The following is a 121,896-nucleotide window of genomic DNA, read 5'->3' as shown; positions in this document are numbered from 1 at the left end:
CAAATTATTCTGTTGTTTTTAAAACCACTTAATTGAGGCATAATTGGCATATGGGCACACTACTTGATGTGTTTGAAGATAAGTATACACCCATAAAACCATCATCATAATCAGTGCTGTAAACTTAGGCATCACCTCCAAAAGTTTCTTTCCACCCCAGAAAACGAAACACAATGAGTTATCAATGAGTTATCACCTTACACTCTTAGGATGGCCATATATATATATATATATATATATATGTAGTGAGGATATAGAGAAAAGGGAACGCTTTTACACTGTTGATGGGAATGCAAAATGGTGTAGCCACTATGGAAAACAATATGGACGTTGATTAAGCAATCCCACTTCTGGTTATATTCCTGAAGGAATTAAAATGCAGATCTTGAAGAAATATCTGCACTCCCATGTTCATTGCAACATTATTAACCATAGCCAAAATATGGAAACGACCTAAATGGCTATCAACAAATGAATGGATAGAGAGAATGTGAGAGGGATATATATAATAGAACAATATCCAGCCTTGCAAAAGAAGGCAATCATGCCATTTGCAAGAACATGGATGGACCTGGAGGATCTTATGCTAAATGAAATAAGTCAGAGAAAGACAAATATTGTGTGACCTCACTTACATGTGGGATATAAAATACTCAAACTCATGGAAGCAGAGAGTAAAACGGTGATGGGGGGAATGGGGAAACAGGGAGACAGTGGTCAAAGGGTACAAAGTTTTGGTCATGCCTGAGGAATAAGTTCTGGAGAACTACTACTGTTCAATGTAAGGCCTGCGATTAACAACGCTGTACTGAATACTTAAAAATTTGATAACAGGGTAAATCTTATGATAAGTGCTCTTACCACAAAAGGAAAAAGCAAAATAAAACATAAAAAATAAATTATTATTTCTTTAAAGATCGTATGTTCTTATTGCATATTGCGTAGGAAAAGTTGAGGGCTGGGCTGGTAGGAGCAGTACATCTTGCCGGAGTATAAATGGGTCTAGAGGGAGAATACTGTAAAAATAAGAACTGATTCCTGAGAAGATGGAGATTAAAAAAAAAAATAGCTGTCTCCACAAACTTTTTTTTTTCTCATTCTATAAAGATTTATCATTTCCAAATCACAGTGAAAGGACTGGACTAATTTACCAATTTTGTTTTCCATTATGTGCCTTAGAGATGCCTCAGGGAAGACTGGTGTTGGACACAACAGAATAGCATTTGCAGAGTAACATCGTGGTGACAGCACCGAGGGTCATTGTCGCAGGCATATGAAACTCTTTGAGTATTATATGGTTACATCCTGTTCATACAGGACATTGGTCCAATAACAAAAATAAAGAACAGCTGCTGGAAATTTATCTCATTCAATGTTCAGAGATAAAAGGGTTAACCATTCATTCCATTATTTTCTGTGGATACGTCCTTTTTTTTACTGAAATCTGATGGCAATCTAATGGGGATGTTTTTCCAAGCTGCTATAGGAAGAGGGTGCTGAAGGCCGCCCCCCTACAGAGTACTGCATCATAAGGACTCTTCCAGTCCCCAGTTCTGGCCACTTCCAAAATATACCCAAGAATCCAGTTTTACTTCTGTCCAGGAAGCTGGGTGCCAAGGATCGGATACAAGCACAGGTACACTTAAGCAGCAAGATTATGGTCAACAGACTCTGAAAATGGAAAATGGCGGACGAAGCAAGGCCGGGGAGGCCGACGAAGCCCCAGCCGCATCCCCCTTCCAGGCCCAGGGCGCGTTAGCAGCAGCTGTGACATCACGTGGAACGTGGCTATCTGGAGATGGTTCAACGTTCTGCTTCCTCTTTGCTGCATGCTCTTGGACAAGGCCCTCTGAGTCCCCATGTTCTCATTAATCAAATGTAGACAAAACGAAAGCATTTATTTCACTGGGTTATTTTGAAAAATAGCATCATAATGTATGTGAAAAAGCATTATTAACTTGGCAAACATATTGCTTTTAGTTATTGTTTGTTTTGGGGGGTTAAACAAAAAATACTTCGAAGGTTGAGTTCCCAGCCATGTGTTGTAAAAAACATGTTTCTATTTTTTATTATTCAGTAATACATAATCATCCTTGAAAAATAAAAACACCAAACACGTGCATGCGTATGCCCTCACCCCTCCAAAGTCAGCGTCTGCCCGGTGTTTCATGGACACCGTCTCGCCCTTGGCTTCCAGGCAATGGGAGGCTGGGACACGGTGCGTCCCTTCTTCTGTGGCGCGCCATCTCTCAGCACCAGCCCTGAGCCCTCTTTCCTTGTAATCCTTCGCAGGAAATCCTTCGCTCAGGTTGTATTTTATTCTAGAAATTTGAGCATTTCTTTTACAAATATTTAAATTATCAGTCCATCTGGAGTTAATTTAACGTAGGGTGGGAGAGATGTGTCATATTTTTGCAAATGCTAATCCATTTACAAAAAGGTATTTTTGCAAATGGCATTCAACACCATTTATTGAGTGACCCTGCCTTTCATCACTGATTTGAGTTGCAAATTTTTCCATATACGAAGCTACGAAATGTATTTGAGAAGGTTTTTGGATGAGACATTCCACTGAATTGTCTGTGCTTAGCCCAGTCACTCCCACATATTTTAATTAACTTTATAGAAGCTTTCCTGTCTAATGAGGGAGGCCCTCAACCTTTGTTTTCCATCATCAGCTGGGTTTCTAGCATGCTCCTTCTTCCCGAAGATCTTTAGACTCTTTTTATTTTCACATTCTGGACATCCATGAAAATACAGAAAAGTTTCCAAACTCTCAACAACATAAAGATTAAAGGTGACGGACAATATGTTACCAGAAGCAGGATGTACGATTTCTACATTCTAAGGAAATTGGGGCTGTGTTTAGAAAACCTCCCATCCACCTGAAACACTCCCTAGCTCCACAGCTCTGAATATACACACCTTTATGACTGCAATTGATTTTTTAAAATGTTGGCTTTCCCGTCACAGTCCGAGCTCATCACCGCAGGGGCTATTTCTTAAATACCTTTCGTACCATTGCACAGCGATCAGGACACAGTAAAAGCTCAAAAAACATTTAGAGAATCCATTCATGGTACACAAAGCTCTTTTGCTTGGCAATTCCCTGGCTGTATTTTTCCTCTGTCTTTGCTGGAGGGCAAGGTCCCGGGGTGCCCGAGGCTCGCCCAGCTCAAAGATGCCTTTCCTCCCCCAACTGGCTCCCCGGAGGCACTCGGCAAATGCTTTTTCCATTTCCGTGCCCTCTCTTCACTTCCCTCTTCCGAGGCGGGGTATGAAAACCAAAGCCTCGTGGAGTCTGCTAACATTTTCCTAAGAAAACCAGGGTGGCGGCCTGGAGGACGTGACAAGTACACACGAAAACATGGTTCCAAACTGCTGCAGCTTCCGTGCCCGGGTAGAGACCGACTCCCCGAAATGACCTCATCTAGGCCAGCGTACCCGACCTTATTTTGTTAAAGAGTGCAGAAATGGGACCTTCGGTAGGACTCTGAAGTCTGAAGTCTCTGGAGGACATAAGGACGCAGGTGCCAAGTTGATGCCCCTGGGTGAGGGGTCCAGGAAGAGCACATTATTCTTTTGAAGTGGATCTCCCTGGGGTTCACTTTAAAACGTCAGGGGCAGCATTCCTTTGATAGTTTCTGGGTACCCTACACATGTCAAAGGAAAACCAAAGGTTTTCTCTTGCATCACAGGATTAACTGGTCAAACTGGTCGCGGAAGGCCCTCCGAGCGCGGAGCACGGACAGCTGCAGGGAGATGCTGCTGGAAAGCAGCGGATACCTCGTGTGGGCGCAGACTTCTCATTTGTGGTCACTTAAAACTCTGGGAATGTCACATGTAAAGGAGGTTAAGAAAATAAAATCTTGTGACTGAGCTCTCTCTCTCTACTGTCTTCTCACGTTTTCATAGTAATTGGGGGGGTGGGGTTTAGGGGGCTGGAGGGGAGGGGGGTGCTTAAGTTTGAACTTAAGCGAATTTCCTAAAGCCCACCAGAAGTCAGCCCTGAGGCCGGAGGACGCTTGGGGGCTTCTCATGCTTCTGCCTAGGACCCCTTTGCCTAGACACAGCCAAAAGCCCTCCAGGGGATCTCTAGGACAGAACTCACAACTGTGCCCACCCTTCCTTCAGGTGCTCCTTCCCGGAATGTGTGCAAACCTTCCCAGCCGGCCGTAGCCGAAGAGGCCAGGCTGTGACCTGGCTGGATCTTTGTCGACCAGGAGACTGGGCCCAATCCAGCTTCCTGCTTTGCTAGTTTTCCTGGTGTTTGTTTGCAAAGGAAACCTTGATTGCTCAGCCTGCGGGAGAGAATATTCTCTCAGGCTCTTATGGCCTGTTTCTTCTGTTGAAGGGCAGACACAGTGCAATGCTTTCTTTTCTAGCATATGGAACACGGCTTTAGGGACTTCTTTTGGACTGGGGCAGGTACAGAAAGCTCAAGGGCCTGGGGTCAGCAACCTAAGTGGGGACGTGCTGCCCTCCCTTTAGGAGTTGACCTTGGACCTCAGGTCTTAGGAGGGTGTACCTCACAGTCTGGAGAGTGGCCCTGCCTCAGGGCGGGCAGCAGCTTTGACCAAGCAGTGGAGGGGGAAGACCCGAGGGGCACGTGTGCAGGTTACGCAAATTAATTCTGGCCACCAATGGGGTGACACGTTGTAGCTAGGTGCCCCTCTCTCCATACAAGAACAGAGAACAGCTGAACATCGTATGCACCCCTGCGTCTGACTCCGCGTCCCGGAGGTGAGTGAGGAACAAATGTCCAAGGGCTTTGCATGATTCCCTGCTCGGGTCCGATTACCCTCCCACTCTCCACAGAGGACAAGGACGGCCCCCCCCCCAACCCCGAGCCCATGCGTGCTTGGCCTCAGATATTACTTTGTTTCAATCTTATAAACCATCCAGCATTGTAACCTAGGCAGTGCGAGCGCTCATTTCCCCTTTCCTCTCCTTTTTGTTACTTTTGCCACTGAAGAAACCGACGTCCGGAGAGGCGCAGGGACTTGTCCATGGTCGCAGAACAGAACTTGTATCACGGCCTGTGCTTAGAAGGAGGTCTGTACATGCTTGCGGGAGGTGAGATTTAATTTAAAGCCAAATAAAAGACAGGTGACTTTGTGGTTTCTTTCATTCATTCTTTGTTTACTACTTCTCAGGAGCAAAGCATTAAGTTTTAGCATCCAGCTAATGCATCATTCCTTGTAAGAGCTGTGTCTGTTTCAGCTTTGAATTTTTCTTTTTCTCCCATCCCATTGCTTTCTTCCCTAGAGGCACCACATCCCTCTGTTCGGCGTGTGTCCTTGGGTACGCGTGCTTGAAAATACATGTGTAACATCATTTTACACAGAAATGTGTGTTAGGTTGTACACACAGCACGGTGTTATATGTTTTATTCTATTGCCTCTTTCTTGTTTGAAGATTTTTTCTCCGTACGTGGCTTTCTGTTCATCTAGTTCATTGCTTCCGAGAGCTCTGGTGTATTCTATGGCGTACATCGGCACTCCCCCGGGGGTGGGTACCTGGACCACCTCCACGTCTATCTCTGCGCTACGCAAATAATGGTGTCGAGCATCCTTGAACATGTGAGAGCTTCTCAGGGGGAAGTAGCAAGTCTCTGTACTTTCCGTTGCAGGTCAAAGCTTGAAAGGAGAGCTGGACAGCTGGTGATGGTGTAATATTTATTTTAAATGCAACCAATAGGAACCGGAGGGCATCCCCCATTAAAGGGACTACTCTACAAAGAGAACCATTAAAATGAATGTAAATCACAGTAGCCTCGGGGACTGTTTAATAACAATCTGACTTTTTATTGGGTGAGCAGGAGATGTGCCAGCTTTCTCCTTACAGAGTCTTCTGGATCTTTTGCAGAGAGAGATTCTATCTGAAATGCTATGGAGATTACGGAGGGCAGAGGGCTACTCAGGGAGTAATGGCCATAAATCCAATTAGTAACTCACTTTCTCTTTTGCCACAGGCTCCATTTCGCCCAAACACATGGAAGATAATTCCACACTCTGGAACCTGGTAAATCCTGGGGGCTCCATGATATCATGCCACCAAGACACAGAGATTTCTTGCCTGGACTGGAATGATACATACTAAACCCCGATTGTTCTAGAGTGGAATGGTGTGGGCGCCTTGCCACACTTTATTCTGTATACTCGTGTATCGCTTCCAATAAAAACGTGTTCCTGTCTCATTTGTGAAATAAGGAAATGGAAGAAAAACTTGAGGGATTTCTAGAGAAATTTAGCAAGACCAGAGATCACAGGCACCCCACTTATTTTTAGATGAGGGGACTAAGGCAGCAGGAGCACCAAGAAGTTTAGGGGTCCTGCTCCGAATGAGGAGGGCTGGCACAGGGGTGAGAGCTGTGTCCCTTGACTCTTCCAGTGCAGTCCTGGGTCAGCGGGTGAGATCAGTCAGCAGAGCCGGGTTGACGAGCCCAAGGGCTGAGCCAAAGAAGGGTCTTGGATTCCAGACACTACTTGTTTGAGAACTGGCATACTTTAAAAACCAGATTCCTTTTTTTTTTTTTAAAGATTTTATTTATTTACTTGACAGAGAGAGAGACAGCCAGTGAGAGAGGGAACACAAGCAGGGGGAGTGGGAGTGGAAGAAGCAGGCTCCCAGCGGAGCAGGGAGCCTGATGTGAGGCTTGATCCCAGGACCCTGGGATCACACCCTGAGCCGAAGGCAGACGCTTAACGACTGAGCCACCCAAGCGCCCCTCAGAAACCAGATTTCTTAATGACAAAGCTTTATGATCCAAAGCAAAGACCTGAGATGCCTGGGGTAAAAATAAAATATGTTTATTATTTTATTTTATTTTAATTTTGATGTTTAAAAAAATACTGTGTAACTGCTTCTCTTCTGTTTCCTTTGAGCTAAAAGACAAGGCACGTTGAGAACAGCTCGGGTAGAGGCGAGAGACAATCGTACGGGGCTCTTTCTTTCTCTCGTTACCTCTATACTCGTTACAAAGATGCTTCTCTGGGTTTGTCGTTTTGTTAAAATTATGGTTGAAATCAAGATCCGAATGACTAAACCACACAATTTGCATGAGTTTATAGAAAAGACACAAAGGATTTGGGTTTGAATCCCTGACTTGTCACTTATGAGTAACCTTGAATAATAACCTCTGAAGCTTAAGTTCATTATCTTCAAAATAATGTGAATAATATGTAACGCATAAGATTGTTGGGAGGATTAAATAAGATACCGTAGGGAGAACTTTCAGTACAATGGCTGGCACATAATGATACCTATAGTATTTTAACAGGTGCATATTTATTATTATTACTTTCCCTTGTATGACTCCAGGGATCAATGAGTTATTTGTTAGGTACACTCATACCCTGAATTCTTCAAAAGCAGAGCCTGAGACAAGGATTTGTGTGCACGATGTTTATTCAGAAGGTAATCTCAGGAAGTGCAGTGAGGAAGTGAGTCCAGAAAGAGAGGAAAGCCAGTAAGTGTACCTCCATCGGCAACTGGGCACAATCCTGGGGACCTCTCACGGGACTGTGTGAAATGTACTTTAAAGAGCATGGGACAAAGGCACCCATAGTGTCTCCTACAACTACAGAAATTCAATCTCCAATTAGGTTTTGAGTATGTGTCACCTTTGTGTTCAAACATCTTTTTTTGTTGTAAATCAGACAACGGTCTCCATTGAGCTGACTTTCTCCATGCTTGGACAGAGCCACTCTGCCACTGTGATCTGCTTTGCCAGCTCCTTGTCCATGACCTGATGGAGGGCTTGGTTTATGCTGCAAAATGTTTCAGCCTGGTAAACACATCTGTGATACTGAGTTTAAATTCACATGTGTACCATTCCATTTAAAGTTGAGGTAGGTTATCTCTTAGACCCTGGTTATCAAAAGTAGGTGAAGGAGCTTCTGGAAATCATGGAACATTTTACAGAGAGCACCACACTCCCTGCAGAATACCACATAATTCTGATATATTCAATTCCAAAACCTAAGTAGAAAAAATGATTGTAAGAAATAGGACCATAATATGAAGTTTCTAACATGGACATGCAAACACACATATCAGTTCAATGTAATTGGCTCTTTATGAGTTTCCACTAATATTTGTTTGCTAATTAATCATTAACTTGCTATCTGCTGGAATTTGCTAGCAGATAAGCAATAGTAGGCACCATAGGTATCAGAAAAACATGTAAAGAGAAACAGTAAACATGAATAAAATTTTACCTGTTTTTACATTAATCTGGGACAAAGAATCCTTGACTCCCTTTCAGGGACAAAATCCCTCTGCCTAATTTATAAAACCGTGGCATTTGAGAACCTACTTAAAAGGTCAATTAAATCACTATAGTGCCTGTTCAGGGCCACGTTCACTAATCAAAACGAGGGAGATACCGCGATTCCAGGCTACTTGGAACTTTCCAAGAGAGGCCGAGCACATAGAAGCTATGCCATAGCCACTGTAGAAACAAAACGTGAACTCCTGACCGACTTGGAATATATCACTTGTTTTAGGAAAGTTTTATTTGTTTTAATATTTTGCTCTAAATTAAGCAACCAACAACCGAAGAGAACTAAAACAGCGGCGTCCTTGGTGCACACTAGTTCTTACTTCCAGACGCCCATTTCCTAAAACTGGAATGCCTTCTACCGTCTTTACTTTAAGCTAACCCCAAACCTGCGGTCCCCACAAAACCATACCACAGCCATACCTGCAATCAGACACTCTGGCATTCTTACGGTACTTTCTATACTGTTCACTCGTTAGTCAGTGCTACCCTGTACTGTTGGTGATCTCTCTCTCACACACACACACCCCTACACTCCTCCCGTCTTTCTTAACTAGACATAGTCCACATTTTACTACTGTTTGTGCCCAGCAGGTGCCCTGTACACAGTGGGCACTTGCAAGTATATTAGAATCATCTAGTCAGGCACCACCCCAACACTATTTACAGCTCACGCTAAGAAACATCAGTGTTTCTCAAGATGGAATCGGCTAGAGAGAAAAGGAAATTTGCGCACCTTCAGTGCCGGTTTGAAACTTTTAAGCACTAAATGTGTTTAAGTATAAAAGCATACACTCCTTATGCTTATCTCTCTACGGCACCCACGAAACTAAAATAGTTCACAATTAAATGCAAATAAACCCAATACATTCCAGTTAGCATTATTACAACAGATGATGCTGTTTGGCTGAAACTAAATCGCCATTCAGGATGTGAACGCGATACTGATAACGCAGGCTCTTCGCGATTCAGCACCCAGTCCGTAGGTTTGCTGTGTGAGCGCCCCATCTTCCCGTCCCGAACACTCCGAAATCACCATGTGTACAATAAAACACCATGTCATTTCCATGCCACTTGGCATGAATACATCATTTATGTATTAATTCCAACCTCTCTTCCTTTCTTATTTACCTGTGACAATGAACGTACTTCTTGGCATCAACATGGCCTTAAATACAATACGATGAAATCATGTGGCAATACTTTGTTGTATGGTAGTCAACCGAATGACAATGATAATAATAATATTAATAGCTAAGATTTACAGACCAGTTACTATGTGTCAAGCACTTTTCTGTATCTAGACTGTCCCATTTAATTCCCATATTCACCGCTTGAGAAAGATGCTACGATGAGCACGATTTTACAGATGCGGAAATTGGGGCTCAGAGAAATTCAATAGCATTTTCAAATCCATCCCATAGATACAGCATTTCCACCTGTAAAGTCTGACTCCGGAACCGGAACACAGCACTTATATTCATTTGTTTAGTTTATCATTAAAATGAACACAAAATTAAAGCAATTGTTGCACAGAATAACACACTCCAATGTTTGATATTTCTGTACACCCACAATTCATCAGATGCTCAGTGATCACGCCTGGAGATTTTTTTGAACCACTAAGTCATTAGAGCTAGCTAAAACTCAGCTTCACGTCCACAATCAAAGAAGTGCTTTACTGATGACAACACATAACCTAATTGTAGTTCTCAATAAATGTAATCTGTTCAAAAAAGTTGAACAATATGCATGTCATGCCCTTCTATTATACCGGTCAGACGATGTCTTCATTCAGAAGTCCATTGACTTCCCCAGTATGCAGCTTCGGTGCCGGCTGTGGAGGACAGCAGAGACTGGAGGGGACCCACAAGCCAGAAGAATCTACGAATCCATAATTTAACATGCATAGCCAAGTTCTTCTGAGACTGGAGTTTCAGCTTCTCTTTCAGCTTTTTGATTCAAGTTCTCCAGAAGTCAGTATGTCCTCACCGAATTGGGAAATATGCAGACTTGGTTATTCCTTCTGATTGCCAAAATAAACAAAATAAACTCTTAAAATGCGATGTATTACCGGCGTCCTTCCTTGTTCAGTTGACGGGTTCAGGCAGGAAAACATTTGGACAAGGAAAGGATGGACCTTTGGGTGCACCCTCCCCCTCATCCAGCCCAAATTCAGCAACATAGTACTGTACGTATTCCGTCAGATCTCCTGCCATTCTTTACAAAAATAAAGTGTGATTAACTTATTGACTTCTGTTTCCCAAGTAAATAGGCAACTTAGGAATGAGGACAAAGCTTGCACACTTTAGGCCTGTAAGCACAGGGATCAATTTTCTCATAATACTGCAAAAGACTGATTTATCAGTCATCTGCTCCACTCACAGCACATTGCACTGGCCAACGTTAGACCCAAAGAAGTATAGGACAAGCTCTCTAAGCTTAAGAATGTTACAAGCTTATTGTTATCCTCGGGGTCATGTGCAGCAACCAGAATAGCTACATTCAGAACTTGGCTACCATTCCTTCCATCTTCAAAACAACTGGGCTAGGTAAAATTTGAGTTACCGCGCTCACGTAGACCAGGCTATTAGGACACAGGAGGTGAACGCTAAGGTCATCCAGCTAATTAGTGGCCGAGCCAAATCTTGAAGTTACGTTTCTCCGTCTTCGGTTTATCCCACCAGACCAAATCGCTACTTTAGGGCAACGCAGAAACAGCATTCTAGAAGGTGTTTAGATTGATTTCTAAAGTTGATCTGGCTCCACCATGAATATTGAAAAACTCCCCCGAAACAAAAAAACACCTGATTTGTAACTGGAGCCCGGAGTGTCACCCGCAGCCTGGGCTGATGATTTCGTTACCAGCTGCTGGAACACTTCAATGGGAAGACGAGAAATTCCTGCAGGAAATGACTCCAGGCAGCTCTGAATTAGTAAGGAAATTAAATGACTAACTTCAATGTTTCCTGGTTTTTGTCTATCTTAATTAACACTTTATTTTGGTAAAGGAAAAATTGAACCACTTTTTAATAGTCAACATGTAAAACCTACTATCTGTTTATATTAAAAACAGGATTCCCAAGTCTGTTTTTATTTAAAGAAAAGAAAAACATTTTTGAACAATTTTCAGTAACCATATTCATTAAATGGTTCTTAAAAAAAAAAAAGAAAGAAACCAACAATTACAGCATATGTGTGTGGGAAATATCAATTTCCTTTTCATATTTCCCAAAGGTGCACTTGAGAAAAATGTGTTGATTATTAACAGGGCTAATATTTTTGTGGTAATGTTATTACTGAACATCTACAATAATTGGAGTTTGGGATTGACAGAGGTATCGTAGCCAGAATATATTATTGATTTCCAGTCACATTAATATAACATGGACCTAATTGGATGTTGTTATGACTTTGTTTCGTTTTGTTTTTATTATGACTTTTAATATATATTTTGATATGACTCTCATTTCACCCTCATTCCTTTATTCAACAATATATACTGAATGTGCGCTATGTGCCTGGGTTTCTTCTAGGTGCTGAAAGTACGTGATAAATTAAACAAAACTCCTGCTCCCATGGAGATCATGTTCCAGTTGAGGGAGACGGATGATACGAAAAAGTGGGGAAATCTGTCAGGTAGTGGTAAGGAGATGAGAATGATGGAGGGGTGCTTCTTTCGATGGGGTGGAATCAGGGAACCAGGAAACTCCTGCATCGTCTCTTTGTAGAAACTTGATGACCTACCACATATCTCCTCACGGACGAGTATCCAGCATCCTGTCCCGTCCTGGACTCCGTAAATGTTTAGGATAAACTTTTGAGTTCAAGGATAATGGAAAGCAATTTCAAGAAAGTTGTTTTTTATATCTGTGTGAATTTTCTCTTTCTTTCTAGCTTTCTTTACTAGGTAATATCTCTTAGGAATGAGGAGAATGAGGCAAAATTCAGATTCTCACCACAGAGCTAGTTTGCTGTACTGCCAAACAAACTCGTATCAAGCTTCTCTTACCAGTTAAGTTTAGAGGCACCGGCTTTATTTTTACTAAAATTAAATAAACCAAATTCTATCTGATGTCTCCAGCATGACTGTGAACACCAACAACAGGGGGTAACTTTTGTCGAACAATACCATACACCAAGTACAGAACTTCTCATACTTTTTTTGCCCCTTATTCTCACAAGAGGTCTGCACATGGGTATGATTCTTCCCATCTTAGAGGTAAGGAAATTGGGACTCAGATACGTTAAATATGTTCCTGGAAGTTCCAGAACTAATAATGCCCACATAGTTGGAGTGTTACGTCACTTCGGCCCGATCCCACGCTGCTGGGAGCAATGAAGGAGATGATCTAATCTAGCCTCATTTTACATATGGGCAAACGGAGACAGCCCTTGTAACCTGCCCAAGTCCCAGAGCCAGTGAGCTGGTGGCAGAGTGGGGACTAGCTCAGGTGACATGGGCAGCCTTCCATGAAAGCTGTGAAAGCCAAGCTCTGGAACTCACTGCCTTTCCAATAAATGTCCGGGACAGTGGTTACTCACTTGAGACGAAGGCGAGTCTTGGCCCCTCCCTAATACCATACTTTAAAAAAAACCAATTCCAGGTGGATCATTGATCTAAATATGAGAAGTAAACAACAAAGTTTTTAAAAGAAAAAAACAGGAGACTATCTTAATGACCTTGGGTGGGCAAAGAAGTGCTGACAAACATAAAGGTTAAAAATGGGTACACTGAAATACATTAAAATTAAGAATTTATTTTTATTTATTTATTTGGGAGAGAGAGAGGGAATGAATGGAGGGGGGCAGAGGGAAAGGGAGAAGCAGACTCCTTGCTGAGCAGGGAATCTGTTGTGGGACTTGATCCCAGAACCCTGGGATCATGACCTGAGCTGAAGGCAGATGCTTAACCGACTGAGGGACCCAGGCATCTCTGATACTGTTTTTTTTTTAAGATTTTTTTTTAGTTATTTACTTGAGAGAGAGAGAGAGCATGCGAGAGAGAGCACAAGTGGGGGAGAGGGGCAGAGGGAAAGGGAGAGGCAGACTCCCGGCTGAGGAGAGAGCCCGATGTGGGGCTCAGTCCCAGGACCCTGGGACCATGATATGAGCCGAAGGCAGACGCTTAGTTAACTGAGCCACACAGGCGCCCCCAGTTTGATACTGTCACACACACCCAAGAATGATTAAGATGAAAAAAATAGAATATTAAATTGGATTCTATGAAATTGCCATATTTGCAGGTCAGAAATAAGCAAATACCCCCATTTTCATATAGTTAAACCTGTACCATGTTTCGAGGAGGATGTGGAACTCCAGAGCTTCAGAAGCTATTGGTGAAGTGTCAGCTGGCACAACCCTTTGCAAGTCTGGTTGGTAGTCTGGCAGTTAGCTACTGCTGTGTAACAAACTGCACTAAGGCTTCGTGACTTAAAAAAGCAGCACATTAATTTATGTAAGTTCTATTGGCCAAGTGGGCAGGTCTGCTGGTCTGGGTTACGTTCAGTTAATCTCACCTGGGCTTGTTCACGCACCTGTGGTCAACTGGCAGGATGGCTGGGGGCTGGCCAGTAGGATGGCCTTGTCCAGGATGACTCTGCGCTCCTCCTCATGGCTCCCACGTGCTTCAGCAAGCCAGCCTGGACATGCGATCAAGGGAAGCAAGAGAGAAAGTAAACACAGGCAAGTGCTTTTAGGAGCTCTACTTATATCTACTTTTCTCCTGTCCCATTGGCCAAAGTAAGTCACATGACCAAGCTCAGCATCAGCATGGGAGGGAAATATGGTGGCATGAATACAGAGATGCATGAAAAATTGGGCCAGGGTTTATTCAAGCTGGACAAACATGTATACACCCTATGACTCGGCAGTTTCTCTCTTAGGTATATACCCAACAGAAAGGTCTGCGTGTGCTCACCCAGAGATGTGGGTAAGAATATTCACAGGAGCACGATTTGTAACGCTCTCAAACTGAAAACAACTCAAATGTCCATCCATGTAGAGCGGATAAGCAAGCATACTGTGCTTTATTCATGTAGTGGAACAGTGTACAGCAATGAGAATGAATGGACTACAACAACATGTAGTAGGTACATAGGTAGGTAGATAGACAGAAACAAATAAACAGTAAAATAAATCTATGGTGTTAGAAGTCAGGCTGTGGCTACCCTCAAGGAGAGGGGCAGGAGGGGTTTCTGTGGTACTAGTCATGTTCTATTTCTTGTTCTGGGTACTAGTTACATCATTGTGATCATTTCGAGAATGTTTATTAAAATGGACACTTGGGTTTTATGCACATTTCTCTATGTGTGTTTACATCAATGCAAACATAAAAATCACAGTTTTATTTGTGTTTTGTTTTCCTATTCTGTTTAATTTATGTTCTCTTTTCCTATTGGGAAAAACTCAGGTAACTTTAATTCTGCGGACTGTTTTCTCTGTGAAGGTGGTTGGCTTTCAAAATTAAGAAGCAAATTAGTTGTGGCCACCACTCAGTTCGGTGCAATTCAATTCAACTCAACAATTCAATTCAATTCAAAGCAACTTAGTAAAATGGATTGAGAGCCCAAAGCACGGTATCAGCACAATGGAAGCTAAAAGGAGAATGAGGGCTCCTTGGTTGCTTTTCAGACCTCGCTGTGCACCTGAATCGTCGGGGGAATGGGTACAGTGCACGAATTCCTGCGCTCCGACTCCGTAGATTCTGATTTTGTAGGTCTGGGATAGTGACTAATATAAACATTTTTAATTAAGCACCGTAGGTAAAATTGACCCTGTAAATCTTTAGAGCACATTTTGACAAAACCGAGCAGGAATTAAGAATCCAGCGGCAAAGAAATTTTGTATTTAAAAGAATACTAAAACAAGAGACAAATGATAATACAGTTATAAAGAACCTGACATTGGATGGCAGAACTACAATTTATCAAAAGAAATGGGATTGAGTTAAAATTGATGTTGAAACAAGTAGGGCATTTCTAGGAAAGGTTATAGACCCATCCAATAAAAATATACCAAGAGCCTCCTGTATGCCAGATACTTGTCTTCGGTGGTGCAGGAGGGAACAACACAGGCCCAGTTCTCTGCTCAGTAGAGCTTGTGTGCTGGTGAAGACAGAGGCTTCCTTAAGAGAGGGCAGCATCCACAGGGGAGTACCAAGAAATAAACCAGGAACCAAACTGTAGAAGCTTTTTTGCATCTAGTAATTTTTTAAACTCTTTTTTAAAAAGATTTTATTTATTTGAGAGAGAGTGAGAGAGAGAGAGAGAGCATGAGCGGAGGGAGGGGCAGAGGGAGAGGGAGAAGCAGACTCCCTGCTGAGCAGGGAGCCCGATGTGGGGCTCGATCCCAGGACCCTAGGATCATGACCTGAGCCGAAGGCAGATGCTTAACTGACTGAGCCACCCAGGTGCCCCTAATATTTTTATATTCTAAGCTAAAACAGTTTCTTCCATTCCTTGGGTTTCAAACCCTCATGTATCCTGTTTTCTTGTCATCCTCTCCCCTTTCTGATCACTCAGTCACACAAGGCATCTCTAGCAACCCCATGTTGACCTCTGGTTTCCCTCCAACTTCATCCCATCTTTTTTGTTACTAGTTGTTTACCAAAAAATCCAGAGCATACTGGGTATGCTGGGTAATCTCCCAAGAATTACAGAAAGACTGTCAATCCCTCTAAATCTATGGCATAGACCAACCTCATAAGCATCTCATAAGAGCTTTGGCTTGACTCCTCGAGGACGGGCGCGCGCTCCTACCACGCACTCTGCCGTCACTCCAGGAGTTCGCAGCTGCGCGTGAGAGGGTGTTAACCGCTTTCCACCAAAGACCTGTATTTCAGGTGACAACCGCATCCCTGTTCTGGCTGCCTACTTCCATAGACCGTTTCTCCTTTGTTATGGGGACGTTTGGGGGAGGGTTTCGTTGATGTAAGAGACACCAGTTAGTTAGGTGTCTGTCAACTGAAAAAGCCATCAGCTTACAGTTGACGATAGCGATTCCTGCTTCAGACTCACTGCACAGACATTTCATGACCGGCAGTGGCAAGGCCCCTGACGCTTCTGAAGCTTGAGGAAGAAGAAAATCGCTCTTTATACTCAGCCTTCCACTCAGGTGTCTCTCCATGTGACAAGGTATTTCTTTTTCTTTCTTTCCTTTTAAAAATTTTATTGTGGTAAGAACACTTAACATGGGATCTATCCTCCTCTATTTGCATGTGTGGAATGGGTCTTGTCATCTATAGGCACAGTGCTGTACAACGGATCTCTAGAACTTATTCATCTTTCATAACGGAGATTTTTTTAAAAATTTTATTTATTTATTTCATGGAGAGAGAGACAGCTAGCGAGAGAGGGAACACAGGCAGGAGGAGTGGGAGAGGAAGAAGCAGGCTTCCAGTGGAGGAGCCTGATGCGGGGCTCGATCCCAGATCGCCGGGATCACGCCCTGAGCCGAAGGCAGGCGCTTAACGACTGCGCCACCCAGGCGCCCCTCATAATAGAGATTTTATGGCCATTGATTAGCAACTCCCCATTTCCCCTGGAAGTCCCTAGCAACCTATTCTTTGCTTCTCTAAGTCTGACTATTTTAGATACTTCATATAAATGGACTCAGCTACTGTTTCATCCTTCTATGTCTTGCTCATTCAGCACAGTGTTCTCAAAGGTCATCCATGTTGTCATATATTGTAGGATTTCCTTCTTTTTAAAAGCTAAATAATATAATAGGGGCGCCTGGGTGGCACAGCGGTTGGGCGTCTGCCTTCAGTTCAGGGCGTGATCCCGGTGTTATAGGATCGAGCCCCACATCAGGCTCCTCCGCTATGAGCCTGCTTCTTCCTCTCCCACTCCCCCTGCTTGTGTTCCCTCTCTCGCTGGCTGTCTCTATCTCTGTCAAATAAATAAATAAATAAAAATAAAATAAAATAAAGGCTAAATAATATAATAATACATAAGTGCATATCACTTTTTCTCTATCCGTCCATCTGTCAGACATTTGCATTGTTTCTGCTTCTTGGCTACTGTGACTAGCACCGCACTGAACATGGGAGGGCTAATATTTCTTTGATATCTTGATTTTTCAATTCTTTGGATAAATACTGAGAAGTGGGATTCTTGGATCATATGGTAGTTTCGTTTCTAAGTTTTTAAGGAACTTCAATACTGGTTTCCATAGCAGGTGCACCATTTTACATTTCCACCAACACTGTTGGGGTGACCAACCCCCTGAGCCCTGGACTCCACTTTTCCCAGGTCCTCAAGCATACCCTCTCTATCTTGCATGTTCAGTCTCTCTTGCCTACAAATACTTTTGCTCTGTTCACAAGCATGCATCTAAGGGGATGTTCCCTAAACCCTGTTATTTTCTTAGGCTCCTTGAGAATGTGGGGAGTGCCCTCCTCAGTGATGCGTCCTTCATCACTAAATCACCGCCCATCTGCCTCCTCATCCCCAAGTTGACGTCTGTGCATAGGTGCCAAATAAGGGAGGATGCGATGAAGCCACCAGTCTCTTTATCTCTAAGCCCACGGCCCTTGTATCCTCATCTTTCCTCTGGCCTCTCTTGAAGTTTAGCTCCCAGATGGGGTGGCTGTCACTGAGGGTGCCACCCCCACACGGGCCTTAAAAGGTGCTGTGTCCTCTCCAACACCCCAGTCCAGGTGAGGTGAGAAAACACCTTTTGTAATTCCCCACAGCACAACTAAGACCAGCCAGAAACCTTTAAACAAGGCAGGACTGAAGATTTGGGGTACATAACTAATGGAATGACCTAAAACCGAATTATTTGCCCAAGGAAGTAGGCTTCCTCATAGACATTCAGCCTGAGGATGCCTCCCGGCGAGTTCCTTGTGGCAAAGAGCACCTTTCCTCTATGGAGGAGCTTTTTCAAGTCCTTCTCAAACTCCTTTTGAAGTCCAGACTCAAGGAAGTGAGACCCAGAGATAGCTAGCAGTCCTTTCTCCTCTCTCCTGCTTGCTTTCTGAGTTTCATTGTCCTTGCTGAATAACCAGCTTTCCTGACACCTACAAGTCCACCCCACTCATAAGATATGGGTAAGGTCTTGGCCCATGGCCTAAATAGGCCAACCCTTCCAGATACAACGTAATAAACACAACCTCTACAGGAGACACAAAGCAAGTATAATCTGGTTATAGAATCACCATTTAAGACTATCTCTGACCATTAATTACTAAATTCACTGGCCTCCTCTTGGTTTCCCTTCTCTTCGGTCTCACTGAGGCAGTGGACCCCTCCGATACTCTTTCCTCTCTTGGCTTCTGTGCCACTATTCTCTTCCGGGTTTTCTCGAAACTCTCAGATCACTATCTCTCTGTTTTCACTGCCCATACGTCCTCCTTTTACACCTTGGCATTGCCCAAGATTGTGTTCTTGGCCCTCTTCTCTTTCTCTTTCCAATCGCTCTCCTCAGCTGAGTGGGTGTTTGTTCTAGAACACCCTAAATGGTGTCAGAACACTGGAAGCATTAGTGACTCTTCTCTGGGCAGACACAGTTCCTTTCTCCCCAGCACATCTTCCTTCTTACCTCCCCCTTCGGACATCTCCAACACCACCCTGAAAAAAAAGGATTCTTTCCTTGTCCACCTTTTGCCACTCTAATGTCACTTCTTCCTTTGAATCCATGATGCATTTTGAACATTTCATTGCAGGGGTGTCTGGGTGGCACAGCCGTTTAGCGTCTGCCTTCGGCTCAGGGCGTGATCCCGGCATTCTGGGATCGAGCCCCACGTCAGGCTCCTCTGCTATGAGCCTGCTTCTTCCTCTCCCACTCCCCCTGCTTGTGTTCCCTCTCTCGCTGGCTGTCTCTGTCAAATAAATAAAATCTTAAAAAAAAAAAAAAACATTTCATTTCATGAAAGGCACCATTCCAAGGTGTTCCATCCTCAGAACACATATATTGACTGGATATGATTATCTCCACTTTGGAGTGGTGACCAAGCCTTGCTGAGGCCCAGCGACCTGCCTAGTGTCATTCGATTAGTGTGCGGTGGACCTGGGACTCTGCGTGTTAAGACAGCCACACAGCCTTATTTGTGTCTTGTTGGGGCACCTGTCTTACTCTGCCTTCCACACTTATTTTTGCAATTATGTAATTCCTTTGCATGCAAACTCTTGAGGAACTTTCTTATTTTTCCTGGCATCAGGCTTACAATTCAGAATTTTGGAAGATGGTCTCAATTTCAAATATTTTATTGCACCATACAAATACGTACTTTTGACCCGATTTGGGGCTTGTAAAGTGGGTCAGTGTATACAAATGCCTTGAGTATTGCAGGAAATCAATAAACAGCTATAAAATTGAATTGAATAATTTGGGCAAACAAGCCGGGCTTATTTCAGATTTGAGTGAAAAAGATAAAGAGAGAGAGTAGATGATCTCAATCCAAATATAATGCTTTATTAAAACAACAAGCATAAATTTCAAGTGGTCACTGATTACTAGCACCTGTGTGCGCTTCGCAAGACTGATGCAACACAGAGGAAAGAGCAGCTTTCTGCATCATTTCACTTCCAATGTCAGAGCGGAGGGGGAAGAAACCGCTGACCGTGGTCTAATTCCTCCGTGACTGGTTGGCAACTATCTGTTCTTCCATAAAATTGTTGCTCTTGTCCAATTTCTCCTGTTTGATTCTCATCCTTTGGTTTCAGGGTGAGTGTATCCGCCAGTTTGTAAAACAAAACAAAACAAAAAAAACACTAGCATTTTCTATTTCAACACTCGAGGATGCTCTTCTCAACCTGCTTCTTCTGGGAAGTAGTCTTTTTCCTAGACATTTCTAGAAATTTAAAATTAGAGGTATGAACTTATTTCTTCACTCAATTTTAGTACCAATTACCCTTTATACTCCATTCCTGAGAGGAAGTGGGGAGGCTTCACGTCCTCATCTGTACCATTTCCCAAATCATTGCTCGGATGGCCAAGGGTTAATCTCATCAGAACAATGTGAATTCTTACTAATTGGAGACAGACCAGGGAGTACTATCCTTATCATGACCTTTTCTCCTAGACCTTGGGCCTCTTTCACTTCAGAGTTCAGGGTTCAACTTCTGCTCTTAAATCTCAGCATGGAGTTACTTTCTTCAAACACCAAACACCAGACGGTTGCCCGGGAAGGGTATCTGCCATTTATTTGTAAATAATTGTAGGGTTTTCTTCTTACCCCTCTACTCTACTGGCCTTTTACATTCCTATCATCCTACATCCCCCACTTTGAAGTACAATCACTTTTTGTCTTAACAGATGAACCAGAGAACAGTTCTCAGAAGGTCTGACAACGCAGCAGTAGATAGATTACATCACACTACGTGTTGTCATTCAGCAAAGCCATTTACAGACAGAGCTATTTTGAAGCCATTAAAAAATGCGATTCATCTCGAACTTGCCATCTGCCTTCTGTTTCTGGGCTCGTCTATTGCGTTAGCTAAGAGATTAGTCTCAGCAGCCAACTTCCCTCTAGCTCTCCGGTGACACTCGGGGAGACTCTTATGGGAAGAAGGCAATTTATTTTAGCTGAACGACCACATGGCTAACTATACACGGCAATTATACAAAGCAAATGTATCAACTTCTGCCATAGGAGGCAGGAGTTCCCTTTCTGGTCATTAATAATGAACACTCTTCAGTAAGTAGGAAAACATTTACCAAATAAAATGGCCTATTATAGATGATCCCCCGGGCAGCTGAGAAACTGCATGGCCATTGAGGAAAGAGGGAAGCCAACGAGGCTGAGCCGCCTCACGACCGTGCTCGGTTGTCCTGGAAGCATCTCCAAACCGGCAGAAGATGTGACCTGTTGGCTCTTTGTGCAGAAGTGTCTAGTCCGAAAAGAAGTGGCCTGGTCTTTCTATATTGCAATTCCGTTGCTTCCTTTCCTGGCAGCTGCGTAATTGGGAATGCCGTGAAATCAAAACAAGGAGCAAGTCAATTAGAACCGGGAAGTGTCAAGTTGATCTAGTGTGGCTTTGGGGGGCAGCAGTGCTGGGCAAACTCAGAGTTCTCCCGGAGTCCCCTCTCACCCCTTCACCCACCACTTAAAACGCTTGTTCCTTATACTCCTGGAGCTCTCTGGAGGCTCCTGTTTGCTCTAATGCTTGGGCTCTGACTTGGTCCATAGTCACTTATCCAGCGTACTCCTTTGCAGGCATTTTAATGAACAAAATCCCTGAAAAGGTGCTGACGTTTTAATGCCTCCTATTGATACTTTATATTGAGGCAACAAGCTTTGTACTACATTCAAAGCCCTTGCAAATCCAAATGCTCTGGGGTCTTAGCTACCCCACTTGCACATGGGGTGTAATTAAAAGAGACACGGAACACGTGCACTTACACCCTGCTCTCATCTTGAAGACAGCTGACCATTGCCTAATTAATTTTCAACACCCTTATGAGGTAGGTGTGTATTGCCCTTGCTTCACAGATGGATGACTTCAGGCAGTGGAATGATAAAGTCCAAAGCCTCGGGGCAAAGACTGTGCCTTTGATGAATTCTGCAAAGGGCGAATGGTGATAGAGTAATGGTTTAAAAAAAAAAAAAACACAAACACATTAATAATCGTGTGATGAAACCTGTGGCTTCTCAGCTGGTCCAAAATGTAACCTAGCTCAAGTGTTTTACCAAACTCCATCAAAAATTTGGTCTACTCAATCATAGTTTTGTGAAGAGAATGAGCGCATGCATCCCTTCCAATAAACCACAAAGGGTGGGATGATAAGGACCAGCTTGGCAACCACACACTGCTGTTGTTGAACTTCAAAGCACTTTAAAAACTTATGAAATGTTATTACATTTTTAAAAATGTAGTCATGAAACATGTATTCATTGAGGGACAATTATATGCAAAGCACTGAGCTGGTGTTTAGTCTTTTACTGGGCTCATGGCCCAATAGGAAATAAGACATAGGCAATCACCTACAGAGCAATCGATGCAAATAAGGGTAAACACAGCCTGTTATGGGAGTGGATTCCCATAAGGCGCGCCTAATCCAGGCTTGGGGAGTAGGAAAGGCTTCCCAGAGAAAACGTATCACACCGTATCTAAACGGATAGCTTAAGAACTGGTAGAAATCAACCAGGGGAAGGAATAGGACTTGTTAGTGGCGAATTGAGCCCATGGGCTGCCTTTTTAAAACTGCGGAGCAGACAAAGAAAATGCAACGTTAGTCAAGGCGGTTCAGTTGGTTTAAGCCAAGTATGTCACGTTAAAAGCAAGCCTCTTGTCCTTCTACACCTTTAGAAGTGCGGTCTCCTTCTGAAGGAAACAGTCCGAGCAAGTGATTTCAGAAATCCAACTGATGAGAACGTGGGGCCTCTCTATACGCTCTCAGGAAAGAAGTACAAAAAAGGCAATTAGTGTTAAAATCTCACGATGAAGTAAGTTCATACCTCGAACTTTACATTTCTAGAAATGTCTAGAAAAAGACATAACTTCCACAAGAAGCAGTTTAAAGGAGCATACCAGAATGGGGCAAACTTCCCTCAGAAGCTAATGGGAAACTTAACTGATCATAAAGACAGGAGGGGGAAAGAAAGGAGGGAGGGAGGGAAGGAGGGAAGGAAGGAAGGAAGGAAGGAAGGAAGGAAGGAAGGAAGGAAGGAAGGAAGGAAGGAAGGAAAGGAGGGAGGGAGGGGGGAGGGAGGAAAGAAAGAAGGAAAGAAAAAGAAAGAAAGAAAGAAGAAAGAAAGAAAGAAAGAAAGAGAGAGAGAGATGAAGGAAAGAAATGAAGGAATGAAGGAAAGAAAATAAAGACTTGGCCACCCAGTTCATATGTGATGTGACTAATCGACCTGTTAGAGAATTTGAGGAAAAAAACTTCCAAAAGAAGCGAATAAAACTGACCCTTAAAATGGATTTCATACTGGTTCATTATTGATTATTTCAACTATTTTCTTAGTTTATAAGAGCATAGCCCAGGGTGCCTTGGTGGCTCAGGGTCCTGGGATCAAACCCCCATGTTTTTGGGCTCTGCGCTCAGTGGGGAGTCCGCCTGAGGACTCTCTCTCCCTCTGTCACTCCCCCCGCTCAGGTGTTTGCACGCTCTCTCTCCCTCAAATAAAAAACAAATCTTTAAAAAAAAAAAAAAAAGAGCATAGTTCATAGAAAAAACTTAGTCGTGGTCATTCAACAAAAGCGAGCATTCTTTCTCTTCGTTACAGACAAGCAATGTCAGACACAAGGAACTGAAAGGACATTTTTAATTTCATTCAAGTGACTTCTGGGGAAATTTGGCAAAACAGATACAAGATTGCAGTACCTCTATCATCCTGAACTTAATGGAATGGAATGGACAATAGATAATAAGCCCAGCAAATATACAGGCGCTTTGCTTTAACTTTGGGAAGTGTCTAGAAATGAAAGACACTGGAAATGGATGCCTGCCTCAATATAAAGTCCCTCCAGAAAGAATTCTGTGGAGATGATACACAGACATAATTCAAAAAATCTCATTTTTTGCCTGCTTCCATCCTATTTGGGAAATGGGATATGCCGCCCAGGGCTGAAAATGAAGCATGCCCTTTCCAGGGAGTTCTTTTTTTCCCCCCCTAAATAAATTTTATTTATTTGTCAGAGAGAGATAACGCACACAAGTGGGGGGAAGGGCAGAGGGAGAAGCAGGCTCCATGCCAAGCAAAGAGCCCGATGTGGGACTCGATCCCAGGATGCTGGGATCATGACCCGAGCTGACGACAAACACTTAACCAACTGAGCCACCAAGGCGTCCCTGGAGAAGTTCTTCTTTGACACTCTGGATAAATAGCACCCAGCTGTGAAGGAAGAAAACACTCTGGCTCCCCATTTTCTTTTTCTCTGACGGGAAGGAAGGCAGGAGAAATTCTGTGAAAAAAATCACCAGGAGTTAAATTTTTCTAAAAGCAAATAGGGCCTTACCTGCACAGGAGGAGAAAAGAAATAAGACGAAAGCCACTGAGGATGGTGACGGGCCACGGGAAGCTGCATAGGAAGCCCCGAGGATGGATTAAGGGTACATCGCATCCAAACCTTGCTTTTATTTTATTCTGCTCAAGCTGGGAGCAAGGAGCCGCTCCCTGCCGGGGAGAGGCACGTAAGCCAGGAAATTGTTTTTAGACTAGGGCAGATGGTCTCCAAGAAGCAATGCCTTGGTGGCTAAGCTTGAATTGGGGTAACACTACAAAATTTGAGGGCATCACTCAGGGGAGCAAGACACGCTAGAACTGTTAACAGAATTCCAGGGAAGAGGGCTGCACTAGAGATTAAATTTACCGACCGTGATCTAACACAATCCTGGATTTACTCTTTCCTCTTGCTCCTGCAAAAGAAAAAGAGAAAGTAGAACATAAGCTGTTAGCACGTAGAAGAAAGAGTTGGGGAAGAAGTCAGGGAACGATATATAATACTTGGGGAATTAAGATATCTGGCTAGAGCTGTCCCTATCAAATAAGTACAAAATAAACGGAAATGCCACTACAGTTACGCAGTGATACTACAGCCAAAAAGGGAAGAGGTTTTGAAAGACAAATGAAGAAATCATTCTCAAGGAAGACAATAGAGAGAAGAGGAATACTTTCTGTTACCAGTCCTCGACACTCTCAAAGTACTGAGAGAGGATAGGAAATCTATAAAACAAAAGTTCCGAGCTAGATCTGGCATTTTCTTGCTTTAGAGTGAAACATTCTTTCTAATAGTTACATAGTATCCCATCATCCCCGTTGAAGCATACTGATGTGGTGCCCATATTTTGTTGTTGTTGTGTAATGACGGCACTAAAATTTAAAGGGCTCTGTACGACAACAGCATTACAAAGGTTAAAACAAGTAACAGACTTGGGAAATATATGCAACGTATATAAACCAACAAAAGAATGTTAATAAGATCATGACAGATCATGAAGAAAACATAACGCATGTAACACGAACATAAGCAGAGGGCGTGTGTGGAGAGGCAGGCAATTCTAGAAGAGGAAAAGCAACCTGGACCGTGCATATGTGGAATGGTAGTCAATCTTACTAGTAATAAAGAATGCAAATACAACAACTGGTATGCATTCCGCTTCTGGAAAGATGAAGTAAAAGTCCTTTCCCTCGTCCTCCTGCTAAGAACAGATAAGAAACCTGGACATCATATGTGAAAGAATATAAGAGGACTCTGAAAGGTGGAGAGAAGGCAGACCAGCTAGAGACCCCAGAACCCAAGCAACCACGGGATAGTGAGCTCTCTGGGTTTTTTTCTTGCCTCATAAATCCCAGACTGGGTGCTGGGGGAGTGGGCAACAAGGACATGCCCATAATCATGGGCAAGCAAAGCCTGGAAGAGGGTGCTCACTCCAGTCGGACCAGAAAAGGGCAGACTATGAGGATAGAACACTTTCAGACAATAATGTTCTACCTCGGCCAGACCCCATGGAAAAAGCTGGAGCCCCACCCCACACTGCCAGCAAACTTCCACTCTCCATGAGCTCCAGTGGGCACCCCCTATACCCACAGCCCTTCCCCACCATGGGGGTGGTGTCACTGAAGTCCAGGAGAGGAGTTGGGACTTTCCTCCCCACCTGGGGGTGATGAGCCCCCCTCCTTCCCATCACAGGGACACTGGGGGGCCTGAACCCACTCCACCCTCATATAAGAATTCATATCTAGAATATGCAAAGACCATATGGGAAGGGAGGGAAAACTGGGAAGAAATCAGAGAGGGAGAAAAACCATGAGAGACCCTGGACTCCGGGAACAAAACTGAGGGTTACAGTAGGGAAGGGGTTGGGGGATGGGGTAACTGGGTGATTTAAAAAAAAAAAAAAGATGTCAATAATGTTCATAAAAACCAATATATAAAATTAGGCTGTAAAAAATAGAATATATAAAGACTACTTAGACCTCAACTGTAAAAAAAACTAGCAATTCAACTAGAAAATGGGCAATGACATGAAAAGACATTTCATCAAAGTAAATATACAGATGGCAGACAAGCACACACTTAACATCCCTAGCTTTTAGGGAAATGAAAATTAAGCCCACAAAATAGTATCACTGCACACCAGCAAAAAAGCTAAAATAAAACCTAGTGACAACCAAACGGCGGCAAGAATGTGGAGAAGCTGGATCTGTCATATGTTGCTGGAGGGAACGTAAAATGGTACAACCACTTTGGAAACTAGTGTGGCGGTCTCTTTAAAAAAAAAACCTAAACGCTTGGGGCGCCCAGGTGGCTCAGGCAGTTAAACGTCTGCCTTCAGCTCGAGTCACAGTCTCGGGGTCCTGGGATCGAGCCCCATGTCGGCTCTCTGCTCAGCGGGGAGCCTGCTTCTCCCTCTCCCTCTGCCCCTCCCCCTGCTTGTGTTCTCTCTCTCTCTCTCTGTCAAATAAATAAATAAAATCTTAAAAAAACACAAAAAACTAAACCTTACCCTATGACCCAGCAATGGTGCTCTTGGCATTTATGCCAGAGAAGTGAGAACTTGTGTCCTCACAAAAAGCTGTACGTGGTGTTTAGAACAGCTTTATTTGCAATAGCCCCAAACTAGAAGTGACTGAAAGGACCCACGGTGGTTAAATGATTAAACAAACCTCAGTAATCTATACCAGGTGAGAGTCCTCAGCAATAAAAAGGAACAAATAATTGATAAAAGCAACAACTTGGATGATCTCAAGGGTATTCTGCTGAGTTAAAGGAAAAAAGCCCATCTCAAAAGGTCATATACGCCTGATTACATTTATATAACATTTTCAAAATGACACAGAATTACAGAATGGTGAACAGAGTAGTAGTGGTCAGGGGTTAGGGACGGTGGAAGACGCAGTTGTGTGACTATAAGGGGCAGGGAGGGAGATCTTTGCGTGATGGAATAGTTTTGTGTCTTGGTTGCGGTATGGTGCGTGAATCCATGCATGTGGTAAAATGACATAGACTGTGCACACTGTATACCCATGTCCATTTTCTGATGTTGCTATGGTCCTATAGTTCTGTAAGATACAGCCGTTGGGGGAAACTGATGGAAGGGTCCACAGATCTCTCTGTAACTCTTTGCAACTTGCTGTAAATCTATAATTATTTTGAAAGAAAAAGAAAAAAATCCCAACCGAGTATGATCTTTTAACCCATCAGATTGGAAAACACTTTAAAATTTGATAAAATTAATGGTTGGCAAAGTACCAGAGAAAAGGTGCAGTCATTCTGAAGAGTAATTGGTAGTGTCTCTGATAGCTACACTTCCGCACTCTGCCAACAGATTTTAGGCGTTTCATCTAAAGAAACACCCACATGCAAAGGAGACATACAATGATTCCCCACAGCTTTGCTTGTAAGAGTGAAAAATTAGGACAGCCTAAATGTCCATCAAAGTGGAATATTAAGTAAATTATGGCGTAGTCATATAATTAAACATAGTACTTCAAAGGAATTGTGTTCATATGTAACAACGTGATAAGACTTCAAAAATACAATGTTGCTTTAAAAAAGCCAATTACAGGGGTGCCTGGGTGGCTCATTCATTAAGCAGCGTCTGCCTTCGGCTCAGGGTGTGATCCCGGCGTTATGGGATCGAGCCCCACATCAGGCTCCTCCGCTATGAGCCTGCTTCTTCCTCTCCCACTCCCCCTGCTGTGTTCCCTCTCTCGCTGGCTGTCTCTCTCTGTTAAAAAAATAAATAAAATCTTTTAAAAAATATATAAATAAAAATAAAATATAAAAGCCAATTACAGGGGCACCTGGGTGGCTCAGTGGGTTAAGCCTCTGATTCTTGATTTTGACTCAATTCGTGGTCTCAAGGTCATGAGATCGAGCCGTGGGGCTCTGTGCTGGGAGTGGAGCCTGCTTAAGATTCTCTCCCTCTCCCTCTGTCCCTCCCCCTCTTCCCTCTCTAACAATAAATAAATAAATAAGCCAATTACAGAACGACACTTATGAGATAACACCATTTTTAAAGCAAATACATAAAACAATACAATATATTTTCTTTAGGCAAATATATATGAATTAAAGATATCAAAGTCAAAGGTATAAAATACCTCACACAAAATCCTAACTGTGCTCACATTTGGTAAGAAGAAAAGGAGAACATAAGGAGAATATATTCATCAGGCATCACTTGGGTAATCAAAATTAATATGATCCTTGAGTTAATTTTTTAATTTATTTAATTATTTTAATTAATTTTTAATTTAATTTTTTAATTTTTTATTTTAGTTTTGAGTTGTACAAGCAGTTGACCCCAAAACAGTGGCTACTGATACATTGATATTTTTTGTTTTGACCATTTTCTTGTGCCTATTGTAACTAGCTGTGATAATATGTGTGTGTTTGTGTGCGTGTGTAATTCTGAACGCACATTTTCAGAAACTTAACAAAAGCATTATTCCACGGTATAAACACTACAAAGAAATTATAACAATATTTACTATTTATTGAGCACCTACTATTTGCACAGTTAGCATCCTATGTGTGTTACACATATTATTACTAAATGTCACCACAATCCTATAAGTTGTTATTCTTCCCATTTTCTGTGGATAAACTAAAGGTTAAACTGGAGCTGGAAGAGCTTAAGCAATTTGCAAAAGTCATAAATTTGACCAAAGGGCCTAAACTTACATCCAAATGAGATGCCTTCAAAACTCACGCTAGGACTTTAAGTGAGGTTAGCAGTCTTGGTCCCCCATAGATAGTTGGGCAACATTGAAGCTGGAACATTTCCTCGAAGCCAACAGTGCAAATTCCCATGATTCCCTGCCACTTAGATGGACCAAGGAGAGAAAGGGCCAGATTGCCTTTCCTCAGAATGTCACAACAAACCTTTCCCTTGAGTGGCCAAACCTTGATAAATATCATTCTTCTTCAGCACTCATGTTGCCACTGTTACCTCAGGAGAGAGGTGGAGGGAATGGTAGATGGCTCCTGACAACAGCCAATTAATATCCAAGAGAATATGGAGTCGCCTCCATTGACAGACACCCCTCAGGGATACGTGATGACTAATAGCCTTACGTTGCTTTCCAGTCCTTGCCTAACTAGGACACCAGCAACAAAAGCAATGACAATCTAGTACTTAACAGAGTACTTCCATGTGCATATGTGCCAACCGTGTTCTAAGCAATATTAACAGGGACGGATGACATAATGATGTTGTGCATAGTACGGTATTGTCAGAAGCAAGAACTTGATCTCCAAATATTGGCATAATTTTTAACAAATTGCTCAAGTTTTTGAGAATATTAGCACACAGCCTCCGCTCAAAGCCCTACACAGCTGTCATCCACACACCTATGGTGGAGAAATGATGACACTGCGTTTCTGATGTGTGACTGCAATTACATAATCCACCTGTATGCACTCAGAGGCAGCCATGAAATTAATATTTATTGCCCCATTTAGGATTTGCAGCCCGGATGGCAATTCTGAATGATCTTTAACTGGGACACAGATAAATCGCTGATATAGAGACAGAGGTTAGTCCTGTGGGTCCATGCGAAGCTTCCACTACTGAGTGGGGGAAACTGGCCAGTCTAATAATGTGCATCTTATCTCTTGTGTTTATGGTTTAATCTCACACAAGTGCTGACTATTAACAATACGCTCCTTGCCCTGAAGAAATAATTATAGAAAAAGAGAGCGAAGGAGCAAGCAAAAGTGCTCATTCAGTCTCACCTGTCTTCTTGGAGGAAACAGGAATGTATCTTCTATCCCCTGTGAAGCAAAAACTCTTGTTTCCAAATAGTAGTTGACCCATAATCAGCCCCATTTATCCTGGGGAGATGTTAAATATCATGTGTTTTCTCCACTTAACAAATAAGAGAATTAGTGGCTTGCCCTCTCTTACACAATCAAGAGTCAGCTCTAGGAAGTCTTTGACCTCAAGACCAAACCATTCAGCTAAAGTGGAAGGTTGAGCAATGATCTAGCCCACTTGAGTAAGGATATAGACAGCCAGTATAGGTCACTGGGACCAGAATTCCAACAGGACCAGAATTCCTTCAGAACCTCAACTCACAGATAACTCCCCAAATGCTCTGGAAGAGTGATTCACACTCCGGAAGAGGAAGCCCCCACACCCTCCCATTAGGCATATCAGAATTTCAGGGAAGCGGGGGAAGGTTTGAAAATGCAAGTCAATTTCATGTATGAAAAAGAAAGAAGTCTATTGATTTTATACATGAAGATAAGCAATCAAAATAGAAGTCTCTTTGAGGATAGCAGGACATGTTGTGTTTTTTTTCCAAAGGGTTGTTGGTTTAGAAATATTGCTCTGAAGTTTAAACTTTCAAGTCTATATTGACTTTTCAAGTGTAGGAAGCTCAGAGATCAGGCATGCAGCCTCTGGAGCCAGACTGTCTGGGTTCAAATCCTGGTTCTACTGTCTGTGTGATAAGTTGCCTTAAACTTTCAAAACCTCCTTTTCCTCACTTGTAAAGTGATGATGTAGTAATACGGGCATCTTGGGAATTAAATGGTATGATATATGTTAAGTATGTAGAAAAATGTTGCGCGTATAGGAAATGCTCAGTGATTACAGCCATTATTAGTAAGCCATTACTTGATTATTAAATCATTAGTATTAAACCTTGGTTATTTAACCATTCTTTGATTTTCTGTTTTGCCCTTGTTCTATTAAGTCTTTCTAGGAGCTTCAAGTTCTTGTCAAATGTTCAGTGCTATTCGAAATACATTTTCTCTCGCTCTAAGAAATACATAGGGATAGTGAAATTCACCAGACGTAGTCCTGGTGATACAATAATATACTTTGTGTTCTCTGTACCTCTCCCTATTTATAATGAATACATTTTTGAACCCCCCAATTTTTCCTTTCACCCACCATGGTTCAGACACTGTTAGTTGCCTACCCAACATCCACTCTCCAATCCCTACACCCTTGTTAATGGAGCCACTGGTCATCTTCCCAACGCCATGTACCCCAGGGGAAATTGAACCTCATCCCCAGCTACAGGGGATAAAACCTGGGTAGTTTAGCTAACCATGATAATTCCATTTCCCATGCTGAATCTCAGACAAAGTGAGAGAAAAACTCGAGTCTCTTCATTAACCGTTAGCCCCAGACTGCTGCTGGTCATGGGAAGATATGCGTGAGCAATACCGCAGCAAACACCACACAGGTCCAAACAAAAGCCACTACTTTTAAACTTCTAATCCTTCTCTTCCTCTACCTCCACCCCCAAATTACTCTTCATTTTTTCTGTAGCCCAGTTCTATTTGAATAAACACATAATTGTTTTCCATGAGGCAAAAATAAAGTTAGAAAGACAATGCTGAGAAGTCACTGGGATCTCCTATGTTCTTTACTTCTACGAAAGATACATGGAAAGGGATGCCATTTCTTCCCTTTGTCATTGTCTTGCCGTTGCTTGAACGTGACACCTGGAACTGCTGTGATAGGCCAGGTGAGAGCAAAGCTGACAGACAGAAGGTAGAGTCATGGGAGGGTGCTAAGAACCCGGGTCCTAGCGGACCTGCTTAGCCACTGATTGTACTAGCAGGAAGCCCCTGCTGCTGTTAGACTTACTCTTAGATAATACGTTTCCTACTATTTAGCCCATATTGAGTTAGTGTTTGCTTATCATTTGCAGCCCTAAGTGTACTAACACATGGCATGTAAAACCCACACTAGACTGTCTTCAAATAAACTAGAAGTCAGAAGTGTCTCTCTTAGGATCCTCACATTGCTCTTAATTTCCTGCAATAACCCATTCCACGCATATGCGCTCTGAACTAATCCTACCAGCTCTCCTTCCAAAATATGTCAAACCAGGCACTCCTCCTCGGCGCTACTGCTGTCACTCTAGTCCAAGACCCCATCGTTTCTCTCCTGTACTCCCGCAATAGTCTTGTAGCCGAATCACCTGCTTCCGTGCTTGCCCCCATTCCTATAATCTATTCTTTTAAAAATTGAGATAAAATTCCCATAACATAAAATTCACCATTTTAACCATTTTAAGGTATACAGTTCGTCGTATTTTTTGTATATTACCAATGCAGTGCAACCAATCACCACTATCTACTTCTAGAATATTAATGTCACCCCCCAAAGAAAACCCATGTCTGTTGAACGGTCACTCCCCATTTACTTGTCTGCCCCGCCCCTGGCAGGGGGCTGATAGGCTCTCTTTTTAGCACAGCAGCTGGAGTGATGTTTTTTAAAGATCAGTCAGATCATGCCACTTCCCTGCTTAAAACCCTCCAATAACTCTGAATAACTTTGAGATCTTAGGTTGACCGAGAAGACCATTCATGGCCTCCAGAACCTGGAGAGGTTCTCCAGGGTCAGCTTGTACTATTTACTCGCCGGGTTCTGGCCACGCAAGGGCTCCACGTGTTTCTCGAGCCCACCAGCTGATTCCTACTTCAGGGCCTTTTCTCACCTGCTCCCATTCCTCAGATGCACTTCCCCACTCAGCAGGTGCGTGCCCTCTCATCATTCTGGTCACATTTGGAATGTCCCCTTCTCTGGGTGGCCTCCCTCACCCCACTGCTCCTCAGCATTCTTCCTCATCATGCTGATTACTATCTGAAATTACAACGTTTACATCCATTTTTTGTAATTCACCGAAGTCCATAGTTGATTAAAATTTCCTTCGTTTTTGGAGTGGCTGGCTCACTGGGTCAGTAGAACACGTGACTCTTGATCTTGGGGTCATGAGTTCAAGCCCCATGTTGGATGTGGATATCACTTAAAAAAAAAAAAAAAGCAAATTTCCTTAGTTTCTGTCTAATGTCTTTTATCTCCTCCAGGACCCCATCCAGGATTTCACATTACATTTATTTGTCAGGTGTCCTTAGGCTTTTCTTTTGGTTATAACAGTTTCTCAGACTTTCTTTATTTTTGATGACCTTGACAATTTTGAGGAGAACTGGTCAAGTATTTTGTAGGATGCCCTTGTATTGGAATTTGTCTGATGTTTTACTCATGATTCGACTGGGGCTGTGGGTTTCTGGAAGATAACAGCCCAGAGGTGGGGCGACATTTCATTACATCATATCAAGCGTTCACATTCATTTTTTATTAGCTGGTCACCTGTCTCTCCCACTGTTTGAATGTTAAGCCCCATGAAAGCAGAGACTATTCTGCTCACAGTTTTATTCCTCGAACCTTGAATAGCATGTAGCCCACAGTAAACCTTTTTAATTATTAGTTGATAGGATTAATGAATAAAGTAGGAAAAAAAATGACCAATACACTGCCTACTGTTCTTGCATGTGAAATGAAATATGGGTCAAGAAGATTCGTTGAGCATAGGTCAAAGGCACTAAAACCCTTTCAAATAATCTGGCATATCCGTGAGATAAATCTAAACCCTCATGCAAATAAATAATTAACTTGAGGCCAATGGTACACTCAAAATCATTAATGAAAATTGATTTTCCTTCTCTGTGGGGCTGCTTCTCTCTGCTGTACCACAATCCCCTTTACAGGGCCAGCCACAATTCATTGTGTTTTATTTCATTTCTACTCAGGGTCTTCTTTTTCTTGAATGATGCTAGCCTCTGTGCACTAAAAAATACGTATCTATTTGGCTTGGTTGGACTATAATGAAGAGGGTGTGGGTGATTTCATGTACATAAGTTTTGAGATGCAGAACAATGAGCTCAGGCATGATGGGAAGCTTGGTTTGCCTGGGAGAAAATTCAGGAAGAGGAGTACTGAGCCCCTGTAGTGAATCAACCACTGATTTCATGGACGTACAAGAGCAGGAGGCGGAGCCTGTTGGCAGCCAGCTAAATGCCTTTCCAGGAACATGGTGGAAACTGATTAAATATATATACCATCATATGAATTGATAGAGGGAACCTGGGGGAATGTTTCCAGCCATTAGAATACCAAACACCAATGGGGGCTTCCTGGTGGCCATGAAGGAAGTTTGCTTTCTGGCATGAGCTCTCACAGAATACAATCCCTGAAAGGAAGACCTATTTGTATTCCATTCAGATTTCATTTAACCTTTTCTTTTGGAAACCCCAGTAAGCAAAGGCACATTTGTCAAGGCTTCAGGATGAATGGGGAAAGCTTTTGTGCATTAAACTTGCAGATATCTAGAAGGACTTACTGGAAAGGCAGCCCTGGGCTGGGAGTAGGAAGACAGCCACTCTAGCCGGCCAGGCAGTGGGGGTTCTCAGCTATTATCACCTCCACTGAGTTGATTTTCTGACTGTGCATAATCCCCCAATCAATTGATTTGAACATGAATTCCCTAGGTAATTAACAGCATTGGGTATTGCTGCTCAGAATATTTACTTTGCCTAGCGTCCCTCAGAGTATGTGACTTACAGATCAAATACCATTGAGTTATATAAGCTTAACACATTTCACTTAACCAAAACTATTATGACATATTTTGTGTTTCCTTGAATCTAAGATGCCATTGATGGTGGCTCTAGGGTTAGAATGCACAGCACTTGGGGGGAAACAATCACAACGAGAACTGTTCCCATTTCAGAAATGTTAACATTAGGGAAATTTACAATAGAGAGCTGAAACCTGAGATGTCGAACAGCAGCTGAGTTTCCTAGAGCTTCCCGGGGACCGCAGGCTGCAGAGCCCATACATCTACTGCTAACCACAATGCTTCTTGGGGGCTGGCATCAATGCTTAGTGTTCCAGAGTTTCCAGGATTCCTCAAATTAAGCTGGTCTTGGAGGCTGCCCGGGAAACCATCTTGGCGGCACCTCCCTTCTGGCTACTCAGCTCGAGCGGGGCCATAGTGGTGGTGCGCTGGCCCTCTCCATTCTTAAACCCTTCTCCAGAAGGCACAGGAATCCAACTCTACTGCCCCTGCTGGTCACTTTCTGATTCTCACCTATCTGGTTTCTTGTTTGGACCAGCATCAGAGAATTCTGTCAGCTTCCCTCTGTCTAGGCAGGGTTCAATCCCCACCATTCTCCATAATGCATCCTTTACTGTGTTCCTAATACACTTCCGTTTTTACCCAACATAGGCATTTTTTCTCTCTTATAAGCGAAGAAGAATTCTGGGTTTTTCCATGTTTGCTGTAGCATCCTAAAGCACCACTAACTCTACCACATCAATGGCTACCATTTTTTGAGGACTTAGTATATGCCAGACACTGCGTTTTATGTGTATGACCTCATAATTCACTGTCACTCTCTGAAGCAGATGCTATTATTATCTTCTCTTCCAAACAAGGCAGATGAAGCATGGCATGTAGGTCACTGACCCACGTTGATACAGCCGGAAAAGGAAGAGCTAAGACTCCCCCAGGTCCCCCTGGCTGCTGGGAGCCACCTTATAACCAGTGGTCTGCGAGACTTCTTTTGCTAGAGGCCGTGGCTGTGGTGCAAACAGCCCTGTCAGTGGGCTCCTGGGTTGGGTGGAGGGGTGAAGGAGTGAGAGGATTTGAAGATAAAGCCCAGGTTCTCAGCTTGGATAACTGCGTGGAAAGAGATACTGTTCATCCATGTTAGAAATTCAGAAAGAGGTTCACAAAGACTTCGGTATTTACCTTCTCCACCGTGAATCCTGTCCCCTTCTCGAAGAATTTCAAAGTCCAGCTCACAGACTGCCCCAACGCTCCAGCCAGTCATGTTCTTGACTTTGTCCAGTGGCCTCCGCTTGGCCTCCATTTCAGCCATGTGCCCTCTTGGCTGTGCTTGTTCCTTGCCTCCCTCGGAACTTCCCCACGTAAGAAATCACACACTGAAACAGGAGATCAACCCCTCCCAGGTCCTGCCTGCACCCTCACTCCAGGTACTCACAGCACACGGGCTTCTGCTTCAGTAAGACCACCACGACTTCGCTGGTCTTTCTTCTCCACACGTATAAACTCTGCCCTGTCTTACTTCTCTTCCAAACCAGCCAAAGCGCACGGATCATGATTCTTACTTCTGCATTGTCTCCTTTTGCCGTGCCTTGTCTCTCTTCGTCTCGTTATTCTGGGCAAAACAAGAAGAAGGGAAACGGCCACATTAGATGTACACAGACTGCTTTAGGACACAGAGATTAGGACACTTTCAGTTCTGAGAATTGTACCAGTCTCTTTGGTCCCCATGCCTTTGCTCATACTGGTCCCTCTGCCTGAAATATAGAAATAGAAATAGAAATAAAAGGATACCTAGAAAATTTTAAAGCACATGCCTAAATAATTAAAAAAAAGAAATAAAACGATAAATTATCTAGTCTACCCTTTCAACAACACTATAACATGGGTATTATTATCTCTATTCTATATAAGAGAGACAGTTTTAGAAACTTAAAGTTCTTTTCTCTCTTAAGGTTACATAGGTATTAAGGAGAGACTCAAATCTCAAGCATAGGCTTTCTAATTTCAATTCCTCTTTTCCTTTGATTCTGTCTTATCAGAGCCTGACTCAAACCTCACTTGTCCTCTAAGACTTGCTCATGGTATCTGTCAGAAGGCCCTGCTGCCTGCCTTTTCTAGGTGCAGGCTGGACTGAGTGCCCTCTCTGAGTTTCCTTAGCACCTGTGCATTCCTCGGGTTTCGCCCTTTCTGCACCATTTGGAATGACTAGATAGAGAGGTCAAGATCATATTAATTTGTGTCTTTAAGGCCACCTTGGGCTTGGTACATGGTAGCCATTCAACCCATATTTGTTTCCCTTCTCCAAAGCTATGCAAATCCCCCACAGGGCACTGAAACTCTGTTTCATCTTTTCAGGACCATTCCAACTTTAAGAAGTACACAAATGTTACTGTTCTTTTCAAGACCTTCAAAAGCTCCCAAACCTATGCTTTCAGGAAGCCTTAAATATTCACTTTGGAAAATTCTAATCAGTTTTATAAATTAAATATATGGGGGTGTCTGGGTGACTCAGTTGGTTAAGCGTCTGCCTTTGGCTCAGGTCAGGATCTCAGGGTCCTGGGATGGAGCCTGCTTCTCCCGCTCCCTCTGCCTGCTTCTCCACCCGTTTGCGCGGGCTCTCTCTCTTTCTGTCGAATAAATAAATAAAATCTTAAAAAAAAAAAAACAGACAAATTAAAATATGCGTCTCTGGCCAAGGTGCACTTCAAATGGAGGTTTTTACATTACACCTGAAAAACCTGTTAGCTGGGGGGGAAATGAATATCTCAGTTGTTCAGTGTTTGGCCCTGGCTTTTTAAAAAGCCCAGAAGTAAATTTTACTGGTACGAGCAAAGGCCTGATGATAGCGAAGTCTCCTGAGTGGAAGCAGTGATAGGAGCAATGGAGCAAAAGAACTCTTTCCATGTATTTCTTTCTTAAAAGAACTGGCCTGGCCAAAGCCCTGCTCAGATGACTCACTGATCTCCGCCTTTGGCTCATGCCAGAGCCTGGCCTGCTGGGTTTTCTGAGTTTCTGGTGAAGCCTTCAGTGCGCCATGCAGGAAGTGAGGTCATGATTGTTTTGGCAGTTTGGGTGGCGTTTGTCCCCTGGTAGCAGCTGAAGTTTATCAGTAGGTTTAGCCTTTGCACTTTGAGAAACCAACTATTATCTCACCCACAATTTAGAATAATAAAAAAGTCCATGGCAGCAAAACGTGCAGTCAGTAAAGATAAAGAACAAACGAGAGAGAATCTGGTGTTCCTGTCGACGTCGGCCCCCAGAGCCCACATCCTATCCTTGATGGGATAGAGTCAGCAAGAAAGCTCCTCCTGCATTCCCTTTCTTTCTGGCATTAGCTTCCAACGAAGAAATTTTTTAGAGGGCGTCTGGGAGCAGAGACATAATGTGACAACTTTAGTTCATAATTTAGTTGCCGTTGCTTCCTAACGTGACGCTTCCTGAAGTGTCACAGAGACACTCAGGTTGAGGGAGAACAATATTCTTCATCCTGGAGGCGTGACTCCTGCCTGGGAGCTGTAATCAGAGCAGCTTGAAGATGGAATAGGCCTCTGCAGTAGTTGCTAGGACTGGCTGGAAGAGCCTGGGGGCTGGGGAGCGGGGATCCTGGAGGGAGGTTTCCTGCCGCAGGAGAGACACACTGGATTTCGCATTTGGTTCTAAGCCCGAGATTCTATAAGCCGATGCCTGATAGCAGGATTCTCTCCGTAACATTTTGCCCTGGAGGAATCTCCAAGACTAAAAAGCATGTCACTAAAAAATTTTAAAAAGGCATTTCTCTTACTTTAAATATCCAAAGCAACGGAAAAGTAACATTACAGTGTCATTTAAATCGTCTAAGATTGGTTAAATAGCTGAGCCTCCGCACTCTTGTGAACTGGAACACAAATACATAGATAAAAGGTGTTGAACGCCTTGATAATTTACAATCATTCATCAGGCAAGTGGGGACTTCTTATGCAAATACAGTGATTCTGGCTTGACTTCTTCAAGTGTCTTCATTTAGTTTTTAAATCTGGAATGTATTGTGGGACTTTGAGCATGTGGTTATAAACCCAAAGCATACATACACATTTCTATTTTGGGGGGTCTAAAAGTTATTGTTAAGAATAATTGAAGATACATAATGTGGAAAGATAAAAGAGAAACTTGGTACAAATTGTGGAACTTACAAATCACCCTGTTAACTTGATGTTCTCTGAACATTCTCATCTTCAAATTTCTTTTCCTTCTCTCTCCATTGTCCTGGCCTGAGGCAGACCCATCAGGCCACGGTTCAGGACTTCACCTTCATTCTCCACCTAGTGGGTTGGAAAAATCACTCACCCCACCTTCCCCCCTTTCCACCCGCATCCTTCCCAGCTCCCAACACTGCTGACCCAATGGCACTTCCTCCTTCTTGACTTCTTACCACCATTTAAAAATACACCTCAAAGTTTTTTGCCTCATTGTTTCAATGAAAACTAGAGGGTTTTTCCTCTTTTCAAGGGGCTACAATCCTGCTTTTCACAGAAGCAGAACACAGTGATTTTACTGATGAACGAACCACTCAGAAAGTGGACCCTCTTTCAAATTTTGGACAGAGCCCTTCTGCCGCTGTCTCCAATAGAAGACCTCTGTTGTGTCTGTAATTCTAGAGTCTTCAAACTGGTTCCTGAGGACTGGAAGAAATTCAGGGCGAGGGCAGCAGGCCCTGTAACCCTCTGCATCAGGCTGAGCATTGACCATCAGCTGACTCCTCATCTCTCCTCAGAGGTTGAGACTTGAGGAGAGAAGTGGGTTCATTCCACCGGTGAATCACAGGACTTCAGAGAGAGATTTAACACCTATGTAGTTTCCACCAAGGTCTAAGTGGGTGGGGGTGGGGCAGGGGAATGCCCAGTCTCGGAGTGTCGATTGACGGGGAGCAGACATGATTCATGGACCTACTCTCTTTGTGAGGGAAACTCAGCAGCAGCTCTGCCTTCACGAATGCTCTTCCAGGGCACCTTCTGTCTGCAAATGTCTGCATTCTTTTGTGGACTTTCCTTTCCTTCAGTGTCTTTTTTACAGCGGTTGTAACTTCGAGCTCCAGGAAAGAATATGAGGGGCATGTCTGTGCCAGTAGCCCAGAAGGAAAAGAACCAGCCCTCAAAAATGAGTTACTCACAATGTGAATTCATTGAGTAAATAAAGGCTGAATGATAATGGGAAGAGTTACTCATATACCGTAACAGACACTCAGGGCCTTCTGGCCTCTTCATACCCACATTGCTCCTTCCTCTAAATGAGGTTAATGGGAATTAATACATATGTATTAGGGAAAGGAGAGGTCCTTGGGGACGTGAGCAAAGTATCAGCACAGTGCTCTTTGCTAGGTAGACATCAAGGGTGCTTGGGGAAGCACTGAGTAATGGTTGAAAGATAAATTACACATAGGCTAGTCAATATCTTGCCAACTACTCTATTTCTAAATAGGACACTTCTGAGAAAATGCTGGCATCTAGCAGTTCAAAGAGTTGCATTCTGTTGTGCTATTTTATGAGGCAATTTTTTTCCACATGGACTTTCACACAAAGAGACAGCACACACATTTTTTAAACTGACAAAATACTTCAAAATTGTATCTGCAAGAGAAGCAGTCATCGAGTAGGAGACCCAGCCATCACACAAGGCAATGCTTGATGAAGAACGTCCCTAAAACGTGTGATGTGTTTGGCCAACTGTGCTTTTCTATCCTACCCACTAAGAGCAGAGTACTTGAGCAGATCTTGTGTGCAATCTTTCGTATTCATATCAATGCTTTCTCAAGCCCATGCTATTAATTATTTATACGATGCCCATATTGTGAAATATATATCATGCATTATGAGCATTAGACAGTGCTTCTCTGTGGCTTATATCACAGTACTCTATCAACCCACTATATAAACAACCTCTCTCATACACAGGCTTGCATGATTACCCTGATAAATTGATCTTGTTCAGACCCTGTGTACATATTAGAGCGATGTTTTATCAGTATATAGATATATACACACACTCAATATTCACTGGTGTTAAAATAAATATTGTGACTTTGCGGTGAGGAAGGCCACATTGCATCAGATGGGCCTTATCAGCCACGCAGATAGGAGCGCGCCAGCTTGTAGCTTGGTTGTCTTATTGCTTGGGGTGCTTCCCCTTCTCATCTAACCCAGAAAAGGGTTCTGTTCTTCATCAGATCAAAATCCGTGGGATGGTCTCAGTCTGTGTCTACTGGAGAAATCTGAAAGCATCTTGCCTATGCAGTCAGTCTAATTTGACTAAAGTCTTTTCTCTGTTGATTAGCATTTGTTGACTCCTTCGCCCCTATCCTGAGCACTGTGGGAGGTATTAAAGGACAATAATCCTTTAAAGAATGTAAGCATGCATTGTTCAAGATTGAAATCGCTTTTTAACAGCTTGTGATATGATTCACATATCATCCAATTAATCCACGTAAAGTGTACTGGTTTTTAGTGTATGCAGAGTTGTGTAACCATCACCACAACCAACCTCAAAATACCTTATTACCTGTAAGATAGACTTTCTACTGATAAGCAATCGTGTCCCATCCCACTCCCCTCAAATCTCCCAGCCCCAGGCAACAACTAATCTACTTTCTGACCATGGATTTGTCTGACCTGGACACTGCATACAAATAAGATCATGCAATACGTGGTCTTTGTGACTGGACTTTCTCGCTGGGCATAAGTGTTTCAAGGTTCATCCATGATGTAACATGCATCAGTATGTCATTCCTTTTTGTTTTATTCCTTAGCTGCTTTTTATTCCTTTTTACAATGGAAATAATACTCCATTATGCGGGTATACCACACTATCTGTGCCTCATTTGATAGACATTTGTGTAGTTTCTGTGTTCTGCTATCATGAGTAATGTTGCTATGAACGTGTGTGTACAAATTTTTGTACTCCCGTATGGTTTCATTTGTCTTGGATATATAACTAAAAGTGGAACTGTTGGGTCATATGATAATTCTAGGTTTAATATTTTGAGGAATTGCCAGAATGCTTTCCAAAGTGACTGCACCATTTTCCATCATCATTAGCAATAAGTGAGGGTTTCAATTTCTCCACACCCTTCTCAACACTTGTTATTATCTGTCTTTGTGATTAGAGCTATCCAAGTGGGAATGAAGTGTTATCTCATCGTGGTTTTGATTTGTATTTCCATAATGTGTACTTATTGGCCATTTGTATATCTTCTCTGAAGAAATGTCTATTCATATCCGTTGCCCATTTAAAAATTGGGTCATTTTTCTTTTTATTATTGGATTGTAAGGGTCCTTTTTGTATTCTAGATACAGGTCCTTTATCAGTATGATATATGATTTGCAAATACTTTTCCTGTTTTGTGGGTTGTCTTTTCACTTTCTCAATGGATTCCACTGAGCATAAAATTTTAAATTTTGATAAAATCAGATTTACCTAGTTTTCCTTTTGTCACTTGTGCTTTTGGTGTCATGTATAAGAAGGCTTTGTCTAACTAACCTCAGGTCATGAAGGTTTACAACTATGTTAAAGTCCTTATTGATCCTCTTTCTAGTTGTTCTATGTACTATCGAAAATTAGGTATAGACGCCTCCCATTATTACTTATGAATTGTTTATTTCTCCTTTCACTTCTGTCAGTTTTTGCTTCATGTATTTGGGGCTCTGTTGTTAGGTGCATATAGACTTAAAATTGTTATATCTTCCTGATGAATTGACTTTCTGTTATAAAATATTCTTCTTTGTCTCTAGTAGCAATTTTTGTTTTGAAGTCTATTTTGTCTGGTGTCAGGACGGCCACTCCCACCTTTCTTGTACCTGCTGTTTGTGTGATACATCTTCTTCCATTCTTTTAGTTTGCATTCCGAATATATAAAAAATTACTAAAAAAAGCAAAGAAAATGGCACACAACCCATATGATTCCCTACAACCTAGGAATTCCACTCCCAAGTCTATACCCAACAGAGATTTGCGTGTATATTCAGAAAACAACATGCACTAGACTGCCTATAGAAGCAGTATTTGTAAGTCTCAAACTGAAAATTACCCAACTGCCCACCAACAGCAGAATGGATAAGCGATCTTGGGTATATACATACAATGGAATGTTATATTTCAATGAGAATGAACTGTGTATCGCCACACACGATGAAAAGGCTGGATCACACAAACATAATAGTGAGTTAAAGAAGACCAACAAAGGGCTCCTGGATGGCTCGGTTGGTTAAGCATCCAACTTTTGATTTCGGCTCAGGTTATGATCTCAAGGTCATGAGATGGAGCTCAGCATCCCACTCTGCACTGGGCGTGGAGCCTGCTTAAGATTCTCTCTCAACCTCTGCCCTTCCCTGCTCACTCTCTCTCTCTCTAAAAAAGAAGAAGAAGAAGAAGAAGAAGAAGAAGAAGAAGAAGAAGAAGACCAGCACAAAAGAGTGCATATGCATGAATCCATTTAGATAAGGTATAAACACAGATCAAGTTATACTGTTGAAAGTCAGGTTAGTGATTACCCTTAGGTGGAAGGGAGAATTACCCTCACTCTCCAAAGCTAACTTAGTGGAAGGGAAAATAAGGGGGCGTTCTGGGGTACTTATGTTGGTGTTTCTTGATCTGGGCTCTGGTCACTCGAGTGCTTACTTTTTTTTTCTTTTTTAAGATTTATTTATTTATTTTGGAGAGAGAAAGAGCAAGCATGGTGGGGAGGGAAAGGGAGAAAGAGAATCTCAAGCAGACCACCCACTGAGCATGGAGCCCAATGTGGGGCTCAATCTCATGACCCTGATATCATGACCTGAGCTGAAATCAAGAGTCTGACTGCACCATCCAGGTGCCCCTCAAGTGTGGTTGCTTTTGAAAATTAATTAATAGATGTACGCTTCTATACATGTACTTCAATAGTTTTTTTCTAAAAAAGAGGACTATAACTTGAACGAAATATGGAAAGTTTTGCATTTTCTATAAAAAAGCCAGCATATACTGAAACTTGACCAAAATGGCACACATTTTTTTTACTAAGCTCACTTATGAATAGACACAGAACAATTTAGTGATTAAAGTACTAACAAATCCAATCTAGCATCATATTGAAGGAACAATGCTCTAGGAAGCCATGAATGATTTACTATTAGGAAATCTAAAAACATCATGGTCACATCAATGATACTTTATGTTCATCTTGTAATGTTAAAAGGCATTTAACAATATGCAATATTCATTTGTGACAAAAAATTAAATAAATTACATATGGAATACTCCCTTGACATGATTAAAAAGTTATCTCAAACCAAGTAGCTTACATCATACTTAAAAGCAAAACAATGGAGCAGTGCTTTCCAAATTTATTTTGTCAAGGAACATGATTTACATCATAATATATTGAAGCACTACCAGTAGCAGCCCATGACATACATATAACACTATGTGAAAATGGGACTTTTCCTGTTGACTCAGAGTTTCAGCTGAGGCCCCAAAATTTGAGAACAAATACAACTATTGTTCAATATCTCCATATCCTGCATCCCTTGGAAGATGCTAGACTGTCTGTGAAGGCAGGGGTAAGAAATTGTGAAATCTGACAGCAGTAGCCCATCATTCACCTCTAGGCTATAAAAGAGAAGACAAATGAGTCATTGTAATTGAAGGTGCCTGTGGTGGCTATTTTTTTGGAATGGTTAATTGGCCATGTATTTCTTCTGTGGAAGAAGGAAAGAGGGTCCTCAAGTCAAGAAGCAGGGCTTCAAGAGAATCATTTGAAAAGTTTGACATGGGTTGCTTGGTTGGAGAGACCAGAGCTGTGGTCTAATTGATGCCTGAACAGTTTAAAGGGAAGAGACTGTGACTAGTCAGGAGCTCCAAGATAGCAAAGCCAAGGGAAGATGTTGTACTGGAAACAAGCAAGGCAAAGAATGTGTTAGTTCCCATGGGCCAAATGGAATGGAGCTGGATTATATCATCTCGAAAGGAACTCTGGCCAATGTGATTCCAAAGGAAATCATGGTGCTGGCCATTAGCAGTTGGAAGAAGGGAGCTGTTGATGAGAGATCCTAACAACAGTCATGGTGGGTTACAGAAGAAGGAGCCTGAAGAACTCTCAGGAGGACACCAAGAATCAATGTGTCATCAGAAGGAGTCTACCATATGGAGAGTCTACTGCGGGTTACAATTGCAGCGAGACCTTTCTGTCCCTTAGCCGTCCTCTCTTCTCCTATCTTCCTCCAAACTTCCAGCCCATGCCCAACCCGAGAAGGTTTAAAAGAGCAGCTTGCATGTAGATGACGTGGTAGAGCCAGATATGGGCAAAGAAGTCATCCAAAGCTCCCACTCCCACTGCAAGGTTCCAAGCTACAGAAAAAGGAGACCTATTTACTCAGATGACAAATTGGAGATATGCAGTCATGATACCGGACTGAAATTTCGTTATCTGAAAAAGACCAGATAAATTATAGACATGGTTGAGATTTAAGCAAGGAGTGGGGAAAGACAATTCAAAGAACAGCTTTGAAAGGCCTTTGGTGGGAAAGAATAAGGTTGCCCTTTCTTAATTCCTTGTGCATTCAAGCTCATTCCGAAAATACATGCACATACTTATGCATTTACCAGTACAGAAGTTTTATAAGAAATTATTAAAAAGTTGACTTATAGAGGGGCGCCTGGGTGGTGCAGTTGTTAGGCGGCTGCCTTTGGCTCAGGGCGTGATCCTGGCGTTATGGGATCCTGGCGTTATGGGATCGAGCCCCACATCAGGCTCCTCCGCTATGAGCCTGCTTCTTCCTATCCCACTCCCCCTGCTTGTGTTCCCTCTCTCTCGCTGGCTGTCTCTCTGTCACATAAATAAATAAAATCTTTAAAAAAAAAAAAAGTTGACTTATATACATTTTAAAACATTAGAACAGAACTGAAATCAGCAATACCATATAGGGGAAACAATTTTTAGTTAACTAAGCACAAAACATATCAAAAAAATTTAAGGAATCTTTTATTTTATATTTTGTGCTATCCAATAAGACACAGTGATTAAAATTTTAAAAAATTATTTTTGTATCTGTTCAGGTCATAGCCAATTAATATGAAGACTACTGGTGCTGAATTGAATCCTCACATAAAATATTGCATTACCTCTACCTCTATATTTTGTTTCCATTCCAGCGTTACACAAAAATCCCGTTTTTCACAGGTACCACAAGTAGACAGGGAAGAAGATCATTAACAGCAAGATTGTCTTCCGAAGTCCCCTGAAGCTTAGTGGGGCATAATGGAGATTTATAGAATGTTCTATCCCACAGTATGCACTGAGCATGCAGCACATCTCTATTTACAGTGGAAAGAAATCCAAAGGACAAATACATTTTATTGCCCCTTACTACCCGATATTTATTTGCTCACGTTTGGTATTATTGTTTGTTTCTTCTTGGAGAGTTTTCATCTGTGTTTCTAGAAACTATAGGATGAGATAAATAACCTTGTCTTTGAAGTATTCTGACTTTGGGCTTATTTGATTAAGATGGTTTGAAACCCATAAGACTGATTTTCTTTTATATAGCAGGCTTTTTTGACTGAACTCCATTGTATAAAGAGAATAATAGCTAATATTTGTTCATTGTTAAGTGTCAGACACTGGGCTAAAACTCTTACAAAGATAATTTAATTGAATGCTTAAACCTGTGGTAGACACCATTCTTAACCATGGAGGGGGAAGCAGAGGAACAGAGAAAGTAATTTATCCAGCAAAACTCCACCATTACTCTATATGGTCTTCAATAAAACAAAAAAACAAAAAACAAAAAACAAAAAAACAAAAACAAAGCAAAAAACAATGCAAAATTTAGAAAGAGTTATTTAATAAACAGTAGCACTTCAGTAATAACACATAAATGTTTACAACACGAACAGTTATTAGACAACAACATGAGCATAAATGAGGCGTGTGTAACAAATGCCCTCACATGCAGCTTTCTAGTGTTCTCAAATATCCACAGATTTTACATGCTTTTAAAAAGATTTATTTATTTCTTTGAGAGAGAGAGAGCACAAGTGAGTAGAGGGAGGGGCAGAGGGAGAGGGAAAGAGAGAATCCCAGGCAGATTCCCTGCTGAGCAATGAGCCCCACGCGGGGCTCAATCTCAGGACCCTGAGATCATGACCTAACCAAAAATCAAGAGTCAGATGCTTAACCCACTGAGCCACCCAGGCGCCCTGGGCTCTTTTTACTTTACTTTAATTTTATTTTAGTAGGAACACTTAACATGGGATTTACCCATTTAACAGGTTTTAAAATGCACAATACAGTATTCTTATCTATAGCACAATGTTGTATAGCAGATTTCTAGAATTTATTCATTTTGCATAACTGAAACTTTACACCCATTGAATAGCAACTTCTTATTTCCCTCTCACCGCACCCTCCCCCCCAACCCAAGACCCTGGCAGCGACCATTCCGTTCCTTATTTCTGTGAGTTTGACTACCCTAGGAATCCTGCAGTATTTGTCTTTCTGTGACTGGCTTATTTCCCTTAGCATAATGTCCTTAAAGTCCATTCACGTTGTCACATACTTTTAAGTCTGATAACATTCTAGGATACGTATATACCACATTTAAAAAATCCATTCATCTGTCCATGGATGCTTAGGCGGTTTCTACATCTCGGTTATTGTGAACAGTGCTGCAGTGAATATAGGAGTGCTATTATCTCTTACAGATCCTGATTTCAATTCTTTTGGATAAATGCCCAGAAGTGAGATTGCTGGAACATATGATAGTTCTATTTTTAATTTTTTGAGAAACAAACGTACTATTTTCCATAGCAGCTAGACCATTTTGCATTCCCATCAACAGGGTAGGGGTTCCAATTTCTCCACATCCCTGCCAACATTTGTTGTGTTTTGTTATTTTAATAATAACCATTCTGACAGGTGTGAAGTGATATCTTTTTGTGGTTCTCATTTGCATTTCCCTGACAATGAGTGACACCGATCATCGTTTCATATACCTGCTGACCATTTGTGTGTCTTTGGAGAAGTCTATTCAAGTCCTTAACCCGTGTTTCAGTTGGGTTAGTTTTTTCACTATTGAGTTATAGGGGTTCCTTATTTTGGAAATTAACTTCTTAGCAGATGTATGGTTTGAGGATATTTTCTTCCATTCTCTAGGTTGCCTTTTCACTCAATTAATTTTTTTCCTTTGCTGTGTAGAAACTTTTTTAGTTTGATGTAGTCACACTTGTTTATTTTTACTTTTGGCGTCATATTCAAGAAATTGTCAAGATCAATGTTATGAAGATTTTCGCCTGTGTTTTCTTCCAGGACCTTTACAATTTCAGGTCTTACATTTAAGTCTTTAATCCACTCTAAGTTAATTTTTGTTTACAGTGTAAGATAAGGGTCCAACTTTATTCTTTTGCCCTTGAATATCCAGTTTTCCTAGCACCATTTGTTTAAAGAGACTGTCCTTTCCCCACCGTGTATTCTCGGCATCCTTGTTGATGGATTTATGGATTTATTTCTGGGCTTTCTATTCAGTTCCATTGACCTAAATGTCTATATGCCAGTACCATACTACATTGATTATTGTAGCTTTGTAACATACTTTGAAATCAGGAAGTGTGATGCCTCCAGCCTTGTTCCTCTTTGTCGGGATTGATTTGGCTATCTGTGCTCTTTCATAGTTCCACATGAGTTGTAGAACTTTTTCTAATCCTGTAAAATTGTCATAGGGATTTTGATAGGGATTGCATTAAATTTATAGATTGCTTTAGGTAGTATGGACATTTTAGTAATATTACGTCTTCTTTTTTTTTTTAAAGATTTTATTTATTTATTTGACAGAGAGAGAGACAGCCAGCGAGAGAGGGAACACAAGCAGGGGGAGTGGGAGAGGAAGAAGCAGGCTCCCAGCGGAGGAGCCTGATGTGGGGCTCGATCCCAGAACGCCGGGATCACGCCCTGAGCCGAAGGCAGATGCTTAACCGCTGTGCCACCCAGGCGCCCCAATATTACGTCTTCTAATGTTTAAACATGGGATGTCTTTCCATTTGTTTATGTCTTCAATTTCTCTTAGCAATATTTTGCTAAATATTTCTTTTTGATATTACTTTAAATGTTACTATTTCTCTAATTTCCTTTTCAGAGTGTTTGTTTTTAGTGTATAGGAACATAACTGATTTTTATATGTTGATTTTATGTCCTGCAACTTTACTGAATTCATTTATTTGTCCTAGCAGGGCTTGTGTGTGTGTGTGTGTGTGTGTGTGTGTGTGTGTGAGTGTGTAGTCTTTAGAGGTTTCTATATATAGTATCATGTCATCTGCAAACAGGGACAATTTTACTTTCCACAGAGTTTATTGAAGGCAGATCATTGCATAATAAAGTTGGTATCATAAATCACGGAGGAAAGAATAGTTTGTTCAATAAACTGTGTTGGAATATTTGGCTATCCATTTGTCAGGAAATATCGATTTGTCAGGAAATGTTCTCAAACCATACACCAAAATAAGTTCCAGGTGAGTCAGCACTGAAATGTAAAACAGTCAACCCTAAAAATTCTAGAAGAAAATATAAATGAATGGGAGGGGCTGAAAGGCAGAAGCCATACAGTTTTAAAATGACAATGCAAAAACGAATGCATTTCAAAACCACTGTAAGCAAGAACAAACGTCAACAAAAATCTCAAGGAGAGCTGCAACTTTCACAGTGGGAAAAGGATCAATATCTTTCATAAAAAAAGAAATTTTATAATTACTGCAGTGGACAAATTTCCAATAGTAAATTGTGCAAAGGACATGAACACATGTCACAGGACAAGAGTACCAGCGACAGTGAAAATGTTCAATTCTACTAGCAGTTAGAGAAATACAAATCAAAGCAACATCAATAGATTCTTCCCAGTTGTGAGGATGAGGACACAGAGGAGGAAATGACAGGTCAGCTGGGATGGGGGTGGGGTGGGTAGGGAAGTCAGGAGGCTGGAGATAGAGGTAGGGAATGCCTCCAGACAGGTGGAACTATAGAGAAAGGCAAATCATGCCGGGCTTCTTTGGGATGTGATTCGTAGTATAGTGAAGTTAGGTAATTGGGTGATAGAAGAGACCAGAAAGATACAGAGGAAGTTTTCAATAGTGAGTTTTATTATTTTCTTAAAATGCCCTATTGATTTTCAGGGGTTGCCCAAGAATAAACAAAACCCAACACATTCACACACAATGTAGAATGATCAAAACAAAACAAAACAAAAACAACAATAAAAAACCAATCAAAATATGCAGTTTCCCAGAGGTTTTTTGTAGAGTTTTTAACTAAAAGATGAAAAATCTATCTTTAAGGCATGGTTTTGAACCCAAAAAACAGTGGGTGGACTAGCTCACACCCACGGTGTGTTGGTTCCACTCCCAGAGCACCTAATGCCGGATCCCCAATCACTGCTCTCCAGGCGCCGACAATCTTCAGGCCATACTAGTCGGTGGATCATTTTCTTTCACAGGAGCATTTGGGTGCCATCTTAGAGCTCAAAGAATAAAAGCCACTCATGAAAGAGTGAATGTTCTTCGAAGTTCATTCAAAGTTCATTTTCAGCATGTTATTTCAGGGGACAACTTTATACCCGCAGTAATCCGGAAAGAAGCCAGCAACTTCTAAAAGTTTTCTGAAGGCAACAAGTATGGGGAAGAGAGAGATACGATGAGAGTGAAGAAAATAAATGAGAACCACCACAGAGATGTCAGTGCTGGGAAATTTCTCTTCCAGACTGGCGTCGCAGGAGTCCGCTGCGTGTTTCTGGGTGGCCATGCCCTGATGGCAGATATCCCGCGGTCGGAGATGCAGTGGATTTGTAAGGCAGGTTTCTGTGTTTGGCCACTGACAATCCTGTGTGGATATGGCCCAATCAATTTCCTTTCTGGTAGTAGATTGTTGCTACTTTTCCCTTCTTTTCGAGGTGCTTTACAATAAATTAGGTGAATTAACTGCCTAGGCATTCATGGTGCTACGAGAAGAATCTCATTGAGCTCTCCTGAGGATTCTTTCAAAATTCCTCAAAATCAGGATGTCCTCATTCCTTAACAGCAGCTTTTCACATTCACAGCTCTGTCTCGGAAATTAAATTCAGCCTTGCAAAGAAGCATTCTCTCTTTTCAGTAAGGGACGTATTATATGGGCCTGTTTATATTGATAGTTCAAAGCCAGATTGGCCCAAAACTTCCAAACGATTCTTTTTTTTTTTTTTAAAGATTTTATTTATTTATTTATTTATTTATTTATTTATTTATTTATTCGACAGAGATAGAGACAGCCAGCGAGGGAGAGGGAACACAAGCAGGGGGAGTGGGAGAGGAAGAAGCAGGCTCATAGCAGAGGAGCCTGATGTGGGGCTCGATCCCACAACGCCGGGATCACGCCCTGAACCGAAGGCAGACGCTCAACCACTGTGCCACCCAGGCGCCCCTCCAAACGATTCTTAACTGTTTATTGAGAATGTGTCAGAGGCAATAAGCTACGCATCCTGACCTCTATCTCAAGGGTTTATAGAGAAAATTTCACAAGATTCTGCCTCTCCAATTCCAGCATGGCAATATTGAATGATGGCTCGAAGACCGATTTCAATGTTCAATTTCAAAAGCCAGCTTTGCCGAAGTATTCTCCTCACTTCTATAGCACCCACATAACTGCCTTGAAGATTAGAAACAAACCTTGCTCTCTGTGACTTTTCCGTAGCTAACTGTGACAAGAATATATTAAGCACGTAATAAACATTTGTTATAGATTGAACCTGTGGGAGCAATAATTGCTTTTCTTGAGTACCTGCATATTTCAGGCCAAGTGAAATCCTGGATTTACCCACCCTCTTCCAAAAGAAACAACCATTGTGGTAAGATATTTGGATTAATAACATCATTTCATGTTTTAGTTTGCATAGAGCTCCCACTCCATCAGTACACTGTGCAACAAAACCTCCTTATAATGTTTTCCAGAAGGCCAAACTTATTCAAACATGAAGAATTAAGTCCGGTCGATTGTAAGCTACTCCCAGAAGTTAGTTAGAACTTTGTGAAATTTCTTTATTAATGGCATTGAATTCATTCTCCGTCAGCTAGAAAATACATCACCTTCCTCTGAACAGCCAGCAACAGATTATTCGCTAGGTCTGAAATAATCTAATGAGAGAAGATACAGAAGTTAAGTGAAAAAAAGCAATATGGCTACTGAAAAATGCTTATTTTATGAAATCTTAGATTTTAGTGACTTAAAATATTTCCTATATACAAAGATTGGCATCTGAAGGGTTTATTCCCACTGTAAAAAGCTGTGGAGACAGCAAATATACCATTTTGTGTGTGTGTGTGTTTTAAAGATTTTATTTATGTAACAGAGAGAGAGTAAGAGAGGAAGAGAGCACAAGCAAGGGGAGTGGAAGAGGGACAGGGAAAAGAAGACTCCTGGCTGAGCAGGGAGCCTGATATGGGGCTCAATCCCAGGACCCTGGGATCATGACCTGAGCAGAAATCAACTGAGCCTTAGGCACCCCCAAACGTACTGTTTTGATCGATAAGGCAACAAAGGCTCACGAAGACCAGAGGTTTAGGGTGACCAGCTGGGCTGAAGTGTTTTTCTGAGAAGCAGAACTTTTGGTGCTAAGGCTGAAAAAGTCCCTAGCAAACCAGTATAGTTGGTCACCCTAGCACAGAGCACTAACAGGGAATCCTTACCCTTGGGTTTTAGCCCCAGCCCTACCTGTAGGTTAGTCCCGCCCTTGGCGACAATATGGAATCCTCTTTCCTTTGGGAGATGACAAGGATTTGTTCACGTCGGTGGTATTAGGACTTCACACTGGAGCACAGAAGAAGGGGGGCCTGTGTCCAGGGAACTGACAGTGCAGAAGCCTCCACACACATTCACTCATTTAATCAACTCACCCCTCATGACGACTCGATGGGTTAGGTATTTGTGATATTGTGATCATAATAAGAAATATAGATTCGGTCTTTGTCCGTATTCCTGGGAGCACAGAACTCCTAAAACCCTTGGGATTTCCTAAATAAGAAGAATGGAAAACGTGTCTTTTGTTATGTTAATGAGCTGACTTTCAGAAAGCCCCTAGGTAACCTAAGGATGCGACTGGTCACCAGAAACCAACAAGTAATCAGAGATTGGAACTTTTGGTTCCACCCCTTGACTTCTGAGAAGGGGAGAAGGTTAGAGAGTGAGTTCAATCACCAATGGCCAGGGACTTAGCTAATCGCGCCTATGTAATGAAGCCTCCGAAACACCCAGTAAAGGACACGGTTCGGAGAGCTTGCAGGTGGGTGAACAAGTGAGCCCTCGGAAAGCACGAAAGCTCCCGGCTTTCCCTATACCTTGCCCTGTGCGTCTCCTCCACGTGGCTGAGCCTCGCTCATAGCCTCTTACAATCAACTCGTAAACATAAGTAAAGCCGCTCCGAGTCCTGTGAGCCTCTCCAGCACATTAATTGAACCCAAGGAGGTGGGAACCTCCGATCTCTAACCCACCGGTCAGAAGCACAGGTGACAGCTTGGACTTGTGATTGGCATCTCAAGTGGAGCGGGGGAGAGGGGAGGTAGTCTCGTGGGGCTGAACCCTTAACCTGAGGGACCTGACACCATCTCCAGGTACATAGTGTCAGAATTGAGTGGGATGGTAGGACACCCAGCTGATGTTGGAGGATTGCTTGGTAGGGTGAAAAAAGAAACACACGCACACACATCGGAATTGGTGTCGGAAATCAAAGTGGTATTCTCATGACTCCCATCTTTTGTGAGAATATGAAGGAAAACGAGGTTAAGTAAAGCTTGGTTGGGTGGGAGGATTCACTCAATCAGAGCAGTGAACTGATAGATCATAGCCGTCCCACCCTTGGCCGGTCTTTCCTGAGAAGCCCGGGGGCTCCTTTGGAGATGGCTGGGAGAAATCTCAGAAGCCAAATCTGGTGCGGGTTCCCTTGGTGTTGACTGACCACACTTGCGTCCTCACAGAGCTGTGAGGAGCTGCCCTGTGGGAAGATCCCGCGCTGGGTCTCAAATAAGAAAAGTCCCTGTTTCAGGGTGTGCGGCCCAGTGTGTGCCCTGCAAAAAGGTGACATGCAAAAGAAAATTCAAGACAATCAGCTTTTTCATACAGAACTTGAACACTTTCAACCCAGAGTGTGACTTGCCCACAGCCGAGAGCCAAAACCTCGCAGAATGAGGAGGCCAGGACTACTCACTATTTAACCCGCTGGGGAGCCGGGGCTCAGAAACCCCCTGGGCAGAGACTCCCCCCAGGAAAATGCAGAGCAGGAGAGGGAAGCCCAAAGGAGGAAAGGAACAAAGGTTAGTCCTGCTGGCAGGGAGAAGATAAAGTTGGGGGTGGAGAAGGAGAAAGGTAATGTCAGCCAAAGGCAATAAACAGGCCTTCCACAAAGTGCCTAGAGTAACACTGGGGAGCCGAAGGAAATTAGCCCATTAATAAAGGAGAAGGGAAGGAAATGACTGCTTCAAGAATGTCTGGGGCACTCAACTATTTAAAAATATTTTTAGTAGGAAAACTAAAGGGGCCCTGCAGAAAGAGCAGGGGATCGGCCTGAACCTGACAGGCCTAAGAGCTAATAATGCTAAGTGAGGACAGCTGAGAGAGCCAAGTAGCCAGGGGCCCGCCTGTCAGACAGGTGAGATAAAGGAAGCTGTCATCTTAAGGAAAAATCTGGCAAGCCTGTCATTTCCTTGGGGGGGAGACATCATAGTAGCAAGAGGATAGGCCTTGCAGGGGTGTGGATATGCCAGGTTTGAGTCCTCTCCCTGGTCCTAGACTGTGCACTTCCAAGTTTCCTCGTCCAGAACATGAAGCTATGAACTTTCCTTCATTTCCTTCCGCGCAGGTTCTCGGCGGGAACACAGGAGAGCACAAGAAGGATCCATAAATGGCAGCCGTTGGCCTTACCAAGTCCATGACCTCTTCTCCATAAAACCCCAAATCCAAAAATCTGAAAACCAAAAAGATTTCGATAACTCATGTGGCAACAACAATGTCATCTGAACTTATTTGACGGTCCAGAGGCACCTGGGTGGCTCAGTCGGTTAATCGTTGGACTCTTGATTTCGGCGCATGTCATGATCTCAGGGTTGTGAGATCAAGCCCCTGTCCGGCTCTGCGCTGGGTGTGGAGCCCGCTTAGGATTCTCTCTCTCCCCCTCCCCGGCCTCTCCTTCCCCTAAAAAAATAAAATAAAATAAAGTTATTTGACAGTCAAAACTAACCTGAACCGGTTATTATATTTTATATTTACATTGTTTATTATATTATTTTAATATTTATCCTATTAATCATATCATATTATTTACATTTTTATGATACCGGACTATATTTTATATTTATTGCACTTAGTGTGAATATATATTTAGCTATGGGAATATTAATGTGTTTAATTAGTGGGTGCTGCTCCCAACCCCAATGGGAGTTGTCACATAATATACAGTATACGCACATTTCTTCCCTGAAATCTAAACAACTCTGAATCACTTTGGTTCAAAGAGTTTTGGAGAAGAGCATATGGACACACACCTTGGTGAGTCTCAGACCCCCCCCCCCATTAGGAACAGCACAGCTCTGGCATGCAATCCTGACCTTATAGCCCAAGTGGGGGATCGACCACAGAATAAGTTCCTCCCAAATTCCGTGAGGCCTTGACTCTGCCAGCTCCGCTCAAGAAAATGGCAGGGGGGAGCCTAATTTATTAGCTGTTAATGTTGTCACACAACAAACTTGATCTCCGAGTTGCAAAAACCCCGTTGGAAGAGGTAAAAATGTAAAGCGATCATAATGACCAAAGCGTTAAGCCCAGAAAATATATGAGTTTCATGGGAAGAAGTTTCCAGAAGTCAGAATGACGCCTGAAGCTCTGAATTTTTTCTTTTTTTAAAGTACTACTTTTATTCAGCATTAGGTTCTTTTTCTGTTGTGGTTTAATTTCAGTCTCAAAAAATGCAGCCAGCACTTTGAGCATACACGCATATCGTAAGTCAGCTGAAAATGTGGCTATACAGATCACGGGGAGGAATATGCTCCGACTGGGCGGTCAGGACTTGGGGGGAGGCAGGTGAGGCTGGCCGAGGGGAGGGAAGAACGTGCTCACCGAGGAACCAGGCAGGGTGAAATTGGTGCAGAGGAAGGAGGTGTGTGTGAAGAGAGGCACCTTCACCCCTGCCGACTTGCCTGGGGCTTCTCGTGAACGGGTGCGTGGGTGTGTATGGACACGTCTGTGTGCTATGCACACACCTTCTGGTCCACATTCCATCCCTCCCCAAGTCTCTCTCTTCTTCCCCACAAAGACTATAATAGCCTCATCTCCACCCCATGCTGAAGGAGGAAATGCACTTTCACAGCTCTGTATCCCAGGCCTGGGACAAGGCACAGGTGGCTTACTACCCAGCTCACCGCGAACACAGCACTGCATCCTCTTTCCCGGCCCACTTGCGGGAGGAAGGATGGTGCGGTGGTTAGGAGTGTGGCCCTAGAGTCCCTGTGTGAGTCGTAACCCCTGTGAATCTGGTTTTACTTAATATTCAGTCTCCCCTTCTGTAAATTGGGACAATAGCCATAGTACTTTACTCACAGGGCCTTGTGAGACTTCAACGAGATGGTTCTTGTAAAGCTGACCACGGGGCCTGGCACAGTGACTTCTCCATCCATGGGCTCAGTGCCCTCTGCCTACAGCCGCTCCAGGGCTCCTAGCCATGCCAAGTGGCCTGCCTTGCACAGACATCTCCAATCCCTAAGACAATTGAACCTTAAATAAAAACAGCATTTTCTTGTGAGGTCCCTCTGGCCAACAGCTGTTAATTGGAGGAGTCAATATTTTCTTAATCACATTAAGCCCTCAATCTCCAAATCTCTGTGCATAATTGCCCCGCCACTTCCTGTTTCCCACAAGCAAACTTAACTCCTGGCTCCTCTGTCTGTTCTTGACCCTCCTGTCCATTGTGATTGTGTCCAAGCCGGTCCTAGCTGTGTGCATTTGCTTCAACGGGACCACAGGGTGGGAGCCGGCTGTGTCTACAGGCAACATGGCAGCTCCACGTCTAAGTTGCTCGCCCTATTGGCGTTGTTGCAAAACTTCCAAGTTTTATTGGCAGAAAGGATTCCAAGAATCTTTTTTCAGATAAGAAATTCTGGAAGAGAGACCGTTCAAATGATATCCTTTAGAATTTGAAAAATGCTAATTTGCGTCTCTCCTACGATTATTTATGTACTTCTTATTTATGTTGAGAGACGATTCTTTGATTGTTGGAAACTCTCCCTTATTCCTTGCATCTAGTGCAGTTTTATCCTCAAAAACGGGGAGGAATGGTCATATAAGGGGACTCAGAATGCAGCTGGGGAAGGGGTCCCCATACCACCCTGGTCTCTGCCGCTGCCCTCCAAAGGCCGGTTAAGACACCGCAAAGGTGTCACCGAACATGGCCTTTATCACGTCTGGGGAATGCGAAGCGCTGAATCCTAGTTCTGAAAAGAATACTGAAATCACTTCAGTAAAATGAATATTAAGGATTAAAAAAATAGAAGATGGGAATTAGGAGAAGTGAGAGAACAGATCTGTGGCACACGTACCATATATTTAGACAAGGTAACTGATTTCTTCACTTCAACACTGGCTGGGATGCCATCCAGAGATGATCGCACCATTCGTCGAGCGCCCCCTCTGGCAGGCACGGTGGCGAGCACGTTGCTCTACCATAAATCCTGCCCTAAGGGGCCGATGATGGCTGTGCGTCTCACCTCAGAAGAGAAAACAGGCTCAGAGAGGTTCAGGGGTCAGTAGATGGTGGGGGGCTAGGATTCAAGGTTCAGACCGTTTGTCTCCAAAGCCAGCAACTTGCCACGTGTCCTTGCACCTTTTTAGGATGGATCGTTTCAGTCATAACAACATCGACAGTGAATGTGGACGTAATGACCAGGTTTTCTTCCTTCTTTTTAAATTACACTGTCTCCTATTTCCTGATGATTCTCTTTTGTAATTTCTATTCATTTATTCACTCGTGTATTCATTCACTCACTTATTTGATGGTCTCGCTCACGCGGGCGCACAGACACACAGACACACACAGAGGAATTACTATTAAAATCACTGTCCTTGAAGAATTTACGGTGGCCTCTGTTCAAAGTTTGCTGTTGTGAAGTTTGCTATAAAGAGTAGATTCACACATTGTACCAGAAGATAAGACCAAAAAGAAATAGAGACAGAAAAACAGCTTACAGACAAAAGAAAGAGAAGACATCTCAGCAGTATAAAGGGCTGCCCAGATGAAATGTTATTCATGCTCTATGGTTGCCATTTGATGATCTCCCCATTGCTTGTAGGTCGCACTGCAAATTCCTACAAAGAGAAGCCTCTCCGTGCTAGAGGGTAGAGACAAATTCACGTTCTGGTTCTGATAACAAGGGAATCAGCGTCTGTTTGGTGCCATCAAAGATCTTCTAAAACAACACAGACAGTGTTCCTGCGCATTTGCTGCGGGAGGGCAGAAGTGGGTTAGTGTGTTTCTGGACTGAGGGCCATGATAGCTATCTACAGATATTTAAAGGGTGTAAATGAAGACTTGATTGCTTTAAGACATCTTGGTACTAACTTAGTTTACTAAAGATGCAGAAGAGGAGTCTGGTGAGGCATTTCTGAACTCCAGACCCCCCAGAAACTTTCTATTTGGGGCCCGGAGGATGTAACCCAGCAGAGAGTGGGCCTTGGGCTCTTAGTGGAGAGAGCCCTGAAAGATCGTATCAGTGAGGACCAGACCAAGACGATGGTCGGATAGCCTCAGCAGAGACGTCAGGAGGGATGAAGATTGTAAATTAATGGTGTTCCAGGAAGGTGGAAAATATTCATTGACACTCCACCGAGAAGAGAAAAAACAGAAGTACCTCCAATTTTAGGAAGAGCGTAGAGGGGGGACTCAAGCTCAAGGAAGTGTATGGCTGATTGTCCAGCCTGTAATAGCCAGCCCTCACTTTGTTTCATTCTCTGATCTCCACCTTTCCTCTGCATCTCTTTGGAACTTTCCATGGAAGCGTGGGATGAGAAACAGTAAAGGCTTTCAAAGTAGTTAAATTGTATTTCTTTTTGGCAATTGTCGGGAAAGGCTCTCTAGATTAATTTAGCACTATTAATTATTATGAAGTTATTAAGGTTAAAGTTTCTTGGAACGCTTATGGATATCATTTATCCAGATAACAGGTCCCAAGTTTATGTGGGTAATTGGATTTTGGAGATACACACTCCAATTTGGGTGTGGAAGACATGTATTGCTGCATAACATGATGGAACATATGGAAAGAAATCATGTGAAACGGTATCATCCAAGATGAAGGCTAACTCTACAGAACTTAGATTTTTAATGACCTAGATGCCCTCAGAAAGACAAAGAATTGATTAAGTCTTTAGACAGGTATAAGTCGCACAATTAAGAGATTGTTTGTAACAGACCCAGCCAAGGCCTTCAGAGCAGACCAAAAAACAAAAACAAACAAACCAAACCAAAAACAAACAAACAAACAAAAAACCCTTTGGAGCAGACAGCATGAAGATGAAGAGAACTTTCCTGATTGTCTTTCGCAAGAGGTAGCTAATGATTTCTTTACAAATACTGAATAGTAGAAGTCCTCAACAAGAGGCAAAATGTCTCCGTTCCCTCCAAATGCCGTAAATGAAGTTAAACGGGAACATACGGTTAGTTAACATTTCTATAGGACTGTCTGTTTGCCAGAAGATTTATAATCACTTGTTCCTTAATATTCATAACATCCCTCTAAAGCACAGTTTCCCTTACTGGGACTGTGAGGCCATAGGGATGGTGGAAGAATTCCAAAAGAGTCGTGGGGATTGGAGCTGTAGTATTTCAAACAGCTGTCTGGTGGTGACGGAAAATTGTGGGCTAGAGGAGGGAGCTAGAGAGCTCCCAGCACCTTGTGTTCTCCGGGCAAGTCTTCCCCTGGACCTGGCCCCTTTTCAGGACCAGGCCTCCCTCCCTGCAGCTTCCTAGGCTCTGCCCCCTCTCCTGCCCTCCAGAGCACCAGGGGTACCTGAACGTCCCGGGAGCGTAGTGGAGGAGAGGCTTTGGGGATCTATATATGAATCCAGCTTTGGTCCTTACTTGTCGGATGGCTCCGGCACGTTTCCTCTCCATTCTGAGCCTTGAGTTCTACAGCAGCAAACTGTTGGCTCCTCATACACGGTGTGCAGAGCTGTGATAAAGAGTGAAGGAGAGGAGTCACGCAAGCTTATTTCACTTAAGCATCATGTCCTCGAGGCCCCTCCATGCTGTTACACGTTGCAGAATTTCCTTCTTTCTTTCTTTCTTTTTTTTTTTTTAAGATTTTATTTATTTATTTGACAGAGAGAGAGACAGCCAGCGAGAGAGGGAACACAAGCAGGGGGAGTGGGAGAGGAAGAAGCAGGCTCATAGCGGAGGAGCCTGATGTGGGGCTTGATCCCATAACGCTGGGATCACGCCCTGAGCCGAAGGCAGACGCTTAACGACTGCGCCACCCAGGCGCCCCAGAATTTCCTTCTTTCTTAGAGGCCATATAGTCTTCCACTGTACACTTACACCGCATTTTCTTTATCCATTTGCCTGTTGATAGACGTGTAGGTTATTTCCATATCGTGGCTCTTGTGAATAGTACTGCAATGAACACGGGAGTGCAAATTTCTACTTGAGATCCCGATTTCAATTCTTGTAGATAAATACCCCAAAGTAGGATTGCTGGTATGGTAATCCTGGTATGGTAGCTCTATTTTTAATTTTTTGAGGAGCCTCCATGCTGTTTTCCATAGTGGATGTACCGGTTTGCTTTCCCACCAACAGTGTGCAAAGTTTCCAGTTTCTCCGCACTTGTCTTACTTATGTTTTTTTTTTTTTTTAAACAGCTATCCTGACAGGTGTGCGGTTATATCACACTGTGGTTTCCACTTATATTTCTCTGATGATCAGTACCTGTAGTTACCAATCATGTGTGGTACACTTAAACATTTGTTAAGAGGGTAGACCTCATGATAAGTGTTATCACAATAAAATGAAATAAAAATAAAATAAAAAATATTTACACAGATAAAAATAAAATAAAAATTGGGGTGCCTGGGTGGCTCAGTCAAGTCAAGCATCTGACTTGATTTCAGCTCAGGTCATGATCTCAGGGTCCTGGGACTCGACCCCACATTGGGCTCTGCACTCAGAGCGCAGTCTGCTTGTCCCTTTCCCTCTGCTCCTCCCCTGCTTGTGCACATGTATGTGCATACACACGTGCTCTCTCTCTCTCAAATAAATAAATAAATAAAATGTAAATGAATTTCAACGTATACATTTAAAATAAGGGAATAAATTAGCTATGACATACTTAGCACATTGTCCAGGGATTAGTAGTTAGTATGTTCCCATGGTCTTTTCATCTTTCTTTTTTTAAAGATTTTATTTATTTGTTTGAGAGAGCATGAGTGGGGGTAAGGGGCAGAGGGAGAAGCAGACTCCCCGCTGAGCAGGGAGCCCAATGTGGGGCTTGATCCTGGGACTCCGGGATCATGACCTGAGCAGAAGGCAGACACTTAATCGACTGAGCCACCCAGGCACACCCCCCAAAATAGTCTTTCCAGGTGCTGCTTTGATCTTTCAGAAAACAAGCAAAGACTTTTTCATTTGGAGGGCTGAGCTCTAAGTATCTCTGATAAAAACAAATAGGAAATACATACATACGTATCTCTAAAAATAAATATATCACATCACAAATACTTAAATATACAGTGCATAGATATAATAAAGCTTGATAAACCTTAAGGATTCTCCCAGTCATGATCTTTCATTTATTTCTTCTGACTGTCTTGCTGAGATAGTGCCCTGGAAACCCCATTTATCCTGTGTCCCTGCTTGTATTCCCCAAAGCCCCAGCTTTAGCAGAGTCTGGTGACTTTATTTTCTAGAATAGTCATGCTTCCTGGATGATATAATTGAAATATGATGAGCTTTTCTAAAGGACAATAAGTAACTTCTTGTCTCAAATAGAAAATTTATATCTTCAGGTATCTGACGGCCATTCTATCAGGACAGTGCCCTTCACAGAAGTTATCCTGTTCTGGAAATTTCTTCACCTTTCTCATGGTCCATGTCCTAGTCTTGAAACTGGATTGAAAAAGGAGGTTGAAGCTACAGAATTCAATGACAGTGGTGACAATGGTGGCACTTGCAGGTCACACGTAGTCCTTTATTTTGGAGCGTCGCTATCCTAAGAGGAAGTGTTATATCGCCACAGTTCCAGAAAACAGAGCAATCCGATGACTCCTATGCTCCAACAATGACAACGTTCATTATTTAGTGGCCAGTCCAGGGAAAGAGGGCGATTTCCTCGTGTGCGTCCCTGCAGCTGCCAATCGCTGCAGGAGGAGAGACTATCTGTTGACAGCTAGAAGGTGTCTCTCACCATCACGGCCTGATGTTTAGGGAGCATTCCTGCTAGTTCAGAATAAGCCCTGGCCGTCTCATCACATACATTTCTTGCACATAGCTGATTCAGAAAGCCTCGCCTCACTTCAAGATGAGGAACCGGAAAGGAACCAGCACAGAACCTACACATGAGAAAAGACTAAAGAACAAGAAAAACAAATGAGGAAGAGTTGAAAAAGATTCACTAGCAAAATATTGTCACAAAACAGGTGAAATTTGGGATCCCAAATACTGTCATGCATTTAAAAAGAAAAAAACAACTTAGCGAAGCAATCCTCTTTAAAAAACAGGAGCTCAAGACAAAACAAGAGCCCAGGGATACAGTAGTTCAGGAAAAATTGAGCAAGAGCAGAGGAGGTGAAAAAAGAACTGGCAGAACTCAGTGAAGAAGGTAACCAAAATGAAGGACTACAATGGGGGCAGGTGAAGGAAGACGGACTCTGCTGGAAGCATGTCGGGTACTCACAGGATGGGGGTGAGCAATGAAATGAAACAGAAACAAACAGAAGTTTGTAAAGGATTAGCAGGAAGCAAATAGTAGATAAAATATACCTGAGAAAGGGACGTCTGGGTTCATCAGTTACGTGTCGACTCTTGGTTTCGGCTCAGGTCATGGTCTCATGGGTTTTGAGATCGAGTCCCGCATCAGGCTCCATGTTCTGTGAGGAGTCTGCTTGAGATTCCTGAAAAAGAAAACAGACAGAGTGCAACAGAAATAATATTTTAATAAATAAAACGTTAACACGTTCCATATGTAAAAGACTGGACTATTCAGATTAAAAGGGGTTACTCCACTGCAGAAAAAATTAACACAAAATAATCAACATTGAGTCATAGCCTAGAAAATTTTTGGACCATAAAGATATGAAGGAATCCTTTGAACTGTCTGAGAGCAAGACCAAGTCACCTATAAAGAGACTTGAAAAAACCCAGGCTGGTCTTAGGTTTCACCACAGAAACACTCGGAAGAGCTAAAAGAGATTTGAACAATGTCTACGATGCCTGACCAAAGAATTTTACATCCAGCCAAACCATTTTCAGGTCAAAAAGCAGAAGACAAATACTTCGAATATACAAAAACTGAGAAAATTCAAGCTTCCTGTGTGAGACTTTAGTTCCCTTTTACTATGCCTTTAGTGAGGGTCAACAAAAAGTAGTGTAATTAGTAAAGTAAATTTAATCGATATACACAGAACTCTATACCTTGAGAATATACTTTTCCAAGTACTCTTGGATTAGTGAAAAAATTGACTGCATATACAAGGGCACAAAGAAAACTTCAATAAATTCCAAAATTTAGAACAAATGCAGAAAAACTTCTCTGTTCACAAAGCAATTCATTAAAAAATTAATAATAAAATTATGTTAAAAAAATCCTTCTACTTGGAAATGCTAAAATACTCTTTCTTGTACAACTCTACTATCAGGGATGGATTTGAATAATGAAATAAAAATAATTAAGTTAGTATATCAGAACCCATACAATAGAGCAGAACTCTGAGGAAAATTTCTAGGTTTAATATTTGCATCTATATAAGAGAAAGAAATAAAGCATGTAGTCATAAATTTAACCAAAAAGTGAAAATGTAACAAAAAAATATAAACTCTGTAGAAGGTGACAACTTTAAAATGCTGTTAAGAAGCAAAAGATTTGAAGAAATGGAAAGGTATACCATGTTCTTAAACAGGAAGACTAAGCAAAAACCTCAACTCTCTCTTTCAAAAAAAAAAAAAAAACTAAAATGAAATGTGAAATCCATAAAGATATAGGATTTTAAAAATTAGAAAAACTGTTTCTTTTTTTTTTTTAAAGATTTTATTTATTTATTTATTTGACAGAGATAGAGACAGCCAGCGAGAGAGGGAACACAAGCAGGGGGAGTGGGAGAGGAAGAAGCAGGCTCATAGCAGAGGAGCCTGATGTGGGGCTTGATCCCACAATGCCGGGATCACGCCCTGAGCCGAAGGAAGGCGCTTAACCGCTGTGCCACCCAGGCGCCCCTAGAAAAACTGTTTCTAATGCTTATGAGAAATGCCAACAGGCATTTTTCCATTTCCGGTAATAGTGGGCTCGGTTATTTAGATTAACCCTTCCAGGGTCACCTGGTGGCACGGTTAAGCGACCAGCTCTTGGTCTCAGCTCAGGTCATGATCTCAGGGTCATGATCTCAGGGTCATGAGATCAAGCCCTGTGTTGGTCTCTGTGCTCAGAGGGAAGTATGCTTAAGATTCTGTCTCCCCTTCCCTTTGCTCCTCCGTACCCCAGCTAGCACGCATGCTCCCTGGGGGGGGGGGGGGGAGCAGATTAACCCTTCCACTGAAAACAATGAAAAATTGAATAAAATAATAAATAAAATTGTTCTTTTTTTTAGAAAAAGAGATTTATTTATTTATTTATTTGACAGCAAGCGAGAGAGAGCACAAGCAGGGGAAGCACGAGAGGGAGAAACAGGCTCCCCACTGAGCAGCGAGCACGATATGGGGCTCCATCCCAGGACCCCAAGGTCATGGCCTGAGCCAACGGCAGATGCTTAACTGATTGAGCCACCAAGGCGCCCCTAAAATTGTTCTTAAAATCATCGAAAAGCTGACAAGTAACAAGGACCTACCAAATGATTAACATTTGGCATGAACACCTTTTTTGATCAGGTTAAATTGAGTTGGCTCTGATTTTAACAGAGCCTCAGGATGAAGAAGACAGAGCTCAAAGGCCAGGACTCACCCAAGGTCAGAGGAAGGGTCTCATAGGAGACTTTTGCCCCCATTAGCTGAGACTCCCAAAGGTGAACCAGAAGTAAACCTGCTCCCCTTTCCCCTACCTCAGGGGACCTTAAGGAGAGTTGCCTTAACACTAAGCAAAGCACGGAAAAGAAAACAAACAAACCTGTCCCTGTTAGATGTCACTATTAAGCCATTGGCCAGCATTTGCAAATATTTACAGCCCAAAAGGCATATCATTGGAGTAGGCCAAGAAACTTCAAGTGGCGAATTTGGTTTCAAGTGATAGCAAACCACAGTGCAACTCAACACACGGCAGAAGCAAACTCTAACCCCTCTGGGGGCAGACACTTTCATCCTCGGCATCAGGGATTTTGCACAAATGATTTTTCATGGGCAGTAAGCATGTCGAAGACTACCGAATGCACTAGAAAATAAGGCACCATTAGTTCATGCCAGAACAAACAGAGAGACAGAGAGGCGATTCACACAACTTTGGTTATTTGAATGATCACACACAGAGTATAAACAGCTATGCCATTTTTTTTTTTTAATAAGTGGAAGATAAACTTTAAATATCTGCAAGGAATAGGAACCATGAAGTGAGACATGGTGGGTTGGAAAATCAAATAGAACTTCTAGAAATGAAAGATACAGTAACAGAAAAATACAGTAAACAATTAATGGATGGAGATGGCATCAGACTGGACACAGCAGAAGAATTAGAAAATTGAAGATAGTGAGAATAAACTCTACAGAATTTTAGTGCAGAGAGGCAAAAAAAAAAAAAAAGGAAAATATGAAAGAGAGCTTAAGAGACATGAAAGATAGAGAAGGTCTCTCTTCTCAAAGAAAGTCTCTCTCAAGAGTGTGAATGGTGTTTCAGAAGGAGAGAAGAGAAAAGAATGGGGTGGTGGATTGGTGAAAGAGTAATATTAAATATTACATTTGAATGAAAAGAAATTCACATCAAGACACAACACAAAGAAACTATGGAACGTTCTAGACAAAGAGAAGATCTTAACAGTAGCCAAAGCCGAAGTGGAGTGGGGGGTGACAATCCCGAGTAAGACTAGCTCTACCGGATGTCACAGTACATTGTAATGCGCTATCGATGAAAACCTCGTGGCCTTGGTACGTGAGTAAACAGATAGATCCATGTAACAAGAAAGGTCCAGAAATCAATGTAAGATATATCAGAATTCAATCTATGACGAAAGTTGGGAGCTCAACTCAATAGGGAGAAGGTGGCTTATTCAATAACATACTGGAACATACAAGCCTCGGGGGAAAAAATATATATACTTGGATTCTGACTTCCCACATTATTACAGTTAAATTCTAGATGGATCCAAAATTTAGAAGGAAAAAAAAAAAGCTGAAAAAATTACTGGAAGGAAAAGTAGAATATACTTAAAAAATAAACTCTGAGTAGTGGAGGCTTTTCTAACAAAAACCTGAGAAACCATATCAGAATGTATTGGTAATTTTTATCGTATGAAAGGTTTTAGAAGTATGTCTTGTACAATAATGTCATAAATGAATAAAAACATAATGAGCTGGTAAAAACATGTGCTGCTCGCATCACTGATGAAAGACAAATTTTCCTTAATGTGTGAAAAACTTATACAAATCACAAATGTGCAAATAGTAATGAAATGTAAAATGGACCAGAGCTCTAAAACATTTCACCAAAAAACAAGCTAAAACTGGCTTCTAACCCTATGAAAAGATGTCCAACTTCATTCATCAACAGAGAAATGCAAATTTAATCTAAAAAGTAATACTCTCGCACGATCAGATTGGCAGAGATGAAAACGTTTGATGGCACGTGTTGGCAAGCCCGTGAGGAAGCAGTTAGGAGAACGTAACCCGGTACTACCTTCTCGGAGACCATTCGGGTCTCTGCACCAAGATATCCCATGCCCTTTGACGCAGCCCCTTTCCCTCTGGGAATTCCTCTTACAGATACACACACAAATACAGGAAATGCAGTGTTCAGGAACGTCCATTATTACAGCATTGTAAAATACAAAAGCTTGGTAGCAACATAAATCCTTCTCTTATCTATGGGGAACTTACTAGCCTCCTGCTAGCCGTCTGTTTTTCTGTCTCATTCCACCTCATGTCCGTATTATGTGGTCCACTAATCGTACCTCTCAGACCCCTTACGCATGGGAGCACCCTGTGGAGGACCCCTTCTGGTTCAAAAAGACAGCTCTTTCTTCCTCCCGTGGTTCGGTTTGGGGTTCGCTCTCCTGGCACCCCCACCCACTCCTGGGGGCTCCCCTGTCATTTGTAATGCCTTGTATCTTTCCCTGAGAACTTTATCTCAATTAAAATGAACAAACAAAGAACGGTTTTTAACATAATGCCCTCAAGGGGGATCCACTTTGTCTCCAAGGGCAGGATTTCCTTCTTTCTCAAGGCTGAATAATGTTCCATTGTATGTATATAGAGCATGTCTTCTTTATGCTAAGTGAGATCAAGTCAGACAGAGAAAGACAAATACTGTGTGAGCTCACATATTCGGGGAATCTACAAAAGCCCAATTTGTGGAACCCAGGGGCAAAGGGAGTGGGGGAAATGGGAGATGTTGGTCAGAGAGTATAAAGTTCCAGTTGTAAGATGGATAAGTTCTGAGGATCTTATAGTGATTATAGTTAATAATACCATATTATACATCTGGTAGTTGCTGAGAGAGTAGATGGTGAATGTTCTCAGCACACACAAGAAACGATCATTGCATGAGGCGATGGAAGTGTTCGCTCACACTACGATGGTAATCATACTGCGAGGTCCAAGTGCATCAAATCCGCGTACGGTACATCTTAAGTAAAAACAAAAAATAAAAAACTGTTTTTAACTCAGTCCCTAAAGCCCACTGCAAACGCTCCTCTGCGTGAAGCCTTCCTTACTTCCCGTAAGCACAGTACTGTCCGCCCACCTCCCTCCCTCGCCTCCTGTTCATTCTCAAGGGGGCAAAACAGGTTTGGGGGGGGCGGTGCAAAACATCCTACTCTTTTTATGTCTAGGGCATAGAGCTATATACAGTATATAAATAAATGCACAGTATAGCTGGGGCATTAAAATTTCATGGGGGCAGGGAGATTAAGAAAAAAATAGACTTTAAAAGGCTCCTTAAGGAGCAATAATTTGAAGAAGGTTGAGAAACAGTGCTCTTGACGTTTCCTCCAGGCTGAGAAAGAGACATGCCAAGCCCAGTTTGTCCAAAGCCAAATGAGCTCTTCTCCCTCACGTTGCTCCCCAGTCCCCACCCTCCTCCCATGTTCTTGCTACACTTGCAAGTGGCAAGGTCACTGTCAGTTACCCAGCACCCATACTGGGAGCCTCAGTCATATTCGGTGAACGCCATGCCCTCACTCTCCGCGTGGAATCATACCCAGCCCGCCGGTTGTACTCCTACTCTCTCCTCTCTGGCCTCGACCCCTGCAAGCCCCCTCAGTGGTTTTCATCCACTCCCCACTCCAGTCTGTCTTCCACTCTGTCACAAGAGAGAATGTTCTAAAGCACAAGCTGATTATTTAGTTTTCATGTATTCCTAATTGTATTCCTGTTTGCTTAAAATATGTCTGCAGCAGAAAATACAAGATGTCTACCATTTCCGGCATTGCCCTACAGACACCATCTGTTCTAGCACATTTCACTCTGTGCTTTCCCCAGAACTCATTCAATACTTTCAGCTCGCCCTGCCTTTTTTGTACCAAATCTTCTCCTCAGAATTCCTCTCCTCCCTTTTCACTTGAACTCCTATCCCTACCTCAAGGCCCAGCTCAAATGGTACAGCTTCTGTTCAGTCTGCCCTCGCATGATTCCTGCAGAATCATCTGTTGCTTTCTTGGTGCATCCAACGTGTGATGTCCGTATTTAGATAACAATGAATGTACCACGTTGTTTTTCAGCACGCCCCTTGTTAGACTATGAATTTTGAGAACAAGGAGACTTACCAAATCAACACGTTTATCGAGAAAACTACTCCTATTTGCAAGGAACTGTGCTGGGTGTCAGAGGAGCCGTCGTGAATGAATGAAACTTGCCTGCATGAAAATCTGGCAGGGAGGACAGATATTCAGCAAATTAATTTAACAAATGATCATTTTTTTATTATGTTCAGTTAGCCAACATATAGTACATCATGAGTGTTTGATGTAGGGTTCAAAGATGCATTAGTTGCGTACACCCAGTGCTCATCACCACACGTGCCCTCCTTAAGACCCGTCACCCAGTTACGCCGTCCCCCCCCCCCCCTTCTGTAACCCTCAGTTTGTTTCCTGGAGTCCAGAGTCTCTCATGGTTTGTCTCCCTCTCTGATTTCTTCCCATTCAGTTTTCCCTCCCTTCTTCTATGGTCCTCTGTGCTATTCCTTATGTTCCACGTATGAGTGAATAATCATTTAAATACAGTTCCAATAAGTGTGACCTTGGAAAAACACAGGGCGCTGTGAGGGCAAGGGACAGAGAAATTCACCTGTGCCTGAGGGAGTGAGACACTGTTCCTGGAGAGAAGACGTTCAAAGCAAGAAACAAAAGAGCTAAGGCAAGCACGGGGGGAGGAGAGCCATCCAGGCAGACAGGGTAGCACAGGAGGACGCCCTGTGCTAAGGAAGCCTGAGATCGTGGAAGTTTGGAAATAAAACCAGCAGACCAGCATGCAAACACACCATGGGTCTGAGGCAAAGGGAGGCATGGGGAGAGAGGTGGCAGGTGCGTTGTGAATACCCAGCAAGTGACTATGGAGTGGATTTATGCCAGGAGTTACTCCCCCAACATGAAGGAGAATGACTCTTCACCCCGCTCCTCTGTGCCCTTCTTGGTGCCACATGAATGGTCCACAGAGCTGGAGGCACTGCTGATGGCGTTTTTGTCCTTGTTGTCACATTGCCTGAAATGGAGACTTGGGACTATTCTTCTCTATGACAAAAAGGAAAAAGAAAAGCAAAGAGGACCACAAATTCTGATAGATGATTTATACTCATCACCTTCGAGAAATACTCCAATTGCATTATGCATTATTTTGAGAGCTCAGCATCTCGTACCGATGACTAACAGCCTTGCGAGGTGTGATTTTTCAGGACATGACCTCGATGCCTGGGTGAAGTGGCTCCAGACTGAGTAAGAGCATTTCCCTGTGCCTGAAACTCTGGGGTCAAGTGTCGGTCACCCGAAGATGAGAACGGGGCCAAGACGATACGCGCCGCTCTCTGCCTCGGTAACTCTTGCGCTCCTGAGCGGCTTCGTCCTGCCGCATGGCTTCCGGTAGTCGGCATTCATCTGACCTGTGTCCGGGGGGTGCTGGGGTCCCGCGGTGTTCCCCCCGGCTGTCTAGTGAGTGCTGCAGGTAGAGATGGGGTCGCAGGGGTCGGTCTGTTAAAATAAGTCAGCCTCACGTTCAAGGAGTCACGCGTACTCAGGGCCATCGACAGAAATGACTCACTAAGGGAGGTATGCAGATGGCTGTGGAAAGAGAAAGGAGACAACTAAAAATAACAGCTCCACTGAAGGGTGGAGCTAGAGGCTGGTGTTGTGTCATATTTGCCTGCTGTTTCTGAAAATTCCCCCAGTTCAAGTGGAGGGTGCAATGGTGGCTGCAGATGGCCGGCCTTCACAGAGGGACACAAGCCTCCACGGGGCTCTGGCAAGGCCCAGCCTTCAGGAGAAGTGTCGCCGGTGTCCACCGACGTGGGGATTTCCGGGTCACAGAGGCCTCCCTGAAGTTGATGCCTGACATTCCACACTAGAACCCCCACATGTCCACTAGCGACTCCGATTCCCGATTACCAGAAGAACAACACGTAGGCTGTTAGTAACACTACATTCAAAGGCTGTTGGGGCTCTGGGGATGTTCACTCTTCGTTTCCTTTTACTTTCTTTCTTTTCTCCTCCTCCCGATGTTCCATGCGCTCCATGGGGCCGGGACCCTGTTTGTCCTGTTTTCAGTTCCATTCTCAGTGTCTAGCACAGAGTAGGAGCTAAATAAATATTTGCTTAAGGAAAAATGGCAGGAATGTATCTCGCTCAGCCTTGTTAGTTTGCAGACAAGGAAACTGGGCAGGGAGCAGAAACTTGCCCAGGGTCATGCAACCAGTAAGCAGAAGTAGGAGTGACGCCAGGTCAGACTCCTCACCCAGTGCGCCTCCCCACTCCAACGAGCCATGAAGAGGGTTCCATATGGCTACGCTATTTTGTTGGGGGCTGGGGAGACCAAACCTGAAAGCACAGGCCATAGGCTAGGGAAGATTGCCTAAGAGGGGGGTGCCCACAGATAGTGTGAACCTAGATGGCGAGGAGGTGGCATTGAGGGCTGCCTAGCAAAGCCCCAAGACCACAAAGGTGCACCTTTCTTGAGCATGCTGTTTGCCTAAATTTGTTTTTAATCAAACCTTGGAGAAAGCAGAAGTTCCTGGAGAGGCAGAGGCTGGTGACTCGTTGTTTGCACCAAACCATGGATTTGACTATATGTGGACCGTTCCACAGTTGTTAACCACTGACGGCGTGTGCGCTTTTGTGTATTTTTGGTTTCTTTTTTCTTTTAATAATCAGACAATAGTTTACATCTGTTCATTGGCAAGGAGCCATAAAGAAGAGTATCCAAACAAAGAGAAGAAAAGCCACACTGGCAAGGGGGGTGGAGCTAGGAAAGAAAATCCAGATACTTTGCCTTTTGTCCCCATGGATGGAAGGATTTTAAGTTCACTGTGGGGGAAGGGAGACAGGGAAGGAGAGGGCCCTTCAGGAATACTTTAAAAGTCCATTGGTATTTAGTCCACATTGTCTTATTGTCTTAAAAAAATCTCTAAAGCAAAGGGCTTCTGAGAGATCCAGGGCAGTTGCAGGAGCAGCAGGGAGAGGCCTGGGGCTGGATGATAGAGTGGATGAGCAGCGGGAAGGGTAGCCACTTCGGGGGGCCTCCTGACCCCACACCTCCAGCTCTCTGACCCGCCCCCCCCACTCTCCCCATCCGTATCCTCAAAGCCTTGGAAGAGGGAGCAGAGCCCTACCTGGCTTGCTGTCCAAGTCCCAGAATAGAAGGACTCTATTTCTGTTCCAGACAATGGGATGGCAGGCTCTGACTTTGAGTCCTTAAAGAATGTGCCCAAGCTCCCAAGTCTGGGGGCAGCTGCGGACTTGGCTGAGGCCAGGTTTATCCCTCAATATAAGAACCTCACCCGATATTTGATTACAGGTTTATGCCAAGTCGATCCACTTCAGTCTGTATATTTGGGCACAGAATTCAGCATTATTCGAAAATACCTGTTTCTCTGATCTAGCTATTGAAAGAGAAAACCCACAGGGATTGGTTTACCTGAAGGTTTACAGCCAAAGGCAGGTTTTGGAAACAAGTGTTCAAGCAGCTTATGGGATCCCAACTTAGAGGTCCTAAAGCTCCGTCAGCTGAAGTCGGCTGATGCTGGTGAAAGATATCCGTGAAGCAGAAGTAATTTACATTATTACTGGTTTTTCACTTTAACTTTTAAAAAACTAACGATCTTCTGATCGTCGAGGACATCACTTGAAGGAGTGCAAGAGGTGTATTATTTCTAATCCAAGCTGTAAAGCATAGACCTCCAGGTCAAGAGAACCCCCACACAAACTTCAAGGACACAGGGTCTCTTGGTTGGCTGGTGGTTTTTACAACATTAGCCTAAGAACGTATTCTAAACACATAACAATTAAGGGTACACTTGATAGACTAGGAACGGCAGTGACAGTAACGACTGAGAAGGAATAGAGAAGAAGGGAAGCAGAGAAGAAGGGAAGGCAACTCTGACAGCTGCTCAGATGGCAAACCTACATAAATTAGTCAGTTTCCTTATCAGAGATTTACATGTTAAAACTGCCTGATATAACCCAGCAGGAAATTGAACAAGTGATTCTATGTCCAGACTTGGAAACAAAAATAACCGTTCAGGACCTACACACATTAGTTTGTTCAAACTTGTGCTGATAAAAGTCTTTTTGGCTGGAGCCGTGAGTGTGCAGTTAGGAGACTGGAGGGTTTGGCTGGCGGATGATTGACACTAAAACAATCGCAAGTGCTTCATACAGGAAAGCACGTTTGGGGGAAGGTTCAGCTGGTCCGTGGAAGCCCACTGAGATGGTGCAGAGTGGGAGACACCGCGCATGATTTAGTGTCCTTCCTGATTTAGCAGCTCTGCAAGGCATGTTCAGCCTCTGAATTAGGCTCACGCTCATCTTATATACACATACTCTTGCTCATACTCACCCACAGATACTTCACATCTTCCTCTTCCATTTGTACCCGTTCCAACGTTTCTTAGTGTTTCCCCAAGAATGAGAGCAGTCTGGGAATTTCTGACTTGCAACGTTAGGGACAAGCAGACATCTGCCTGTGGAATACTTCGGGCCAGGACCCCATAGTTCCCCCTGGCAGCCCCCAGACGCTTTCCCAAACAGTCTCTCTCTGCTCTCCACAAGTTCCCTTGCATACCACATGCGTGTTCTATTTATATGTTTCTTTGTCCTGAACAAGATTTGGCCCCATTGTGTGGGAGCAACACCAGAAAAGAAAAACAAAATCCCATCCACTAAGAGAAAATGGATATGGTGGGAGCTTGGAGAAATTTACATACTTTGTTCATTCCATTTTCTGGTGATGTCAGAGCCAAAGAATATGCCTTTTAAAAAAAATCGCGCGCGCGCGCACACACACACACACACACACACACACATTAAAAAATGCAGGGGCTCACCAGCTCTGTCCATCAAGTGGGCTGTCATGAAAAGGAGAAATGTAAATACTCCCTTGTGTGTCTCTCCCTTTTCCATTTCCCTCATCAGCCCCCTAAAGAACCTAACAAATTAGTCCAGACTCCATTTGGATGGAATTAAGGGCCTGTCTGCAAAAGGATGAGGGGTATTAATGGAAATGGGGGGGGGGGGGGGGAGGGAATAGCAGTGGGAGTCGGGAGCGCAGTGCCCGAGTCTGGGGTGACCGCTCTGGCATCTCGTGGAGGCGGAGAGAAGGGCCGACTGACACTTTACAGATTGGGTGTAATGTTCAGAGAATTTGGCATTTCTGCCACAGGGCTCCGGCTGCTCTGCTAACCGCTCTCTTTCTCCCTGCTGGTAAAAGTGCAGGAGAAAAGGGTTAAATAAATGTTTGTGATATGATAAGGTGCTTGTTTATTCAAGGAATGACAGATTATTGGCTCCAAAGTCAGCCTTGAAAAATAGTACAAAGGAACTGGCTCTCCCCTCTCGGATGATGTGATTTCCTCCTAAGATTCTGCTCTTTCCTAGGAACAGTTTGCTTTGGGCATGAAGAAGGATGCTTTTCCTGCCCTTGGAGACAGAGGGCTGGAGCCCCGGAAGCTGGCCGGCCTGGACCTGGGATTGCTGGTCTCCGGGAGTGTGTCTCACATAGCTGGGCGGCGCCAGCATCCCCGGGGCCCTGCTTACCGTCCCCAGGAGGCTGTGAGGCAAGCGGCCTCCCGCCGTTTCTCAGGCTATGGGAAAAGGATCTGCTTGCTCAGGAGGGAAACTTCTTCCCCAGGAAATCCTGTGTGCAGGGTCTTCCTCCAGACACAGACCACTTTGTCCATTCCAGGGCCATCCTGACCCTCCATGAGCGCGTGCACACATGATCCAATGCACATTGGTATGTTTATATGCAAACACAGTCTCTGCCCCAGGAGCTTTCTCTTGTTGGGCTCTAGTGATGTCTTAGCAGGTCCTGGAGGAGAATTCAACTCCAGATCCCCCCTAACTTATCCGGGGGGAGGAAACGGCAATGACGGCCAACCCTGAAAATCACACAGAAAGGCCTGGCCTGGGGAGCCTGGAGGCAGAGCCCCCCAAGTGTGCCCCAGCTGCCAGGTCCACACTTCGCTGAGGACTCAAGTTGCTCAGTCCATGTCCTGCTCCCAGACGTCGCTCCAAGCTGGCTCCTGCCTGCAGAGGAAGGGTTCCGAGCCTCCTGTGCTTTCTACGGAACTCTCCCTACTCCCCTCCCCACCCCACCCCCTTCCCCTGGCAGGCTACAGAGAGGTTGTTTGCGTATCTGCCGAGTGCAAGGGTTCGAACAAGATGTTTGGCATAGTTCTCATTTGAAAAGAACTCAGTGCCAAAGCCAAACACCAAGGAAAAAAAAAAAAACCGTTGTGATTGAACTGCTGTTTTTCCAGGATCCTGGGAACTACTGTGTGATTTTCACAATAGCCCGCCGCCGCCTTATCAGCCAAGGTGCTTGTCTGAGAGACACAAGGCACCAGCCTGGGGAACCCAGTGCCCTTCGGACACGATGACGAAGGCTGACTTCGGGGGCATTATCAAATATCCACGTTTGGGCTATTTTTATGATTGCATTCAGTACTAATAGAGCTTGTTGAGTGTACACAGCCATGTGCTCATTCTTGAACTGCACGAGATAAGATCCCTGTCCCAGGGAGCTTACTGCCTGACTTTTGCAAAAACCAGATGGCAGAAAATGGTTTCCCTCTGCCCATCAGCAATGATTGAGGGAGTGGAGATGAGAAGGGGTACAGTCAATTCATAACTCTCCCAGGGCGGGGCCTCTGCTTTGGCGTTTATCCCATGTGACATTTTAATCGTGGACTGTCTTTTCCCCCATCGTCTGCTACTCCATAAGCTGCATCTCCCAGGGGCTCGAGAACTCAAGCTAATTTGAATATCAACTTAATGAAAGCATCATTACATACATAAAGATGCCTCCCACCAGACACAGACACATACATGATGCACAGACTCACTTGCCAATATACCATGGATTCCAAAACTAGCCATAAATGGTTTTTGAGCTGCCAGGGGGGACATCAGAAAGTGTAGATTTGACCTAGTATTGTCGATCACGTCTGAATTACAGGCTGTGATACTGGGTAGGAAGGCCGGTGGGACACCCCATCACATCACCGCATCTCCAGGGCAGCTTCTGCCTCAGTCTTCCCCCAGCTGTGCAGTCAGCAGAGCAGCAGGAACGGGCCCTACGGGCCGGCGCACCAGCACCGCTGTCCCCAGAAGAACCGCCCTGCACGTGAGCGGATCAGTGACCTGAGTTTAAGGAGAATCCCCTACCTAGTCAAGCCATTTGCAATTGTGCGGGTTTTCTTGAGGAACAAAAAGCTACTTTTTATGTCGACGACGGAACACTCTTAGCAACGGTGCATGCCCTAGGCGAACCCCAGGAATGAGGTCAGGGTGTCTTACTCCACACATGCTTATCTTCAGCTGAAAGCCAACCGTGACACTGGCATCTGAGTGGAAGGAGTTGATTTGGGAGGTGACCCCAGGGAGAACCAACAGGGGAGCAGGGAGAGAAACCCAAACAGGGTGTGTTAATGGGCAGTTCCCGCTGGGGTTCAATCCTTCTGGGGACAGCTGGGGGACAGCATAGGATATATGCAGAGCGCCAGCTTTCTAGGGGCAAGGCAGCTGGAGTATCGATCCATCAGTTCCTCCCCGCCATTGGCTGAGGGTTATTCCAGGGCCTTTCAGCTCCCGGGCACAAGCTTTGCTCTGAGCACGGACTCAGCACACTCCTTTAGCCAGAGATGGCTTTCAGTCAGAGAGTGGCAGCTGCTTGTGGGGTTGCTCGTGTGCGAGAAAACAGTGGGGGCCAAGGATACGTAAGCAGAGACCAGACAGAGTCTGTCATAGATCCCTACCGTCCCTCTCACTGTCCCTCCCTTATTTTCTCCTTTCTTCCTTCCAGTCTTTTAATAAGGAACTCCTTTGAGGGAAGTTGTAAGTATGTGCAAACTTGCTCCAGGAGGAAATCCATACTGAGAAGTCTAGGATAAATAAATAAAGAACAGAGAAGAAAAACAAAGGGTCCGGCTCAGCCTTCCTTTTGTCTGGGAAGTCCCCAAGCCTCTCCTCCCATGGCCTGCCCCTCCGCCTAAGTTAGGTGACCATTCCGTGGTTCCAGTAGCACGCTGAGGGCACCCCCACCTACCCCCATCACCCTGACTTGTGATCACTGATTCATCTATCACCCTTCCACATCAAGGCATTTGTTTGTTTGTTTGTTTGTTTGAATTTCTGCATTCCCTGAACAAACTTGCTTGACACTGAAAGCTGCTTAATTAATCTCTCAAAGATGAATGAAAGGTACCTTTGAATGATTCCACTCTTATCTCTACCAAACGTTTAAAAGTTTACCATTCAGGACGAGAACTCCCAACCAAGTTCCATTGCAACTTTTTTTTTTTTTTTAAGATTTTTTATTTATTTTAGTGAGAGAGAAAGAGAGAGAGAGAGAATGAGTGGGGGTGGGGGGAGAGGCAGAGGGAGGGCAGTCATTCTACTCCAGGGATTTTCAACCTCTGCACTATTGACATTTTAGACCAGAACCTTCTTCTTGGTGGAAGTTGTCATATGTATTGCAGGATGTTTAACAGCATCCCTGGCCTCTACCCACTAGATGCCCGTATCATTCCTTCCAATCCCCAGATAGTGCCACAATGTCCCATGCGGGTAAGATCATCCCCAGCAGAGACCCAATGGTCTAACAGAAGCCTGGTGAGGAGTTGGCTAACCACGATCTCTGGGCCAAATCTGGCCTGCAGCCCATTTTTGTAAGACTTATGTTAAAAATGGTTCTGACATTTGTAAAGAGTTGTTAATAAAGAAAAACCAAACAAAGAAGAATAGATGATAGAGAATATTTGTGGCCCTGATGTGATGGGAAATGCCCTGGGCTGGAAGGACACAAAAGGTGCCCATCACCTCTGGGCCCAGAGCGAAGCAATCCTCTGGACACTAAGTGCCTCCTCAGTCAAATGAAGCTGTAGGACCAACTTGGGGAGTTTGTGAGTTGACATACAGTATCTAAGCACATGGGAGGACAGCAGTAGGACAGGAAGAGACCCCTCATGTGACCACCACATTCTCATCACAAAAGATCTTGATCCTTAGTCAGACAAGGGCGGTCTTGGGAAGAACCCGGGAGAATGGTTTGATCCTCTTATGCCCTACTGGGTGAGAAAGCTGATAGAGGGCCTCTGTGCGATTCAACAGTGCTCATGCCTGGAGAAGCAAAGATGAGTGACAAATGGTTCACTTAGGGGAAGGTAGACAGCAGGCAGAATTTAAATTCAACACCATAGATGTTACAAACATGCCATGCCTGGAAACGAACATGGAGGGGTCCAAGAAGGCTTTCTAGAGAAGGGGGCATTGTGTAGGAGACGGACTCATGAAGGCATTCGCTAAGTGAGGGGTGCTTTCAGAGGAGGAAGGAGGCAGGGGAGGTTGCTCTCCAAAAAGAACACAGCATGAATAAAGGCTGGAGGCATAAGAGCGCGGGGTATCTGAAGAGCTATGGGGAGTCCGGTGTCACCAGAGGGGAAAGCGAGAAGTGAGGAGTCGGAGAAGTAGACACGGGTCATAAAGGGCCGCATAACACATGCTGAGGAACCTGTCTTTTATTCCGTAGGCGATGAGAAGTCACAAAATGAATTACTTTTTTCACTAGTGACATGGTAAGTTTTGGATAAATCATTCTCCCTTATGGAAGAACAGTCCGGGAACTGTATTCTGAGGAAAATTCTTTTCTCGCTCTTTTAAATGATAAAACGAACACATGTGACATTGTAGAAACTCTGGAAAGTGTACCAAAGCATTAAAATTACACATCAACTCTTCATGCAGAGGTAACTGTTAAGAACTTTTTGGAACACATTTTTTTCCGCTCTGTTTTCTATCCATATTTCTAAGTAGCTGAGATCACAGGTATATTGTACTTTGTTGTCATTGTTTTTAAATTTGTTTCATATCTATTTCCCAGTACCTGATAATGGAGCCAATAAGAGGCTTTCTCCCTGGTCTCCCTCCCTCTACCCTTCTTACGCACCCCCCTGCCCCGCCCTGACCCTAGCCCACTCTATTCTCAACACAGAAGCTGAAGGAATTCTCTCAACGCGTACAGAGAACTATAAATAACAATAAGAAAAGAGTTGCATATACACTCACTATCCAGAGTCTCACTGTGAACATACTGATGTGTTTTTCCATGTCCTTTTTCTGTGATTATTTTTAAATAGCTTAGGTTACATGGAGCATAGTCATTGTTTTTCATTTTCTTTTGGCATAAGCCCAACTGACAATAGGAAGTCAATTATACAAACTAATATTTATTAAAAAAATAATTCGCCATTCACACAATCTTCCAAATAACCTAGATATCCGACCCTGCGGCCCCAGCCCCAGGTCGAGAGAGGCCACCATAGAGAAGCAGATTTAGTCTGAATTCCTAAATTTTAAATTGTTTTCTGGTGATACGGCCTCAGCTTGTAAAAGAGATAGCATCTTTAATACGAAATTTGCTATCATGTTTGCTTTAAGGATGTTACTGAGGCCTTGTCCACTGCAGCAGGCAATGTCTCCTTTAAGAGGCCTCAAGAGAAACATTCTTTTCATAGCTATTGCTAAAAAATGTTTTGCTTCTCCTTAACAGCACGAGTTTTAAGAAAACTTATTGACAGTGCAATCCAGGTAACCCAACGTATTCTGTTCTTTTTCTTGGCTACCAGGAGACTAGAGCTGACGTTCTAGCATATGAACTAGTAGTACATGTGACACGGTATTCTGCAGTGTATAGAACAATATTGCCTTTACATATATATATATAAAATCTTCTTACAGGCAATATTGGTCCACATGCAACACAGCACCACCAGTATGAGTTTAATTCTTTTAAAATCATCATCTAGACAGCAAAAGACCAAAAAAGAAAATTTGAGCCAATTGATTATTTTAAAAATATTCTCAATGCACATTATCTTCAGTTCCCTTATTAACTATGGAACATATAAATGCAGAAAATGCCCCATTTAACATATATTAGTACTTCAAATACTGGCCCCCATGTAGAACTTTATAGCATACATTTGTGTCCTAAACTTTTATCTATCCTTAACTTATCGTACCCTTATTTTCTCCTTCCCTTGACTTTTGTGAGATTATAATTATGTATAATATTTATACGTGCGCAGCATGTATATTCATATATATCCATAAGTAATGTATACATATGCATGTATTCCTACAATGCACTATCTCCTATGGTATAGTCATTTTTATAACATTTTTGGAATGAGAAAAGGTCTCAATTAGCCGCTGCGGTACAGACCAGGAGGCAGGGCCAGTCTGGAGACAGGGACGCCCGTTAGAGAAGTAAGGCCAAGTGACAGGCAACGCCAGTTTGAGCTAAGGCCACAAATGTTCACATGCGGAGAAGGAAGTAAGATGAGAGATGTTTGTGAGGCAGAAACATCTCAACTTAATGACAGGTTAGCTGGGATGGAAAGAGAAGTGACCTCTAGGTTTCTGGCTTAGACATGGAGTTACCAGTCGGGGCAGGGAGTGATCTGTGAGGAAACATGCAGCACTCGTTCTTGAACACGCTGAATTGAAGGAAACTGTCTAGGACAGCCAGATGGAGATGTCAAGCTTTCTCTCCCACTCCATAAATTTCCATTGACGTTCATTTGCTCCCATCACTTTCTCTGCCTGGAATACAGCCACTTTTGCTTCGAATACTGACCAAATCTGAGCCATCTTTCTGGCCCCAGCTGAGTTCCTAAACTTCCAAGGAAGCATTTTTGCTCACTTCTTTCGTCTGATTCCCCATAGCTCTTATGATCAGTATTCTGTTCAGAGCAAAGGCTTGAAGTGCCCCATCTTGCTACAGTTTTATCTCAGAGGTGAAATTCATCTACTTGTTCGTTCTGTAACCGTTCAGTGAGAACCATCCACGTGTCCTGGCTAGGTGACGGGCACAGCGATGGTTCAGGCATGGTCCTGGCTGTCCATTGGAAGAGGAGACAGCACCCCAGAAACAGGTCACTGTATGCCTTCTGAAGGCCCACGAGGTCCATTCTCTTTTTATAGTCTCTCGCGGTGGCTTGCTCAGGCTACACACAGAGCCAATCTCACCGAACAGCGTATCAGCTGGCGGATTCTTGATTCAAGCTCGCAGAAGAGGAACTCCATAGCAAAACCTGGGGGATGAAATGTGTATCTTTTTGAGCCACCGAGATTCCCTTATACAATTTGAGTCATGACAGCAAATAATGCAGGCCCTGCATTTGTGGCTTTCATCCGCTTGGCCGTATTAGGTCGGCTCCTGCTGCTTAACCCCCAGAAGACGCAAAAAACTCATCTGAACCTCTGATGCGGCCAGCAAGGTTTTGTTCTTGCAGAGTGAACTTTGTTTTTAATAGCGGGCAAGAGGAATTAAAGTCAGGGCAGTGAAGACCCTTCCTACTCAGATGCGTAAGGCAGGATAGGTGACTGAGTAGTGTTACAGAAAGTACGAGTTGGGAATTGGAAAGAGTTATCTTCAGGTTCTGAATCTGTCCTTAACTAACTGCTTTGACTTAGGCAAGCAGCTCCCTTCCTTAATTCATAAAAGGAGGTAGCTAGAAAGGTGATATTTCAGAACACTTTTTGTTCTTCTTCTGTTTTGTTTTGTGAGATTAAAAGGGGAAAATGTCTGTAGTTACGAGTTTTTCTGAATGACAGTTACTCAGAGTGAGTTCTCTTGGGCTCCAACCATGTCCATGGGAAGATCTAGGAGTAGAAATACAGATACAGAAGTTAGGCAATACTTGGGTGTTGTCCTGGAGAAACTTTTCCACTGCATGAGAATGATTTATCCAGAAGGGACAACGTGCCTGGGTTGAGGGGGGTGTCCTGAAGTCTCAACACCTCCAGCCTGTTGCCCCGGAGGGTGAAGGTATGGGGAGAGTCCTCACCAGGGCACCGTGGAGAAAGCTCTAGGCCTGAAATGGAGGACGTCACTCCTGGCCCCACTTCTTGCTGCTGATGGGGCTTGGGACAAAGTTTGAGATCTCTCTAGACCTCAGTCTCTTTGCTTAAAACATAAGGGTTTTTCTTTAATTTCCCTTCTACCTCTAGCATCCTATAACCTCTTGTAAAGTGCATGTACATGTGGGTATGTGTATGGTTTGCAGGAAATGCTTTGTTTAAAACTGCAAGTACTTTTAGTTTTCATAATGACCGCGTCTGATAATTTCTAACTTTCTGAAAACAAACAGCTTCTCGGCTTTCTTCAGCGCAGCACAGAGTTGTGAAAAGCACACAGGCTTTGAAAGCCCAGAGACTTTGGCCCACGATCCACCGCTGCCACGTCTTAACTGCGTGGCTCTGGGCATGTCGCATCTAATTTACAACATTCGTTTACTTCTTCCAGAAATTGCACATTATATCACTGGTGTATATTTTTGTTGTGATGAGTGCCTGGTACAGATGCTGGCACAGCCCATCTTTAATAATTGGTAACTCTTCTCTTGTAATGTCTGCCGGCTTTAAAGAGACACTCGAGTCTACTAATCAAATGACTAATGGATGAACAGTGCTGTCATTTTTGTTTTTAAGACAAAATGAGTCTTTTATTTTTGACTCATTTAGCAAAACATCTTAAAATCCAACAATGAATGTTTGTTGGCAGCTCAGACGCTTGTGGCGCTGGGGAGGGCCTGGTTATCTGCCACGGATGAGGGCTCCGGGGGTACCCTCTCTCCAGCTAGAGCAGGGGGCTCTCCACTGAAAGGAGGGGGAGTGGCGGTCAGTTTTTAAAAATTTATTCTACAAAAGAATGAGGTAACAGCGTCTTGATGCAGGAGAGAAAACAAATGCACAAGCTCTCCAGGCTCCGTTTCTTCCTTTATAAAATCAGGGGCTGTACCAGATTATTTTTAAGGCCTCTTTATGAGTTTATAATTTTGGCTTATAAACTGGATCTGGATATAATTTCAAAGCAATCTGAAGAGATAAATTCTAAAATGGAGTTTTAAGACCAGCAGCGTGATTGCGGTAAATTAAAGCACAACTACTTTAGAGGACGATGTCCATTTGGATGTGTAATTCAAGTCAGGTTATTTTAATGGTATTTACTGGATGCCTACTTTGCTGCATTCCAGTGGCTTGGTTACTTTTGCAGCCACACCTCAGACATGTGGGAAGAACAGGAAAAGATGGAGGAAGAGACGGAGACAGAATGAGGTAGAAGGTCAGGCCGAGAGGAAGGACTACGCAAGGCTGGTGGTGTTCTGGCCACACTGACTCTTTCATACGGTATGTCGTACTTGACTCGGTGTATGCCTGAAGTAGCTTAGAAGCACGTGTAAATCGAATCATGTTCTGTTGAAAACACTTCCGTGATAAAACGTTTTTGTCAAAAGAGATGTTATTCCTTCATTCTAAATCCACATTAGATCTGCTTAAAGTAAAGTTCAACTCTAGTTCTTTTCCTGGAGAGGAAAAGTGATGTCAAGCCACCCCGATGAGAGCCCGGTGTGGGAACAGCTTGTCTGGCCTCCTGAGCTCTCTGGGGGAAAGTAGATGGAGAGGAGGAACAGACACATATTCCAGAACTGGACTTTGAATGGGCCTTTGGCCAAACTTGGCCCAATTTCTCAACTGAGAGAAAGCACTGACCAAAGCTGAATGCTGACTCCAAGCCAACTTGCTCTGGACATGTCGTCCTCTGCCAGGCAAGCGCAGCACCCTCTCCCCAAGGCACTTACCCAGCCAGGGGCAGGAGATGCCCGGACAAGAAGCTGCACCGTTTCCCCCCTTCCTTACTGGCTGGTGCCAGCTTTTGTACAGCTCTCACGACCAGGGGAGGGGGAGGAGATGGAAGGAAAAGATGGGCAAGTGGGGAGAGAGGAGATAGGGCCACCCATGGAGATGCAGGGTGCAGAGAAGCCAGGAAAAGCCAGGAGGGAGTCGTCGCGGAAGAAGAAAACAAGTTGAACACACTTGGGGACTAAGGGAAAAATGAGGAAGGGCTTCAGGGAAACCTCGTGAACATGATGGAGAAGGAGGAAGGGAAGGGTCCGAGGATGGAAAGCGAGTTGGGAAGAGATACAGAGGAGTTGGATAGAGTCAGAACTCCACCAGGTGTGAACCCAGACCCCAAGTTCAAACCTTCTTGATTTAGAAAAATGTCCTGTGATTAACTCTTCAATATGAAGCCCAGTGTGTAGGAATTTCCTTTAACTGTTGCTTCTTTACATACTTCTGGAATGACAAGGAATTTAAGCATGTTAGCTCATTTTCCAGAAAGATTCATGGCAGGATTTCTAACTCTGCAGAGACTGCATTTGCAGAAGTGGTAACAGGAATGGCATGCTGAAATGTTGGTGGGGGTTGAAGAGGAGGAGGGGTTAATATTCAAAATTAGGTTGGTGTTCCATTTGAAGTCACTGCTTTAGTTTCAATATAAATATAAGGAATGGAAGAACTGCATTACTGGGCAATCGAGGTTCTAATACCCAACATGCCTTGTCCCGGAGAGAACGCAAACACATGGGACTCGTAGACATTTCAAATGTCCCCCAGTGCTCCATTTGCCCATGCAGTTACATCAGAGAGCAAGAGTGTACGAATCTTGGTTCTTTCACGGTACCTGTCTTCCTAGAGGTAGACTTTTCAGACTGAAGGTAAAAGAGGACAGAATCAAATGGTTGAAGTAACCTACACATTATGGACCCAGCCTCTGGGAGAGAAACAAAGGTTAAGAGGCAACATCTATAATGGCTAAGTCACAGGGTCGGTCAATGCAATTTTGCCATGGACATAAACACTCCCTATCAGCCCTGAGATAACACTCCCAGAGCAGCTGACTCTTCTTCTCAGAGGTGTGTGCACACTTGGAACTAATTACTAATAGTTTAGTAATTATTCATTTAATATCTGTCTTCCTCTCTAGACTGTAAGCCTACAGAGGGGCTTTTCTAGGTGCTCAACAAATGGGAAGTACCAACAAATCTTGGTTGTCTGACTGCAAATACCACACCACTGAACTGTGTAGAAAATACATCTCTCGCTGTGTTGTGGCTAATTTAGAAGAAGTGGCATAGGATAGTGGAAAAGCCCTTGATATCAAGACGGCAGCTCTGCTCATGCCCCAGCTCTATTAACTTGTACAACTTTGGCCAAGTCACTTCCCCATCTCAATCTCTGACTCCTTTGCTACGAAATACCAAGATTAGATTCAATGACCTCTGAGGCCAACACGGCTCTCATAGTCTGTGATTCAGCTTTCATGTAAAGTGGACAGGGGAGGTTTATTTGTGACCACGACAAAACATTAGGAACTCATAAAAATGCCAAATACCACCTAGAGGAAAAGTGGAAACAAGATTTTGTATGAAATATGCTTGGGTTGCATGATGCAAATGTTTCTTTTGTGAGAGAAAGAAGGCCATAGGATATGATTACTTAACCTGCCACTGAGCTTCCTGGGCAGGTCTGGCCAAGCTACAGATACCTATCGCTCTTGTTCAAGGTCCATTTCCTACTGAGTTGTCACATTGTTGAATTATTGTCGAGTTGAAGTCCAAAAGGGGAAATATTTTGCAATCTAGGGTTGGACCCTGGAGCTATACAATCATGATTACTGATACAGAGTTTCCCAGAAATACTCTGCGCACCAGGGCCACACTGAGGAGCCCTCACATTTCTATGCGCCATTTTGTGAACTTACTCCACCAGCAGCACTGCCGGTCTGTGAATGTTTTCTAAAGGAGCTGGTAAAAAGATTTCATTCTGCCTTCCATTGAACCATTTCTTTTCTTTAATTATTTGTGAGATAAACTTTTAAATAAGACTCTTTTTAATAGCTCGGTTTAAAAAACACTTTAGGAACAAGGTCATATTTGTCTTCACAAAAAGAGTAATCTGTGTATTGAGCCAGAGGATAATAAAGCCTGGAGCTTCCTGAATCTTAACACAGATGCTGTTTTGACGATTGTTGACTTTTACTCCCACCATCCTAAGAGAATTCTTCTTCATGGTGTTGTTTTCACACTTGTGATTTGGACCTAATCATTTATGATCATGGTGATAAAAGGATAGGCATTCCTGGTTGGGCGTTCAGAAGCCCCAGCTTTTCCACCAGTCAGTGTATGACCCTGAGTAAGTTCCTGCCTCTCCTGGCCTCAGTTCGTTTCCCTGTGAACTATTCAGCCAGTGCCCAGAAGCTCTGGGTTCTATGGAGAGCCTCTGAAGTCAAGGGGAGAGGCAGGTGGGAAGAGAAGAACCAAGAAGCAGATGGGCTCCGGGTTTCCATAGCAGGAGTTCACTCTTATATTTTATGCGTTCAGAGTCTGCATAAAATTTCACTGAAGAAAGGATTCCGCTGCTTGTAAAGAGTTCGAAAAGCACAGGACTTGATGATCTCTAAAAAAATATCTTCTGAGCTCATGTTCACATAAATTTGTGAACTCAGATACATAAACATGCACATTTACACACCCCCTCTCCACAGCGCAAAAACCCAAACTGGTTAATGTTCCATGGATCATGTTGAAAAAGAATCCTGGTTTCATTTTCTTTTCATGCTATTGTCCCCCACAGGCTGCCCCCAGGTGCTTCTGGGAGTTGGAGAAGCATCGTATTTGGCTCAGTCTTCAGTTGAAAGCTTAGCTAGAATTGAAGCTTTAACTTTTAGAAGAGAAGCTTAGAGCTCACCTATCTACCCCTTCACCTTGTACGTGAGGAATCTAAGGCCTGAAAGGTGAGTGACTCACCCAAGGTCACATAACTGGTTGGTGGCAAAGCCATGGTCAGAAGCCAGGTCTCTAAATCCCAGCTAGGGCCCTTCCCAGTACACCACGCTCTTGGAAAATGAGGGAACCACAAATGGGATGTCCGGACGTCTTCTGTTGATTCAAAAATAAAAATATTCCTCATCTGTCTCTGTGGTATGGGTTGATCTTTAGATCTACCAAGATCCTAAAAAAAAAAAAAATAGTGCATACACACACACACACACACACACACACACAGGCACTTTGCCAAGGGGATAAGGGGTAATGAAAAATCCTTGGCAAGTGGGTACTTCAAAGCTTCAGAGGGTTTATCTAAAGAAGACTTTGAATAAAGTGCAATGTTTTATGGGTTCTCCTAATCCCCAGTAAATGTGCCTTGCTGAATAAGCAGAAACATTTTTAATGACTACTGGAGAGTTACAGACCCAGATTTGTGACTGTGTGTTAGCGCTTGGTTTCCTGGAACCTTTCGTCTCCTGCTTTACAAACCTAGAGGTAGAATTTGTGTCTATGCCACTGGTTCCGAGCTCAAGTCTTCAGAGAGCCTGAGGCTTTTCCCTCTGAAGGCTGGCAGCCAGTTACTCTTTACTCAGACCTATCAACCACTACTTCTACTGTCACTGTCTCCACCTCTCTCTCCACCATGAAGAATATCCTTTGATCTCAGTTTAGCTTCACAATATCCCTGGAGGTGTGTCCTATGTGAGTCCAGAACCTGTTCTCAACTGGGAAGTGGGTGGTGGGTGAGCATCTGAGATAGGTAGTTTGTTGAGTTCAGGCCACGAGGGGGATCCCACATCTGGGAAAGTCTAGGGGAGTCAGGTCATGATGTGGGAGGCTGGAGGTCTAGAGAAAACAGAGGCTCAAGGCCCTGTGGTTCAAGACTTGGGGAAGGAGGCTGAGGGCTGGGAGAGCTGGGGGGCTGTGAGGACAGCAAAGCTGGCCAGCTCTCCCAGCCTCGCTAACCCTGCCGGCCCTTCTTCTGGGGCCTTAAGCCATTCCATTCTGGGCAGCAACTTCAATGGGGTTGGAATTGTAAGAATTTATCCAGTCTTTTGGAGCTTACACTCCGTGGGTGTAATGAGCAAATGGGGCATTTGCAGGGCAGGCAAGATTTCAGGCTCTAGGCTATAAATTCGGGCCCTGTGGCTTTCTGAGGTCCTTTTCAGGGCTCATACTGGGTCTCCTAAACTTACTCTTCCCTTTGAAGCAGTTCTACTTTTGAAAAATTCATGTCATGTTTCCAGTGGCATCCCCCTCTTGACAACGAAAATTCCTTTTCAGGAGAGGAGGGTTTAATGGTTACTTGACCAGTGTGTGGATTAATGTGACATAGAGAAGCACGGCCAGCATGCTTTAATAAAACCTACCAGAGAGCACAGTGTAAGAAGAGGTACCAGACACAGAGAGTGAAGTCAAGTAGAGCAGAATTGTTGTTGTCTTTACCTTCTGCAGCAAAGGAAACAAAACAGGAATTGAGAAGAGTCAAGGTTAGGATGGGCATGGCCTCTCCCAAGGCTAACTCTGTAAAAAATGCTAGATGATGGAATGAAAATTCAGGAAGAAGACAGACACACTTTAAAAAAATATAGTAAGTTCCAAAAATGATTCATGCAGGATTCTGATTTGGGAGGGGGGATTTTGAAAGAAAAATCAGAAAAATGACAACACCCTTCTACCTGAAGTGAAAATAACTCGTGTCCTTTCTTCCAACTTCAGGTCTGGTTAAGTCTTTATCCTGTAAAGTGGGGTAGAAGAAAAATAGCTCTGACTCCTATCCCGTGCTGAAAGCTTGAAGATTTTCAAGACAAGAAAAGGCTTTTGTGAGGCCCATAGCTCAGAGGTAAATGGAAGACAAAAACTTTAGGAGTGAGAAGAGAGGCAGAGACTGCCTGGGGAAAGAGAGACAAGAAGGTACCGGGAGAAAATGAAGGGAGTCCACGTAGAACACTTTTTATCAGCCAAGAAGCATTTACTTGAGGATACCCCTAATGGCAATAAGGCTCCACACTTAACTATAAAGCAAGAAAAATGATGAGAAAGAGCCTGCATCCAACTTGCCATGCCTCATCACAACTAAGTCTAACATTGAGAACATTCTAGAAGTTCTGGGTATGTTTCCCCTTGGGCCAACTACCCACATTACAGTAACTAGATTAAACCTAAGACATTTTCAGTGTGGATCTCAGGGAGGCCTAGGGAGGGCATATTTTTTGTTAATAGAGGAATCCAGAGAGATTTGACAGATGTGCTGTGATAAAGTTCGTTCACTGAGTGTATGCTCTAAGTCACCTACCTGTTCTGCAAAGTCATGGGGCTCTATGGGTTTAGAAGGAGGAAACACTGATATCATGTCAATTGTACTGAGTATCTATTGTCATGCAACAAATTTTTAAAAATGTGACCCACTTCTATGCTGTCTACAGGAAACTCACTTCAAATATAATGATATAGTCCTCTTGAAAGTAAAGGAATGGAATAAGGTAGGGCATACAAACACTAACCAAAGGAAAACAGAAGTGGCTATATTAATAACAAATAAAGTAGATTTCAGAGCAAAGAAAATGACCAGAGATAGAAAGGGGCATTCTGTAATGATGAAAGGGTCAATCCACCAAGCAGACATAACAATCCTTAATGTGTATACACCAGACAGAGTTGCAAAATATGTGAAGCAAAACCCAACAAAACAGAAAGGAGAAATAGACAAATCTACAATGATAGCTGGAGACTTCAGCACCTCTTTCTCTCTCAATAAATGATAGAACAACTAGTCAGGAAATTAGCAAAAATATAAAAGAATTCAACAGGACCCTTAACCAACAGAATCTGATTGACATTTATAGAATACCACCCAACAGCAGAATACACATTCTTTTCAAGTCCCAAGGTAACAGATATGTCTTTGACTATTTTCAAAGCCCAGGCATATCTCACATACAGCTTATGTACCCTTATGTCTCTGACACAGGACATACTTTTCTCTTTCATTAGGAATGCATACATGTAGTAAGTCTTATGTACATAAATTAATTTATTCCATTTACATCCTTTATTGTGTATCAGGCACTGTGTTAGATGCTTGGTTATGTGAAGAACTCAGCCAATACTTGACCAGAATTACATGGGGAGTCAGAGCTCCAGATGGGATAAAAGTTGAGTGAATATTTGGAATAGAGTGGGGACACAAAGGGATAGACTCCACCTGGTGTGGGTCCCAGAGAGAGGAGTCAGAAAAGGCCTCAGACAGGAAGAAGTTTCATTCGTGTCAGTTCTTGAAAGATAATTAGGCGTGATCTAGTCGTCCTGAGACAACTAGCGTGACCACACCCCTCACATGCACTTTTGTGCATATAGGCAGCGTATATATTTGTTGATATCCCAAGCAGTGATGCCAACCTTGTGGCCAAGGCACCCCAGAAAGAAAATCTACTGCACCATTGCCCCTTCAGATCATTTCTATCTACCTCTAGGTCCGGGGGGTAGGAAGAAACGTGGTTCCAACAGCCTTGCTCGTATTGTTCCTCCGTTCTCTCCACCAGCTGGGGAGTCCCAGCAGCCGTGGAACTTCCAAAGTTAGTGAGGTCAGGATAGACTTGCCGATAAACGGTCATTTAAGTTCTCTACCAACCTTTTCCTGTTGCTTCTAGCTCTGATCCTCTGACTTGTTTCCCACAAGCTTCTGCCAAGCTTCTCAGTCAGGTTGGTCGGACACAGTTGTATACCAGGTGATCTCGTTTTGCTCGTAGAAAATAGGTGTCTGTTACCTAACCCCTCCATCTCCACAGAAACACAGAGAGCCAAAGGGGGGCTCATTTGTTTTCTTGTGATGCTATCAGCATCTTTGGGAAAATATTCCATAGACAAACTGATTTTGGGACACTGGGGCATTTGATGGGAGGAAACTATCCATACAAAGAGTGAATTTTGTACAAACAGCCACTCTGCGAAGGGGAAAACATGATATCCATGGTACTCATTCATACCGCAGGGTAATATATAGATCTATTTATCCTTTGAGTCAAACAAATAAACAGACATAGAGTCCAAGGCTCCTTTTCCCTCCCCGTGGCTGACGAGGAAGAAGGCCTGGGCCTCACTTCACAGACGCCCAGTCACTCCTGAGAAGCACAGTCACAGCATGTTTACATATCACAGCCTTCCGCTACTTCACCGAATGCCTCCTGGCCTTTGCTCAGTGGGCCAGTCGGGCTCCCAGAAAATCCTTCATTCTTTCCCAACTGTGCTGCCCAAGACAGATGTTCTCTATCAAGAACACCAAGTCCTGCCCAGAGGTCGTCGCCAGCAAAAACTCACGAGTGGCCCTTGCCTTTGGGAGATGATGTCATGCCTTGTGGCGACATGTGCTATAATCTCCCCCCAAGGCGGAAGACAGTGTGGACTCACAGTGGGTTGGGGTGGGGGACCGGGTGGGCCAACTCCCTCTCCTGCGATGAGTGGCTGCAGTGTGTAACCCAGCCTAGGAGAGCATCCCTTGTCCCAGGCATCTCCAGGAGAGGATTCTATAGCTCCTTGGATAGCTCTCGGCACGCAAGACGTTCTTCTTCCGAAAGTAATGCTGGAGTATAAGCAAGTGTCCTCTCCTGTGTCCGGCAGAGCTCCCAGCATGGCCCCACCATGTGTGCAGAGCCTGAGGTCTTACATGTCCACGGGGTCCTCTGGTGAGAATTTAGCAGTCTAGCTGCAGGAAGGGAAGCCCCAAAGCCGAGCACTGTACATGACAGGGCCTCGCTTACTCTATGTACATGGACACACGTCTAGCCCCTAACAGCAAGTTTATGGACACTACCATGCTCTCTGACTTCTGAGCCCACAGCCAACAGCAGTCAATTCTCGGAATCCTGGAGCTGGCGGGGACAGGCCTAGTGACATTGCCTAACGCATAGTAGATACTCCATGCCTATTTGTTGAACAAAAAAATTATCAAAGGCGTCAGAAAAGGCACAGCTAACAGGAAGAGAGGGCCCTCCAAAACCATTCAATCTGCCAAAATGGATGCTCTCGTGCCTGGGGTCTTTTAGGACAGGGAAAAGAACTCCAAATTGCAAACTGCCGGCTTGGTGCTAGGTACTTAATTTATTATTTCAATTACTTACATCGTCATCCTGTGAGGTATTAAGAACACATTTGACAGACAAGGAAATGGAAGCACAGAGAAGTGCAGTGGTTTGCGCGGGTCCTTCAGCCAGGAAGAAGGCAGGCCTTGGTCCCGGCTCAGATCTGCCTCAAAGGCCTGTGCTGTCGACAATATAGCTATCACCTCAAACTGAGCTCTTCCTCTTCTCCTTCCTCAATCCTCCGTCTATCCCTCTGCGTCTTTTTTTTTTTTTTTTTTTTTTTTTTTTACGACGTCTGTGTCGTTTTTAACAGATGCCAAACTGGTTTCTCTGTTTCCAGTCTCTGCTGGATATCCCATGCATCATTTTTCAGGCTCTCCCTGAGTAATCTTTATCAAAGCCAATGCAGACCATGTCACTTCCTGTTAGAAATCTCAGGTGCCCCTCATTGGCCTGGCATACCAGGCCCTTCCTGAGCTGGCCCCACTATGCCTTTCCAGAATCATCTCTGCTCCTTCCCACTGCACTGCCCACATCCTGGCCATTCTTCTGCTTTGTTTATGTGACTGCATCAGCTGAGAGGCTCCCCTTCCTTCTCTCGTCCCATGAAACAGGACCCTGCCATCCACCACCACACTGCCACCAACACCACCTTTTATCCCTATCATCAAGGTCCTTTTCCAACATCTTCTTATCTGTGACACCTTCCTGGACTTGCGTGGAACAGCCCCTGCACTGAATTTCCACAACACGGCATCAATTTTCTATCTGTTAGGGATTTTGGTTAATAGATTCCCAATTCCTGGCATAGAGCCAGAAACATAAATAATTAATAATGGCCAACATATGATAGAAAACAGTCAATGCTCATAGACTGAGTAATCAGGTTAAATGATGGTAAGAATGCAGAGTGTGCAGTTGATTTTAGAATGATTTACGTTCATGAACATTTGCATTTGTAAAAAGTGTTGTGCTTAAAGAGGTAAATTTCAATTACATGGAAATACACTTCTATGGCACAGCTCATTCCCTCTCAATTCCAGAGGAATAAAGACATTGTTTTAAATGATAACGTGCAGTTTAAATAAACTCCGGGCCCTGGTCCCCAGCGTTAGTTCATAGGTGATCTCTACATAACCAGAAAGATAGAGTTCACATGTATAAATTCTACAGATTCTATGTGCCACATACCTTTTTGGTGGTCATCCCAGTGGGCAGTCCGGACTTACTGGGACGGCCCCGCAGTGGAGTCAGGCCGGCTTAAGGACGTGTGAGATGGGGGCTGACTGGCTCTCTGATGTACCACCTGCACATCATGGCGTCCGGCTCAGTTTCCTCAGCTACAGAAACGATACAACATGGCTTCTCAAACAGGGTGGTTTTAAAGCAACACCATTAAACCCTTTGGATTAGGATCTCGTTAAATTTGAATACGGATGGGATCTAGGGTGAAGTTTACCTTTGTACTATTCATGAAAGAAAAGGTTTAGAAAACCAAGGACCATATCAACCACATTGCTGGGTGGAGGGATGTGAAAATACCTAAGCCGATCAACTGTCTTTCAGGCACTTCAAGCCCCAGGAAAGCATTTATTTGCATGTAGATGAATGGCAGGACTGCCTCCGCCTGGAACTGCTTTTCTGTTTTCCCCTTTTGCCTCACTAACTTTTACTTACCCTTCAAGTCCTGCCTTAACTGTTACTCCCCATAGAAGTCTCCCCTGACCCCTAGACTAAGTGACTCACTCCTATTATACTCTCAGACTACCCTACATCCTCCATTATTATTTTTTGTAATTTATTTATCAGAGTGAGAGAGAGAGAGAGAGCGCAAGCACAAGCAGGGGGAGCAGCAGGCTCCCTACCGAGCAGGGAGCTCAATGCGCGACTCTATCCTGGACCCTGGGATCATGACCTGAGCTGAAGGCAGACGCTTAACGACTGAGCCACCCAAGTGCCCCTCCTCTTTCTTTCTTTCATCCGCTATTTATTAAAAGCCTACTTTGCATCAGGTCTGTGTTAGGTGATAACGTAGACACAATTTTCTGCACAAAGCAACTCTCTGCATCCCACTCATGTGTATACAGAACCCCCATAATGCTTTGCAGCCCTTGTCTACGGAGGTAGACAACCAGGTTGTAAGCTCCTCGAACTCAGAGCTGGGGTCTTGTCCATCTGACATCACCAGCAGCCGGCACAATGAGTGGCACACAGTAAGTACTTCATAATTGCATGTGGAGTGGTGAGAACATTTCTGTCATCTCAAAAAGAAACCTCTATCATCTGCAGTCATTTCTCATTCCTTATTATTCCCATCCCCTGGAAACCACTAGTACACATTCCATCTTTCATATAAATGGAATCACACAATGTGCTGTTTTGTGTCACGTGCTTCTTTCAGGTAACGTGACTTTTTTAAGGTTCAACCACGTGATAGCATGCATCAATACTTCAGGCCTTTTATTTGCAAAGAAAAGGCATTCCATGGTACGGACAGATCACATTTTGTTTATCTATTCATCACTTGATGAACATTTCAGATGTTTAAGCTTTTTGGCTCTTATAATTAATGGTGCCATGAACGTTCGTGCACAGGTTTCTCCGCCAACGTGTTTTTAATTCTCTGGATATATATCTAGGAGTGGCATTGCTGAGTTATATGGTAACTATAATGCGTAACATTTTGAGAGAAGAAATTCCCAGAGTGGCTGCACCATTTAATATTACCACTTGCAAGGAATAAGGGCTCCCACTTTCTCACATCCTCATGAACATTTGCTAGCATGTGTCCTTTATTTTAGGCATCCTAGTGGGTGGGAGGTAGTATCCCACTGTGTTTGGTGTGCGCCTCCCTAATGGCCGATGATGTTGAGCATTTTCATGTGCTTTTAGCCATTTGTAGGTATTCTTCAGAGAAATGTCTAGTCAAGTCCTTTGCCCATCTTTAAATTCAGGTTATTTGTCTTTCTGGTGTTATTATTGGTTATATATTCTGGATAAAATTTCTTATCAGATATATGATATCCTCTCAGTCTATGGGTAGTTTTTCATTTTCTTTATGCTGTCCTTTGAAGCACAGTTTTTATTTTGATGAAGTCCAACTTACCTGGGGTTTTTTTCTTTTTTCATTTGTGTGTTTGGTGTCACAACTCAAGATCATGAAAATTTGCTCCTATGTATTCTTCTAAGAGTTTTATACTTTTCGTTCCCACATTGTACGTCTATGTGCCATTTTGAATTAATGTTTGTACCTGATGTGAGGCAGGAATTTAACTTCATTCTTTTGCATGTGACTATCTCCTGATTTCAGTACCATTTGTTGAAAAGAACATTCTTTCTCTAGGGAATGTTTTTAAGAGAAATTACAGATTCTTCAATAACAGGTGAGAATAGAACTAAGGAAATAGAGTTATTTACTGCTAATGTAGTGTTGCTATATTTAGAAAATAAAAATTCAGGACATCCAGTTAAATTTGAATTTCAGAGAATAACTTTTTAGCATCAGTGTGTCCCAAATATTGCATGGAACATACTTATATTAAAAATTGTTTGTTGTTTATCTTAAATTCAAATTTAACTGGATGTCTTACAGTTTTTCTGGCAACCCTACATAATGTGTCTCCATTTTATGAACCAAGCTGTTGAGGCCCAAAGAAACCAGTTATGCATTGCACAGAGATAACTGGAATTGTCACCATTGTTGGAATGCCCTCCCAGCATCTCGTGTCATGTATCCAATACCATGTGACCTTGAATGTGTTTATCTCTCAATAACTGAGTTTCTCCTATTGCAAAATTGAATTCTTACTAGAGATAAGAAGAGCCAGTAATTGTAGGTCAGGCCTCTTTACACACTGTCATATGCTTGCTAATTTAAAAAATTAAAAAAACACAAAAAACCAACCACAAAACTATCCTGTGATTTTGAGATTTCTTTACTTCCCTGACAGTTTTAGAATCAGCCATTCCCTTTCTTCTCCATTCCATTTTTTTTTTTTTTGTGCAGGTGGGAAATTGAAAAGGCCTAGAGGATTGAGATATAGTCCTGATATATTCTATAACTGACATATACTCTGTTCAGAAGGAAAATCTCTGCGTGTCCTTCAAAGGTGTCAAGCAATTTTGCAACAGGTTGACCAACATTCTTCCTTCTCTCAAGAGAGGGCAGAATGTCCATCAGCCTCCAAGTAGACTAGCATCCATGCTCCTCAGGTCAGGTGTGGCTGGTTATCTAAACACAGCCTGTGAACCAGGTGGCAGAGGCTGCTGGGTAGACCAGGCACCCACATTGAGGCAAGCTGTGAGAATTGCTCTTGGTATACCAGAATCTATGTCAGAATTATGGTGGAGACCTTGACCTTTGCAGGTTGAAACCAGAAAGCATCCTTTGCCTACTTTGTAAAATCCATGATTTAATAGATAGCACCACTATACATCCATAAATGGTCTACTATTTTCTCCATTAAGCACACATGTTTCAAGATTTATAAATTGCTGCATGACTCTCTAACAGGTCTGTTTGATCCTTTTGGAGGACAAAACTTCAGTGCTACAGAAATGAGACATTTATGATTTTCTGATAGAATCCTGAAATAACAACAGGTCCAAATGTCCTTTTTTTTTTTTGGACCATTTCTCAAGATTTCAGAGCAGATCCCTTTAAACAGAAAAGATCTGAACATGTATTATCTTTTAGCACTTACTAAAATTCCTTCTTTATAGTTCCCACTTGAAAAATTCCAAGAAAAAGTAATGATTCTTTACAGGTTATTTACCTGATTGATTCATGTGGCATCTAAGTATAATTGTGAGATATTTACAGGATCTCACGTCCCCCTGGAAAAGTCCTGATAATGATTATAATAAAACCTTAGCAAATTTTAATGAAGGGGGCCCAAGTAAAAAATAATCCCAAGAATTTAGAATTCACAAGGTGGGGATTATTGAAATTTTATACATGAACATGTATCTAGTTACCTAAAATAAGCAGATTGTTTCCTCAAAAGTGTAAAGGTGGGGGCGCCTGGGTGGCGCAGTCGCTAAGCGTCTGCCTTGGGCTCAGGGCGTGGTCCCGGCGTTCTGGGATCGAGCCCCACGTCAGGCTCCTCCACTATGAGCCTGCTTCTTCCTCTCCCACTGCCCCTGCGTGTGTTCCCTCTCTCGCTGGCTGTCTCTCTCTCTGTCAAATAAATAAATAAAATCTTTAAAAAAAAAAAGAGTAAAGGTGATGGTCAAACTTTTAAACCTCCTTTAGAGTCTGAGATGTTTTTCAAGAGAAAAAGTTCTTATGTTCTTCTGATTACAAACTGTAAAACACAAAATATAACTTAAAATAATTTCAATACAGCTGGTATTTTAACCAAGGTCTTCTGCTTCAAATACAACCACACACAACATTTAGATGAAACATTATTTGTAACCAACATTGGTTTAATGAGAGTATATGGCTTAAATTAACATTAGCAAGGTTAACAACTTTGGCATTGATAGCTTTGGTGTGGTTGATATTAACGTCAATAATAAATAAGGAGAATGTTGATTGAAAGAAGCCTAAGACCTTGGAAAGCAATAAAAACTTTGGCATGCCAGGAGAGCTCCTTTCTGAAGGACACATTTACAAGAGGCATGGCAGTCGGTTGATAATCTGCATCATTGCCAGGATGATCACATTCTCAGGGGTGTGTGGGTGAGGATCCATTTCTCCCAGCAGCCAGAGCTCAGACACCCCAGATTGTGGTTATCTCTGTCCTTGATGTTACAGCCTCTGGGGTCAGGAGTCCAGCTTGGAAACAGCTCCTCAATTACCCATTTATAAGGAGGCTTTCAGTGTAGCACCCTTGACATGTCCAGATTTCATGTTATCTTCCCTTTGATCTATAACAGTGTTTGAGCTTTGTCAAAACACAGGAGTCAGTGGGGAATCTTTTCAGGTTACCATAAAAGCCAAGCTAATTAAGTCATTCGACCCTTCATAAAAATCATGCATGATGGCAAGCTGGTCTTCCTTTAGCTGAATAAAAGCAAGAGGAATTCCAGTACAACCAGGAAACTACAACATCTAAGTTAAGTACTCACCATCTCCTTCTCTCTCTTTACTTCTACTTTTAAAATGTGCCTTCGAGGTTGGGGAGCTTTCAGATCAAAGCATACAAGAGGACCATTAAGAATCTCTCACTGTAAATTCTGCGGCTAGTGAGCTGAAACTTGGACAGGAGAATTCAGAGCAGCGGCGGGCTGCTCTCGCAAGCTCTGCCTGGAGAATTCAAATTCATCCTTCAGGATTCTGGTCCTAGTTTTGCCTCATCTCTTCACCACTCTGGCATCCATTTTCTTGACGTGTAAAATTAAGAAATTAGATGAAATAAGAGAACTCTAGATAATTTCCCACTTCCCAATTCTATGATTTCCAAATGATTTCTGGGGAAAAAATCACTTCCCACTTTTACTGAAGGTCTCCTCCTGTCATTGGTGCCCAAGCGGAGGATGGGTGTGTTTGAATGTTGCGGAGTGGAGGGTGAGGGAGGGGCCAGGAAGGTGAGAAAAAAGCTCAAGGTCAATCAAAGCCTAGGCTGTGGTTTCCTGTCTGTCCTGAAAAAGGGGATTTCCCAAGCTGCAGGGCCAGAGCCTTACTTATCACTTGTTACTCGGCTATGGATAACAATCAGCATAATTAACAATGGGTGTGCACCACACAATCGAAAAGACCCAATGCTATTTGGCAACAAAAAGTTTCAGAAAGGAACTGTTGGCTCCCTTTTGTCTGAGCTTAGGTACAGATGAAAAATAGAAAAGTCAATTAAAATCATCCTACAAACTCTCCATTACTTAAACAAACAAAAAAAGAGGTGAAAATAATGCCAGACTACATAATGCATTTGAAGACATTAACAGTTCTTCGTGTTTGCAGAATGTTTACTGAACGCTGGGAGAGAAGCTGGTTGTTTACAGAACTTCCTCATTCCAGAAAGATCTGTGACTACCTAAGCAGTTTGACTGTCCCCTGTGTGCAAAGGATGTGTTTTTTGAGCACACAAAAGAGAAGGCCATCCAGGGTCTCCCATGAGGTACTGTGTGGGAGGGAAACTCAGTCTTAGCCAAATCACTGTCCTACAGTGAAGCGCCTTACATGACCTGTGGGAGAATGAGTCAAGAAGCATCAAATCCATGAGAACAGCTTGTATTTATTTATAGCAGAAATCAGAGGATTGAGAACACATGGCTGGATCAGGAGCCAGAGTACCATGTATTAATGCTGAGTGCCTACTAAGTGCCAGCAGTGTTCTAGGCCCTAGGGACTCAGGGAAGAAACGAAGCCAACAGGGTCCCAGCCCTTACTGGAGCTTAGAGTTTAGCAAATGAGGCAGATGGTAAAGGAACGAGCCAGGCTGTGCAGATAGCAGGACTTTCCAAGCTGCACAGATAGTTGGTCTTAAGTACAAGATGCCAAAGAAGATGAGTTGGTCCATTTTTGGTGGCATGAGACCTCGCACAACATCCATCCTCAGGACTCTCAGGTTGAATAATGGGAATAAATGGTGCCACTTTCCGGGTCTCAATGCTTTACTAGTGACCAGGTACTTCTGTACATTATCTCATTTAGAACAGGGTCACTGATGGAGACTTGATACCGTATAATTGTGGTGGTGTCCCACTAGTAATACAAATAAGCATGGCTTCTTACAGGGTCTCAGCTGGGTGGATGGCTGGAGGCCAAGGGGCAGCATGGTGTCATGGAGCACAGAATCATACCCTGGGTGACCGAACTCCCCAACCCAGTATCACTAACCCTAATCTGGGTCAGGGGGTGATGGTGGTGGTAGGGGGGAGAATGTGCAAATTATTTGCCTTATATTAAGCTCAGAAATGTGGCCTTATTCTCCCTGTCCTCTCCCAGTACAGCTTCTTAGATCAGACATCCTACCACCGAGGCTTGACTGGGGGACTCTGTAATTTTACTAACGTCAAGATCGTTTTATAAGCTACCATGTAAAAAGTTAAATGCACATATTCAAATTCCCACTAAATATGGATTTCCTTGGACAACGAAAAAAGCAGTTCAGTAGACGAAGGGAAGATTTAGTTTTAGGAGGCCCAAAAATAAAATGTGCCACTAGCATCTTTACCCGGGAACACCAAAGACTAATAATAAATTAAAAGGAGAAATTCATTGGTGGGGTGTTTATTAGTATCCATGCAAAGCCACTCACCAGCACAGTTTCCCCAGTTCCCATTTTTCTTCCTTCAATGTAATTTAATAACAGGAAAAAATATAAAGTAAGAAAAAGTGTAAAAATATTACTGGCACAGTTACATTTAACATTAAGTTCTAACCAAAATTTGCACAGAACAAAAGAGAATCTGGAAACCATGTGAGCACTCCAACTGTCTGAATGCGTATGGTAGAAAGTGGGAGGCAGGGGCGCCTGGGTAGCGCAGTCGTTAAGCGTCTGCCTTCAGCTCAGGGCGTGATCCTGGCGTTTCGGGATCGAGTCCCACATCGGGCTCCTCGGCTGGGAGCCTGCTTCTTCCTCTCCCACTCCCCCTGCTGTGTTCCCTCTCTCGCTGGCTGTCTCTCTGTCACATAAATAAATAAAAAAAAAAATCTTAAAAAAAAAAATTTAAGAAAGTGGGAGGCAGATAGAATATATGGTAAAAGAAACTATATGATTCATGTTGTTGATAAAAATAGTTGTCCTTTAAACTAAAAATTTTCAATAATACCTAAAATAAGTCATTGTCCAGGAACTTAATGGGGTCAAAATCTTTGCTGTGTCTCTTAAATTACCAGCCAATATTTTTTTATTTCTTTTGGAGTAGGTTTTTTTTTTTAATAGTTTAAAAAGATTTCATTGAATTCTCTCCCACATAGCATTTAACTCTTGAAATGTGGCCATTTAAAGGCATTTTGGATTTGACTAAATGTTGGTAGTGTAGCATGGGTAGTGGAAAGAATGAAGGTGGGGCCGTTCATCATCGTCGTCCCTTTAATCTATGCTTAGATCCCACTGAGATCCTGGAGGAGCCTGATTTGTTAGAGTCTCACTCTTCTGGTCATCCTGGCACCCCTTTGGTCATTTGGGCTAACGCCATTTTTTTTTTTTTTTTTTTTTTTTTAGAGAGAAAGCAAGAGAGAGCATGGGTGGGAGGAGCAGATGGAGAGGGACAGAGAGAATCTTATACGGGCTCTGTGCAGAGCACAGGCCCAATGCAGGGCTTGATCTCACCACCCTGAGATCATGACCTGAGCTGAAATCAAGAGTCAGACACTTAACTGACTTAGCCACCCAGTACCCCTCCCCCTACTTTTTGGAGGCAATGAAAGAGAAACATCAGTAGTTCAAGTGTGCTGAATTAAAGGTAGGGTTTTGACCGATAGAGGTGGGGAGAAGAGAAGTATGCATTTCGTGCATTTCATGAAGGAAACAACGTGAACAACTGTGGGCATGAAGTCAGGAGGACAGAACAGCTTACAGTAGCCCAGTTTGGCCGGTGCAAAGACACAAAGCAATGAAGAAAAGGAAAGGAAGGTAAGCTAGGGCAAACTGGTGAGATCTCTGCACAATTAAATGACATGGACCTCAGGCATGTCTATAGGTCTTGGCTAATTCATCTACAAAACTGTAAATTGGGAACCTACCTTACGTTATTTCCCAACTCCACATTTTCAACTGCCACACTACAGACCTGAATATTGATGAGAAGAGGTGGTACACAGATTCTAGAGTTGTTGATATAGAGGTGACCTTAAAAGCGGTGGTTGGTGAATTTACCAAAGAATAATGTGCAGACAGAAGACTAGAGGACCAAGAGTAAAATATAAGGTCACACCCATGGTCAAAGGAAAGAAGAAAGAAGCAGACCACCAAGGAGATTAAAGTATTGTGTGGAGAGGAAGAACGAGAATCAGGATGGGGACCCTCCCAACAGGGTCATTACCACAAGAAATCAAGAAAGATGGAAAACGCTCAGGAAATGGGATTTGGCACTGAAGATCTGATTGCTGGTCCTTAAGAGAACACAGTTTGTAATAAACATGTCTAAGAACAAGCAGCCCGTAGATCTGGCCCACACTGAGAATGACGAGGTAAGACGAATTCCAGAACCCCTGGTTCTCATATGTAGCATTCCAGGTAATATGCCCACTGATGTCTCGAAATAGGTAAGTTTGGCGAGATCAAGCAATCTGGATGAACAGAACTGAAGCTTCTCAAGAGGAACTGAACAGCTTGCTCACCATTTTGACTCACTTCATGCCAGTAGGGTTAGCTGGACCAAGAGGGAGTTTGGACCATGCCCATCTCATGACTCATTTCTTGCCTCTAATGGAGAACAGTATTTGCAGTGGCGATGCCTGATTTAGGAACAGCCTGAGTCCGTGTTACCCAGTGCTCGCTGGTCCAGCCCTTTCTTCAGAAGCAGGAAAAACAAAAGAATAATTAGGAACGAATGAAGGTTCCAGAGAGGAAGAGGAAGGTTAGAAGCAAGCTCTTTGCAATGACCCTGAATCCTTGGGTGATCATCTCCCCACAGAGATGAAGTGATGGAGCCATCATGGGAAGCAATGCCCCTGGAAGGGATGGGTGCTTTCCTCCCCAAGTCATTCATACCCAATAACAAGCACACAGCAGATAACACACAGATTGAAGGCTGTGTGCTGTTGGAAGCAGACACAGGCCTGTGGGAATCCCCTGAACCAAGGCATGAGAAACATTCTTTTTCCTAACACCTGTAACACTCTCCAGGATGACTGTTTCTCTTAAAGCCATAGGCGTCTGTTTTCGCATTTGCTCCTTGGAGACAGAAACAGGATTACGATATATGGTGCTTTTCCTCATTTCCTGCTATGTGTTGTTTTAAGTTTCTGTGACAGCTCTTCTATTCTTTCCTCCAAATGGTGAATCTATGTATGGCCACCCCTCCCCACCCCTGTTGATGGGGCACAGACTTACAATGGGAATGTTTAGGGCATGGAATGCTCTGTAACCAGTGATTTTTCATCTGCTTTTTTAGGAAAAAAAAAAAATCTTTCTACACATTTCAAGCCCACTTTGCTGGTGCAACAGAGGCACCAGATAGAATCTCTCTTTGAAGATCTGGAAGCACATTTGGCTTCAGAGTCATCATTTGGGTCATCACTGACCTCAGTGCCATGAGCCTTGGGACAAGCACCGGGGACTGGAGCCAGAAGACGTGGGTTTGAGGATCAACTCTACTTGGGGAGCTGTGAGGTTCAGAACAAGTTGCTTTAAAAACAAAAACCGAAGAACAAAGCGTGAAGTCTCAGTTCTCAGTTTCCTTCTCTGTAAAGTGGGGATAAGAAGCCAATTTACTTACTTCACAGGAGTATGTGAAGATGATGAAAATCCTCCATGAAAGCATTTCCATTAACTTAAAACACTCTGCAACTATAAGGGTTTTATAACTAGAGATGCAGCTGTAGGGGCATAGGAGCTCAGGCTAAAGCTTCACGGGTGAGTTTGAAAAGTTGGCTGATAAAAGAAATCCCAAATTAAGTTTGACTTCTTACTGTTTATCTTTTTGTCCTACAAGTGGGATGCTAGAAAAACAAATAAATCGAAGCTGTTTTTCAGTTAGCTTCCAGTGCCCCCATACAACAGACTTAGAAAGTTGTTTGTTTTTAAGTGACTTGCCCCAAATCTCACAGCTAACAAGTGTAAGCACAAGATTCACACCTGAAATTCAGGCCTGCAGAAATGGGCTGCCAGAGGTTCTTGTTTCATAATGGCTTAAACTAAAGAACAGGTGCAGAAAGATCTTAAAGGGGGCATCTGAGTGAAGGCCTAGTGCCAGGACCTCGACTCGGAGGTGAGGGCCACCCCACGACTCCTGGGAGAGCCGCCCTCAGGCGAGGAGCTCATTCTGGCGGGAGAAGACTGAACTGGGGCATTGGTAGACGGGATGCTTGTGGACGCCATCCTGGGGGGGCACATGCCAGCTGCCTTCTAACTCAACACCCCTGGCAGCTTGGGCTAAATCCCCAAGCAGAGGAATAACTCAATTCATGAGTCAACAACATAATAATGTGGAGCTCTGTGAACAAAGGACATGTCAAGTCTGTAAAAACTTCCATCGCGGGGGGGAGAGGGGCCTCTCTCCCCTTCAGTCAGCCCTGGGGCTGACAGAGACAAGCAACCAAGACCTGTGTGGGTGACGTCACCAGGCACTGCGGGGCCTCCACCGAAGACGTGGCCCATTACACCTCCTGAGACGGCACACAGATGACTTACATGGTGTCATTCCTGCACCGATTTTCTTCTCTCTTTATCTCGTTCCCGTGCTCCTGCCAGTGCCTGTGTTTGAATCAAAAATTTTAAATCTAAACTACGGATCTAAGTTTTTCTCATTATCGGGCCCCTCTCCATGGGAGCCCTGTGTTCCTTCTGGCTATGCTTCCCCTGCCTGAGAAGATCCAGCGTACGTGACGCTCTGGGCACGCACAGCAGCTTTATGAGCAGACGGAAGTGGGCCTGACCCCTGGTCCTGACTTTTTCCACCCCCAAGACTCCAGAAAGTCACTCAGCACCAGGTCTGTGTTGTTAGAGGTGAAGAACAGGAAGGCAGATGTCATTCAAAGTTGAATTTCACATTATTGTTCGCTACCCCACTCCTTTTTAACATCTCCCCCAAATTTAACATCCTTAAAATCCCTACCTTTGCGGTATGGTTGGTCTGTTGTTGTTTTTCAGGGGAATTTACATTTTCCTGCTAGGAAATACTGGACTTTGCCAGACACATATGACAAATCAATTTCCCATTCACATTCTGCTTTCCCGGGACGTTGGGAGAATTCGTGAGATGCAGCCTGGAAGACACAGCCTGCTCTTGGAGAAATACGGTATATTAATATCACATTTAACAGAATGTTCTTTTCACAAAAGGCAAGTAACTGGCCATTCACTGGTTTCAAACCGGCCCACCCCTGCTGTGGGAGACAACACCTGTGGTCTCCGTCACCCGCGGCAGCTTGACTCTTCTGAGGGCGCACACATTTCCACTGAACGGTAGTCAAGTCTCTGATTAGCAATGTTGCCAGATTAGTAGGATTCTTTCCTCAAATGTGAGTCTAACAGGTTGCTAAGAAACTTACTCAAATTTTCCTCTCCAACTTTGTTCCTACGCTGCCTGTCTTCTTCTCCCACCATTCTGGGAGAGAATCCCAATCCATCCCATAAAACGGAATTTTGCTGTAATGAGAAACCAGGTCAGCTAGTGTCAGCAGCAACTAGCAATACCTATGAAGGCTAAAAAATAAATTCACTATTTGGGGGCGCCTGGGTGGCACAGCGGTTAAGCGTCTGCCTTCGGCTCAGGGCGTGATCCCGGCGATCTGGGATCGAGCCCCATATCAGGCTCTTCTGCTATGAGCCTGCTTCTTCCTCTCCCACTCCCCCTGCTTGTGTTCCCTCTCTCGCTGGCTGTCTCTATCTCTGTCAAATAAATAAAATCTTTAAAAAAAAAAAAATAAATTCACTATTTGAACATTGCATTGGTCACGGTTTTAATCATGTAGTGTGATTTTTTCATTCCTGTCTTATCTCTTCCATGCTATTGTACCTGCAACGCCAGGCTGAGCAGAAATGCCTTCTGGAAATGCAGTGCTGAGGAAAGAGAAGAGCAGGTCGACACAGGCAGTCAAAAACCATCTTCTTGATAAAATGCTACCCTTTCCTTCCAACTATGAACAACAATAGCACAGGCATAATTAGCTTAGTCAAGTCTATTGGAAAGAAAGCATCACTGACTCTCCAAAGGCAGGTTCCGAAAAGCGGCCTGGAGGTCCCACATGCTGCAAGTGGGGCTGGCCAGAGCCTTCCTCTCCTGGAAAATGAGGTTTCTGTTTAGGCCCCTGGATAGAATACCGGTCATCCCCTCTCCTGCTTTTCTCCTGCTCTTTTCCTCTCTCTCCTGATGTGGCAAGCGGTACCAATCTCTTTTTGCTTTATGTCCGTTTTGTTCTTCTGATGGAGGAGATGAGAAGGATAGGAGGGGGGCCATAAATGATGTCCTCACTTTGTGCCTTCCCCTAGGTGACAGTTCACGTGAGGCCAGCAAGTGGGCTGTTCTCAGAATTGTTTCCCAAGAGTTTTGCTTTGTTCTATTTCCCCTGTAAGCCTCCCTGACTTATTTTTGCTGTTGAGAAATTTGAACTCTTGATGGAATGAATATGAGGAAAACATTTTCTGTTTGTTTTCTTTTATATTGTTTGTTTGTTTTTATTCTGGGTCCACTATAAAATCTCTTAGCAAGTCATTATGTTTTCATAAGGAAAACCCAAGCTTTGGTCTAGTGATCCTTCCCTTCATTCTTATACAAGAAGGAGGGCCTGGGAAGGTTTCCTGGTACCATCAGGGGACATCACAGACTCAGCGACAGGTCCCTATGGTGGCTACATGATGACAGCAGAAAGGCCATGAGTGGAACAGGGATGCCAAGAGTAACTATTCAGGCAAGTCCTCAAGGAAGCATTCCAGTAGGACCCTTTATCCCAGACAGATTAAGGTGCTGATTCTGTTGACTTCAAAGCATGACAATTCTGGCCAAGCTTTTCTCAGTCAAGCCATCAGAGCAGGCAGAAGGAATCCTATTCTCTTGATGCAATTGGAGGCATGATTCTCAATACCATGGGGTGCAAGGATGTACTTTTTCCAACTACACGTAGCCCTGCCCACCCAGAATCACTGCACTTGAGGAGAAATGCCGCTCACTCATGAGAATGAGCTATTGCTTGATGGTGAGGAGGTTAAATAAAACAAAGCAAAACAAAACTGTTGGGAACCATTAGAATCTGCCGTGTGTGTGTGTGTGTGTGTGTGTGTGTGTGTGTGTGTGTGTTTGGCCCGTGAGAAAAATTATTCTCAGCTCTCAGACTTTCCTAAAGCATGAACAGTGTTAAGAGATCCAACTTTTGATTTGAACTTGGGATTTTAAATTTAATGTGACATATTAATGAAAGCAATGTGAGGTATTTACTCAAATCATAGTTTTCTGCAGGGTAGTGCACGATTCAGTCATGGATAAATCAGGAGCGTACTCCAGACTCTGAAAGAAAGAGGACCAGAAATCACAATGGTGGGGGAGGGAGATAAAAAGACATCACCCAAAACAGAGTTATTTAAGTTTCAGAGGCAAACGATACTATTTGAGGGAAGTATTAAAAGCCGTGCACAGTCATAAACTCTATGAAGGCAAACAGTTGCATGCACTCTGCTCACCCTCACGGCACGGAGTATGTGTAGCGACACTGGGGACCTTCGCGGAGCGGGAGCCCTGTGCTCTTGGTCACTGAACATACTTCTCTCCTGAATGTCAAGCCATCTGATGGCTCAACCCTTTATATACATTTGGATGTAGCTAAGTTGTGTTTTCATTAGTGGTAACTCAAGTGAATTGAGAAACATGACAGACTGAGCCTAAGATTTTAGTGAGGTTCAATAACACTGGTTTGATTTTAGAAGGACACACATTTTTCTATTTAAAACATTTCTCTGAGGGCTCTAAAGGCTCCAGGGCATTCTTTTTAAAGGTGAAAATGTATTCCTGCGCAAAATGAAAGAAATTGGGATGCGAATGTGAAATTTTCCTTGAAATCCCTGTACATGGAATCATGAAGGTTCCATAGAAACTTTCTGGGAGCTATTATTTACTGAGTGCTTACTATGTGCCAGGCCAACTGGTTTATAAATGTTGGATGAATGAATGAAGGAAGGAAGGAACAAATGAACAGTCCTACAGAATACTTAAATGCTTACTAATATTTCCTTTTTACCAATGAGGAAACTGAGGCTTGGAAGGCTGTAAGAAGTCACCTCATCTGATAAATCTTGGAATAGAATTCAAACCCAAACTCTCTGATTCTATGTGATGTGACAGAGATTCAAAACAGTGCTGGGAACAATCACATACCCTAAAAACCCCTCCGCCTTAGGCTGGCTGATGGAGATAGCTTTTATTTTTCTCCTTGAAGTTCCTAACTTCCCCCAATGAGTGCCAATGTCCTCATTCATTTTCTCACATTACTCATCTCTTTTACCCACAAAATTCTGGTTGAAATTAGTGGAATCTTCATGCTTAGGAGCTTCTAATGACACAGAGAACTGGGAATACTAACCCAATGTTCTGATCTTTTAAAAAAGCCCAGACAGAAAAGAATATTGGCCCCAGCGGTCAAAACCCAGACAACTCCAGTTTTGATGGGACAGCTCCCAAAAAGTTCAGATGCTTCCCTGAACTTATCCAAACCTTGGGCGGTCTCCTGCTTTTCCGGAGGGAACATGCTTGGTGGATGATGCACCAAGTTTGAAACACATGGAGAATGCCCTCCATAGGGACTCTTGGGTCTTATGTGAGGTTAAATCCCAATTGCACATCAGGCTGCCATGGTATTTTTTTCTCTGGAGAAATATAAGCAGGCTTTGTTGTGTTGCAAATGAAATCTCAACCACACAGAAAGCACTGGAAGTTATATTAGGTGAAGTTATTAAACTTCTGTTTTTGGTCTTTACTTACTAAGTACCTACCATGTGCCAGATACTTCCCTAGATGCTTCACCCAAATTATCTTCTTTAATCTTGTCAACAAACCCACAACATAGTTGTTGTCTCCACTTAACAAATAAGGAAACTGAGGCCTGGGTTGATGAAGTAACATGACCAGAGTCATATGACTTATAGGTGGCAGTTGGGATTGGAACCAATTCTATCCATGTCCGAAATGTGTGCACTTAACCACACCATCATGTGCCCTGATCAGCCCAGAAAGACATGAGCAAAGATTTCATTTGTGGGTGGATTTGTACTCTACCTTTATTTCCATTCGACTGCAGCCTCCTCTGGTCCATTCCAGAAGCAGGGATGGAAGTAGTGGAGCTGGTGGGCACCTCTGGTTCTCATATAGCAAACATGGGTAACACGGTCAAGTTGCTGGGCAGAGGTCATCAGCTTCAGGCCAAGTGACAGAAGTTAATGAGTTTCAAGGCAAAGCAAACCATCAACTGGCTGGAACCCCTGAGAAGCCATCAGAAAAAAGTCTGACAAGAGAGACTGAGAAATTCATGGGTGACTTTAGAAATCAGAAATAAATCAGGAAGAAAAAACAATTGATGTGCAAGCCAGTTCCCTAAACACTAGAACCTCACAGAATCATTAAAAGTCCCCATAACTTGGGCCCGACTGAAACTGTGGTCCCTTCACTGAAGTAATTTAAATCAACTATTTATTTTGGCTTCCCTTCTCAATGACTTGTTCTAATCGAAATGCTTTGATGGGATGTACAAAAGGAATAAAAATATGATTGAGAAGCCAGAGAGTAATATCTTGGTTTAAAACAATTGTGAACATAAACTTTAATCTCTGGCCATGTTATAAGGGCTATTTTGACCGACTAGGGCAAAGACTTATACTATTTAGAAAAGAATTTGGGGTTTCAGAGTGTGTGAAATGCATTCTACCACTACCCTTACAGAATATATTTCCACCAAAATGCCTCTTATTCTACCTATAAATCAATGCACATTTGATATCTAAAACTCCATGTTTTGGAGGCTTTTATAGTAATCTATGGCTTATAAGAAGCTAGTCAGTTTCATGCTGAGTTTGAGCAATATTTGGGGGACCTGGTCTCCTGCTTCTCCTCAAGCAAACCAGTGGGGTTCCTTCCTGCTTTACGTGAAGTACTTCCATTGATGCACATAAAATTCATCTGTTGGTGGTGTGCTTACCTGAATTGGATATTATCTTCCTGAAGCCAATAATAACAATAAAAAACAAGTGTTAATATTTATTAAAATATTACCATATGTCAGGTATTCTCCAGCAGAACTGGGTATGAAGCCTGGCCGAGCTATTTGACTACCTGTGAGATCCTGGATAAGTTACTTATCTTTCGAATCATCAGTTTTCTTATCTACAAACTGATAATAATACATTGGTTTGAGAAACACAAATACCATATGATTTCATTTATATGTGGAATCTAAAAAACAAATGAACAAACAAAAATCAGACTTTTAAATACAGAAAGTCAACTTGGAGATTGTCGAAGGGGAGATGGTGGGGGATGGGTAAAAATAGGTGAAGGGGATTAAGAGATACAAACTTCCAGTAATAAAAAAAGTAAGTCAAGGAGATGAAAAGTACAGCATAGGGAATAGAGTCAATGATACTGTAACAATGTTGTATGGTGGCAGATGGGGACTACACTTACTGTGGTGAGCAGTAATGTATGGAATTGTCGAATCACCATGTTGTATACCTGAAACTAATATAACATTGTATGTTAATTATATTTCGACTAAAAAAAAAAAAAGAGCTGCAAACAGAACCTGAAAACTAAAGGAGACTTAAAAGACTAAAAACCAAAAACCCCCAAAACCCAACATTGGTTTGCACAGAAAACTCAAGAAGATAACATATGTTGTATTAGTTTGCTAGGGCTGTCAAATACCACAGAGTTGGTGGCTTAAACAAAAGAAATTATTTTCTCACAATTCTGGAAGCTAGAAGTCCTAGATCAAGGCGTCAGAGGGTTGATTTGTTCTGAGGCCTCTCTCCTTGGCTTGTACATGGCTGTCTTCCCCTCCAAGGCTTCACATGGTCTTTTCTCTGTGTGTGTCTGTGTCCTAATCTCTTCTTCTTTTATACAAGGAGACCAGTCAAATTGAATTAAGCCTATCCTAATGACCTCACTGTAACTTAATTATCTTTCTACAGACCCTGTCTCCACACATAGCCACATTCTGAGGTACGAAACGATTTCAACATATGAATTTTAGGGAGAAAAAAATTAATCCTAAAACATGTGAAATGCCTAGAACATGGCACACTTTCAATAAAAGCTAGCTCCCCTCTCCTCCCCACTTCCAAATTTGGTGTAAAGAAGACACAGAGCATGAGGTTCGTGGTCTTTCTGTGGATTGTTCGGGTTCTTTAACAGTTACGATAATAATCCCATTAAAACGGGACTTCGTTGCTGTGCATTGGCAGGACTTCCGTTTAAAAACAGAGACAGACTAAACTTCACTTTACATCTCAAAAAGTGTATGTCAAGGTACAAGGAGGAGTTTTTACTTCCAGAACTCTCAGTTCGCATTGATTTAACTTCTAGTCAAAGGCAAGCAAAATCTAGAATGACGGTTACAGCGATGATGATGTGACAGGGTGGTAATAGCAGCTCACATTTACTGAGGACAGACACATATGAAGCTTTTCAAATGCATTCTCCCATTTCATCTATCACATCTTCTACAAATGAGTAGCTGTGTGTGGTCTTTCAAATAAACTGAAGATTTTTTTCAAGGTTTTTTTTTTTTTTGGTTTTTTTTTTTAAGGAGAACACATGAGGAATTTCTACATGCAAGAAAGGGTAAAATCAATGTTGGTTTCATGAGAAGACTCACCAGCCCAGTTGATCATTGTCACTCCAACTGTAGCTTTGTTGATATTTAAGGACAAATAAATCATGTCTGAATTGACTAGAAAATGCCGACAGCCACTTTTGGAACCAGAGCATATTCTGAAGTACAGAGATTCCTTGGTAGGTGTCGATGGACCGGGAGAGCAGGAGATGACCTGCTTTCAAGTCCTTCTCTACCCAGCACACTGCTCTGCATGCCACGAAGATAAATAGACATCTGTGGAAGGAAGGATGCACCGCCCCACTAGACTTCCGAGTTCTTCTCTCCTTTTGGGATCAGCATGGCTAACAGCTCCGATGGTCTCACTGATCAAACAGCTGTCTGAGCCCTTCTTCTGGACATTCAAGAGACCCCGAAAAACACACTGCTGCAGAAGGAGGGAGGCCACCGCTTGGCCCCTTTGTAATTTACTCTCAAGTGTTCTAGGAGTTTTGAGCAAGAATCTCAGTCACGTGAATGTATCTGTGGAACAATTGTTGGGAAAGTAGAAAAAGCAAACGCTGACATTTCCAAGGTTTTTATTTAATGGTACTTCTACATCCACCTCCCAAGAGAGACAGATGTGGCAGCTTCCACTGACAGTGATGGAAACACACATTTTGAAATGTTGCAAGTCATAGAAACATTTAGGCCATGGTAATGCCTGCCGGATTCTGCTTTGCCTGCTTCTGTCAGGAGAGGCAGGCTGCCTCTTCCCCATTTAGCTCAATGCAACCACCCATCAGAAAGGGTCAAGTGGGCATTGCTTTGGGTAACTCTTCCAGACTTGAACAAAGGCATAGGGGAGACAGATGCACGCAGAGAGCTGCTTTCTGTCAGCTCGCTCTCTGGACATGCTCAGGCCTGCAAGCAGGGCTTTTGAGTTTCTGGCCTGCTGTCATCCCCATTGAGCAGCAGCCTTGGCTGGGTCATACACAACATTTTTTCTGTCTGAAGGATGACCTGGTTAGCAAAGGACAAATAGTAGAGCTCCCAAAAAATAATTAAGTCTTTGGACCTCTTTCTGCAAACACAAATCTGTGTGAGGTTTTCTGGAGCAAACGCTGTAGACTGCATTCCAAAGGCCAAAAGGCAAAACACCATGCTGGTCAGTAACCCATGGTCTCTCCATAAATAGCACCATGCCTTTCTGAAGCAATGAGACAGAATGTTAGACAGTCCCATTTGTGGTACCAGCCGGATGGAAGCTTTACTAATACACATGAATATGACAGAGACCACAGGGATGGACCGAGGACCAGGGACCAATTCAGTCAAAGCACAGTATGTTGGACAATTCATTTAACTACTTGGGGCCTCAGTTTCCTCAGCTCTAAAGTTAGGCTAATAACTCTGTTCTAGGAGGTAATCCATTTAACCAGAGCAGTCACTGAGCCCCTACTACTTGTGCAGTACCGTGCTAATGACTGGTGGCAAAGACCAAGCACAATGTGAGCGCCCAGCTGAATAGCTGCCTCATAAAACGCTTTCCCCAAATGTTTGCTGCCTATGGAAGAAGGGTTGGGAAAGAGATAGCCCTGGGTTTCCTTTGAAAATGTGGGTATGTATTCAGGTTCTTGGGTTATTTATTCAAAGTATTACAAATCGCCTTCTTCTACAGGCATAATGATTAAGCACCAGAAGCAGAAAACGAAGGCCCTGGGAGCAGAGAGTTAAGACAGGAACAGTGAGCTCCCTTTCAGCTCAGCAGGACCTTGACTGAGCTTTGACATATGTGAATAGACTCCCAGGAGAATCCATGGCTTCAGATCTAGGTCCAAATAGGTAGAGTGGAGGGGAAAGGTGCCGGGGGTGGGGGGTGATGAAAGGGGCAAATTAATCTATTACAATGAAAAGTATAGGATAATTCCTAGGAACAAACTAACAGACATGTTTATCCCGTGAGCAGCCTTAGTGATTTCAGTGGTTGGCTGGAGGGAGGGGAAAATTGAGCTAGCATTAATCATGCTCCCAAGTTCAACGCCAGCTTCTCACAAAAGAGACAATAACTGGTAAACGCCACCCTGGTCCTCACAACACCCAGGGTCAAGGCCTGGCTGGAATCACCCAACAGGATTTCAGACGAGGCCTGGAAACATGTGCAGTTAAGCTTCTTCCGGAATACATGCTGCATGTAGAAATGGATTTTTCTCAAGCTAAAGAAAATCTGAACTGAATAAGAGTAACTGGGTGCGTTAGAGAATCCCATACTTTTTTTTTTTTCCCCCTCAGGAGAAGCATGTGGCCAAAACCAGCCAGCGGCACTAACCCCACCTATCTGAAGCCCAAGTTTGGATAGTAGCTTTTTTTTGTTCAATAGAAAAATAGAAACCCTTTTTAACAACCATGTATCCTCCAGTTGCCTTTTCCTTGTGTTTTGTGATTTCTTTTGGCACTCTCGTGCTCCTCTAAGGGTTAACAGAAGGTTAGCGAAGATGACCTCGGGGAGTCGGAGGAGTTGGTGCTTCAGAACATCCCCTGGGCGGGGACCGCAGATGGCAGGTCAAAATGGACATCACTCTTCTTCAGCTGCCTGGTATGCACCTTACGAAACCAGGCACACCCCTGCTAAAATAACTAATTGGCCTGCGCTCAGGGCAAATCCCAAGTGCGTTCCTTCTTCCAGGGACATATGGAGAAGCAAAGGGTGGAAGTTGAGTATGGAGAGAGGAGGAGAGGAGGTGGGGCATACTGAGATGGCAGACAGGGGAAGTAAAGGCACACCAGAGCGTCCGATGCAACCGATCTGTGCGGAGACCCTCCAAATGCTGGAATGTGTTCCATGCCAAAGATGCTCAGGATGAGTCCAATTTTAGCCCAGGAGAAATGAATCATCTATAGGGCAAAAGGTTTAAAGAGAAAAAAAGCATTATTCCAAGTATGCAGTGCTGTCCCCATCCAAAACTTCTAGGTCAAATACAGTGAAGAACTGATGTGGGAAAAAGAAAGCAGCCCGAGCTCTGAGTGCTCTGGGTCGGCTGGCAGCTGTCCTCGTCCTCACACCACTTATGTCCCGGCCCTGTTGGTGGGCTATGGGAGGAAATCTCAGGCCTTGTACCTCTTGTTGCTTGGGGAATGCAGGCTGGGAGTTTCTGACTTGTACACCCTTTAATTAAAGGGGATACAACCTTTACGATGATGATGATGATGATAAAAACATCTCAAAAAAGAATGGGGCACGCACAGGCTTCTGTATTATTCCAAGCTCTGTGGAAGGCGAGAGGGTCTCAAACAGTAAAATCTTATTTGCTCATGCAGCTCTGAGTAACTGAAGGGGGGAAAAGCTCAGAAAATAATTGATTAGATGCCAATTCACATAGCTCACTTAGTCTGCTTTTTATTATCAGTATTTCTTTAAAAGGCTAATAGATCCTGTTCTTGACAAGCATGAAGCCAGAAGGTGGGCTCTTATCCAGTGTTTTCATTTTTCAGCCCTCAAGAGGCAATGATTAGATCTTACTATTGAATGCACAAACCACACTCACTGTGTGAACTCTCTGAGAGCACTCCCCACCTAGAGATTAAAAAAAAAAAAGTAGAGAAGTTTTATTTGAAGGATTGTAAAAGGAAGAAGGAGGAGCATTCTGGGTCTCTTTGGGCCAACTGATTAAGGATGAGTTGATTTTCTTATGACCACTCTCAATCTACTCTCCCGGGGAGGAGGGAAACCTGAGAAGACTACACTTCAGTGATTTAATTCCAGGTCTAAGAATAGCCAAACCTGAGCTGGAGAGTAAAAGGCAACCAGTGAAAGAGTGTTTGCAAAGTGATCGAAATCCTTGAATCCTAGGTAATTGCTGTGAGTGGAGTTTCTCTCTCCCACATCGTATAAACTGTAACTGAACTTAGGACGATATGCCAATCAATGGATGCTCTCCACAGATTGCATGATCTAAAACTGAGCTACAAGGAGCCAAACGTGATTAAAATGTGCTTCCAGTCATAACTTCATGGCAATGCTTCTCAGAGGCATCCTTGGGTCCGATAAGCACTGGGCACATTTTATTCATTACAACACAGTCAATATCAAGTTGCCACACATTTTATCTGTGTCTGCCGTGTAACTACCCTCAACATATCCTAAATGTGCAGCACTCTCTCCTTCGTAATGGGATTGATTAGTGAGTCTCTGGGTATGCCCTTGGGGGTTAGCTATCCACTTCCATCACCAGTCGAGTGAATGAACAGAGAAAAGATCTTTTCTCCAAGGAAAAAGACATGCAAGTGAATGGATGGCCCTAAATCCTAGTCCCTGGGGTTAGCTCCTAGATAATCCCAGTTCCTTCTGATGATGGCAGACTCCCCCTATGAGGTGCTGGAGGCGCTGCCTGGGCTGGAGGTCCTTTCCAGTATTTGGTTGGTTAGATAGTTTATTTGTGATGCTATGACTAAGGAGTTTCTTACAGTTCTCAGGTTAAATCCTTATCTTTTGGGGATTATAATTCAGTTACAAAATGTTTCTCCTAAACTGAAACTTGGTATACTAAGTCTTGGTCAGAATAAAAACATTATAAGACATTTCCATAAATGTAACTTACACCTTAAAAATTGTTTTGTAAAATAGTAAAACCGTATCTTCAGAACATATGCAGATGTGATTTATAGTTTCATGTTTCTTATTTCCTTGTTATTTGTTTACATACAAATATGGTCATCTACCTTTTTAAAAGTCAGGTTTTTCATTATACCATTTAAATTACATTGTTAAATAAATTTTAATATCACAGAAATTACCTGTCAATATTTACCGATTAGTATTGAGAACATAGCCTCAAGTATAACAATGTGTAGAAATGACAACATAGATGAGTCCAGATATTAAAAACGCAATACATAAATCAATCTTATTACTTTAAGAGCACATTCAATGTCCCCTATCAAAGCCATTGTGCACTGACAGTGAGCCCATCTGTGTTCCCTGGGAGCTGTGAGAAACAGGTGATAACACTCAACCCCAGGGAAGGCAACAGGTAAGGGGGTTGAGGGCAAACTCGTCTTTTCTATCCTGTTAGGGGTGAGATGCCATGACAGCATTTCCCCCACGGTATCTCACAAATATATTAGTGTTTTTTTTAAGGGAGGTTAAATATGTTGAGCCTTGGAAAATTTGCTACTATAACCATAGCACCGTCGATGTGAAACCCACATATCGTTGTACTTCATTACTCTGTTTTGTCTACCGTATTTTCCCCATGGCTCTTACTACAGAAATGCTCAGCCAGGGGTCGCCTGGGTGGCACAATGGGTTAAGCCTGTCACTCTTGTTTGACTCTTGGTTTCAGTTCAGGTCACGATCTCAGGGTCATGGGATTGAGCCCCACATCCATTCTGCGCTCAGTGCAGAGTCTGCTTAAGACTCTCTCTCCCTCTCCCTCTGCCCCTCCCCCCCAAATAAATAAATAAATCCTTAAAAAAAAGAAAAGAAAAAGAAATACACGGCCAGGTTCTCACTCTTTGCCACCTCATGGCTGTATGTATTTGAAGGCTGATAGGCAGTTGGGAAAGGTGGCAGTCACACATTCACGGGGAATTTGAAGAGTTGACACCATCATGCCAACTATTAACACTATATTAAAAAGGCGACATGAGTTTTTTCCAATTTTTCTAATTGACTTTTATTAAATAGGGTTTGTTCACTGCCTCCCTGGTGTCTGTTGTTTTCTCACACTCTTGGCTGACTTACCTTCGCTCCCTGGGCACTTGGGAACACGCTCCCAGCTGGGTGGAGAGGCCTCTCAGAGCTGCCAAATTCGGAGCGAGTTTGTCCTCCACAAAAAAGTAATTAAAATGTTCCAATGTAGTTCCTCTGAGAGGGCTAGAAGCTCTCAAGTTCTCTCCTACTACTTTATCAAAAACTCCTGGGTAGACATTGAACACCGTTAACAGTGCCAAAAATAGAATGCTTTTTTTAATTGAAATAATATATGTATTTATTCTTAAGGCCAAATGAAAGTCCACTATTCTCTTTTTAGACATTTTTATTGGATGGTGTGTGTGCGTGTACGTGTGTGAGAGAGAGAGTCACCCCAAAGGAGAGCCGGTGTGTCCCGATCTAATGGGAAATCCATGCTGTATGCTGTTTTTCAAAGAGGTGCAGTGAGAATCCCTGAGAATTCACCAGTCGCTTCCAATTTTTATCATTTCACAGTTACTTTTCAGAAGTGGCTTACTAAGAGCATCTCATTTAAGCCCAGGAGTAAGTTAATACATCAAGAGAATCGTTCAAAACCTTGATGTCTTTTGTTTGTAATTTCCTTGTGTGTTTCATGTCCCCCAGAGCAGATAAACAAGGGGTGTTCACTAATTAGAGTCAGAAACCTCTCAACCCAAAAGGTCTGGAAAATCCCGTGTTCTGTTAGTTCTAACATACATGCATCAGCCATAAGGGATGTCCAATAGTGCAAGACCATAAAATCCCTTCATGTTTTCTGTTTTAGGGAAATCCTGCGTGGTTGCTCTAGGGTCATAAAAAATTACTAATGTGTTTTCTCATGGCGCTGGGCCATAACATAAGGCCCTGTGCAATGGTACTGTAAGCAGCCTGTAATCACAAACAAATGTACTCCACCAGCAGATGAGATGTTATATGAGAAAGTGTGAGAGGTCAGAGCTTGAGCCTTGGTGTCAGCTACGAAGCAGGTCCCTCCATAGCTGCAGGCCCCAGAGGCCATGCAAATGAAAATGACAGTGCCTGGGAGATGGGGGTGGGAAGGGGGATGCCAAGAGAGATGAGGTCATCCCAAAGAACATCCAGCTTCCCTCTGAATGGAAAACAAGAAGAGGCTTCAACTCTGGTGCTATCTGGACTAAGAAAGGAGGTGGAGTTTATGGGTCAGGTTGAGGGAGGTGTGGGAATCCCCACGAGGAGGAGACAGGTGAGATCAGTGGGTGTCCCAGGACGGGGGATGGGTAGCCAAACCCGGAGCCAGCAGTCCTGGAGCCAGCCTTGTATCAGCAAGTGAAATGGGTTGTCTATTTCCACCACCACTTATCTGACAAGTTCAATGGTTAAGTTAGTGCATGAGGAGGCAGTTAACATAAGAGCAAGGTTGCTCACCCACTACAGATCTGACTTGGAAGGACATTCAGGGCTGCTTTCATAGACCAAGCATCACTGGCATCATTCTGTCCCAGATGAAAGGAAACTCTCACAGAGAAGCTGATATGTTTTGCCTTAGCCTCCAAAAAGGAAGTTTTGAGCTGTGAACAGCGATATTTCTCCAGGTGAGTTCCTGTGCCGTGTAGGAGTGTTTTCCAGAATTCTCAGATGGGGGTGAGAGGGGGATTCCATAGGAGCAGTACAATCAGATTACTGGGAAACAGTGCAGGGACCCAGAAACAGGGCCGTGGAGTGGAAATGTACAGGTTAAAAATCCTGGCTCCACCACTCCCCAACTGATTTTGAGCAAGTTATTTATGCTTTCCAAACTTTGGTTCACTCTTCTGAAAACAAGGAGAGAAATAAGTGCCTTAATGATTGTTGTACAAGTAAATCTCCCACTTAAACACTACTCTTATGCCAGCAACTTCCAGGTCTTTTCTCTCTGGCCCAAATTTCTTTTCTAAGTTTCACAACTGTACACTCTATCCCATGTCCCACAGGCTCTTTGAACCAAACGTTCCAAATGGAAAGCATCATCTTTCCTTCCCTCTAACCTCACAGATCTGTTTTCTACTCAGCTAAAGATGCCATCATGCATCGCCAGAAAACTTGGAAGTCTCTTGAATTTCTTTGCCCCTCATCACCACTCTCCAATCACAGAAACCAGCAAGCTTCAGCTCTTGATTCCAGCTCTTTTGAAGCTCACTCGCTATATCTCCATCTCTTGTTTGGGTGCCACCATTCATCCTAGATCATTGCAAGAATCTCCTGTGCCTATGGCTGGCCCCTTCTCCACCCTCCATCCAGAGACACCTTTGGGAAGAGCAAGTCCTTTTGGTTCACTCCCCTCCTTACACAGCTTCTCATTGCCCTCAGGATATTTCTTACCCCAGCTGGCCAAGATCTGGTCCTTTCTTAATACTCTGGCATCATATTTGGTCTCCATAGTTCTGGCACTATAAATTCTCTCTATACTGAACTCTGTTGACTTTCACTCATCTCTGGGCCTTCACAGAGGTTGTTTTCTCTGCCTGGAATCTGTTTCCCTTCCCTTGCTGCCCTCCCCCTCATCTAATTGCCACTCATTCTTTAGGTCAACGTACATATCACCTCCCACAGGAGCTTTCCCTGTGCCCCCAAGGCTGGATATGCATCCTCCCAAGTGCGGCCCGCTGTACCCTGTAATCTCCTTATCACAGGCACATGACCTTACAATACTGGACTCTCCTGGAACTGTCAGTCTCTACTAGAGAGCAAACTCTTTAAGGACATTGTATCTTCTTTAAAGGAAGGAAGAGAGGGAGGGAGGGAGGGAGGGAATAATATGACATGTTAAGCACCTAGCACAGAATCAGTCACATACTAACAAATGCAAGTCTCCACTCTATATTGATAAAGTGCACATCTTTACTTTTCTTATCCAGGCCCCATAATTACTTTTTCACACTCAGCAAGGTGGTGAAGTCTCTTCACATCTAGGTACACGAAATTTCTACAGTCAGCCAAGCGTCCCCAAAACCCAGTAGGCTGTATCAGTTTCAGAAGCCTCCAGGTTGGAGGCTTTGTTTGTCCAACAAGGTCTTTATTCTCCTTTACTTTTTTTTTTTAATTAACAGACTTTATTTTCTAGAGCAGTTGTGAAAAACTGAGTGGAAAGTACAGAACTCCCGTGTACCCCCTCCCTTCGCACCCACACACAGTTTTCCTCTGTTATTAACATCTTGCATCAGTGTGGTACATTTACTCCCATTGATGAACCAGTGTTGGTACATTTTTATTAACTAAAATCCACAGTTTACATTAAGGGTTACTCTTTGTATTGTACAAATCTGGGGGTTTCAACAAATGTATGTACCCACCCTTACGATATCATACAGAATAGCTTCATTGTCCTAAAAGATGCCAGTGTTCCATTTATTCATGGTTCTCTCTTTACCCCTTCTCATCTTCCCAAACCCCTGGCAACCACTGATCTTTTTATAGTCTCTATAATTTTGCCTTTTCCAGAATGTCATGCAGTTGGAATCATGCAATATGTAGCCATTTCAGATTGGCTTCTTTCACTTGATAATTAGCAATTAAGGTTCCTCCCTGTCTTTTCATGGCTTGATAGCTCATCCCTTTTATCACTGAATATATATTCCATTACCTGGATGCACTGTAATTTGTCCATTCACCTATTGAGAGACATTGGGGCAATTATGAATAAACATTTCTGTGACCATTTCTCTGTGGCCATGAGTTTTCAGCTTACTTGGGTAAATACCAGGGAGCACAATTGCTGGGTCATCTGGTAGACTAGGTTTAGCTTTGTAAGAAACTGCCAAATGGTCTTCCAAAGTGCTTGTGCTATTTTGCATTCTCGCGAGCAGTGAATGAGAGTTCCTGCTGCTCTACGTCCTTGTCAGTATTTGGTGTTGTCAGTGTTTCAGATTTTCATCATTCGAATAGGTGCGTAGTGGGGTCTCATTGTTGTTTTAATTTGCAATTCTCTGAAGATATATGCTGAGCATTTTTTCATATGCTTCTTTTCCATCTGTATATTATCTTTGGTGAGGTATCGGCTCAGGTTTTAGCCCACTTTTTGTTGTTGCTGTTGTCCAAGGTTTATTGGAGATATTACAGTCCAGCAGAAAGATGCAAACAGCTCCACATGGTGTTTTGAAATTCATCCCAACTGTAGGCTGACCTGTAGATTGGACACACTGCCAAAGTCCCAGAATTTTAACATGTCCTTAGTGTCAGGATCTATTTCCATGGTCTCCTGATCCGGGGCTGAGACATGAGGAACATAATTCTTTCCTTTCTCTCTCTTCCTCCTGCAGCCTGATGGAGACCCCTCTCCCCGGGCCTCTCTGAATCCACTTCATCAGATGTGTGACATTGCCCGCTACCTTGTCACGGAGATTGTTGCTGGGAATAATGCTGATCTCCTTGCAAACACACTTGTTGGTATGGAAGTTCTCCAGGCACATGTGGTACTCTTCTGGGCTTCTGCCTTCACGGTTTGGGTGCGAACTCAGCCCAGGTTAGTGGGTATGGTAAAATAGAAGTTTTGGCCTACTTTTTAATTGGGTTGTATATTTTTTTATCGTGGAGTTTTAAGAGTGCTTTATGTATTTTGGCTACAAGTCCTTTATCTGATATGTGTTTTACGAATATTTTCTTCCAGTCTGTGGCTTGTTTTTCAGTCATACAATCTCCCACACTTTTGAATGATAGTTTTGAGGGATGTAGAACCCTGGATTGATGGATTTTTTGTTTGAACATTTTAGATATTTCATTCTACTCTCTTGTTGCTTGCATGGTTTTTGAAGAGATGCCCAATGTAATTTATATCCTTGCTCCCCTAAGGTAAGGTGTTCTGTTTTTCTTTCTTCTTCTTCTTCTTCTTCTTCTTCTTCTTCTTCTTCTTCTTCTCCTTCTTCTTCTTCTTCTTCTGAGAGAGAGAGAGAGAGAGAGGGAGAGAGAACGTGTGCGTGCACAAGCCACGGCTGGGGAGAGGCAGAAGGAGAGGGAAAGAGAGAATCTTAAGAAGGCTCCACGCCCAGTGCAGAGTCCAACATGGGGTTCAGTCTCACAACCCTGAGATTATGACCTGAATGGAAATCAAGAGTCAGATGCTTACCTACTGAGCCACCCAGGTGCCCCTTTCTCTGCTTCTCTAAGGATTTTCTCTTGGTCACTGATTCTCTGAAATTTAAATATGATATGCCGAGGTGTGTACCTTTAGATATTTATCCAACTTGTATTCTCTGGGGTTCCTGAGTCTGTGTTTTGGTGTCTGTTTTTCGACACTATCCCTTCAAATATTTTCTCTACTCCATTCTCCCTTTCTTCTCCTTCAGATATTCCAACAATGCATATGTTTCCTTTTTTGTAATTGTCCCACAGTTCTTGGATGTTCTGTTTTATTTCATTTCCATTTGTTTTTCCTCTATGCATCTCAGTTTGGGAAGTTTCTTTCTATTGACA

The 121,896-nt window shown here is 43.2% G+C and overlaps 2 long non-coding RNA genes and 1 pseudogene across 2 annotated transcripts; all 3 read right to left on the bottom strand.

Annotated features, from left to right (window-relative positions):
* Positions 1–1,480: 1,480 nt before the first annotated feature.
* Positions 1,481–35,871, bottom strand: LOC113253184 (protein kish-A-like; annotated as a pseudogene).
* Positions 35,872–51,192: 15,321 nt separating this feature from the next.
* LOC130543955 (uncharacterized) lies at positions 51,193–56,328 on the bottom strand. The gene is made up of 2 exons (XR_008959756.1): positions 56,161–56,328; positions 51,193–54,759 (listed from the first exon to the last, which is right to left on the bottom strand). It is a non-coding gene; the product is annotated as an uncharacterized LOC130543955 (long non-coding RNA).
* An 848-nt stretch (positions 56,329–57,176) lies between these two features.
* On the bottom strand, positions 57,177–104,065 carry LOC125282740 (uncharacterized). The gene is made up of 7 exons (XR_007189941.2): positions 101,643–104,065; positions 97,484–97,738; positions 96,386–96,587; positions 92,600–92,748; positions 62,585–62,715; positions 59,693–59,783; positions 57,177–57,323 (listed from the first exon to the last, which is right to left on the bottom strand). It is a non-coding gene; the product is annotated as an uncharacterized LOC125282740 (long non-coding RNA).
* Positions 104,066–121,896: the final 17,831 nt, after the last annotated feature.

Source organism: Ursus arctos, unplaced genomic scaffold (genome assembly GCF_023065955.2).
Source record: "Ursus arctos isolate Adak ecotype North America unplaced genomic scaffold, UrsArc2.0 scaffold_17, whole genome shotgun sequence".
NCBI classification, from domain to species: Eukaryota; Metazoa; Chordata; class Mammalia; order Carnivora; family Ursidae; genus Ursus; species Ursus arctos.
This window is presented reverse-complemented; position numbering and strand designations above follow the sequence as displayed.